At 42.2% G+C, this 129,327-nt stretch overlaps 2 protein-coding genes, 2 long non-coding RNA genes and 5 other non-coding genes across 15 annotated transcripts; all 9 read left to right on the top strand.

Annotated features, from left to right (window-relative positions):
• Positions 1–21,133: 21,133 nt before the first annotated feature.
• On the top strand, positions 21,134–27,236 carry LOC124037075. The gene is made up of 4 exons (XR_006839110.1): positions 21,134–21,236; positions 21,357–21,410; positions 21,498–22,437; positions 26,944–27,236. It is a non-coding gene; the product is annotated as an uncharacterized LOC124037075 (long non-coding RNA).
• Positions 27,237–38,201: 10,965 nt separating this feature from the next.
• On the top strand, positions 38,202–82,893 carry LOC124037779 (tyrosine-protein kinase ABL2-like). 3 transcript variants are annotated; one of them, XM_046352823.1, is made up of 10 exons: positions 38,202–38,857; positions 71,295–71,459; positions 72,685–72,980; positions 73,196–73,468; positions 73,784–73,868; positions 73,991–74,353; positions 74,466–74,618; positions 74,750–74,839; positions 76,647–76,829; positions 78,347–82,893. In XM_046352823.1, exons 1-10 carry the CDS (start codon positions 38,656–38,658, stop codon positions 80,131–80,133), a joined length of 3,597 nt encoding a protein of 1,198 aa, XP_046208779.1. In that variant the 5' UTR covers positions 38,202–38,655; the 3' UTR covers positions 80,134–82,893. The 3 variants fall into 3 exon arrangements, with proteins under 3 accessions (XP_046208779.1, XP_046208781.1, XP_046208780.1); XM_046352825.1 differs by lacking the exon at positions 38,202–38,857 and adding an exon at positions 69,416–69,837; XM_046352824.1 differs by lacking the exon at positions 38,202–38,857 and adding an exon at positions 70,712–70,925.
• A 1,096-nt stretch (positions 82,894–83,989) lies between these two features.
• LOC124037778 (oxysterol-binding protein-related protein 9-like) lies at positions 83,990–118,267 on the top strand. Of its 4 annotated transcripts, XM_046352818.1 has the most exons (24): positions 83,990–84,118; positions 90,221–90,271; positions 92,143–92,221; positions 98,658–98,734; positions 105,392–105,487; positions 105,633–105,677; positions 106,475–106,504; positions 106,602–106,652; positions 107,332–107,370; positions 108,827–108,917; positions 109,464–109,568; positions 110,132–110,291; positions 110,533–110,645; positions 110,928–111,043; positions 111,119–111,204; positions 111,355–111,532; positions 111,997–112,081; positions 112,184–112,294; positions 112,458–112,521; positions 112,991–113,131; positions 113,265–113,343; positions 113,569–113,660; positions 113,874–114,009; positions 116,268–118,267. In XM_046352818.1, the coding sequence occupies exons 1-24, from the start codon at positions 84,008–84,010 to the stop codon at positions 116,340–116,342; spliced, it is 2,211 nt and encodes a 736-aa protein (XP_046208774.1). In that variant the 5' UTR covers positions 83,990–84,007; the 3' UTR covers positions 116,343–118,267. The 4 variants fall into 4 exon arrangements, with proteins under 4 accessions (XP_046208774.1, XP_046208775.1, XP_046208778.1 ...); XM_046352819.1 differs by lacking the exon at positions 107,332–107,370; XM_046352822.1 differs by lacking the exons at positions 83,990–84,118; positions 90,221–90,271; positions 92,143–92,221 and adding an exon at positions 98,374–98,548.
• A 2,994-nt stretch (positions 118,268–121,261) lies between these two features.
• Positions 121,262–123,949, top strand: LOC124037074. Of its 2 annotated transcripts, none has more exons than XR_006839108.1 (10): positions 121,262–121,304; positions 121,950–121,994; positions 122,198–122,220; positions 122,407–122,449; positions 122,734–122,775; positions 122,955–123,026; positions 123,212–123,261; positions 123,406–123,460; positions 123,624–123,665; positions 123,838–123,949. It is a non-coding gene; the product is annotated as an uncharacterized LOC124037074 (long non-coding RNA). The 2 variants fall into 2 exon arrangements; XR_006839109.1 differs by having other exon boundaries at positions 121,284–121,304; positions 121,935–121,994.
• Positions 121,784–121,865, top strand: LOC124038838. The gene has a single exon (XR_006839441.1). It is a non-coding gene; the product is annotated as a small nucleolar RNA SNORD74 (small nucleolar RNA).
• On the top strand, positions 122,259–122,338 carry LOC124038827. Its single transcript, XR_006839430.1, has one exon. It is a non-coding gene; the product is annotated as a small nucleolar RNA SNORD79 (small nucleolar RNA).
• On the top strand, positions 122,808–122,889 carry LOC124038839. The gene has a single exon (XR_006839442.1). It is a non-coding gene; the product is annotated as a small nucleolar RNA snR60/Z15/Z230/Z193/J17 (small nucleolar RNA).
• On the top strand, positions 123,498–123,560 carry LOC124038848. Its single transcript, XR_006839451.1, has one exon. It is a non-coding gene; the product is annotated as a small nucleolar RNA SNORD78 (small nucleolar RNA).
• On the top strand, positions 123,702–123,773 carry LOC124038836. Its single transcript, XR_006839439.1, has one exon. It is a non-coding gene; the product is annotated as a small nucleolar RNA SNORD47 (small nucleolar RNA).
• Positions 123,950–129,327: the final 5,378 nt, after the last annotated feature.

Genomic DNA, 129,327 nt, shown 5'->3' with positions numbered 1-129,327 from the left:
CATTTTCATTTTCTCATTTTCTCATTTTCAACATGGTGGCTTTGTCCTTGTGTGACCTTCAGTGTGTCTCTGGACAGAAGACCCACTGCCATGCTGGTGTCTGTCACTGTCACCTCATTGGATTAAGCATGATTACCACTTTGAGTACTTGGGAGAGGGCCAGCCCTAAACTATAGACCCTCAGTGGACAGCAGCAAGACTGGCCTCTCCTAAACTACAGACAGAGTGCAATGTTCATGTGCTGGATACTGCTGTCATGTCAATAGTCTGGAAAACCAGGCCCTGATAAAGACATGCTCTGGAAACATTGGCGACGACTAAATATTTTTTTTAAATCTCTCACTCTGGGCTGGATGTGTTAATGTGTAGTTCATACATGCGTAATCTATGAGCAATTAGTACACAAAATCCCTAGTTTGGAAGCAACTGTTTTTTTGGAAGCTGTGCTGCACCATTTTTCCTAGGTTTTCTCCCACGAGAGCCATCCCTCTAGTAATTTGAGTTCAACCAATGAGCTTCAGTCCCTCGCCATTTGAGTGACCACACGGCAGAGCACGAGAGAGTGCAAAGACGTGGTGCACATATGAGACACAGTACCCAATTTTCGTGGACCACTTTTGGCTCGTAAGCTCTATTTTCAGAACTACTGGCTAAAAAGTAAACACAAGTACTGGACAATCTCTTTAAGCTGGAGCATTTGAAAATTATGTGAGACAACTCGGATTTCTACAGAGACTACAGTCTACTAAGCCATTTTTCCTGTAAATATAATCAAGTGTCTTGAGGTTGTTTCCTTTTGTGTAATGAATCATATATGATTCCTAACTATGATTTATTTTGAAGTTAACTGCCATGTCACTCAACACTGACCTAGTCCGTTTTTGCTATCGCGTTGACAGTGCTGTATAAAACTAGATTTTAGCCAGATACAGCTCTGTCTTGTAGCAACATTATGATGGTTATGATGATGGTTGTGATGATGGTGATCATCATGATGGTGATAGTGATAAAATGTGCCTGCCTGTGAGTAGGGTGACTCAGTGCAGTTGATGGGTCCATGTCCACTCAGTGGCGTTCTCTCTCATCAGACCCCAACAGAATTATGTTTACGCGTGGTTTTTAAGCCCAGCATTTGAACATTTTCACTTTTCAACATTCCAGCGTTTGAACAGTGATTGTTCCCCAAAAGATAGCTTCTATTATATCACATGTCGTGTTGTGACTTGTTTTGTGGACATCTTTCTGAAATGTGAATAGGAGGTATTTGGTCCAATGTTCTTCTGGCATGTACGGGCCCACTGCTCTGTGGAACATGATGAGTTTTATGTTGCTTTTGAATTTCTGGTATTGAAAATAAAAAGCTTTCTGATATATACAGTGCGTAGTGAAAGTCTACACACCCCTTGCACAGTCTTCACATTTTGCTGCCTTTTAATGTAATTTTATATTTTTCTACAGATCTACACAACCTACTTCACATTTTCAAAGTCGAAGATAGTAATAGAACGAAGATGTCCTCTGTGAAAGCACCTGAATTGCCAAGTTAAATAAAGCTTAAATAAAATAAATACAAAAAAACCTTTGGCAGCTATTACAGCTGTGAATAATTCAGAAAAATATTCTACCAACTTTGCACAACTATTAGGGCAACGTATGTCCATTGTTTTTGTCAAAATTACTCAAGCTCATTAAATTTGGTTGGGAATCATTGACGGACAGAAATATTCAAACCTTGTCTCTGATTTTCAGGCAAAAGTCAGGACTGAGACGAGACCACTCAGGAACACTCAACACCTTTTGTAAAGCCATGTCTTTGGCATTCATTTTTTTGTAATTGTCTCACAGAAAAATAAAACTCTTTTACAAGGTTAGGTTTTCAGAAGACTGGAGCAGGTTTTCATTGAACTTTTTACCTGGGCTTTGCTCCTTTCATATTTATTTTGATACTGACAACTTCCCAGTCTCTGCCGATGACAAGCATACCCATAACATGATGCTGCTACCCCCACAATTCTTTAAAATACATAGGGTTTCACTCTGTGTTGTGTTGTATTGGATTTATTCCAAACCTGTATTTTTTAATTTAGGCCAAAAGTTAATGTCTTTGACGTGTTGTCTTTCAGTATTACTTAACAGCCTTGTTGCAAACCAAATGGATGATTTGGAGTGGATTTCTTAACACAGGCTTCATTGTTTTCACTTTGTCATACAGGCCAGTAATGTGGAGTGAATGAAATGTTGTTGATCCCTTTGTATTGTGGTGGCAAGATTATGATATGAGTATGCTTTTCACAAGCAGGGACTGGGGAGTTTGTTAGGATCAAAATCAATATGAAATGAGCAAAGCCCAGGTAAAAAGTTAAAGGAAAAGTTTTCTGAAAACCTAACTCTGGGATCGGGTTTTATTCTCTGTGGGCGATTACACACATTTTAATGCCAAAGACAAACCCGAATAGATTTCCAAGAGACATCGAGTGTTCCTGAATAGTCCCGTCTCCGTCCTGCTTAAAACAAAATCAGAGACAAGGTTTGAATATTGCTGTCCATCAATGACTCCCAGACAGATTTACTGAGCTTGAGCAATTCTGTCAAAGATGGATATAATGTTGCCCTAAGAGTTGTGCAAGGTTGGTAGAATCTTATTCAAAATTATTCACATCTGTAATGGCTGCCAAAGGTGCTTCCACCAAATATTCATTCTGGGGTGTGAAGACATACCGAATCAATACATCCTCAGTTAGTATTTCTTAGTAATTTAGAAAATGTTCTATAAAGTTTAGTTCCAAAACGCTATAACCACACATTTTTCACATGTTTTTTTTTCATCCAAAATGATTACTTGTGGGTAACTTCATGTGTGTAAACTATTACTGCTCTCAGAATATTTGTTAATGGATTTTAGATGTGTATTAAAATGGGGTTTGCTGCAAAACGCTATATATCCATTGTTTAGCTGGAATGAAATGTTTGTATCCTGTATTTGACTGTGATATGGGGTGTCACCTAGAGATCTTAAGATGAATGGACTAACTGTAAGTCGCTATGGATAAGAGTTAACGCCTTATTCTAAAATTGATTAAATCGTTTTTTTTTACTCATCAACAAAATACACAAAATACCCTATAATGACAAAGCAAAAACAGGTTTTTAGACACTTTTGCAAATGTATACAAAAAAAACAAAACGGAAATATCACATTTACATAAGAACTCAGACCCTATACTCAGTACTTTGTTACAGCACCTTTGGCATCGATTACAGTCTTGATTCTTCTTGGGTATGACGTTACAAGCTTGGCACATCTGTTTTTGGGGAGTTTCTCCCATTCTTCTCTGCAGATCCTCTCAAGCTCTGTCAGGTTGGATGGGGAGTGTTGCTGCACAGCTATTTTCTCCAGAGATGTTCGATCGGATTCAAGTCTGGGCTCTGGCTAGGCCACTCAAGGACATTCAGAGACTTGTTCCTAAGCCACTCCTGTGTTGTCTTGGCTGTGTGCTTAGGGTTGTTGTCCTGTTGGAAGGTGAACCTTCGCCCCAGTCGGAGGTCCTTAGCGCTCTGGAGAAGGTTTTAATCAAAGATCTCTCTGTACTTTGCTCTGTTGATCTTTCCCTCGACCCTGAATAGTCTCCCAGTCCCTGCTGCTGAAAAACATCCCCACAGCATGATGCTGCCACCACCATGCTTCATCATAGGGGTGGTGCCAGGTTTCCTCCAGACGTGATGCTTGGCATTCAGGCCAAAGAGTTCAATCTCCAAGCAGGCTGTCATGTGCTTTTACTGAGGAGTGGCTTCCAACTGGCCACTCAACCATAAAGGCCTGATTGGTGGAGTGATGGATGGTTTTCCCATCTCCACAGAGGAACTCTGTCAGAGTGACCATCGGGTTCTTGGTCACCTCCCTGACCAATGACCTTCTCTGCCGATTGCTCAATTTGGCTGGGCGGCCAGCTCTTGGAAGAGTTTTGGTGGTTCCAAACTTCTTCCATTTAAGAATGATGGGGCCACTGTGCTCTTGGGGATCTTCAGTGCTGCAGAAATGTTTTGGTACACTTCTTCAGATCTGTGCCTCGACAGAATCCTGTCTCTGAGATCTATGGGCAATTCCTTCGACCTCATAGCTTGGTTTTTGCTCTGACATGCACTGTCAACTGTGGGACCTGATATTAACATTTACATTTACATTTAAGTCATTTAGCAGACGCTCTTATCCAGAGCGACTTACAAATTGGTGCATTCACCTTATGACATCCAGTGGAACAGTCACTTTACAATAGTGCATCTAAAACTTAAGGGGGGGGGGGTGAGAGGGATTACTTATCCTATCCTAGGTATTCCTTAAAGAGGTGGGGTTTCAGGTGTCTCCGGAAGGTGGTGATTGACTCCGCTGTCCTGGCGTCGTGATGGAGTTTGTTCCACCATTGGGGGGCCAGGGCAGCGAACAGTTTTGACTGGGCTGAGCGGGAGCTGTACTTCCTCAGTGGTAGGGAGGCGAGCAGGCCAGAGGTGGATGAACGCAGTGCCCTTGTTTGGGTGTAGGGCCTGATCAGAGCCTGGAGGTACTGAGGTGCCGTTCCCCTCACAGCTCCGTAGGCAAGCACCATGGTCTTGTAGCGGATGCGAGCTTCAACTGGAAGCCAGTGGAGAGAACGGAGGAGCGGGGTGACGTGAGAGAACTTGGGAAGGTTGAACACCAGACGGGCTGCGGCGTTCTGGATGAGTTGAAGGGGTTTAATGGCACAGGCAGGGAGCCCAGCCAACAGCGAGTTGCAGTAATCCAGACGGGAGATGACAAGTGCCTGGATTAGGACCTGCGCCGCTTCCTGTGTGAGGCAGGGTCGTACTCTGCGGATTAACAGGTGTGTGTCTTTCCAAATCATGTCCAATCAATTGAATTTACCACAGGGGGACTCCAATCAAGTTGTAGAAACATCTCAAGGATGAACAATGGAAACAGGATGCACCTGAGCTCAATTTAGAGTCTCATAGCAAAGGGTCTGAGTACTTCAAGGTATTTCAGTTGTTTCTTTCTAATAAATGTGCAAACATTTCTAAAAACTTGTTTTCGCTTTGTCATTATGGGGTATTGTGTGTAGATTTATGTGGATTTTTTATTTTATTTAATCCATTTTAGAATAAGGCTGTAACCTAACAAAATATGGGACAAGGGAAGGGGTCTGAATACTTTCTGGATGCACTCTATAGTGATGTCACAAATGCATAATTTGTACATTTCTTTATAAAAAAAAGTGTTATTTGACGTGTTTGACTCTGTAACTAGCAGTTCTACTTATTTCTCTGACAGTGACGCGGATATATAGCGTTTTGCAACAAAACATGATTATTTGTCTCTCTGAAATGAAAACATTAAGTTAGCCATGTCAAACAAATACATGCCTGTCATTGAACAACCCCATGCCCTGATTAGGTGGTGAAAATATACACCAACCTCTTTTATAAGTTCTTTAAACAAAACAAGCTAATTTACCAACATGTCTGAACATTTATATATATAGCATTCTGGAAGGAAACTCTTACATTTTTCTTTCACTTTGAAAATGTGGAGGTTGTGTAGATCGATAGGAAAAAAACAAATTGAATCCCTTTTTAGGTGTAATTTTAAGGCAGGGAATGTGTAGACTTTCACTAGCGACTGTATGTAGTGTATATATAAACAAATATATGTCTAATTTAATGCACTGTTCATACTGTATTTAATCTAGATGCCTGTCTAAAAATATATGTTTGCATATCTGTGTAAAGAACCATTAAAAAATATTAATCCTCTTTAATGAAATGTCAACTAAGCTGTAGTGACAAATCATCTTTTGAAAATCGATTTTTGACAGCGAAAACATTTGAAGGATTAACACAACGTTTTGACTCCGGCGAAATTAGGACAGGAGATGTCTTTTTTTGCAGGTGTTTTGGTCTCATCTTTGATGATTCTAATGTTTATTAAACGTATATAATGTATAAATCACAGCTCACTGCTTTAAGATGTAGCAGATATAGTTATGATGATGAGGAGAGCTGTGTCTCTTCTGGCATAGCTACTTGGCTTTGTCTCAGTAGGTTAAAGATAAACCACATGTGGTTTGATATGGGCTTGTGTGTGTACCCACAGAGCTCAGGTGGTGGATCTCTCAACAATGTGTGAGAGGGGAATGCTGCCATGACCATGCTGATACAGTGAATCATTGTGACCGTGTCCTCATATCCTCCTCCCTAGCCCTAGCCCTCCCCTGGGACATGATGGACACCAGAAGGGCACCTGGAGGGGTTGGCATGGCTGGGACTGGTGCTTCTCTGGGCAGGACTAGGTCTGTTCGAGGCTTGGGGAGAAGGAGCCTCCCAGGATGGGTCCACACATGAGCTGTCCCCTCTCCAAACAGGACCATAGTAGTATGGGAGATTCAGGGGAGACCTAACACCAGCCGTGGCCAAAGGTGAGTATGGCACCCCAGGATAAAATTGATCTGGCCATGGCAGCAATATATTGTATTTTTTGCATTTTTGGTGTATTTACAGTAATTGATAGTGAAGGTATTGAGATTTTTTTTAACTGTTGTAATCCCAGAATTGTGATAATCTGTAACAAATATTAATGTATTTCGCAGAAATGTGTTGTTTTGTGTGATGTGTTCCTACTTCGTTACTCTAACCATGCCAACTTCACCAAAGCCATACGTCTCAATATCTCTATCTAAATGGCTCTGGCTTTCGCCCCACAGTGTTGCCATAGAACCCTTTAAAATAGGTGGAAAGTTGGTCCATGTCAAACACGGGTTTTGCTTTCAAGCTTGGGGAGATTCCACTCAGACATTCCATACTGGCAGCAGGTGAGACTCCAGTCTTTGATCTCATAGAGAGGCAGCCAAGGTCTCTCTTCTCCAGGTAGACACAGCAACCTGTTCCAATTATCAAAGGATGGTACCTCACCTTGCTCTCACGTTGGCTGGCCAAACAGATGTGGGAGAAGATGATCACATCCAGTTCATTTTTAAACTCACTGCCATTCTAACATCAAAGTGTGTTTCAATTCCATTGATTGAGGTGATGTAATATACACTACTGGCTGGTGAATTCCTAACATTCATTTCAATCAAAGTTGAGCATTGCCAAAGCTATCGTATTGCACACTTCAGTCTCACAATCCTCTCACTGATTATTGATCCATGTTTTGTTCCCTTTTCTAGAATCTGTTGGACATCTTGGACATGCTTTCCCCCGACCACTACAGTGTCTCTACAGCAGGGGCTGATTGGCTTACAAGACCGGACAGTACTCCACCTTGTTCCTCCCCACACACACAGCGTTTGGCCTTCAGTAAGTCATATGGATAGACAGCGTGTGGAAATGATAACCAGCAAGCTGATGTAAAGATCAAATCTAATCATTTTGAGTTTGAAAAGCATTGTCGAAATGCTTTATTTTATTGGGTAGATGGGGAGGTTCTTTCAAGGTTGACATTATGCTTTGGTGCGAAACTTGAACTTGAATGTTGACATGTTGGGCACTGAAGCTGAATGAATATGACTTTGCATTGGCTTATGAAACTGGTCTTCAATGTGTTTAAAGGACCAGTTACCCTGTCTGAAACACGACAATTACATTTCACTCCACTTTGAATGCAAAATAGCCTTATTTGGCTTGCTAATTTGCATCAGTCACAATTGCATAGACAAGACTGTCAAGACTGTTTGTGGTTGAAGATGCAGTGTGAGCCTGTGGGAGATGTGTGTGTCAGGTTTTCAGATGAGGCTGGGAGGCCTGGGTGGAGGAAAGGAGTCTGCTGGCAGTGCTGTCAGAGGAAGCGGAGGAGTTGCTACAGCTGAGACTGGGATCTGGACTACTCACCTTCGTCAGTACCTGGACTGACGACGCTACTCAGTACCAACGGATACACGTGCACATATGTACACACACAGTCAAGTCCTCATCCTCACCGCCAGGAGCTATGGCTGAGGATGTTGAAATAGATGTCATTAGAATGGTTGACGTGACAAATATGTCTCCTATTACAATGTTAAGAAAATCCATAGAGCTTATCATTTATTTTTGCCCTTAAAACAAAGCTCAATGACTATTTCCACGCATAGACACTGTAGGCACAATGTCCTCTACAGTGGAGTGTCTCTATACCCGTTGCCTACTGATCCACCACATCTCTCTCTGTGTGTCCTCTTCCTCTGGGCAGGTTTCAAGCAGAGGGATGGAGAGTGGCACCGGCTGGCCCTGTCTGTCTCTCTGTCCAGACTGGAGATGTATGCTGACTGCTGCCTGTCAGACTGTAGACCCTGGAGGTCTCCACCCAAGGTCTCATTCTGCTGGGTGGGGCCATCCAGCCCTACCACAAACCCTTTACCGTAAGCCCACTGCTTTCTGACCCCTGTGCTACATTCCTCACATCGGCCCCAGTCTTCCTCTCACCCCGGGGAAAAGAGGGATGCACCAGGGAGGAAGGTCAAGTTTCATGTTTGTATTAGTCATAGGTACACCGTCCAATGAAACGCTTACTTGACTTGCAGGTTCCTTCTCAACAATGCAACAACAATAAGAAATAAGAAAAGATAAGAAACAAACATAAAGTAAATTTACTGTAGGTTGGCTCAATGTGAAGTTCAATGGCACAAAAATAAGTTTGGCTTGATTGGACTAATCAGAGAAAATGACTTGGTGATGTACTGTATGCTTGGTCATACCTTCTGGTGGAGTAATAGTTATATTATCTTACAAATGAATTAACTTGTTTTATTTGAACTGTTATTGCTCTTGATAATTTAACGGTTTTACGATGCATTCAAAGCGTTATCGGATTTTTTTCCCCCCAATCTGAATCAAATGAATATCTCTTAACATTTGAAGCTCTTTTTTTTTACATTAATCAAAATCTTTCTGCCTGATAGACAGAGCTCTAATTGTGCAGACCTAAACCAAAGAGTGAATATTAAAATCAATGGAGAACCATCATCATATTGTATGTGGTGGTGCTGTATGGCTTGTCTTAACCAGCCAAGGTGTGTGGACACAGACAGGCTGAGTCCAGCCATCTCAGTGGCCATCCTTTATCCTTGCCCACGTCATTGACAAGGATTCTATGGATGACACTGCCTCCTCAGTGATGCCCTGCCTGTATAAAACCTCACTCTGTCCTTTCCTGCAAATGAACAAAGCAGGACTAACACATACCACACACACCAACAACTGGCACTCCCACCTGAAAAGAAGGGACCTATGCATGTGGAATATACTGATGTTTACTCGTAAGAAGCTACCTGGTGGATATTGACCTCACCGTCTGGGGCTGAAACTGTGGAACTGTCACTGGAGGTTTCGGACAATGGACCGTCGCAGGAAGTTCCGGACCGTGTATCGTCGCAGGAGGTTCCGGACCGGGGACCGTCACCGGAAGCTCCGGACAGGGGACCGTCATCGGAAGCTCTGGACTGGGAACCGTCGCCGGATGCTCTGGACTGGGGACCGTCGCCGGATGCTCTGGACTGGGGACCATCGCCGGAAGCTCCGGACTGGGGACCGTCGCCGGATGCTCTGGACTGGGGACCGTTGCCGGAAGCTCCGGACTGGGGACCGTTGCCGGATGCTCTGGACTGGGGACCGTCGCCGGATGCTCTGGACTGGGGACCATCGCCGGAAGCTCCGGACAGGGCAAGTGCGAGGAGGAGACACAGGACGTACCGGACTGGGGTGGCGCACTGGAGGCCAAATACGTGGAGCCGGCCCAGGTTTCACCGGACTGATGACACATTCCTCCAAATGCCTGCGTTGACCCATACCCCTAGCCAACTCCATTCTCCGGTATCCCTCCTCACACTGTTCCAACGAATCCCAGGCAGGCTCTGCTACTCTCCTTGGGTCGACCGACCACCTGTCTATCTCCTCCCAGGTGGTCTTTGGCTCTCTCCATTCACTCTCCTCCAATTTCTCCATCTTCTCCCAGATGGGCTCTGGTTCCCTCCTCGGCTCCGCTAACCACCCCGTGTGCCCACCCCCAAAACATTTTTGGGGCTGTCCTTTGGGCTTCCGTTGTGGCCGCGAACCCTGGCGTCGGCGCTATCCTCCCTTCTCTCCTTGCGTCTGCTGCCAAGGAAGGCGATCCTGTCCTGCCAGGATTTCCTCCCAAGTCCAGGATCCCTTCCCATCCAAGATCTCCTCCCAAGTCCAGGATACCTTCTCCTCCTGGGCACGCTGCTTGGTCCTGGTGTGGTGGGATCTTCTGCCACGATCGTCATAATAACATTCAGATCAAGGCACAGCGTGATATGGGTGATATGGCAAAAAAAAACAATAAAGAGCAAACGACATGTGAAGCTATGGAGTGCTCACAGGCAACTACACATAAACAAGATCCCACAAAAAAACTATTGGCCTAGCGTCATCCGGGTTAGGGAGGGTTTGGCCGGTAGGGATATCCTTGTTTCATCGTGCACCGGGGACTCCTGTGGCAGGCCGGGCGCAGTGCACGCTAACCAAGGTCGCCAAGTGCACAGTGTTTCCACCGACACATTGGTGCGGCTGGCTTCTGTGTTAAGAAGCAGTGCGGCTTGGTTGGGTTGTGTTTTGGAGGAAGTGTGGCTTTCGACCTTTGTCTCTCCCGAGCCCGTACGGGAGTTGTAGTGATGAGACAAGATAGTAATTACTAACAATTAGACACCACGAAATTGAGGAGAAAAGGGGGTGAAATGTATTTCTTTAAAAAAGGGGGGGAAAGAGATGTCTCTGGGACAAAAGACAGTGGAGACAGCCATTCTCAGTCCCACTGCATGGTCAGAAAACCCCACTGCACCAGTCCTGCTGACCCAGGAGTCAGACAGTGATGGAGAATTAAAAGGCTCAGGGACAAAAGCATCAGTGAGGTTAGATGATTTACAGATTCCACCTGAACCCAAACAGGCCTTTGGGCCTACAAGACCAACAGGGTCTTTAGAACCCACCATTCAATCCAACCTTTTAGAATTTAATAGAAGAGAGGAGGAGTATATACTGAGGCAGGCTGTGACTCCTCTGCCTCCAGAGAATAGTACTATCACATTGTGATAGGAGCAGAGGTGCCCTTGGAGAAACCTCAGGGAGCAACACCTCAAAATCACACCGATATCACTTCCACATCAATAGGTGGCAAAGATTCAAACAAGAAACAAAAGAGCAGAAAGAATGTGACAAAGACTTGGACAGATGCTGGACAAGTCATGGAGAAGGGGGATAAAGTTTTACCTGAGGTAGCGACATTACCGCTGGAGCCACCCACAGAGGATCTAGAAACATTTAACATGCACACATATCCTTGAATGGACAAACACCATTAATTACATATTGTTCAAAACATCCACCAAACAATGAGACTATGGTGTTATGAAGGGATATGCATTTTCAGTGCTCTCGTCCACAGTCAGGCTTCATAGGATGTTGAGCCACTACTGCAAGCCAATAGTGTCTGAAGACCTTCAAGTGAAATTGAGTTTGTGAGAAGATTACTGAATTAAGCCTAGGGTGATGGAGGAATGGGGGTCATTTACATCCACTAACAAGCCCTTATTTATGGGGTTTGGCCCATTTGTGTGGCATATATAGAGAAATTACCCATAATGAAAGAGGGGGGATGCTGTTGATCATTCAATGTGGCCTATGGGAGCCCTTTGCCCAAAAAATGAAAGCAAGACAAGTGTCTCCTCCACTGGCAGGTTTGTGGAATTACATCATCTTAGCACTTCAACACCGGTACATTTAGCAGTGGACATGCCTTCCTTACCAAATAAGGCTTTAATAATAATGGAATTACATGGTAATTGAGCAACAAAAGCAGAACAACTGCAGGTGGTTTTCTATTAAACCTTAATTTTTCAAATAAAATATTTCTGCTTCAGATATCAAGTCTTGAATGCAAGCACTAATGGTAATTGATTGTTTAATTAGTTTTCCCAGGGACTTCAGGGTCCGCCTGGTTTGACAGGGCCCGCCGGACCAAAAGGAGATAAAGTATGTGTTCACTTATTTACACAAAATCTTCTGATATCTAATGTATATATAGTGACAGATATAAATCATGTTATTGCCCAATATCATTGGATGCTCAGTTCTCTTTCTATATTCTGCTCTGCAGTTTTCTATTGACATGCAAGTGTGCATGCAGATGCTGCCATATTGTGGAAATCCATAAAACACTGAAATGTATTGTGTCCTGACAGGGCTACGCTGGAGGGGATGGGCCGGACTGGACGCACAGGTTATCGAGGCCCCATTGGTCCACCAGGGATTCCCGCCTTTGTAGTGTTCAAGACCTCAGAAGAAGAGTGGGAGGCCTTCAAGGTGCTGTTTTACTGCAGTTCATAGTGCAGGACAAAGACAAAGGCTCTTGTCAATTTATACTCGTTAGGGGTTCACCGGGAAGCTGTGAAACATATTGTTTTGCTCTGTATTCTTATTATTATGTTTTTATTTGACATGGTCAAATAACTCAATCATAGATTGGAAACTGTTTTTCTAATGTGGCATACAGAAACTAGAGGCCATGAGTAATTTAGTAAAAAAGAGTGGCACTGATTGGCCTATAAGGGACGCTGTTATAAACAGTCTCATCCTCATATCCATCGCCCCATTTGAACTAAAGACTTGAAACTGTCTGTAGGGGTCTTTCCTCATGATGAACAAATTTGCCTCAAGGACCGATAAGGTCCGTCAGTCTAGATTTTTCTCCATTATGTATATTTCGGAAAACGTATTCTCATTAACAAAATAACACCATTCGGTACCACATATCATCCAGTATGTTGGCCCATGATACATATATTTTTAAAAAGCCAAGGGATTGGTTAAGAGATGGCTGAGATATTGATAAATCAGGAGATTTTACGTGTCCATTTAAATCCTTAGTAAATCCACTCCACAATGGCCTATCAACTTGAAACATTTTGGGGCCGTCAAAGACATTACCATGGTGAACCATGTTACGATTGGTATTGATATCTTAAAAAATAAGGAAACTATTCACAATTCACCTTTTGATTATGTAATGCTAATGCTTAAATTGACTATTCACTTAAAATGTTTTCTTTGGACTCATCACAATAGCTCCTAAAGAGTTTGATAAAATGTGTGATGAAAGAAACATACAGGAACTCAATGTCACGCCTTGGTCATAGTGTTTTGTGTTTTCGTTATATATTTGGTCAGGCCAGGGTGTGACATGGGTTTAATGTTGTGTTTCGTATTGGGGGTTTTGTAGGTATTGGGATTGCGGCTGAGTAGGGGTGTAGCATAGGTTGGCTGCCTGAGGCGGTTCTCAATCAGAGTCAGGTGATTCTCGTTGTCTCTGATTGGGAACCGTATTTAGGTAGCCTGGGTTTCACTTTGTATTTTGTGGGTGATTGTTCCTGTCTCTGTGTAGTGTTCACCAGATAGGCTGTAATTAGATTTCACGTTCCGTTTGTTGCTTTGTATTTTGTATAAGTTATTTCATGTATCGCGATCCTTCATTAAAGATCATGAGTAACCACCACGCTGCATTTCCGTCCGACTCTCTTTTGACAAACGAAAAACGCCGTTACACTCAAATCCTTCTGTTCACCTGATTTAGAATTCCTCACAATCAAATGTCGACCACATTATCTACCAAGAGAATTCTGCCTGTTCACTGCCTGTTCACCCTGCTATCATCCAGAAGGCGAGGTCAGTACAGGTGCATCAAAGCTGTGATTATGTGATTATAATCGAAGAGAATTCTCTTGAGAATGGAACATGGAACAAAAAAAGACTTGAGTCTTTTTGAGTCTTTTTCATCACTGGTTCAGGAGTTAATTTTAATTCTAACTAATATCGTCTCAGTTTAGTGAGCAACCCGATAACACATTGAGGAATTCATTTGAAGTTCATACTGGGTTTCAACATTCATTCTAACTTGATTCTTTTGTTGTGGTCAGAGGAATAAAGGAAACCGAGGCCTCATAGGGATCACTGGATATATAATAAGTAATAACTACTTTTGGATATTGCCATTTCATCACGTTGTCCATCAGTGGCTTGTAATGGTTTATCATGTTACATTTGAACATGTTGAAGTATGTTGAGTGTTTAAGTGGTTCATTTCATGCTGTAGGGAATACATGGAGCCAGAGGACAACTGGGCTTCCCAGGAACATCTGGACCTCCTGTCACAGCTTTCTGTGTATTAAAATAGTTGTAACATAGTTTTCACCAACATTTCCCATACAGATTTACCAGTCTTCTGAAAAATGTCTGCACTGTCTTGAAAGAGGCTTTTCTGGTTCTAAAGGGAGACATCGGTTGCATTGGTTTTGTTGGATCGCCAGGCCCTCCTGTAAGTGATCCTGCTTCACTCTCATTTGGATCATGCTCTGAAATTAATGTCACCCATGCTACCTATATGAACCTATTAATCTCATTTTCAGGGCAAAATGGGGCCAAGAGGGCCAAAAGGGGTACCAGGAGTCAATGGACCACCAGTAAGGACACATTTGAGCATGATATTGTAGGTATTGAGCCACATGTCAACTCCCCTTTCTAATCTCTCTGTCTGTCATTAGGGCCAATCAGATCAGCTAGGCCACTCGGGGCCACTCGGCCCTCAGGTGAGAATTCAACTTCTTGAAATTAAAGCTGAGTTGACCCCACCCCTGATATTTACATCCAAATTATTTACTTAAAAATCATACAATGTGATTTTCTGGATTTTTGTATTAGATTCCGTCTCTCACAGTTGAAGTGTACCTATGATAAAAATGACAGACCTGTACATGCTTTGTAAGTAGGAAAACCTGCTAAATCGGCAGTGTATCAAATACTTGTTCTCCCCACTGTACAATGTATATGTACTTTTTCACAACTAATATTTTTGTTTCTTAATCCAGGGAGAGCCAGGTCCTGATGGGATTGTTGGATTCCCTGGCGTTAATGGACGACAGGTAGGATCATATAGTTTTTTCTCACTCTCATTGATTTGATCATGATTTGATCATGCTACATTTAGTCACAAGATAATATGCCCATACATCTGTGTCAGTGATGTGAAAACCATTGTAGAAGATCAAGTCCCATTTTATTCTCCAGATTTACCTCACAATGAATGTAGAGGGTCAATAGGTTTTGGATGTGTCTACAGGGAAAAACAGGCCTGCAGATCCAAAAGGGGATCGCGTAAGTATCAATTAATGCTGAAGAACGTATTTTTAAAAGCAATTATCATTCATGTTTTAATAAATTGTGCTTGTATTCTACATGGGGCAGCAGCGTAGCCTAGTGGTTAGAGCATCGGACTAGTAACCGAAAGGTTGCAAGTTCAAATCCCCGCGCTTGACAAGGTACAAATCTGTCGTTCTGCCCCTGAACAGGCAGTTGACCCACTGTTCCTAGGCCGTCATTGAAAATAAGAATTTGTTCTGAAATGACTTGCCTCGTAAAAAAAATTTTTTGTCAATATTACGCAATCCTTCATGTTTTTAAATAGAGGGACGCAGGTGATGAGGGGGATATTGGAGAACCAGGACTCCCTGGGTTTAATGTAAGCACACACTAAATGTACAAGTAAGATGTGAATATTGATAACAATGTATTTTATTAAACCGATTATGCTGTAAAAGTAATTCATAAACTTGGCCTCTGTGTAACGATTTTCATTGGTGGAATGATGATGCCTTTAATAAAACTGAACACAACCGAACAAGAGAATAAAGGAAAACCGAAACAGTCCCGTATGGTGAAAACACTGAAACTGAAAATAATCACCCACAACTCAAAATGGGAAAACAGGCTACCTAAGTATGGCTCTCAATCAGAGACAACAATAGACAGCTGCCTCTGATTGAGAACCATACCAGGCCAAACACATAGAAAAAGAAAACCTAGACCTACAACATAGAATACCCACCCACATCACACCCTGACCAAACTAAAAATAGAAACCTACAAAGCAATCTACGGTCAAGGCGTGACACTCTGTTTTTTCCCCTCTTATGTCAGGGACCAAATGGCAAACCACGAAAAACTGGACCTGCAGGTGACCCAGTAAGATTACTTAAAGCCATTTCTTTATTTTCTATTGAGTTGATATCTTAAGTCTTAAGTATAAGTAATCATGTTAACACTTGTCAAACTACACTTAATAAAAATATAAACGCAACATGTAAAGTGTTGGTCTCTCGTTTCATTAGCTAAAATAAAAGATCCCAGAAATGTTGTGCCCAAATTTGTTTACATCCCTGTAAGTGAGAATTTTTCTTTTGCCAAGATAATCTATCCAGCTGACAGGTGTTACATATCAAGAAGCTGATTAAACGGCATGATTATTACACAGGTGCACCTTGTGCTGGGGACAATAAAAGGCCACACTAAAATGTGCAGTTTTGTCACACAACACAATGCCATAGATGTCTCAAGTTTTGAAGTGCAATTGGCATGCTGACTGCAGAAATGTCCCACATATCAAATCAAATTTGATTTGTCACATACACATGGTTAGCAGATGTTAATGCGAGTGTCGCAAAATGCTTGTGCTTCTAATTCCGACAATGCAGTAATAACCAACGTGTAATCTAACCTAACAATTCCACAACTACTACCTTACACACAAGTGTAAAGGGATAAAGAATATGTACATAAAGATATATGAATGAGTGATGGTACAGAACGGCATAGGCAAGATGCAGTAGATGGTATCGAGTACAGTATATACATATGAGATGAGTAATGTAGGGTATGTAAACATAAAAGTGGCATAGTTTAAAGTGGCTAGTGATACATGTATTACATAAAGATGGCAAGATGCAGTAGATGGTATCGAGTACAGTATATACATATGAGATGAGTAATGTAGGGTATGTAAACATAAAAGTGGCATAGTTTAAAGTGGCTAGTGATACATGTATCACATAAAGATGGCAAGATGCAGTAGATGGTATCGAGTACAGTATATACATATGAGATGAGTAATGTAGGGTATGTAAACATAAAAGTGGCATTGTTTAAAGTGGCTAGTGATACATGTATTACATAAAGATGGCAAGATGCAGTAGATGATAGAGTACAGTATATACATATGAGATGAGTAATGTAGGGTATGTAAACATTATATTAAGTGGCATTGTTTAAAGTGGCCAGTGATACAGTTTTTTACATCAATTTCCATTCTTAAAGTGAGCTGGAGTTGAGTCAGTATGTTGGCAGCAGCCACTCAATGTTAGTGGTGGCTGTTTAACAGTCTGATGGCCTTGAGATAGAAACTGTTTTTCAGTCTTTCGGTCCCTGCTTTGATGCACCTGTATTGACCTCGCCTTCTGGATGATAGCGGGGTGAACAGGCAGTGGCTCGGGTGGTTGTTGTCCTTGATGATCTTTATGGCCTTCCAGTGACATCGGGTGGTGTAGGTGTCCTGGAGGGCAGGTAGTTTGCCCCCGGTGATGCATTGTGCAGACCTCACTACCCTGTGGAGAGCCTTACAGTTGTGGGCGGCGCAGTTGCCGTACCAGGCGGTGATACAGCCCGACAGGATGCTCTCGATTGTGCATCTGTAGAAGTTTGTGAGTGCTTTTGGTGACAAGCCGAATTTCTTCAGACTCCTGAGGTTGAAGAGGCACAGCTGCGCCTTCTTCACAACGCTGTCTGTGTGGGTGGAACAATTCAGTTTGTCTGTGATGTTTTCACTGAGGAACTTAAAACTTACTACCCTCTCCACTGTCCCGTTGATGTGGATAGGGGGGTGCTCCCTCTGCTGTTTCCTGAAGTCCACAATCATCTCCTTTGTTTTGTTGACGTTGAGTGTGAGGTTACTTTCCTGACACCACACTCAGAGGGCCCTGACCTCCTCCCTGTAGGCCGTCTCGTCGTTGTTGGTAATCAAGCCTACCACTGTAGTGTCGTCCTCAAACTTGATGATTGAGTTGGGGGCGTGCATGGCCACGCAGTGAACAGGGAGTACAGGAGATGGCTCAGAACGCACCCTTGTGGGGCCCCAGTGTTGAGGATCAGCAGGGTGGAGATGTTGTTTCCTACCCTCACCACCTGGGGGCGGCCCGTCAGGATGTCCAGTACCCAGTTGCACAGGGCGGGGTCGAGACCCAGGATCTCGAGATTGATGACAAGTTTGGAGGGTACTATGGTGTTAAATGCTGACTTGTAGTTGATGAACAGCATTCTCACATAGGTATTCCTCTTGTCCAGATGGCTTAGGGCAGTGTGCAGTTTGGTTGTGGTTGCGATTGCGTCGTCTGTGGACTTATTGGGGCGGTAAGCAAATTGGAGTGGGTCTAGGGTGTCAGGTAGGGTGGAGGTGATATGGTCCTTGACTAGTCTCTCAAAGCACTTCATGATGACGGAAGTGAGTGCTACGGGGCGGTAGTCGTTTAGCTTAGTTACCTTAGCTTTCTTGAGAACAGGAACAATGGTGGCCCTCTGGAAGCATGTGGGAACAGCAGACTGGGATAAGGCTTGATTGAATATGTCCGTAAACACACCAGCCAGCTGGTCTGCGCATGCTCTGAGGACGTGGCTGGGGATGCCGTCTGGGCCTGCAGCCTTTTTACGGTTAACACGTTTAAATGTTTTACTGCAGTGTAGGAGAGTCTGCAGGTTTTGGTAGCGGGCCGTGTCAGTGGCACTGTATTGTCCTCAAAGCAAGCAAAGAAGTTATTTAGTCTGTCTGGGAGCAGGACATCCTGGTCCGCGACGGGGCTGGTTTTCTTTTTGTAATCCGTGATTGACTGTAGACCCCGCCACATATCTCTTGTGTCTGAGCCTTTGAATTGCAACTCTACTTTGTCTCTATGCTGATGCTTAGCTTGTTTGATTGCCTTGCAGAGGGAATAGCTACACTGTTTGTATTCGGTCATGTTTCCGGTCACTTTGCCCTGGTTAAAAGCAGTGGTTTGCACTTTCAGTTTCGCGCGAATGCTGCCATCAATCCACGGTTTCTGGTTTGGGAATGTTTTAATAGTTGTTGTGGGTACGACATCGCCGATGCACTTTCTCATGAATTCGCTCACTGAATCAGCCTATTCGTCAATGTTGTTGTTGGACGCAATGCGGAACATATGCAATCCACGTGATCGAAGCAGTCTTGAAGCGTGGAATCAGATTGGTCGGACCAGCGTTGAACAGACCTGAGCGCGGGAGCTTCTTGTTTTAGTTTCTGTCTGTTGGCTGGAAGCAACCAAATGGAGTCGTGGTCAGCTTTTCCGGAAGGAGGGCAGGGGAGGACCTTATATGCGTCGCGGAAGTTAGAATAACAATGATCCAGGGTTTTACCAGCCCTGGTTGCGCAATCGATATGCTGAAAGAATTTAGGGAGTCTTGTTTTCAGATTAGCCTTGTTAAATACCCAGCTACAATGAATGCAGCCTCAGGATATGTGGTGTCCAGTTTACAAAGAGTCAAATAAAGTTTGTTCAGGGCCATCGACGTGTCTGCTTGGGGGGGAATATATATGGCTGTGATTATATTCGAAGATAATTCTCTTAGTAGATAATGAGGTCGACATTTGATTGTGAGGAATTCTAAGTCAGGTGAACAGAAGAACTTGAGTTCCTGTATGTTGTTATGATCACACCACATCTCGCCCCTCTTCTTACCAGAAAGATGCTTGTTTCTGTCGGAGGGCTGCGTGAAGAAACCAGCTGGCTGCACCGACCCCGATAGCGTCTCTCGGTCTCTCGAGTAAGCCATGGTCCCTTGAAGCAAAGAACGTTACAGTCTCTGATGTCTCTCTGGAAGGCAATCCTTGCTCGGATTTCATCTACCTCGTTGTCAAGAGACTGGACATTGGCGAGTAGTATGGTAGGGAGTGGTGCGCGATGTGCCTGTCTCCGGAGCCTGACCAGAAGACCGCTTTGTTTTCCCCTTTTACGGTGACGTTGTTTAGATTCGCCGGCTGGGATCCGATCCATTGTCCTGGGTGGAAGGCAAAACACAGGATCTGCTTCGGGAAAGTCATATTCCTGGTCGTAATGATGGTGAGTTGACGTTGCTCTTATATTCAGTAGTTCCTCCCGACTGTATGTAATGAAACCTAAGATTACCTGGGGTACCAATGTAAGAAATACTGAAAACCTAAAAATAAAAAAAATGTACATCTGAAAACCTAAAAGAAAATACTGCATAGTTTTCTAGGAACTTGAAGCAAGGCGGCCATCTCTGTCGTTGCCGGAAGCAGTGCTGTTGCCAGATGTTAATTTCTCTAATTTGGCGGTACGCCTAACTGGCTTCACAACCACAGATCACAATGTAACCACAGCAGCCCAGGATCCCCACATCTGGCTTCTTCACCTGTGGAATCGTCTGACACCCGGACGGGACAGCTGATGAAACTGTGGGTTTGCGCAACCGAAGAATTTCTGCACAAACTGTCAGAAACCATCTCAGGGAAGTCATCTGCGTGCTTGTCGTCCTCACCAGGGTCTTGACCTGGCTGCAGTTCGGAGTCATAACCATCTTCAGTGGGAAAATGCTCACCTTCTATGGCCACTGGCACACTGGAGATGTGTGCCCTTTTCTGATCCACGTTCCTGCATTTTTTAAGGTATATTTGACCAACAGATGCATATCTGTATTCCCAGTCATGTGAAATCCATATATTAGGGCCTAATGAATTCATTTCAATTGACAGATTTACTTAAATGAACTGTTAGTCAGTAAAATCTTTGAAATTGTTGCATGTTACGTTTATAATTTTGTTCAGTGTACACTATAAGGACATGTACCTTTGTCTCACAAAGTAACAATTCCATGATACTTCATTAGCCATTTCATCCTGACATTGAACCTTTACTAACGCTGATAAAGTTCTGGCCAGGTTTTCTAACTAATTCATATTCCCGTCCATATCAAACCATCAGTTAACCTGTAGCTGTTTGTGTGTCTGTCCATATTTACCTTCCTCCTCTAGGAGATCAAAGTATATAAGAGCGGTGACAAGGGTGACCCAGGATTTAAAGGGGACCAGGTGAGTGGACATTGGGCACATGGCTAACATTACTACATGAATTAGTTGCTTCATTTTATGTGACCCCACTCTCCTGTCAGACATGGCAGTTCTGTTTATTTGCTTGCATCTGCATTTTACCTCCTTCCATCCCCTCACTGTGTATTCATTTACTTGTCCTCTCTGATGGGCAGGGAGGACCTGTGCCTCCAGGTAAAGGAGAGGCAGAGGAGGGACATCAATGCTGCTGGGTAATGTTGGACCAGGGGGCACCCCTGGCTTTCCTGGAACCAGAGTAAGTGGAACCTCTTTGATCTGGTCACACGCAGTACTGTAATGGGATGGGATGAAATATTATTACACCTGTTCAGATCACCATATCCTGATGTAATGGTAATTTATCCATCTGTTTTAGGGTTATGATAGAATAATTGGGGAGAATGGTATGCAAGGAAAATATGGGCCAAAGGTGAGAGCAGTCTGGAAGTGAAGCTAGCATACTTTACCTTGTAGCGATCCAGATTGACTCTTGTATATTCATTATTTGTCTTTGCAGGGTGACAGAGGTCCTACCGGTGGACAAAGCGTTGATAGGCCTAGAGGTGATAAGGTACTGAATTTCTTTTGCGCTTACTTTTGACATTCATTTGTGGAGTCATTTTGCATATCGTACTTGTTTAGAATTGTTGTGTGAGATGTACTGATGTTTTTTGGGGGCAGGGGGGTTTCACAGGGTGGAGATGGTCGAGGGGGATTTTCTGGTATGCCAGGCCCTTTTGTAAGTGGAAATAGTCTGTTTAATTTGATGGATCATTCTAATCTGACTGTGGCTCAATGTGTCTGTCTTGTCTACAGGGAGAGATTGGGAAATCAGGAAAGAGAGGAGCTGAAGGAGACCTGGTATTAAGGTTCCTGTGTAACTACTCTTCTTATTCTGTCTATACAGCTTCCTGTCATTGTCTCAGTATAATTTTTTTTAAATCACCATCATCCCTATTTTTGGTGAAGAATTGACCTGATATTACATTTGAGATATCCAGACCTCCAGTTGTTTTCCTGTCAGTATGTTTAAGGTATTGTGTTTTCATCTGACCCTTGGATTTGAATCACACAGGGGAGGCCAGGAATTCCAGGACTCACTGGACTGAAAGGGCTGAAGGTGAAACCTTTACTTCAGGGTGCAGTCTTGCCTCACTTGCACATGCTGATATTACCACTAGAGGGCCAGAATTCAAGTGAAAACTCAAGAAAAATGGAATGGAATGGAACATGTCTTTCTTCACTTAGGGACTTCAAGGCCATCTTGGGGGTAGGGGACTGGATGGAACACATGGACCCCATTGTATCCCATTGTTCTATGCCAGAGATGGTCCTGTGTCTAATATACTCAGAGGTGTCACACACATACTGTATGTGGTTTGACCATGATCCCTGTCCTCTAGGGACCCATCAGAGGAACTGCATCTGACGGGAATTCCGGATCTACCAGACTAAGGGTAATATTTTACAGTTCAGATGTTTCTTTTGCTGTTATATGCCCTTTCAGGCTCTTTGGCACTCCTAACTCTTATGCTTCCCACTGGGCACAGACATCAATTCAACATTCCATGATTCAATGTAATTTAATTGAAATTAAGTGGAAACAACATTGATTCAATTAGTGTGTGCCTAGTGGCTTGTGATATACATTGCATTTGGAAAGTATTCAGACCCCTTGACTTTTTCCACGTTTTCTTATGTTACAGCCTTATTCTCAAATGGATTAAATAGTTGTTTTTCCTCATTAATCTACACACAACACCTCATAATGACAAACAAAAACAGTTTATTTTTTCTTTTTACAAAATGTATTAAATATATGTGTATTGGAAATATCACATTTTCATAAGTATTCAGCCCCTTTACTCAGTACTTTGTTGAAGCACCTGATTACAGGTGATTACAGCCTTGAGTCTTCTTGGGTATGACACTCCAACTTTGGCATATTATTTGGGGAGAAACTCCAATTCTTCTTTGCAGATCCTCTCAAGCTCTGTCAGGTTGGATGGGGAGCATCGCTGCACAGCTATTTCCGATTGGGTTCAAGTCCAGACTCTGGCTGGGCCACTCAAGGACATTCAGAGACTTCAAATCAAATCAAATCAAATTTATTTATATAGCCCTTCGTACATTAGCTGATATCTCAAAGTGCTGTACAGAAACCCAGCCTAAAACCCCAAACAGCAAACAATGCAGGTGTAAAAGCACGGTGGCTAGGAAAAACTCCCTAGAAAGGCCAAAACCTAGGAAGAAACCTAGAGAGGAACCAGGCTATGTGGGGTGGCCAGTCCTCTTCTGGCTGTGCCGGGTAGAGATTATAACAGAACATGGCCAAGATGTTCAAATGTTCATAAATGACCAGCATGGTCGAATAATAATAAGGCAGAACAGTTGAAACTGGAGCAGCAGCACAGTCAGGTGGACTGGGGACAGCAAGGAGCCATCATGTCAGGTAGTCCTGGGGCACGGTCCTAGGGCTCAGGTCAGTTGAAACTGGAGCAGCAGCATGGCCAGGTGGACTGGGGACAGCAAGGAGTCATCATGTCAGGTAGACCTGGGACATGGTCCTAGGGCCCAGGCCAGTTGAAACTGGAGCAGCAGCATGGCCAGGTGGACTGGGGACAGCAAGGAGTCATCATGTCAGGTAGTCCTGGGGCATGGTCCTAGGGTTCAGGTCCTCCGAGAGAGAGAAAGAAAGAGAGAAGGAGAAAATTAGAGAACGCACACTTAGATTCACACAGGACACCGAATAGGACAGGAGAAGTACTCCAGATATAACAAACTGACCCTAGCCCCCAGACACATAAACTACTGCAGCATAAATACTGGAGGCTGAGACAGGAGGGGTCAGGAGACACTGTGGCCCCATCCGAGGACACCCCCGGACAGGGCCAAACAGGAAGGATATAACCCCACCCACTTTGCCAAAGCACAGCCCCCACACCACTAGAGGGATATCTTCAACCACCAACTTACCATCCTGAGACAAGGCCGAGTATAGCCCACAAAGATCTCCGCCACGGCACAACCCAAGGGGGGGGCGCCAACCCAGACAGGCTGACCACAACAGTGAATCAACCCACCCAGGTGACGCACCCCCCCCCAGGGACAGCATGAGAGAGCCCCAGCAAGCCAGTGACTCAGCCCCCGTAACAGGGTAGAGGCAGAGAATCCCAGTGGAAAGAGGGGAACCGGCCAGGCAGAGACAGCAAGGGCGGTTCGTTGCTCCAGAGCCTTTCCATTCACCCTCCCACTCCTGGGCCAGACTACACTCAATCATATGACCCACTGAAGAGATGAGTCTTCAGTAAAGACTTAAAGGTTGAGACCGAGTTTGCGTCTCTGACATGGGTAGTCAGACTGTTCCATAAAAATGGAGCTCTATAGGAGAAAGCCCTGCCTCCAGCTGTTTGCTTAGAAATTCTAGGGACAATTAGGAGGCCTGCGTCTTGTGACCGTAGCGTACGTGTAGGTATGTACGGCAGGACCAAATCAGAGAGGTAGGTAGGAGCAAGCCCATGTAATGCTTTGTAGGTTAGCAGTAAAACCTTGAAATCAGCCCTTGCTTTGACAGGAAGCCAGTGTAGAGAGGCTAGCACTGGAGTAATATGATCACATTTTTTGGTTCTAGTCAGGATTCTAGCAGCCGTATTTAGCACTAACTGAAGTTTATTTAGTGCTTTATCCGGGTAGCCGGAAAATAGAGCATTGCAGTAGTCTAACCTAGAAGTGACAAAAGCATGGATTAATTTTTCTGCATCATTTTTGGACAGAAAGTTTCTGATTTTTGCAATGTTACGTAGATGGAAAAAAGCTGTCTTGGACTTGTCCCAAAGCCACTCCTGCGTTGTCTTGGCTTAGGATCTTAGGGTCATGGTCCTGTTGAAAGGTGAACCTAAGCCCCAGTCTGAGGTCCTGAGCACTCTGGAGCAGGCTTTCATCAAAGATCTCTCTGTACTTTCCTCCATTCATCTTTCACTCGATCCTGACTAGTTTCCCCGCCATCCATAGGAATGGTGCCAGGTGTCCTCCAGACGTGATGCTTGGCATTCAGGCCAAAGAGTTCAATCTTGGTTTCATCAGACCAGAGAATCTTTGCTTCTCATGGTCTGAGAGTCCTTTAGGTGCCGTTTGGCAAACTCCAAGCGGGCTGTCATGTGCCTTTTACTGAGGAGAGGCTTTCATCTGGCCACTCTACCATAAAGGCCTGATTGATGGAGTGCTGCAGAGATGGTTGTCCTTCTGGAAGGTTCTCCCATCTCCACAGAGAAACTCTGGAGCTCTGTCAGAGTGACCATTGGGTTCTTGGTCACCTCCCTGACCAAGGCCCTTCTCCCCCGATTGCTCAGTTTTGCAGGCTGCCAGCTCTAGGAAGAGTCTTGGTGGTTCCAAACTTATTCCATTTAAAAATGATGGCGGCCACTGTGTACTTGGGGACCGTCAATGCTGCAGAAATGTTGTAGAAACATCTCAAGGATGATCACTGGAAACAGGATACACTTGAGCTCAATTTCGAGTCTCTTAGCAAAGGGTCTGAATACTTATGTAAATAAGGTATTTCTGTTTTAACTTTTTTATACATTTGCACAAAATTCTAAAAAACTGTTTTCGCTTTGTCATTATGGGGTATTGTGTGTAGATTGATGAGTAAATGTTTTTATTGAATCCATTTTACAATAAGGCTGTAATGTAACAAAATGTGGAAAAGGGTAAGGGATCTGAATACTTCCTGAATGCACTGTATAGGGCTTTATTAATCTAGAAAGAGGATGATCTATTTTAGATGCAATTTGAATGGAGTTGATGGAGAAAGAGAGACTCCGAGAGAGGGCTCGCACATGCACTGATTTAAAGCAACAATATTAGAATGATAGTGTCACGACTTCCGCCGAACTCGGTCCCTGGCAGAGTTCGGCGGTGACGTCAACGGTCTTCAAGCAATTGCTGATCCACCTTTCATTTTCCATTGTTTTTGTCTTTGTTTTCCACACCTGGTTTTCAGTCCCCAATTACATGTTAATGTATTTAACCCTCGGTTTCCCCCATGTTTTGTGCGGGATTGTTTCTATGTTCATTTCGGTTCATGATGGCTGGTTTTTCGACGGGTGCTGTTTTCACCCGTGCATAATATTTTACCGTTTATATTTGGTCAAGTGTATTTATTACCTTGTGCCTTTATTTTTGAGTAAAGTAAGCTGTTCACTCATTTTGCTCTCCTGCGCCTGACTTCATGCACCAGCTACACTCACCTTCTGACAGAGGCTGTTTTTAAAACACTGCAGCTGCACTCACCTTCTGACAGAGGCTGTTTTTAAAACACTGCAGCTACACTCACCTTCTGACAGAGGCTGTTTTTAAAACACTGCAGCTGCAATAAATAAAAACATCTTTACAATTAAAAAACAAGGTGGATGGAGATGGGTAAATTAGACGCACATTCTGTCTTTTTATTGCTATGCTACAGCAAATGTCGGCCTACCTGTCACAAGAAAAAAAGTTACCATGATGAAATAATGTGTCTACATGCATTGTGAACTGCGCTCCATACTGAGATGGGCCGCCTTTCCCCACCCTGCGCGTTCATGATTCATCATGCAGAGGCCGTAGAGAAGCCATATTTAGACATATAATTTAAACAGTTCCATTTCACGCCATGCTGTTCATATAAATAATTTATTGTAATTTACCGGTTTCTTGCAGTTATTTATTCCGGGAAAAGGTAGTGATTTTGGGCGGTAAATCTCGGTAACCGGTTTCCCGCAATACACACCGAGTACATTTGCTGCTTTAACTACAAGACAAGTCATTCGACATAATCATTGTAATTCACCGCCTGGCCAGTTGATGTCAGCCAAGACTTATATCAAAGACTACAGGGCTACAGTACAGTGTGTGAGGCCAATGTTGTGTACTGTAATCACAGCCTGGTATTTGCTGCTTGTTTTCCCATGTCTGTCACTCAGGTGGAGGTACGAGTATGGGGGAGCACAGAGATCCATAGAGGGGACTTGGAGCTGTTGCCCCTCAGGGACGTTAGTGCGGAGGGAAGGGGAGATCACTGGGACACAGACCTCAGAGCTGTCCTGGGACCTTTGTGCTTTTTGTAGCCTCCATTTATCCAGAGAGAAGAAGCAAGCACTGCCCAGTGTATGGGGCAAGATCCTTTGGCTGCAATTCCTCATCAGAACAAAATAATGTTGTCTCATCATGTTGTCTGTTCGCTGTAGCGCTTATGTATAATTGCGATAACAACTAGCTGTACTGTATGATGAAATATGTATTTTGGAGAGATTGATATAATGTGTATTTTATAAAGAAAAATATATAGCTGTTGTGTTGTTTGTATCTCCTGCATATTGATTATTTTTTATTTATTAATTTCTCAGTGATGTACTGTGTGTGCTAATATATGCTTCATATTTGATTAATGTGGATGTTTTAAGAATGTAATGTACTCATTTGTATTTTATTGTTTAAGCATTTGTAAACATGTCTTTGCTAATATTTTATCTCTTGTTTTTTATACTTGCAAACGAATACCAGAAAACTTGATGACCTCCCATATCTGGATGGTCTAAAATTGTTGTACATTGATATGTCACTTCAGCTTACTTTACAATCACTTTCTTTGTCACACATTTTATGGTTTACAGCTATAATGCAATAAACAGCAGTACACCCTGTTGTCACAAATGGAATGAACCGAAATACAGTAGAAGTCGGAAGTTTTCATACAACACAGGTTGTAGTCATTAAAACTCTTTTCAACCACTCCACAAATTTCTTCTTAACAAACTATAGTTTTGGCAAATCAGTTAAGACATCTACTTTGTGCATGACACAAGTCATTTTTCCAACAATTGTTTACAGATTATTTCACTTATCATTCAGTGTATCACAATTCCAGTGGGTCAGATGTTTACATACACTAAGTTGACTGTGCCTTTAAACAGCTTGGAAAATTCCAGAAAATGATGTCATGGCTTTAGAAGCTTCTGATATGCTAATTGACATCATTTGAGACAATTGGAGGTGTACCTGTGGATATAATTCAAGGCCTACCTTCAAACTCAGTGCCTCTTTGCTTGACATCACGGGAAAATCAAAAGAAATCAGCCAAGACCTCAGAAAGAAATTGTAGACCTCCACAAGTCTGGTTCATCCTTGGGAGCAATTTCCAAACGCCTGAAGGTACCACATTCATCTGTACAACCAATAGTACGCAAGTATAAACACCGTGGGACCACACAGCCGTCATACCGGTCAGGAAGGAGAAGTGTTCTGTCTCCTAGAGATGAACGTGCTTTGAAAAGGACCTTGTGAAGATACTGGAGGAAACAGGTACAAAAGTATATATCCACAGTAAACCGAGTTCTATATCAACATAACCTGAAAGGCCACTCAGGAAGAAGCCACTGCTCCAAAAACGTCATAAAAAAGCCAGACTACGGTTTGCAACTGCACATGGGGACAAAGATCTTACTTTTTGGAGATATGTCCTCTGGTCTGATGAAACAAAAATAGAACCTTTTGGCCATAATGACCATTGTTATGTTTGGAGGAAAAAGGGGGAGGCTTGCAATCCGAAAAACACCATCCCAATCGTGAAGCACGGGGGTGGCAGTATCATGTTGTGGGGGTGCTTCACAAAATAGATGGCTTCATGAGGAATGAAAATGATGTGGGCATATTGAAGTAACATCTCAAGACATCAGTCAGGAAGTTAAAGCTTGGTCGCAAATGGGTCTTACAAATGGACAATGACCCCAAGCATACTTCCAAAGTTGTGACAAAATGGCTTAAGTACAACAAAGTCTAGGTATGGAAGTGGCCATCAGAAAACCCTGACCTCAATTCTATAGAACATTTGTGGGCAGAACTGAAAAAGCGTGTGCGAGCAAGGAGGCCTACAAACCTGACTCAGTTAAACCAGCTCTGTCAGGAGGAATGGGCCAAAATTCAACCAACTTATTGTGGGAAGCTTGTGGAAGATTATGCGAAACGGTTGACCCAAGTTAAACAACTTAAAAGGGAATACTACTAAATACTAATTGAGTGTATGTAAACTTCTGACCCACTGAGAATGTGATGAAAGAAATAAAAGCTGAAATAAAATATTATTTCTACTATTATTCTGCCATTTCACATTCTTAAAATAAAGTTGTGATCCTAACTGACCTAAGACAGGGAATTTAATGTAAACTTCTGACTTCAACTGTAAGTGCAATGAATGATAATATGAATGTTTTTGTAGGATGATGGAAAACTGTTGTAGCAGGAAATAGCAGTATTTATTACAGAACGTGATTTGCAAGATAAACCCATGCTGGGTAGAATTGTTCCTAACTGCTGTTCATGCAGAGCATGTGCAGTAGGTTTATACACGTTCATGCATTGAGGACCAATCATTATGTGTAGAATATTTTCTCATCCTCTCCTGCTAGCATGCCTTTAGACCATATAGCTATGGCTTTAGACCTATCTATTCCAGGGCACTATTAGAAATAATCTAATATTTTGTCTGTATAGCAATAACTGTTATAGTCTCCAGCCAAAAGCATAAAACAGAAGTTAATCCCACACAGAATGTATTTATATCACAGCGAGTAAACCTAATCCAATGTTAGAATTACACAGATCCTCATGGTTTATATTGTCATTAATTTCAAAAATAGTTTCCTGAATATAATTTATAATCACCTCCACATAGATGGCCTATGGTTGCAATCATATTCCCTCAATGACCCATAAACTATGTCCCTAATGGCACCACATTCACTTTATAGTGCACTACTTTTGACCAGAGCCCTATTGGCCTGTAACAATGTCAAATACATTTCTGTAGCCTACCACTACAGCACTTGCACATGCATGCAAAATAAAGGTTTTAATAGAGGCCTAATTGTCTTCTCTTCTGCAGCAACAATTGAGCAGTTAATTGCCCATGCTTGCACAATAAAATTCTAATTGAGATGATTCAACTTAAATAGTGTACAAGGACTGTTGTCAATGTTCTCACAAGCTCTAACCTAACTTTGATTATATTTTGCCTATGAAGGACAGTGTCCATGTGTACTCTGAGGTTTCTTACATGGACATCTTGTCACAGAACGTAAAATGTAATTTCCCAAGTTGCTCTAACCATGTAGACCAATTGAATACACCACACTTTAGCGTTTGATGCCATTATACTGGTCTGGAGAGGGAAACAAATAGGTCTATTGACTATTCATGATTAATGATTCAATTAGGTTCCAATCCACTACAGTGCATTTGGAAAGTATTCAGACCCCTCCCCTTTTCCACATGTTGTTAAGTTACAGCCTTATTCTAAAATAGATTAAATAAAAATAATCATCAATCTACACACAATACCCCATAATAACAAAGTGAAAACAGGGTTTTAGAATTTTTGCAGAAAAAACAGAAATACCTTATTTACATAAGTATTCAGTCCCTTTGCTATGAGACTTGAAATTGAGCCCAGGTGCATCCTGTTTCCATTGATCATCCTTGAGATGTTTCTACAACTTGATTGGAGTCCACCGGTGGTAAATTCAATTGATTGGACATGATTTGGAAAGGCACACACGTATCTTTATAAAGTTGACAGTGGATGTCAGAGCAAAAACCAAGCCATGAGGTCGAAGGAATTGTGTGTAGATCTCCAAAACAGGATTGTGGCGAGGCACAGATCTGGGGAAGGGTACCAAAATATTTCTGCAGCATTGAAGGTCCCCAAGAACACAGTGGCCTCCATAATTCTTAAATGGAAGAAGTTTGGAACCACCAAGACTTCCCACAGCTGGCTGCCCTGCCAAACTGAGCAATCGTTGGGAGAAGGGCCTTGGTCAGGGTGGTGACCAAGAACCCGATGGTCACTGACAGAGCTTCAGAGTTCCTCTGTAGAGATGGGAGAACCTTCCAGAAGGAAAACATTCTCTGCAGAAGGAAAACTGAAGGAAAACAATCTCTGCAGCATTCCAGGTCTTTATGGTAGAGTGGTCAGACGGAAGCCACTCCTCAGTAGAAGGTTCATGACAGCCCGCTTGGAGTTTGCCAAAAGGCACCTAAAGGACTCTCAGACCATGAGAAACAATAATCTCTGGTCTGATGAAACCAAGATTGAATTTGTTTGGCCTGAATGCCAAGAGTCACGTCTGGAGGAAACCTGGCACGATCCCTACGGTGAAGCATGGTGTTGGTAGCATCATGCTGTGGGAATGTTTTTCAGCAGCAGGGACTGCGAGGCTAGTCAGGATCGAGGGAAAGATGAATGGAGCAATGTACAGAGAGATCTTTGATGAAAACCTGCTCCTGAGTGCTCAGGACCTCAGACTGGGGTGAAGGTTCACCTTCCAACAGGACAACAACCCTAAGCACAACGCAGGAGTGTTTTCGGGACAAATCTCTGAATGTCCTTGAGTGGCCCAGCCAGAGCCCGGACTTGAACCCGATTGAACATCTCTGGAGAGACCTGAAAATAGCTATGCAGCAACGCTCCCCAGCCAACCTGACAAAGCTTGAGAGGATCTGCAGAGAAGAATGGGAGAAACTCGTCAAATACAGGTGTGCCAAGCTTGTAGCATCATACCCAATAAGACACGATGCTGTAATCGCTGCCAAAGGTGCTCAACAAAGTAAAGAGTCTGAATACTTATGTAAATATGATCTGTTGTTTTTAATAAACAATGCAAACATTTTTTAAAAACCCACAATTTCCTGGTTAACTTCGCAACTTAGTCCTGAAGTAATTTGGGATTCATATTACTCACCGGCACTGGTAGACTTTGGAACTGAATGAATATGAACGTCTGACCCATAATTTATTGCTTTGCTTTAGTCACATTTTCTCAATTTATTTCAGGGAAAATGGAGGTGGAGCAACACATTAGCAAAAATCTCCAACTGAAGAGGAAAACAGATTGCTATAAAACAGAGAATGTGTTCTATTGGTTCTGAGCAAGTGATTAGATGCTGATGTCGCATCCTCCTAACAATGTTGTCTGTTCTCACATCTCACCTGTCATTGATTGAGTCCCAATGATTCAACAAAGTTCTCTTTGTTCTGTCACTGTGTGTGGATGTGCCTACTTTACTCAAAAAACAGTGTTGTGCCATGGCTCTGCACTGCCAAATCCCTACTGGACTGACTAAATCTCCCTTAAGCCTATATAACTTGTAATCTTGTCATTTTAAACCCTGGCAAACTGCTTTGCCTTGATTGTCTGTTTTCATATCTGGTTATTTGTGCATTATAAAAAGAGCATATAACTAACAGAGTGAGCCAAAGTGATGCAAAAAGGCAATACTCATCTGCCTCTCTCTTCCACGTTGTAGGAGTCAACCTAAGTGACTGAGTGGCCAAATGAAAGGTTCACAGTGAATCGAGAAGTGCAGACTGAAGAGAAAAAGCCACTTAAAACATGTTTTGCTTTATGTATTGTTGAACAGTGTAATTGGCTGAGCTATGACTCGTCTTATTCACGTCTTAATAGTCATGGGTGAAATTAACATGTTCTATCTGTACTGTACACAACAAATGAAAGCAAAAACTCTAATCCTGAGAGCTCCCTTATTTGCACACAATGTAAGAGAATGAGGGCTGTTTGTTTAGTATAAAGGTCACTTGACATCTACCCTCGTCAGCTGTTACTGTGCAAACATAAAATAGACAGAACAATCGCCACAGTCTTTCTGGGCATGAGGTCATCAATTAAAACATGTTTTTGTTTTGAAGGGTCATTGTCTCCAGCTATAAAAATGTTGGTTACCTTAGTATCTGACTTAATGTGTCTAATATCATATGAATTTAAATCATGACTTATTTTTAATTCACAACCATCCTTTTCATTTCACTGGAGCCTTCTCCTGTCCCTGCTGTCTTCTTCCCTCCTCTGTCCGATAAGGAGAGAAGTAAGCTCAGGTACTGAGCCTCTCACTGCTCCCCCTGCCCCCTTTTTCCTTCCACCCTTCTCCATCCTGATCTGCTCTCTTACTATCTCAGAGATCGACATGACGTGTGTCATGGTCCTGTGTGTGTTCAACTCTATACTGCCAAGGATAACTTCCGTCAACACATCCTCACTCACAGCCAGCCTGTCCCATCGGTATGACACTCTTCCTGCATCTTCATTATATTATGTATTGCAGTGGTTCCAAACTGTGGGGTGTGCGAGGGATCGGCAGGCGGGGTGCCCCCCCAAAGAAAATATTGAAATACACTACCGTTCAAAAGTTTGGGGTCACTTAGAAATGTCCTTGTTTTTGAAAGAAAAGCACATTTTTTTGTCCATTAAAATAACATCAACTTGATCAGAAATACAGTGTAGACATTATTAATGTTGTAAATGACTATTGTAGCTGGAAACAGCTGATTTCCCACGGAATATCTACATAGGCGTACAGAGGCCCATTCTCAGCAACCATCACTCCTGTGTTCCAAAGCCACGTTGTGTTAGCTAATCCAAGTTTATCATTTTAAAAGGCGAATTGATCATTAGAAAACCCTTTTGCAATTATGTTAGCACAGCTGAAAACTGTTGTCCTGATTAAAGAAGCAATAAAACTGGCCTTCTTTAGACTAGTTGAGTATCTGGAGCATCAGCATTTGTCAGTTCGATTACAGGCTCAATTTGGCCAGAAACAAAGAACTTTCTTCTGAAACTCGTCAGTATATTCTTGTTCTGACAATTGAGGGCTATTCCATGCTGGAAATTGCCAAGAAACTGAAGATCTCTGTAACGGCTCTCGTTGGGAGAAGGAGACCAAGGCGCAGCGTTGTAGGCGTTCATCGTATTTTTATTGATGACACCAAGTAAAATAACAAAGACAAAAAACAAAAGTGCACAGTTCTGTCAGGAAAAAACACTAAACAGAAAACAATATCCCACAAAATCCAAAAGGAAAATGACAACTATATGATCCCCAATCAGAGACAACGATAGACAGCTGCCTCTGATAGGGAACCTCACTCGGCAAAGACAAAGAAATAGAAAACATAGACTTTCCCACCCTGACCTAACCAAACATAGAGAATAATAAGGATCTCTAAGGTCAGGGCGGACTCTGGCCGCAAACCTGAACCCTATAGGGGAGGGTCCGGGTGGGCATCTACTGTCGGTGGAGGGTGCGGAACGCAGACCCCGCTCCACTTGAGGCTCCCCCACTTCAGTGGCGCCTCTGATGCAGGGATCGTCGCCGAGACCTCCGGACCGTAGATCGTCGCTGCAGGCTCTTGACTGGGGACCATCGCTGCAGGCTCCGGACTGGGGACCGTCACTGGAGGCTTCGTGCCATGGATCATCACTGGAGACTTCGTGCCATGGATCACTGGAGGCTTCGTACATGGAGCCGGAACAGGTCTCACCGGACTGAGGAGACATACTGGAAGCCTGGTGCGTGGAGCTGCCACAACGCGTCCTGGCTAGATACGCACTTTAGCTCGGTGAGTGTGGAGAGCTGGCACAGGATGCACTGGGCTATGAAGGCGCACTAGAGGCATAGTGCGTAGAGCCGGCTCAGGATATGCTGGGCCGTGGAGGCGCACTGGAGGTCTGGAGCGTAGAGCTGAAACAACGCGTCCTGGCTGAATACCCCCGGTAGCACGGCAAGTGCAGGGAGCTGGTACAGGCCACACTGGGTTGTGCTGGCGAACTGGGGATACTGTGCATAGAGCTGGTGCAGGATATTCTAGAACGAAGAGACGCACTGGAGACCAGGAGCGCTGAGCTGGCACAATCCGCCCTGGCTGAATGCAACCTCTAGCACAGCAACTGCAGGGAGCTGGCACAGAGCGCACCGGGCATCACTGCATAAGCACGGGGAGTTAGCTCAGGTCTAAACCCTGACTCCGCCAATCTCCCCGTGTTCCCCCCAAAACAATTTGGGGGAGATGCCTCTCGGGCTTCCGTTGTTGTTCTAACTCCTCGTATCGTCGCCATTCCTCTCTCGCTGCCTCCAAAAAACAAAGAAATAGAAAACATAGACTTTCCCAAGCGAGTCAAGGATGTTGTTCCCCAATGCTGGAAGGGGGGCCTGGGTGACAAAGTTTGGGAACCCCTGGGGTACTGCGTCATTCAAATGGACAATTATATTAACTACCTCCATATTGCTAGAGCAATAGTTTAAGGAATTGAAGGAAGGAAATCATAAGTCATTTCTGTGCGTTTTCCTTTCTCTATAAGTTATGGTTCTCTTCTAAGCCTTCCTGCACTGCTGGCTCAACGCATTTGCTGGTATGCTACAGTTTGCTGTCGAGATATTTTACAAGTTACACTGGCAGACACCTTTACTCGATCATATTACTCATTTACTCCATCACTGACCAGATCTGCAGGACACTAGTGCCAGTGCTCACTACACTGCCTCAATGACACCTCAGCATACATGGACAGACAGAATTATCTGAATTTGGATACTTTATATAGTTTAGCTGGCCATCTTCTTTACTGTTCTTTTTTATACAGATTTTGCTTCACAGGATTGGTGGAACTCGACACCCTTTGACAATTACTACCACACCTGGAACGTGGTGGTAAATGACTGGCTGTATTACTATGTATATTGTGAATTCCTAAGGGTGAGTGTTGCGTTATTGTTGCACTAAGCATTAATGGGTCACCAGCTTCCTCTACTCCCAGGAGTGGTATGTACCGCGCTACTGCCCCCTATCCGGAGGAAAACATCACTGCACATATTGAAAAATATAAAATGTAGCCTTGTATTTTAATTTACTTTATACTTGAGTAGAGGCTCTTATCTAGGGTGACGTAGATGAGCAAGTATGGTTAAGTGTCTTGCTCAATGGCACAGACAGATTTTTCACCGAATTAACCTTTCGGTTACTGGGGCAATGCTCTTAACCGCTAGGCTAGCTGGTACCCTTTATAGTTTTATCATTCCTTTTAGCTGGGGGAAATTACTATACTCTTTCATTTCAAATGCACTTTCAAGGCCAATATGGTAAATCGTGAAATGGCAGCTTTGCTTAAAAGTTTACCTATTTTCAAACATGCAGTAGTATATTTAGCAAATAATCTAGTTAGAGAATGTTTGTGAATGTTTTATGTTCAGTCTCTATATTTTCTGTCTACTGGTGCCCAGGGTGTTTTCAATCATGTTGAGGGATTATTCAACAAAATGTAGCTTTTTTTGCAACGTTATTACTGGTAGGACTACTATGAATGTCACTATGAATTAATGTTTTGTCAGATGTAAAGCCTTATGCACATGATCAGATTAATTTAATGCTAATAAAGAATGCATATTTATTCAAAAGCAATATTGAAAGGGATTCTATACAAAGCAGTAATTCATTCCACACCTGAGCTTGAATTGGTGGAAACTGTTGTTGCAGCTGGATGTTACAATCTACCATAAAGGCCTGATTGGTGGAATGCTGCAGAGATTGCTGTCCTTCTGAAAGGTTCTCCTATTTCCACAGAGGAACTCTGAAGCGCTGTCAGAGTGAACATGGGGTTCTTGGTCACCTCCCTGACCAAGGCCTTTTCCCCCTGATTGCTCAGTTTGGCCGGGCAGTCAGCTCCAGGAAAAGTCTTCGTGGTTCCAAACTTCTTCCATTTAAGAATGATGGAGCTGTTGTGTTCTTGGAGACCTTCAATGCTCAGATATTTTTTGGTACCCTTCCCCAGATCTGTGCCTCACCACAATCCCGTCTCGGAGCTCCACGGACAATTCCTTCGACCTCATGGCTTGGTTTTTGCTTTGACAGGCACTGTCAACTGTGGGACCTTATATAGACAGGTGTGTCCCTTTCCAAATCATATCCAAAAAATATAAAAGATTACACGTCCAATCAATTGAATTTACCACAGGTGGACTCCAATCAAGTTGAAGAAACATCTCAAGAATGATCATTGGAAACAGTATGCACCTGAGCTCAATTTCGAGTCTCATAGCAAAGGATCTGAATACTTATGTAAATAAGGTATTTATGTTTTTATTTTTAATACTTTTGCAAAAATGTATAAAAAAACGGTTTTGCTTTGTCATTATGGGGTATTGTATGCAGATTGATGACGAAATTGTTTTATTTCATTAATTTTAGAATAAGGCTGTAACGTAAAAAAAAAGGGAAAAGTCACGGGGTACGAACACTACGAATCAACTGTTTATTTTTCTTTCGGGCATTTAAGATTTTGGAGATTTACATTTGTAATCTCATCCAGCAGATGGCGGTGAAATGTAAAATGTCTAAATTCCCACACTGACAATACATTGTCAATTGATAATCCCAAATGATCCATCATTTTCCATTTTACTCAGTAGATAAGTAATTATCTAAACTGAACCGCTTATAATTGTGTGTTATCTGAGGAAAATGTACATTGATATGTATCCTATTGAGAGATTTTATTGCAAGGCTACTTCAGCCTGGCTGTATTTCAATTGGGAGACATTTCTGTGCTGTTTACTACACATTACTATTTGTTTTACTATTTCAGTGTTTTTAACATTTATTTGAGACAACCTTTGAGCTTCTCGTGATGTCTTCTGATCATTTTGAACATAACTTTTTGTTTTACTCCAGAGTGAATCTTTTGTTCAGATATGTATATATATATTTTTTTTACAGAGATTGACATTCCTCTATTTTTCTTGAGATCAATTGATGGAGTTATGGTGTTTAAGACATTTCTGTGAAAATGGGTGTTCTGAGATATGCTTGATGTTATTACCATTGCAGTGCTTTAGGTATTGTTTGTCAGGTGGTGCCCGCTTCAAAACTAAGCTATGAATCTTTGATAAAGAGTCTATTGTTGGTCTTTGTCACAAAATCCTGGGTTAGAATTGTGACTTCTGTATTTTTCATTTCAAGCGTTTATGAAGCACAAACTGTGTCATGTCAGGGGTGATGGCATAAACACAGTAAGAATATTGTCTGTCGCTGCCAAAAGAAAATAGCCATAGGCTGTCTTTTTAAATGTGTTTTTATGGGATAAATAGCTATAACACAAATAACAGTAGATCAATGTTATGACAATATTTCAATACTTTATGTTAAACGTTGAACAATATACATTTCGTTTTTCCAGAGGTTTTATTTCACACATACAAGTTATGAACAATGCAATCATGCTGGGTGCCATGGTAATAGTTGGTCCAGGGAATCTCATTCTCCAATAGGGTGGAGGATCAATGATGTATATAATCATTGGTTGGTCCTCGGGCTGTCCGTCATCTAGTGGCTCTGAGGTCCTTGTAACGTTGGGGACTTGTAATGGATCAATGTGACCTGGGGAGTGTGGTGAAATCCTCTTCCTAAATAGTAAACTCTATTCTGCGGTAAAGATGGCGGCTGCAGAAGGGGCGCGCAGTGCCTGGAGCACGGCGAAACAACCCTGAAGGGTCCATATTTCGCAGAAACTCGGACGTGGGGGACTGAACATTCCTGCCTCGAGATCCCACGGACCGTTGGCAGAGAGTTTCAGTGACTTTTGATTTATTTTTTGAGACAAGGTGGGTGGGTTTCACCGATACTAGCTATCGAGCTAACGTTAGCGAGATAAGCTAGCTAGCTAGGACGTCGGGTGGATAAAAGGGTGTCGAGGAAGACTATTCGGAACAGGCCGCTCCACAGTTGGGGGATGTGAACCGGGAGTGTGCAGGATTGGCTAGCTTCGTCCCGAACATCTTTACACCGAACTGCGGGGATGGGACAACAGGTAGGCCGCGTCGGTGAGGGGGCTTCAACAGGACTCCAACCGCCACCACCGCAACAACACCCGGGCAAGGGGAACAGGGGAAGTGCAGGGAGGAGACCCCGGGAAGTCAGCAGTACCGGAACGGCACCAGGCAGGGTTGCTGCCGTTAACGTGCCGGACCCAGCAATTAATATATTTACCCAGCATTCAGGTAGGAAAAGACACATAGTATTATAAAATTGTTTATTTTATCAACTGGTATGTCAAGTAATAACGGCAGCTAGTTAGTCAAACTGATTTATTTAGCGGGTGTTTGCTAGCTAGTTAGCTAACGTGCTAACTAGTTCACTGCTAGTCAACTCGGTGCCTGACTACGACATCGTAGCGGAAATACAAGAACTTGCTATCATCAGTGACAGCTCTAGGTGTACCGTTAGTCAGCTTGTATTTGCTAGTTTTCTTGATTTCTAGGTAAGTGTAGCTAGTCAGTGCTACTACGAACGTGGATTGTGTTTCGTTATTCTGAGACAGAGAGGGATGGGGGAAAACACGTTTCGGTACTGCACAGCTGCAAGGAACAAAAATGACCGTTCACGTCTATGGCGACCTGGACTCCGAGTCCGAGATGCTTGTTAAACGATGATCTCTGCCACCCGTGATCCAGTGGCAATTCGACTCCATTAACTCACTATGGCAGCCACAACAATGCCACATTTCAGCCTGGAGTGATTTTCAAGTATGGTCTTTTACAACATAGCCCACTCAACAGAAAATTGGTGTGCAAGGTAACTTTGAATTATGTTTGTGTAACAAACTATGGAATGCTTCACCTGGAATGCTTTTCCAACAGTCTTGAAGGAGTTTCCACATATGCAGAGCACTTGTTGGCTGCTTTTCCTTCACTCAGCGGTCTAACTCATCCCAAAACATCTCAAATGGGTTGAGGTCAGGTGATTGTGGAGGCCAGGTCATCTGATGCAGCACTCCGTCACACTCCTTGGTCAAATAGCCCTTACACAGCCTGGAGGTGTGTTGGGTCACTGTCCTGTTGAAAAACAAATGATAATCCCCACTAAGCGCAAACCAGATGGGATGGTGTATCGCTTTGCAGCAATTCGACTATGAAGGCCAGATTCATGCAGTCTCCTCTGAACAGTTCATGTTGAGATGTGCCTGTTAATTGAACTCTGAAGCATTTATTTGGGCAGGGGTAACGGGCACACTTGTTAACTGAAATGCATTCCAGGTGACTACCTCATGAAGCTGGTTGAGAGAATGCCAAGAGTGTGCAAAGCTGTCATCAAGGCAAAGGGTGGCTACTTTGAAGATTCTCAAATATAAAATATCTTTTGATTTGTTTAATACTTTTTTGGTGACTACATGATTCCAGATGTTATTTCGTGGTTTTGATTTCTTCACTATTATTCTACAATGTAGAAAATATAAAATAAAACCTGTAAATTAATAGGTGTCAACTTTTGACTGGTACTGTACGTACAGTCATTATGCCTCTATCTAGGCCTGCAATGTGTCAATGGCCTTCAGCCTTGACTAAATCCTATCAGTAAGGATCTTCATATGGTGAAACTATTATTACATTTAGTAAGCGAAGTCCTGCTTTGAGCTACTGTAGAAGTAATTGCCATTATGTATATGTTATCGAGTTCTGTAAGACCATTTAGGGATGCATTGTTCCAGGAGTTGAGAATGTTATTATTCTGTGTCTGACGAAGATACTGTATATCCATCCACAATTGCAACAACTATCCAGTCTCTACTGCTTCCATTGAGCTTTGCTTTACCCAAGGGAAGGTCAGTCAGTCTTGCATGGAATCAGATGTGATGGGAATGGGGAGAGTGTAAGGCTCGTCTAGTAGTTGTTTTTTCAGCTCTCTGCACAGGGGCAAAGCGAGACCTGTCACATCCACAATGAACCTCTTCAGCTGGAAACGCAAACCTGCAAAGTGCACACTGTCTGTACTTTCAAATGTCCAAGTGTCCTTTTTATAACTGGATGCATAGCCAAGTGTTGAAAGGCTATTACCTTGTAAACCCTCACAATATAATGGAAGTATGAAAGCATTTGTCTGTGCAACTCTCTCCTTGACCGAGCAGGAGAAATTCTAATTGAAGCCTAGGCTATATGATGCAGTTCTATCCTTGTAGTGCCACTGTTGGGTAAAAGTATTGTCTTGTGAAACCATTGGGCCATGGGAGTAAAGTCAGCACTATCTGTCGAACATGGTTTTGTCTATTCATAGGATTTGATCCCTTCACATCTGGCTGAGTTATGTCACCATGGCTGATTCTAAGGAAGTTATTATTTTGCAACAAAGCCCATTTCCTCCTTTTCTTTAGTCCGCAAGATGATTTGGCGGTTCTTCCTGGGTAATTCCACGGTGATGCTTAGACTCCAGATTTTATTTTACTTTAAAATGTAAGACAAACTGTCTTTCTGTGCTGTCATTATGTTAACAATCTTTGCATCTCCACTGTTCTTAAAATAAATGACCACAGAAAACTTAAACACATTAAGTACTCCTTGTGCATAGTTGTAAAGTTTAACTTTGTATTCATTCTGGTACTGTGGAATTGCCCTCCTTTTAGCCATTTTGGGGGTTGTTAGTGTTGGACAGTTAGTCCTTTGTATGGTTTGTCAGTTGTAAAAGGCCTAGGCCAATTGTTTCCCTAAATGAAAGTACAATGACATGTTGCGTTTGATACCGTGGCTACGTGAGATGGATGCCTCAATCTCTGACCCTTTTGAGGTTTGTGTGTAGTACACGTACATGTATTTTTGCCTGAAGGAAGTGATTCACTGTGGGGACGGACACAAGTTCTTCTGAATCAATGGCCTCTGCATCTCCCGTTCCCCCCACAGGCAAGTTGACTCAGCTTGTCCCTGTTGGCCCACAATGCCATTTTGGTATTTCTTTATTATTTATTCATTGTATCCGGCCCTTACAAGAAGTTATTTTGCAGCGTTATGAAAACCAAAGCCTACGTTGCAATTTGAAGCTGAAGGTAATGGTATCTTTGTGATAGGGCAATATGAAGCTCAAGGCTTTCATTCCCCCTAACCACACGACTTTAGAGTGCTCACTCAGCGTAATGCTCTTCTGATCAAGTGAACTTTTATGGCGCTTGTGTGGAATATGGCCTCTTATTTGGCTTTGCTTTGGGCTCTCGCTCTTTTGCAGAATTCACAGAAGTGGTGATTTGTCTATCAAATCCATAAACCGTTCAGCAGGTCCAAGTCGAGAGCAGGTTTCATATACTTGATTAGCAAATGGGCCACATGTACAGTGCATTTGGGAAGTATTCAGACCTCTTGACCTTTTCCACATTTTATTACTTCCAGCCTTATTCTAAAATGGATTTAGTCGTTTTTTTCCTCCCTCATCAATCTACACACAATACCCCGTAATGACAAAGCGTAAACAGGTTTTTAGAATTTTATTTACATAAGTATTCAGACCCTTTGCTATGAGACTTGAAATTGATCTCAGGTGCATCCTGTTTCCATTGATCATGCTACAACTTGATTGGAGTCCACCTGTGGTAAATTCAATTGATTGGACATGATTTGGAAAGGCACACACCTGTCTATGTAAGGTCCCATAGTTGTCCGAGCAAAAACCAAGCCATGAGGTTGAAGGAATTGCCTGTAGCGCTCCGAGACAGGATTGTGTGAGGCACAGATCTAGGGAATGGTACCAACGCATTTCTGCAGCTTTGAAGATCCCCCAAGAACACAGTGAATTCCATCATTCTTAAATGGAAGAAGTTTGGAACCACCAAGACCCTTCCTAGAGCTGGCCCGCCCAGCCAAACTGCGCATTCGTGGGAGAAGAGCCTTGGTCAGGGAGGTGAGCCTTGGTCACCATCTCCTCTGTGGAGATGCGAGAACCTTCCAGAAGGGCAACCATCTCTGCATCACTCCACCAATCAGGCCTTTATGGTAGAGTGGCCAGACTGAAGCCACTCTTCACTAAACAGCACGTGACAGCCCACTTGGAGTTTGCCAAAGGGCACCTAAAGGACTCTCGGAACATGAGAAACAACATTTTGTGGTCTGATGAAACCAAGATTGAAATCTTTTTGTTTTTGGCCTGAATACCAAGCGTCACTTCTGGATGAAACCTGGCACCATCCCTATGGTGAAGCATGGTGGTGGCAGCCGCATGCTGTGGGGATGTTTCTCAGCGGCAGGAACTGGGAGACTAGTCAGGATCGAGGGAAGATGAACAGAGCAGAGTACAATCCATTTGTAAATAAAGCTGTAATTGTAACAAAACGTGGATAAAGCCAAGGGGTCTGAATACTTTGCAAATGCACTGTATTTAATAACATTTGCCCATGCCCATGACCCCTGATACATTTAAGCTGATTTGCATTAGGGATCAAATTGGATTAGTCAAATCCACTTTTCTATATCTGCAAAGGCCCCAACAACCCAAATAAGTCACACCATACTGAAAATAGAGTTTTGGAGGCTGCTGTGAGATTTTAACTAATTTAAACTTAATGAATTAATGTATCCTGTTTACTCTCAGTTTAATAATGAACTAGGTATCCCCCTTTATTTAACTAGGCAAGTTAAGAACAAATTCGCATTTTCAATGATGGCCTAGGAACAGTTGGTTAACTGCTTTGTTCAGGGGCAGAACGACAGATTTTGACCGTGTCAGCTCGGGGGTTCAATCTTGCAACCTTTCGGTTACTAGTCCAACGCTCTAACCACTAGGCTATCCGCCTCCCCCTTTATCCGCCCCCTACCTTGCATGTCACCCAGAGTTGCATCCTTCAGCCACTAGAAGGAGCTCTGTCTCATAATTTTCAGTCCTGTAGATGCAGGGCAGTTGTGTTAATTTGCATGTTTAAGAGGGTGTGTATGCTTTTGCATTCAATAAAGCATATTGATTACGGCAGTGGGGTGTGTGTGAATATTGTGGGTTGGTTGCTTCATGAATTATTCATCCATCCTCTCTCTCTCTCCATGTGCTTGACTGGTGAAAGCACAAGGCTTGGAGACAAAAGGCAGCATTTTAATCCGGGTTATTTTTGACTGCATTAACAATGGCCAGACCCTGTCCTTCCCAGTATATCTCATTCTGCTCTCATTAAACACAGGATTAAGCAAAGGAAAGGAAGTGATTTGAGTCGACTCATTGCTGCTGCGGTTGCAGATGCTGACAACCTCCCACGTGCGCTCTGATACTCACACAGCTACCGGTATATCATGTTACTGAGTTTGTTTACACTACAGAATGGCAAGTTATTTACTGTCTCTTCACTCGCTTGTGAAACTTAAAGGTTCAGATATAACATGATGTACAGGGTGGGAAATTAACTTTTTTTGTCCATTAGCCACTGTAACAGGTAGATACAAAAATCTACCAGTTACTCAAGATTTTTTACCAGACAAAATATATTTTAGCATTATTACACCATAAATCACAAGTAACTGATGAGCATGCCCTGTAATATTTCTAAAACAAAAAATGTATTACTAGTAAGAAGTAATTTAGCATATTGCTCAATGCTTTCATTTTTGTCACTGAATTCTTTTAACCATGTTAAAATAAATAATTTGAATTAAAGTGAAACAGTTCTACAACTTGAATGTCAAAAATCAACAAAGTGCCTGCCCTTGCCACAAAATGCTGAGTGATACGGCTTTATTTATTATTATTAGTTCAGGACTCTAACGCTGACATTTTTTACAAAGAGTACATAAGTTATTTAGTAGCACAGATACATTTAGGAGCACAATTCAATTTTTTGAGTCTTGTGATAAGATAAGAAATGACAGTAAATTACTAAGGTTTTTGGACTGTTCTTTTTTTCAATGCTCAGTCAAGCACAATTTATCCCTAAATATTTGAGTCATTAGGTGAAACAAAAATGTTCAGCTGCCCCTTTAAGAGGTGGGCCATTCATTACTGTAGTAACAGATCTCCTTGTCTGTCAGAGATGGTCATCTCTGTCTGCGCTACCAGCAGACCGTTGCAGTAAACTCTTAACTAATATTGAAAAACAACCTAGCATGTGAACAAAACAATGTAACTAGCCAAGAAACATGAGGACAAAGTTGCACTTTGGTAGCCTTTCTGGTCAATTCGACCAACTTTTTTTTGGCCTATGGATAGTTTTTTTTGGGGTCGGGCCGCGGGTGCAACACCACTGCTTCTAGCTAACTAAGTTAAGTATAACTAAAAATAAATGTAATATGTGTGAAATTATATCCAGCTCAGGGCCACAGCAATGCATTTGGTTTGCTAGATGTCAAGATCAAGCTTCTTGGTTACAGCAGAGACATTCAATCCCCTCCTGTCACGTAGAGTAGGCCAGAAGGCTAAACTGGATAACCTAACCTCTATCAAAATAAAAAGATGGCGGAACCGCAAAAGTTCTTCTGTGCAAAGGTGTTTATTTACAAGTGATTCCGGAACAAGAAAACAACAGTACTGCCATCAACGTCTACCTTATGGGACAGCTTAAAAACAATGCTGCCCCATCCACAGCTCAATCCAAAACAAAAACCTCCCCATGACTGAAAGAGAGGCTCCTTTTGTAGGGCTAGCCCCTCCCCTCAGAACAATTAACCCTAATTAATTAATCAATTAACAATACAAACCTACCTTTTCCATGAACTAAACATACTAAAGGATATACATTGCAACACGGTTTTAAACAATATCACAACATAACATTTACAACATTACATCACTACTGACAATATCTTTCAATATGCCCATATGCATTAATGAGCCATTTGGGACAGGCACTATAAAGCCAACCCAATTCCCTTAGCTCGGGTCCTTTTCCAGCATACCCGGAAGCTACAGAGATGGAGAGAGAGGAACAGAACAAACAAACAATGCGCTCATCCACAACATTGATAAGTATAATAATTATTGTATCTCTCAAATATGAACACTGACAGGTGTGAAATGCATGCACCAAGACAGAAGTTAATTTGTGTGTCGACCCACATTGTTAACTTATCTTATAATGGCGCAGGGAGGAGTGAAGAATATGTGTGTGCGTTAAAGAACCAAATGCTGCCCGCGGCCAGTGACGGACTTCTACGTCACATTACCACCTTCCTCCTCTCCTGAAGCGACCATGTACGGGAGCCTTGATAGGTAGTCCGCAGTAACGTTCTCTTTTCCTGCCTTGTGACGGACACAGAACCTGAAGGGCTGGAGCTCCAGATACCACCTGGTCACACGAGAAGTCCAGTCCTTCATGGTCTGGATCCAGGTCAGTGCTCTGTGGTCAGTGTGCAGGTCAAATTCCCTCCCAAGAAGGTAGTAACGGAGGCTATCTAGGGCCCACTTTATAGCCAGGCACTCCTTTTCGATTGTAGAATACCTGGTTTCCCTGGGCAACAGCTTCCGACTCAGGTACAGCACAGGAAGCTCTTCTCTTGGCTCCCCTTGGGCCAGTACAGCTCCAATTCCTACAGCCGAAGCGTCCACCTGCACGAGAAATCTCTTCTGAAAATCAGGGGTCTGGAGAACAGGGAATGAGCACAGTCGGTTTTTCAGTGTCATGAAGGCTTCCTCACACTCCTCAGTCCACTTCACAGGGTTGCTGGCCCCCTTCGAAGTGAGGTTGGTCAGAGGGACAGCGATGGTCGAAAACTGTGGAATGAATCTCCGGTACCACCCTGCCAGACCTAGGAAGGACTTCACCTGTTTCTTGGTTCTGGGTTGAGGGCTATTCCTGATGGACTCCACTTTCTCCACCTGAGGCCGAACTTCACCCTTACCCAGCTGGTAACCCAGGTACTTTGTCTCCTGTTTCGCCCACTCACACTTCAGGAGGTTAAGCGTGAGGCCTGCTTCATGAATCTTCCGTCAGGACTCTGCTAAGATGCTGTATGTGCTCCTCCCAGGAGTGGCTGTAGATCACCACGTCATCCAAGTAAGCAGCACCGTAATCGTCACAGTCCTGGAGGACCTTGTCCATCAGCCTCTGGAAAGTCGCAGGGGCCCCATGAAGGCCAAACGGCATGACCTTGAACTGGAACAGGCCCATTGGCGTCCGGAATGCAGTGTAGGCCTTGGATTGTTCATCCAGGGGCACCTGCCAGTACCCTTTGCAGAGATCCAATGTGGTGATGTAATGAGCTCTACCTATTCTCTCCAGTAAGTCGTCAATGCGGGGCATGGGATAGGCATCAAACTGGGAGATGGCATTCACCTTACGGAAGTCCATGCAGACGCGCAAAGAGCCATCCTTCTTTGGGACAATGACAATAGGGCTGCTCCATTCACTTGAAGATGGCTCGACAACATTCATCTCTATCATGGTGTGGACCTCTTCCTTGAGGGCTACCACCAGCCTCTCAGGCACACGGTAAGGATGCTGGCGGACAGGGTTCTGGCCAGGTTTCAAACGAATGACGTGTTCTAGGACTTTGGTTCTTCCTGGTCTCTGACTGAAGAGGGCCGGATACTTGCCAAACAGCTGCTTCAGCTCATCTTGCTTGTCTTCTTCCAGGTGAGCCAGTATGACTTCTGCTCGTTCTTTCCATGCCTCTGTGACCCCATCCGACTCATCCTCTTCTACTCTGCGGACCAGAAAGGACTTTCCTTTGGAGAGTTCCTCTCTCTCCTCCCAGGCCTTGAGAAGGTTCACATGGTAGATTTGCTTTTTCTTACCCTTGTCCGGGTGCAGCACCTCGTAGGTCACTGGGCCCATCTTCCTCCCGATTAGGTACGGTCCTTGCCATTGCGCAAGGAGCTTGCTGGTAGACGAGGGAAGGAGGAGCAGGACTTTCTGTCCTGGCTCAAACTTTCTGTGGCGAGCGTGCTGGTCATAGCCTCTCTTCTGGGCTTGCTGAAGGTTTGCTCTAGCTTCCTCTCGGTACCGTTCCAACCTGTCTCGCATCTGGAGGACATACTGGACAATCCCCTGTCCTGAGGTAGCAGGGAGGAGTGAAGAATATGTGTGTGCGTTAAAGAACCAAATGCTGCCCGCGGCCAGTGACTGACTTCTACGTCACACCTCCTGAATCAAGTTCACTGTTGCCTAAATTGTTTTGTGCGTCAAAAAAACGCTTGGACGGTATGACAATCTGGATACCGCCCAACCTTACCGCCAATGCCAAAATCTACCCGCATTTGGTCTGTTCAAGTGTTAATTTCCCACCCTGTATGAATGTTATGAGGGTACTTTTGGTTTTCCATGTGGGGGGACTGGTCTATTCGACTGCTTTTTAGTGTTGATTGGGTTTCAGGACTTGGCCTGTGTTGTGGCTGACTGCTCTGTCAGTGCTTATCCAGAGATCCAGGCATATGACTTGGGCCCTTCTACCTCAGCAACTCTTGAGTCTTTCCACCGTCACACTCATCCAAGACTCTGTTCTCTCTGTGCCCAAAGCTCAGCTCAAATACTTCATCTTCATTCCCTCTCTACTCGTCTGCTTTATCTTTCTCTCTCTCGTTCTCTCTCTTTGTATCATCTTAGTGGAGTTGAAATTGAGCACTGCTTTTGCCTGGTATAATCCTCTCTGTCTTCCCTCTTCTTCCCCTCCGGTTTAATCACACACCAGAGTCAGCATTAATCTGGCACTTTGTGGCGCTGCCAGGGTCGTCTCTATGCTCTGTGTTGAGCAGCGGGGGTGAGACCAAGGAGCTCAGCCACAGAGAGTGCCCATTTCTCTCAATGGACTGGGATCATTTGCCTCATTCAAAGAGAATGTTGCGAGTCACAGAGTGGCTAACTCAGATGCTTATCAAAAGCCTTTTTGATACTGTGCCTTGTCCTTGTGCTGGGCAGATTGGGTGGCCAAATCCTGCATATGGAAGCAATGGGAATGTAATCTCAGCGAGCTCTGTGTACTGTCACAGGAAGTCTGTGTAATCCTCTACTGTCAGGCCTGAATCCTCATGGTCATTCCAGCAGTCGCTCAGTTAACCTCTCTGGCATATGTGGGATGCTAGCGTCCCACCCCGCCAACAGCCAGTGAAAGTGCAGGGCGCCAAATTCATAAACTTCATAAACTTTCACAAAACAATTCAAAGTGCTTTTGTAATGCAACTTTAGGTATTAGTAAACGTTAATAAGCAATCAAATTAATCACGAGACGAAGGGTTTTCTATAGGGGTCCGTCTTGAAATACTGTCCGTGTATTTCTCAACCAAAATATCCTGCAACCTCAGCCCTATTTAATGTCGTTCGCCCATAACAATGGGTTGAAGCGGCGGATGGATATATTTTTCCACTTTCAGTGATCAGATTTTCCTGCACTTTTCGATGAAACGCATGTTCTGTTATAGTCACAGCCGTGATTTAACCAGTTTTTTAAACGTCTGAGTGTTTTCTATCCACACATACTAATCATATGCATATACTATATTCCTGGCCTGAGTAACAGGGCGCTGAAATGTTGGGCGATTTTTAACAGAATGTTCGAAAAAGTAGGGGGTAGGAGTAACAGGTTAATGCAACCGCTGTGTCGGATTTAAAAAAAACTTTGCGGAAAAAGTATAATCTGAGAACGGCACTCAGAACCCAATCCAGCCAAAGAAATATCCGCCATGTTGGAGTCAACAGAAGTTAGAAATAACACTATAAATATTCACTTGCCTTTTTTACATAAATTATGGACTTTATGTCCAAATAGCCACTTGTTGTTAGCGTGTTCAGCCCAGTAATCCATCTTCATGAGACGCGAGCACTTCGTCCAGACAAACTCAGAAGTTCACTTACAGGTCGTAGAAACTTGTCAAACGATGTATGGAATCAATCTTTAGGATGTTTTTTAAACATAAATCATCAATAAGGTTCCAACCGGAGCATTCCCATGTCTGAAGAAAAGCACTGGAACGAGAGCTAACTCTGTCGGGAGCGCGCGTCACGAGCCTGAGACACTCTGCCAGACCACTGACTCATTCAGCTCCCATTCCCCCCCTCCTTTATAGCAGAAGCCTGAAACAAGTTTCGAAAGACGGTTGACATCTAGTGTAAGCTGTAGGAAGTGCAACTAGAGTCCATAGACATTGTGTAGGCCAAGCTTTGAAAAACTACAAACCTCTGATTTCCCACTTTCTGGTTGGATTTTTCTCAGGTTTTCGCCTGCCATATGAGTTCTGTTATTCACAGACATCATTCAAACAGTTTTAGAAACTTCAGGGTGGTTTTTATCCAATACTACTAATAATATGCATATATTAGCATCTGAGACACAGTAGCAGGCAGTTTACTCTGGGCACCTTATTCATCCAAGCTACTCAATACTGCCCCCCTGTCACCAAGAAGTTAGGCTGCCTGTCCTCTCTCCTACAGTTGCAGTTATGGGATTCATTCTAGTTAGGCTACGCTACACTAACTGTGGAGAAATATAACAAATGGCTAATGGAAGACCAACGGCTTCTGTACACTGCTGTACAATTTCCGTAATATCATGTGGTCTATTGAAATGAATGTTATATTCTCTGCCGCAGGTACCGCTTGTTCCTGTCAGGCTAATTTGTCTGGACTGTGATTCATTATCTGCATACCATTTTTCTTTCTAACTGATGTAATCATCTCTAGGCTTGCAACTCTACACCACACAGAATGCTCTCTCTGGTCCCTCCAGAACAGTGCCATGGTGAAAACCTCACCACACTGTTGTGTCAACCTCATTGACTCAAGACTAGAAATCTCAGATTCAACACTTACTTGTAGATAAACTCCTTATCTCAACACGGACATGTTTTTGCAAATAAGTGTAGATAATGAAGTATGGCCAACTGTTGTCTGGGAATAATAACCTTAATGGCTCAGGTGTTCCGCTAGCGACCCACCTCGACATCATTCGGTGAAATTGCAGAGCGCGAAATTCAAATGACAGAAATAGTAATATTTAACATTCATGAAAATGCAAGTGTCATACATCAAAATGAAGCTCAACTAATTGTTAATCCAGCCGCTGTGTCAGATTTCAAAAAGGCTTTACGGCGAAAGCACACCATGCGATTATCTGAGGACAGCGCCCCGCATACAATAGCATGAAAAACATTTTCCGGCCCGGCAGGTTGAAGTCAGAAATAGCGATATAATAAATGCCTTACCTTTGAAGATCTTCTTCTGTTGGCACTCCAAAAGGTCCCAGCTACATCACAAATGGTCATTTTGTTCAATAAAGTCCTTTTTTTAAATCCCCAGAAACTTATTTTATCTGGCGCGCTTCATTCAATCATCCACCGGTTTCCCTCCTTCAAAATGCATAAAAAATTAATCCCAAACGTTACCAATAAACTTCTCCAAACAAGTCAAACAACGTTTATAATCAAACCTCAGGTACCCTAATATGTAAATAAACTATAAAATTTAAGATGGAGAGTCGTTATTGTCTTTACCGGAGATGAACAACAAAACGCGCTCTCATCCACGCGCATGAAAACACTACAGCCAAAATGGGAGCCACTTAAAAAAAACTACAAATTATAGCTTATTTTTCCAAAACCAATTCCTGAAACTCTAAAGACTGACATCTAGTGGTAGGATCTAGGATCTGCAATCTAGGAGGATTTAGCCTCATAATTAACTTGACAGCCATTGGAAACAGTGGTAGGCTGAAATGTTTTTTTGATGGTTTGTCCTCAGGGTTTTGCCTGCCATACTCGCATGCATCATTTTAACCATTTTAGAAACTTAAGTGTTTTCTATCCTAATCTACCAATTATATGCATATCCTAGCTTCTGGGTAACAGGCAGTTTACTTTGGGCACGCTTTTCATCCGGACCTCTCGAGAGGGTGCAGGACGCTACCGTCCCATCTGGCCAACATCCAGTGATATTGTAGAGCGCCTAATTCAAAAACAGAAATACTCATTATAAAAATTAATGAAACATACAATTGTTATACATCGGTTTAAAAAATAACTCCTTGTTAATCCAACTGCTGTCAGATTTCAAAAATACTTTACGGCAAAAGCAAACCATGCGATTTATCTGAGAACAGCGTCCAGCAGACAAATCATTACAAACAGTAACTAGCCAAGTAGACGACTAACAAAAGTCAGAAATAGCAATAAAATATATCACTTTGATCTTCATATGGTTACACTCACAGAATTCCCAGTTACCCAATAAATGTTAGTTTTGTTTGGTCAAGTCCCTCTTTATTTCCAAAAACCTCTGTTTTGTTATCGCTCTTTGTTCATTAAAACACTGTTTCAAACAACATCCGGTGAAATTGCAGAGCGTGAAACTCAACAAAACAGAAATTCTCATAAACATAAAATATACAAATGTTATACACCAGTTTAAAGCTTAATTTCTTGTTAATCCAACTGCTGTGTCAGATTTCAAAAAGGCTTTACGGCGAAAGCAAACCTTGCGATTATCTGAGAACAGCGCTCAGCAGACAAATCATTAAAAACAGTTAGCAGCCAAGAAGAGGAGTAACAAGTCAGAAATAGCGATTAAAATTGATCACTTACCTTTCATTTTCATATGGTTGCATTCCGAAGACTCCATGTTACAGAGGTTTGTTTTGTTAAAGTCCCTCTTCATATTCAAAACCTTTTGTTCAGTAATGCATTGGAACAAAGCGCGGTCACAACAGACGAAAAATCTAAAGTACAATAAGAGTTCATAGTTTGACATGTTTCTAGGTTTATAATCCATCCTCAGGTTGTTTTTGTCATAAATAATCGATCATATTTCAACCGGACAAAAGCTTCGTCACTAGAAAAGGAGAAACAAGAAAGGCGCGCTCCCGGTCACACGCTGGACTCATGTCTTGAAATTTCCACTGTCTACTCAATGAAGTGCTGTTTCTCCCTCATTTTTCAGAGTAAACGCCTGAAGCAATGCCTAAAGACCAGCCACATGTTGTGGAAGCCATAGAGATCGTGAACTGCGTCATAAGTCTTTGTATGGTGGAAAGGCTTTCAATGGAAGAGTCATTTCAAAACAATAGCAGTTCCTGGATGGATTTTCCTCATGTTTTCGCCTGCCATATCAGTTCTGTTATACTCACAGGTATTATTTCAACAGTTTTGGAAACTGTGGTGGTTTCTCTCCAAATCTATAAATTATATGCATATCCTAGCTTCTGGACCTGAGTAGCAGGCAGTTTACTTTGGGCACGCTTTTCATCCAAAATCCCGACTGCTGCCCCCTACCCTAGAGAGGTTAAGGCCATTTTCTAAGTGAACCAGAGAAAATGAATATGGATGTAATCTACAAAATGGGAAACCTCCTTTTTAATGATGGATTCCTAATGGAATCTTATAGACACTTTAGTCCCAAATTGCTAAACACCTATGTTACTTATGCTCACAACGGCTCTAAAGCAAGATTAACTTCCCCATCCAGTATGGAATGATCCCCACGATTATGGCTCGATATGGATTGATACTGAAAGAAGCTGCTACGCCAAAAAAGTTGATTGCCAAGTTATATAAAGGGTTGATTGGAACTCTACCTGATGGTTCAGAGCCCTGTAAGGAAAAAATGGGAAATGGATCTAAAGGAAGAAATTGAGGAGAAATGTTCATACCTGCTCCTACAACCTAAGACAAACTACTGCAATTTGAGATAATTCATAGGACTGAATTCACTCCCGCCAGAATGCATGTTATGCACCCAGAAATGTCACATCTGTTGTTAATTCAAAAAAGCACAAAGGAACCCTATTACAGTGCATTCGGAAAGTATTCAGACCCCTTTTCCACATTTTGTTACGTTACAGCCTTATTCTAAAATCAATTCAGTATTTCCCTCCCCCCTCATCAATCTACACACAATGCCCCATAATGACAGCAAAAAAAACAACGTTTTTATTGATTTAATATGTGATTTCTTAAAAAAAAAATGGTATTCAGACCCTTTACTCAGTACTTTGTTGAAGCAGCTTTTGCAGTGATTACAGCCTCAAATCTTCTTGGGTATGACGCTACATGCTTGGCACACCTGTATTTGGGGGGGTTTAATCAATTTTTCTCTGCTGATCCTCTCAAGCTTTGTCAGTTTGGATGGGGAACGTTGCTCTATTTTCAGGTCTCTCCAGAGATGTTAGATCAGGTTCAAGTCCGGACTCTGGCTGGGCCACTCAAGGACATTCAGAGACTTGTCCCGAAGCAACTTTTGCCTTGTCTTGGCTGTGTGCTTAAGGTTGTTGTCCTGTTGGAAGGTGAACCTTCACCCCAGTCTGACATCCTGAGCACTCTGGAGCAGGTTTTCATCAAAGATCTCTCTGTACTTAGCTCTGTTCAGCTTTGCCTCGATCCTGACTAGGCTCCCGGTCCCTGCCGCTGAAAAACATCCTCACAGCATGATGCTGCCACCACCATGCTTCACCGTAGGGATGGTGCCAAGTTTCCTCCAGACGTGACGCTTGGCGTTCAGGTTTCATCAGACCACATAAACTTGTTTCTCATGGTCTGAGACCCTAACGTTAGCTGGCTTGATCTCTAGTGGACATTATTCGTTTCCCGGAGCTGTATGCTTTTAGAGCAAACAGAGCCTAAGTTAGCTAGCTAACGTTGAACCTGGTTGGTTAGCTCCCAGCACTGTGGTCATTGTTGGCACTTTGTAAATTGTTATTTAACTAGCGAACGGATAGCTGGCTGGCAATTTAGCTGAAGTTAAAATACCCGTTAAATGAATAGGGCCGGTGTCAGTAACAGTCTCCAAAAAATATAATTTTCTCTATTTGACATGAATATGACTTTTCCTATTAAGACACTCAGTTTAATGCATGCTAGGTTTCTCCTGCCACTTTATTTCGGGATCAAACAATGAAGGAATGAAACTGAGTTCTAGGCTAAGTTGATTTTGAATAACCCAAAACCATGGGAGTCCTAAGGTAATAATGAGAGAGCGCTAGAGAAAATAAAGCAAGATATAAAAATTGAATGATAAATTTGAACAAGCCTTACAGATGAGCAAAGCATTATAAAACAAAAATGATGCATGCATACGAGGGCTGTATTAAAAAAAAAAAATCCCTCACCATTGCAAACCAAACAACCAAAGGCCTAATCTTACTAACGGAAATATCATAAAAGCATTAAGACAAATTAGTTATGAGAAGTATTTTCCAAATTATTCTAATAGTGTTCAATGTCCTTAAGTTGCAGCTTTAAAATGGGAATAATTATGGAAGTCAGAGTCTATGCGATACAAATATTTTAGGCCACAAGAAGTGAAATTGAGCAAACAATACCAAGGTGGAAAAATCAAATGAGTCAGAATAAAACTTGGGCTACTACAGCTGAGCTTATGGAAGAAATGATATGTAGTTGGCCTAGGCCTATTAACATTTTATTTTAGCTATGTACAACCTACCTAAAACACATATAGTATCCTAATAAGAGGGGAGGAAGAGGCAAAAATGTTATCCAGTTCTGAGGACAGCTGAGTTGCTCTGCATTCCATGATTGAGGCTCGCTTTAGCACACCGATAGGCCTTTTACACACACTTAGGTTGGAGTCATTAAAACTCGGTTTTTAAACCACTACAAATTTCTTGTTAACAAACTATAGTTTTGGCAAGTCGGTTAGGACATCTACTTTTTGCATGACACAAGTTATTTTTCCACCAATTGTTTAGACAGATTATTTCACTTTGAATTCGGTGTATTAAAATTCCAGTGGGTCAGAGGTTTACATATACTAAGTTGACTGTGCCTTTAAACAGCTTGGAAAATTCCAGAAAATGATGTCATGGTTTTAGAAGCTTCTGATACGCTAATTGACATCATTTGAGACAATTGGAGGTGTACCTGTGGATGTAATTCAAGGCCTACCTTCAAACTCAGTGCCTATTTGCATGACATCATGGGAAAATCCAAATAAATTAGCTAAGACTCCCCAAAATTGTAGAACTCCAAGTCTGGTTCATCCTTTGGAGCAATTTCCAAATGCTTGAAGGTACTAGAGGTCAACCGATTAATCGGAATGGCCAATTTCAAATTTTCATAACAATCGGAAATCGGACATTTTGGACACCGATTTTTAAAAAATATTTTTTATTATTTTTTTCCTCATGTATGTATGTTTGTTTGTTTGTTAACTTCTTGACGCTACACATCCCTGTCGCAGGATCATTTTCGTCAGCAACCGCTGAATAGCATAGTGCAACAGTTAAATAATATTACTAAAGAATATTCATGAAATCACATGTGCAATATTGCAAAACACAGCGTAGCCTTTTGTTAATCCACCTGTCGTCTCAGATTTTGAAATTATGCTTTACAGGGAAAGCAATCCAAGCGTTTGTGTAAGTTTATAGATAGCATAGCATTATGTACACTTAGCATCAGGAAGCTTGGTCACGAAAATCAGAACCAGAAAACCAATCAAATGAACCATTTACCTTTTGATCTTCGGATGTTTTCACTCACGAGACTCCCAGTTACACAACAAATGTTAATTTTGTTCCTTAGGGAAGTCAGAGAAAATGGAATCTGGTTGGTATCCATTTAAATTGAGGTTAGGCATGCATAGGAACAGAAGGTTTTCAAAATAAGAGGCACTTCCGGATTGGATTTTCCTCAGGGTTTTGCCTGCAATATCAGTTCTGTTATACTCACAGACAATATTTAGACTGTTTTGGAAACTTTAGTGTTTTCTATCCTAAGCTGTCAATTATATGCATATTCTAGCATCTGATCCTGAGAAATAGGCCATTTATTTTGTGAACATTATTTTCCCAAACATAAAAATAGTGCCCCCTAGCTTCAAGAGGTTAAGAACACATTCTTATTTTCAATGCCTGCCTAGGAATGGTGGGTTAAACTTTTGAAGCTAGGGGGCACTATTTTTTTGTTTGGAAAAAATATGTCTGTGTATAACAGAACTGATATTGCAGGCGCTAGCCTGAGAAAAATCCAATCAGGAAGTGACTTATTTTGAAACCGCTGTGTTCCTACGCATCCCTATTGCCCATTGAAAGGGATATCAACCAGATTCCTTTTTCTATGGTTTCCCTAAGGTGTCAACAGCCTTTAGACATAGTTTCAGGATTTTATTTGGAAGAATGAGTGTGAACGACCACATTGTGTAAGTGGACAGGTGGGGGCTCTCAGAGTGATTTGTGCGCAAAAGAGAGAGGCGATTGTTACTCCCTGTCCTAGTGAAAAGCCAACTGTCCCGGTTGATATATTATCGAATAGATATTTGAAAAACACCTTGAGGATTGATTATAAAAATACATTTAACATGTTTCTGTGTACATTATGGATATAATTTGGCATTTTTGTCTGCGTTGTCATGACCGCTCTTTCTGGTGGATTCCTGGGCATAACGCAACAAACTAACGGAGGTATTTGGATATAAAAAATATCTTTATGGATCAAAGGGAACATTTGTTTTCTAACTGGGAGTCTCGTGAGTGAAAACATCCGAAGATCAAAGGTAAACGAATAATTTGATTGCTTTTCTGATTTTCGTGACCAAGTTACCTGATGCTAGGTGTACCTATTGTTTTGCTGTGCTATCGATAAACTTACACAAACGCTTGTAATGCTTTCGCTGTAAAGCATAATTTCAGAATCTGAGATGACAGGGTGATTAACAAAAGGCTAAGCTGTGTTTCGCTATATTTCACTTGTGATTTGAATATGAATATTTTCTAGTAATATTATTTGACTGTTGCGCTATGCTATTCAGCGTTGCTGATGACAAATATACCGGATCCGGGATGGGTGGTTCCAAGAAGTTTAACTGCCTTATCCAGGGGCAGAACGACAGATTTTTACCTTGTCAGCTCAGGGATTCAATCTTGCAACCTTACGGTTAATTAGTCCAATGCTCTAACCACCTGTTATGCGAATGCAGAAAGAAGCCAAGGTAAGTTGCTAGCTAGCATTAAACTTAATCAATCATAATCACTAGTTATAACTACACATGGTTGATAATATTACTAGTTTATCTAGCGTGTCCTGCGTTGCATATAATCAATGCGGTGTGCATTTGCGAAAAAGGACTGTCGTTGCTCCAACGTGTACCTAACCATAAACACCAATGCCTTTGTTAAAATGAATACATAGAAGTATATATTTTTAAAACTGCATATTTAGCTAAAAGAAATCCAGGTTAGCAGGCAATATTAACCAGGTGAAATTGTGTCACTTCTCTTGCGTTCATTGCACGCAGCGTCAGTGAATATGCAACAGTTTGAGCCGCCTGGCTTATTGCGAACTAATTTGCCAGAATTTTACGTAATTATAACATTGAAGGTTGTGCAATGTAACAGGAATATGACTGATGGATGCCACCCGTTAGATAAAATACGGAACGGTTCCGTATTTCACTGAAAGTTTTGTTTTAGAAATTATAGTTTCCGGATTCGATCATATTAATGACCAAAGGCTCGTATTTCTGTGAGCAGTCCGACTGAGCAGCAGCAGGCCAGTAATCATTCATTCAAACAGCACTGAATTTTGTCCCATACCTCCTAACTTATTGTGGGAAGCTTATGGAAGGCTACCCAAACATTTGACCCAAGTTAAACAATTTAAGGCAATGCCACCAAATACTAATTGAGTGTATGTAAACTTCTGACCCACTGGGAATGTGAATAAAGAAATAAAAAGCAGAAATAAATAATTCTCTCTACTATTATTCTGACATTTCACATTCTTAAAATAAAGTGGTGATCCTAACTGACCTAATATGGGGAGTTTTTACTAGGATTAAATGTCAGGAATTGTGAAAAACTGAGTTTAAATGTATTTGGCTGAGGTGTATGTAAACTTCTGACTTCAACTGTATATCTCTTTTGTGCCACAGCTCCACCAGAGTGACATTTGGCTCCATCAAATATAGTTAGTCAATGTCTTGTTTCATCTCGTCTCCCCCATAGCTTTTTTTTGTGTCTTGTGGGGTGCTGTGATCCAGGAAAAAACTGACTGGGATAGTTTCTCAGGAACAATGATCCTCCCCCTGCAGTAATGCTGTTGAATGTTGATTATACAGGAAAAAGATCTGAAATAGAGGGCCTTTATAAAATCTGTTGAATTTATTTGCCTGATTTCCATTTAGTTTTTCCCAAATTCCATTTTCTCTTTAGTTTCTCCAGATTTCTGTTTTTCAAAAATTCAAGTTTTCATTCTCAATCACAGGGGTGGCAGGGTAGCCTAGTGGTTAGTGTTGGACTAGCAAGTTCAAACCCCCGAGCTGACAAGGTACAAATCTGTCGTTCTGCCCCTGAACAGGCAGTTAACCCACTGTACCTAGGCTGTCATTGAAAATAAGAATCTGTTCTTAACCGACTTGACTGGTTAAATACAGGTGAAAAACAAATATATATAATCAGAAAAACAACAAAATTGGATGTTCTATATAAGTCCAAAACTATGCTTAAACCACTTTTGACCCAGCACCACACCAGAGTCACCTTATGAAGGTCCTGTTGAGCAGCTGATTTTTGAGGTGTGTTTGTACAGGGCTGGAGCAAAAGCCTGCACACCCAGTAGCTCTCGTGGACTCTCCTGGCGGATGGTTGGCCACCCTGCAACATTAGTTTACAACCAAGTACTTTTTATGTCTTCATACATATGGCTAAGGTGGGTGAGGTAGGTAACTAAGATGTTTAAGGTTGAAATGTTCAGGGGAGATCTTGACAGCGTTGGAGTGACTTGTCAATTAAGCTAAGAATATTTTTGAACTTGGTCAGAATTAAATTGTCAGTATTGAATAGAGGAGTCCCAGACAATTTTGACCGCTTGAGACACTTTTACAACCAGCACATGCACCATTGCTGTCAACTGCGCACCCACAACTGCATGTCAGCAGTTAATATGATGGTTGTGGTTATATTTTCACAACAATTGGCCACTGGATTGATGTAAATAATCATATTATTCTGCCAGGTAGGCATGGGCTACTTTGTAGTTAACATTTTAATTGAGAAGGTTTTTGGGAAAGCCTTTTCATCTCCACCAGAAGGGGGTTATCATTAGCATCATCGCTAACGGTTACACAAAGTGTAGACATACGCGCGCACCACACCACACACACAGAGGGGCATTCCTGTGCCGTTTCAGAAGGTTGAAGGAAAATACAAATCGCCAATGCATTTTCTTCATATCATATGACAACTTGGGCAAATGAATGCCCTTTTCTAATAAGTTCAATACATTTAATGTTTAATTCCATTTTAAATGCCATCCGCGTTTTACCGCAACACAGATTTTATTGGGCCCTAAGAATATCACCCCATCCGATTGGGCAAGACCCTCCCCAACCCTACGCTCTCTGTTTGGCTGTCTAAGCTGGGCCTCTCCTGGGATCTGCTGGATCTTGTCCTTGTGGTGGATGATGGCAATCATACCACACCCGTCTGCTGCGTCACACAGCCTCGCACAACGCAACTGTAGACTACTGCCAGGCCCAGACACATACTTCAGTTTCTACAAAGTGACTAGACCAATGAGCGTCACGCATTACATAATATGGGTGCTCTTCAAGTTTTTGCATTGAACAAAACAAGAGCAGGCACATGCCAAATGTTTTGACTTGCTTCATTTTCCACTTTTCATTGTTTGATTTTGACATAAACAACACTAATTAACATTGTGCAAGATTTAATTTAGTCTGTTGCGTTCTGATTTTGTTTACTATGGATCAGACTCAAACATCAATAGCAACGTCAGTCTGGGTATGGAATCATTTTCGGCCTCACTCAACTATCAAGTGCATCCAAAATGTTTAAAGGAAAGGTGAGGCATAGCAGAAGGCCTTCCTGTAGTCAAGTGTTTCCAAACTCCAGTCATCTGGTACCCCCAACGGCGCACACTTTTGTTGATGTAGCCCCTGCCAAATTAAACTGATACAACTCATACATCAGGTGGGCTTGTCCAGGGCTACAACAGAAATGTGTACTTTTGGGGGTACACAAGGACTGAAGTTGGGTAAACACTGCTCTAGTCCACTACAGAAAATGATGTAGACCACCACTTACTGTGTTGTGAGCAAGCCTGGGAGGATGCACTTACTCCACATTAACCAATTAAAGGGCTGTGGTGGGCAGGCGGAGGGCTAGAGGCCCATTATTAAAATGTCTGATTTACAGGGCATTGCCCAGTCTGTAATTTGTGCATGCTCAGTGGAGCATGGCTAGATGAACGATACATGGCGTTTCCCAGCACCCTGGCGTCTCATTATTTGCTCACTGACATTTATGGGACCAGGATGTAGATGGGCAGGGGGGTTGAGGGGTCCTGCCAGTAAGGCCTATTAGCGCCATTAAGGTGCTGACCAGACCGTAAGGGCTTTGGTGCTGTCCTCTTCCATTATGGTTTGCACAACCACTACCACAACTATAGCTACTCAGAGCTGTCTGGATCAAGCTGCAGCTGTTCATCCTTATCTGCCTCATTTGGGGAAAGTTGTTAATCAATTATGTCAATCTTGAGTGTGTTTTTCCTGAATGTGTAAGCCAAATTAAATAGTTGGGTGATTGGTGTTTAAGGAAAGTTTCATCATTAGCCAGGGCTCAACATTAACGCTTGCGGCAAGTGTTTTTGTTTTGTAGAACGAATAGATTATCGATTTAAGTTGTCCGAATGGATAAGTAAAGACGAAGAAGAAAAACACGATAACTACCGAGTTCCAAACTGCCTCTGGAAGCGATGTTGGAACAATAACTTTTAGTCTGGAGCTTCATGAATTGGGTTTCCATGGCCGAACAGCCGCACACATACAAGCCTAAGTTCACCATGTGCAGTGCCAAGCGTTGGCTGGAGTGGTGTAAAGCTTGCCGCTATTGTACTCTGGAGCAGTGGAAACGCATTCTCTGGAATCACGCTTCACCATCTGGCAGTCAGAATGACAACGCTTTCTCCTGGCATCAGCCAAACTCTGATAACTGCCCGACTATGTAGTGCAAACTGTAAAGTTTTTGGTGGAGGAGGATTAATGCTCTGGGGCTGTTTTTCATGGTTTGGGCTTGGCCGTTTGTGGCTGAATGGAATCAAGTCTCCACAGCAATGTTCCAACATCTAGTGGAATGCCATCCCAAAAGAGTGGAGGCTGTTATAGCTGTAAAGGAGGGACCAACTCTATATTAATGCCCATGATTTTGAAATGAGATATTCAACGAGCAGGTGTCCATATACTTTTGGTAATGTGGTATTTTGAATTGGCTATCTCTCAAGTTAACCATTGTGCTATTATTAGCATGTACGGTGTCCTAAAATAACTTTCCACCGTCACTCGTGTATAAACGCAAATGACCAACACACCGTAGTTGATATGGGTGCAGAGTTGATTAAACCAATGGAGCATACTCCGGTTGTAAAACCATCTCTCAAGTGCTCAAAATTGGCTAGAATTCTGGCTATGTAATTCTGACAAAGTAAAAAAATGTTCTTAGAATAGCCTAATTGACTAGTAACTCTGTTGTCAAGCTGTCCCCTGAACACAGAATATTTTGTCTTGCAAATAAATGAACATATTTGGTCCATGGTTCATTTAATGAGGGAATTATTTGGTTGTGATTAATGTTGCAGGACAGCCAACCCTCCTCCCGGAGAGTCCAGGAGAGCTACTGGATGTGCAGGGTTTTGCTTCAGCCCTACTCAAACACACACCATTGTAGAAGTAAAAATCAGCTGCTCAATAGGACCCTGATAAGCTGACTGTGTTTGAGCAGGGTTGGATAAACAGCCTGCACGCCCAGTAACTTTCCACATGGAGGGTTGACGGACCACGTGTTTATATTGTAGCCTATCAGTGCAGTATTTTACTTTTGGAGTGTTAAGTGCCTTAGTCAAGGCCACAATGGCAGGAGATATAATGCATGGGTTCAGAGACCAGCAGCCTTCCATTGTCAATACCAGGTTATTTTGCAAAGTGGTTCCTTGCATCATACAACACAATTTTCAGCTACCTTTTTTTGGCCTATGTTGAAGTGAAAAAGTGAAAAATCAGCCTTACTTGATGTCAAGCCCTGATAGAATTGTCTCTCGCTTTGTTCTATACTTTAATGTCGACCCATGCGTTATTTTGGCAGTGCTGTTGAACAATGTGACTCAACTAGAGATCGACCGATTATGATTTTTCAGCGCCGATATCGATTTATTGGAGGACCAAAAAAAAGCTGATGCCGATTAATCGGGTGAATTTTTCAAATGTATTTGTAATACTGACAATTACAACAATACTAAATGAATACTTATGTTAACTTAATATAATACATCAATAAAATCAATTTAATTTCAATGTTCAATTTGGTTGAAATAATGCAAAAACAAAGTGTTCGAGAAGAAAGTAAAAGTGCAATATGTGCCATGTAAGAAAGATGACGTTTAAGTTCCTTGCTCAGAACATGAGAATATATGAAAGCTGGTGGTTCCTTTTTAAACGTGAGTCTTCAATATTCCCAGGTAATAAGTTTTAGGTTGTAGTTATTTTAGGAATTATAGGACTATTTGTTGACTATTGACTATTGGATATTCTTATTAGAGGTTGAACGATTATGATTTTTCAACGCCGATACTGATTTAATCGGCCGATTTAAAAAAAAATAATAATAATAATAATAGTAATAATAAAAATAATTTAAAATATATATATATATATTTTACAATTACAACAATACTGAATTAACACTTATTTTAACTTAATATAAAACATCATTAAAATCAATTTAGCCTGAAACATGGAACGTTTAAGTTCCTTGCTCAGAACATGAGAACATATGAAAGCTGGTGGTTCCTTTTTAAACGCGAGTCTTCAATATTCCCAGGTAATAAGTTTTAGGTTGTAGTTATTTTAGGAATTATAGGACTATTTGTTGACTATTGACTATTGGATATTCTTATTAGAGGTTGAACGATTATGATTTTTCAACGCCGATACTGATTTAATCGGCCGATTTTAAAATAAAATAAAAAATAATAATAGTAATAATAAAAATAATTTAAAATATATATATATATATTTTACAATTACAACAATACTGAATTAACACTTATTTTAACTTAATATAAAACATCATTAAAATCAATTTAGCCTGAAACATGGAACGTTTAAGTTCCTTGCTCAGAACATGAGAACATATGAAAGCTGGTGGTTCCTTTTAACATGAGTCTTCAATATTCCAAGGTAAGAGGTTTTAGGTTGTAGTTAATATAGTATTTATACTATTTGTCTATACCATTTGTATTTCATATACTTTTTGACTATTGGATGTCCTTATAGGCACTATAGTATTGCCAGTGCACTCATGTGTACCAAACCATAAACATCAATACCTTTCTTAAAATCAGTACACAGAAGTATATATATATTTTTAAACGTGCATATTTAGTTAAAATAAATCCAGGTTAGCGGGCAATATTAAACTAGGGAAATTGTCACTTCTCTTGCGTTCATTGCACGCAGAGTCAGGGTATATACAACAGTTTGGGCCGCGGGGCTCCATGAAAACTAATTTGCAAGAATTTTACGTAATTATGACATAACATTGAAGGTTGTGCAATGTAACACAAATATTTAGACTTTAGATAAAATACCGAACGGTTCCGTATTTCACAGAAAGAATAAACGTTTTGTTTTCGGAATGATAGTTTCTGGATTCGACCATATTAATGACCTGAGGCTTGTATTTCTGTGTGTTATTATGTTATAATTAAGTCTGATTTAATAGAGCAGTCCGACTGAGCGGTGGTAGGCAGCAGCAGGCTCGTAAGCATTCATTCAAACAGCACTTTCGTGCGTTTGCCAGCTTTGCTGTGCTTTAAGCATTGAGCTGTTAATGACTTCAAGCCTATCAACTCCCAATATTAGACTGATGTAACTGTTGTGAAATGGCTAGCTAGTTAGCGGGGTGTGCGCTGATAGCGTTACAATCGGTGACCTCACTCGCTCTGAGACCTTGAAGTACTTGTTCCCCTTGCTCTGCAAGGGCCGCTGCTTTTGTGGAGCGATGGTTAACCTCTTGCTCCTACCTGGCACGCAGGCGTCCCATCTAGAGATCTGGAAATGCAAATGGGCTACGCTAAATGCTAATAGTACTAGTTAAAACTCAAATGTTCATTAAAATACACATGCAGGGTATTGAATTAAAGCTACACTCGTTGTGAATCCAGGCAACAAGTCAGATTTTTAAAATGATTTTCGGCGAAAGCATGAGAAGCTATTATCTGATAGCATGTAACACCCCAAAAGACCCGCAGGGGACGTAAACAAAATAATTAGCATAGTCGGCGCTACACAAACCGCACAATAAAATATAAAACATTCATTACCTTTGACCATCTTCTTTGTTGGCACTCCTAGATGTCCCATAATCACTATTGGGTCTTTTTTTCTCGATTAAAATCGGTCCATATATAGCCTAGATATCGATCTATGAAGACTGTGATAAACGGAAAAAAATAGCGTCTTGTAACGTCATTTTTTTTTATTAAAAAAGTCGACGATAAACTTTCACAAAACACTTCGAAATACTTTTGTAATGCAACTTTAGGTATTAGTAAACATTAATAAGCGATCAAATTAATCACAAGACGAAGTATATTCTATAGCTGTCCGTCTGGAAAAAATGTCCGGGTAGAATCTCAACCAAAATATCCGGTCCGAGACCTGAAGAACTGCGCTGCCTTGCATCTGTTTGACCAAGAAACAAAGAGTAGGCAAATGACAAGACCCTAGACAACGTGTGGAAGCTGTAGGTATTGCAACCTCAGCCCCATTAAATGTGGTTCACCTTTATCAATGGGTTCAAGTCGCGCAGGGATATATTTTTCCATTTTCAGTGACCAGATTTTCCTGCACTTTTCGATGAAACGCACGTTCTGTTATAGTCACAGCCGTGATTTAACCAGTTTTATAAACGTCTGAGTGTTTTCTATCCACACATACTAATCATATGCATATACTATATTCCTGGCATGAGTAGCAGGGCGCTGAAATGTTGCGCGATTTTTAACAGAATGTTCAAAAAAGTAGGGGGTAGGAGTAACAGGTTAACGATGCTTCAGGGGTGGCTGTTGTCGATGTGTTCCTGGGTTGAGCCCAGGTAGGGGCGAGCAGAGAGGGACGGAAGCTAAACTGTTACATTGGCAATACTAAAGTGCCTTTAAGAACATCCAATAGTCGAAGGTATATGAAATACAAATGGTATAGAGAGAAATAGTTCTATAATAACTTCAACCTAAAACTTACCTGGGAATATTGAACCCTCATGTTAAAAGGAACCACCAGCTTTCATATGTTCTCAGCAAGGAACTTAAACGTTAGCTTTTTTTTTTACATGGCACTTTTACTTTCTTCTCGCATTATTTTTTACATTTTATTTTTTATTTAACCAGGTAAGTTGACTGAGAACATGTTCTCATTTGCAGCAACGACCTGGGGAATAGTTACAGGGGATTAATGAGCCAATTTGTAAACTGGGGATTATTAGGTGACCATGATGGTTTGAGGGCAAGATTGGGAATTTAGCCAGGACACCAGGGTTAACACCCCTACTCTTACAATAAGTGCCATGGGATCTTTAATGACCGCAGAGAATCAGGACACCCGTTTAATGTCCCATCCGAAAGACCGCACCCTACACAGGCAGTTTCCTGGGGAATTGGGATATTTTTTAGACCAGAGGAAAGAGTTCCTCCTACTGGCCCTCCAACACCACTTCCAGCAGCATCTGGTCTCCCATCCAGGAACTGACCAGGACCAACCCTGCTTAGCTTCAGAAGCAAGCCAGCAGTGGTATGCAGGGTGGTATGCTGCTGGCACTAAACCAAATTGAACATGTTTCATTATTTATTTGAGGCTAAATGGATTTTGATTTATTTTATTAAGTTGAAATAAGTGTTTATTCAGTATTGTTGTAATTGTCATTATTACAAATAAATAAATCGGCCGATTTTTAATCGGGTTTGGCTTTTTTTGGTCCTCCAATAATCTGTATCGCCTTTGAAAAATCAGTCGGTTGACCTAGTATACTTAGGGTCGTTCACCTGGTGGAAGGTTAACCTTCGTCCCAGTCTGAGAACCTGCTCTAGAGAACTCAGGACTTCATCAAGGATCTCTCTGTACTTTGCTCTGTTCATCTTTCTCTTTATCCTGACTATTTTACCAGTCCTTACTGCTGAAAAACATCACTGCGTGATGTGGCCGCCACCATGCTTCACCGTGTCCGGGTTCCTCCAGACGTGACACTTCATTCAGGCCAGAGAGTTCAATCTTGGTTTCATCAGACCACACGGTCTTGTTTCTTAGAGTCTGTAGGTGATCAACTAAGACCATATCTCAACATTTTGACTATGGGGTATTGAGTGTAGATTGATGAGGGAAAACATTCAATTTCATCAATTTTAGAACAAGGCTGTAATGTAACAAAATGTGGCTAAAGTCAAGGGATCTGAATACTTTCCGAATGCACTGTATTGGTTATGTTTCTTCATTTGTAGCATAATGGCGATTTCCATCTATCTCTTTTGCAGAGATGAGCACAGCAGGGCCGCCGGCAAACGTGTGGCGAGCTGGCATTTGACCCAAAAGCTTTGAAAAGTGGGACACAGTACTTTTAATACTTTTTCACCTCATGATGTTTTTGACATGATTTAGTTTATCCTCCCTAGGACCAGGAGTAAAAACAAATATAAAAAAAAAAAAACATATGACCTGATTACGTTTGATCTCGTCCCATTGTAGCCCATATAAAAAAAAAATATTCTGCAGTTTAATTTATTACTATGTCATACCAGGAGTTTTACCTGGTTAGGTTGTCCAGGGAACCCCCCCCCCCCCCCGCACATTGTTTTTTGTATGAACTACTATCTCAGCATTTTGACATGCGTAGTTTGACTGATACATCTAGAAATGTATTTGCATATCTAAAGAATTGAGACAGTTGACTTTTTTTATGAAAAAATAATAATACTGTGACTGGAATGGGCTTCCATAGTTAGGCCCAGTGCAGGCGGCAGCTTCTGTCACAATTTCAGAATGTAACTGCAATTTCAGATCAACAGCCTAACTCGATAAAAACAAGTCTCAAATATAAGGAAAATATCTACATTTGAGCTGTTTTCAAAACCATTGCTCTACTATTACCATTTATACGGTAGTAGTTTTGAGCTCAACGAGACGAGTGTTACCTCAGACACTCACCCGAGTCGTGATAGTTTAGAAAGTTTACACAACAGTATGGTCTCGAGAATTGATACCTCTTGAGAACCTCTCAAACATATCCCTTTGCTATCGTCAATGTGAAAACGGACAAATGCTCACTTTGCTGGAGAGGTAACAAATTAAGGATGATGGTCCACTTTTCCTAATCGAACAAACTGCTCGAGATGGACTCCCCACACTTGTGATGTGAATGGTGACATTGTGTGTCTCCTCATTTAACAACAACAAATGGCTGCTGCCAACTCTGCCACAGCCTCTTCACTAGACTCCTTCATGGGGATCTCTGTCTGTACCACTGCCCTCTTACAGATTTGAGTTGAAGTGGCAATGTCCACTGCAGTCCATGGTTGTTCAGCTAAAGATCCGTCAGCCAGTTCTGACCCACTGTTCTGTTCAGTTCTGACCTGTCTGTGTGTTCATCCCTCATTAATTTGTCTTGTGTTGTGTACGTCTCAACTTATTGTTTACATTTCGTCTGGCTCTATCTGAACGCTGTCATCGTTCAGGAGTTATTTATGGCCGTGATGTTGCTTTGTTTTGCAATGGGGCAATAAATATTCCCAGGCCAGCGGCCGGTCGTGCTGCATAATATTGCATGTGGTTTAGGTGCTGTCAGTCGTGTCTCGTTGTAATAGGCTAATTGTATTACACTGACTGAGGCCTGGTCATGTTTTGTATTAGGTTAGGTAATGTGACCGGGCACAGTGAAAGGATTCACATGTGGTCCTGTACAGGGATTGGGAGGGTGCAGAGGTAGCTGGTTCAGCTGCCACATGCCTGGACAGATCATACTAACAGCTGCGGGAGCGGCTGGTGCGGGATAGGGTGACCAGGGGGAGTCAGTCTTTCTCAATATGCCCATTGAGCTGAAGCAGTGCTGGATGGGCACCACTGTCTCAGCTGTCTGGGGCTGTCATGGCCAATTCCCATTCCCCTGCCCCCAGTCCTCAGCCGTTCTACGCACCAAAGGCACGTACCCATACTGGCACTCTGACAGGCACACGATGAACCTCATGCATGACATGCCAACTGGTGTGGATCAATCTGAAGATGTCCACAGTTTCACTGAGGAATAGTCAATAGTTGTAAAATGAGACCTGAGACTTATGACTTGCCAAACAGTGGTTGTTGTTGGTGATTCATATTTCAGATCAGCTATTTATTTTCTATCATTCTAGTGTTGAATGAGTTTATTCAATGATTTGTGAATAGGAGTTTAGATCAATTAATCTTATCCTTAGTTGATATAGAAAATTGAATTAATACATTTGGCCATTATTTGACTGCAACTATTTAACACTTCATGAGTTGAATTTCAAATTATCTCTAGCTCTCAGTGGAAAAGAGGATTGAGGCTGACTGTGTAAAAGTATTGCGGCCTCTACTGTGCACTCTGTAGTGTATGATAGTAGTGTGATGTGCTGCAGCAGTGTTGTTCTGACATGAGGCCTTGTAGCAGTTGCAGTGCCCTCTTGCCCTCCCTCCATCCCCCCTCGTCCTCAGTCTGTTCAGCCTCTCCCTGGAGGCTATGAGTTTGTCTCAGCACGTGGCACAGGGGCCCTCTCCTATAGGACCATGAGAACGGCCATCTGCTGTGGACCTCATGACTGCCCCTACCCCATGCTTTGTTCTGTTCCTAAAGAGACCTCCACCACAACTCACTTCCCCAGTGAGCTCAGCTTTCCTCTGTCTGACAAACACAGCAAGCCCCTTTCTGTGGGATTTTGCCACGGAGAACCATGATCATGGATTTACTTCCTTGTACTAGCACTGGAAAGTTTGACTTCTGAAAGCCACATCAAAAGCTGAGAGTGGAAGCCTTTGGGTTGAAAAGCAAACCCAGCCCAGCGGGAACCTATTAGTAGTGCTTCAGACACCCTAATTCACTCAGGGTGAATAAATCAAATGTGTGGGGGGTCTCAGTGACTCCCTCACTCACTCACTGCCTCTGTGGAGAAGTTATACAGAGAGGGAACTGGTCAGACGTCTGTGTTGTACTGGGAACGAAGTAGAAGATGTACTGGGAGCTGTGGCTGAGCCAGTTGACGGCGACCGACCTGCAGCATATGCTGGTGGGGAACAAAGGTGGGAGGACATGATGCCTAGATGGGGCAGGGTCACACCTGACATTGTGGCCACTTTAGTCCTCAGGAGATGTCTTGCCGGATTTAATATACTGCTTCCATGTGGTGTACTGTGTATGGACAGAGTTTGCTTGCTGAATATTTTGAATGGAGCACTGCATACTTGAGTAGTTCTATTGTTTTAGAATGGTGCTCTGTGTACTTTAGTTCAGTGTGCTTCCTGTTTTACTCCCTATTTCACACATTCCACTCATTAGGTTGGATTTGGAGATCTGGGCCATTTTTCAACTATTTGGTTCAGATGCATGACTTCATAGTCTTGCACAGTGTGTACAGTGTGTACCCTGACTTATCAGACCCGATTGTTTTTTATGTCTGTGTAGAACGTCATGGTTAAAAGGAAGTGTAATAGGAAGTAATGATGCCTTTCAGTAAATTATTTACTGGTAACCATTAGCTACTGACCACCAGACTCCCACTGATGGTTCTAGTCACTTATTGTACATGTATAACTTGGGTGTAGCCAGCCAGTCATTCTTTTGTTTTATAGGCTCCATGAACGAGTTGAATTTTCACCATACATGAAAAAGTAATCTTCCGGCAAGTAGATTGCTCTCTCCATGCCCACTTTCAACTTTCGTTCATCTTCTCCCCTCTCCTCCACTGCCTTTATTTCACTCTTATCCCCCTCTCCCTGGCAGTCGGTAAGCCCCATTCAGCAGCTGCCCAGACATGTTGTGGAGGTTGTTGGCAGCTGTTGAGGAGCCCTGTGAGCGAGTGAGGCTCGGGCATGTTGTGTGGGTGGAGGCCTGCAGTATCTTTCCGACCACGCCGACAGACAGCCCCTCCCCGCAGCTCCTACACTCTTTATATACAGGCAGGGGAAAAAAAGCCAAGTAGAAAGTTCATTTTGGACCTAGTCCTCACATCTCAGATTAGTGTGTGTGGAAAGTGAAGTGAGCAGAGTGGACAGGCAGAGTATGTATTTGAGGACCCTTCAACCCAGCAGCAGTTTTGAGGAAGAGTGGGTTAGGCTGACAGGCCGGCCCTATACTGGGGCAAAGGATGTGGACGGGCCTAGACTCTCAGGTAGCTACTCTTTCAACCGGGCTCTTTCTGTCCGTCTATTTAGGTAGATTAATGCTGCCTATTCACTGGACAGTTACTGATATTATGTTGGCACTGGTAAATGCCTATTTCAAATATGATTTGAGCCGATTGTTAAAGGAACAGAAGAACAGACTGTGTGGCAACATAAGTGGGTGATAGGAAAGGGATGCTGATTTTGGATTCTCTAAAAGGCAGGCTGCATTTGTTATGTAAATTTGTGTACATATGTATGTGTTTTGTTACGCATATCTGTGGATATGTTTAATCATGATTTAGAGTTTTTTTAGGCAGCTTGACCTCTGATCCACTCACAAACCTCTTTCTTTATCCATCTCTCCCTCTCTCCAGAGGCCCTCCACCGGCCCTTCAGCCTGGACTCGGCAGCATTGACTGAGGCGGTACGCTGGAGCTCCAAGGAGAACCTGCTGGGTGCTGCCGAGAGCGATCCCAACCTCTTTGTTGCACTTTATGACTTTGTTGCCAGTGGTGACAACACGCTGAGCATCACGAAAGGTATGTACTCTGAAGAGCTTTTTATCAATAGGCTTTCCAAACAGATCATCACAAACCACTCCTTTATCTAAAGATGACTCGCTCCCAGAGATATGGGACAGTTCTTACTGAAGAGATTTCCTCAAAGTATGGTAACATTTTACCATTCAGTGAACTATTTTTTAAAAAGTTTATTCCAATTCCTTTGTTCTACTTTCTCGTATTTGATCCGTGTCCCTGCTGATCATACTGGGTAACAAGCTTAAAATATGTGGGTGAGAGCGGGACTTTTAAAATTATTATAAAAGCACTATCTTAAGTCGATGCCTGCCTCCTCAAGTCAACCCAAGGCCGCTGCCTAAGATGAGGCTAATGCTTAGACTGTGAGTCAGAGTGCCCAATGGAGAGGCGGGCAGGCCAGCCCTCCCACACCCTTGTTTGACTCCAGTGCACTTTTAATGTGGAATACTTTCAATTGTAATAATAACAGGTGGATAAACCCAGCAGTGGGTGATCAGAGGGTCTCAGATGAATGCCATGCCTCAGACCAGTAATGTCCGCCACGAGCCGCCTGACATTCACCATTTCCACCCGGAGCCAGCTCTCTGGCTGCCCACGGTGTGTCGCAGAGGAAACTGTGTAGTGTGACTGTTTTGGCCGGCCCAATGTTGTTTTTCTGACTCCGCGGCTATCCAGTGTCAATAGAGCCTGTAGCTATGGCCTCTGTGGCACCAGAGGGTATTGAGTCTGCAGCACGCTCGCTTAGCCCATGATGTACAGAGGGCGAGCGAGTAGGAGAGAGGGAATAAGTGGAAGAAAGCTTGGCGCAGTCCCATCTCCAGGCCGTGCCATAACATCTCACTGTCATTATCCTCTCATTGGGAGCAGCTTTGAATGGCTGCAGGGAGCTGCCGGACAGCCAGGGCGTGTTTCAATTCCACAGCCACACAGCTCCTCTACAGTACAGTGCTGCAGTCTCTCTGTCTCTCTGCAAGAGGCACTCCCTCCCATCTCCATTGCTGACCTCATAAGAGGCAGACAACGCAGCAGACCAAGTTGGTACATGCCCTGCCCTACCTCTTGGCACCGCAGTAAATGATGCATCAACGGGGGCTATTTAAAGCCTATGGACGAGTCAAAAGCGCCAAGTTTCAATCGGTGCTAATGTCCTGAAGTGGCTCAAAAAAAAGATGTTTAAACATTTCATTTTACCTGACTTAATCTCTCCCTGTCCCTCTCTGCCCAGGTGAGAAGCTAAGGGTGCTCGGTTACAACCAGAATGGGGAGTGGAGCGAGGTGCGCTCGAAGAACGGCCAGGGCTGGGTGCCAAGCAACTACATTACACCTGTCAACAGCCTGGAGAAGCACAGCTGGTACCACGGGCCTGTGTCACGCAGTGCAGCAGAGTACCTGCTCAGTAGCCTCATCAACGGTAGCTTCCTGGTCCGGGAGAGCGAGAGCAGCCCAGGACAGCTGTCCATCTCCCTGCGCTATGAGGGAAGAGTCTACCACTACCGCATCAACACTGCTTCAGATGGCAAGGTAGCTAAGGGTCTGAGACCTACAAAGGGGCTGTCTCGCTTCTCTCTCTGTCCTATCGTCTTCAGTCTCTTCTTCATTTTTGATGCGAAACTGCTCCGTTCCTGCTAATGTCTCTGCTCTGTCTTTTTTTGTTGTTGCCGTCTCTGGTTCCTCCCCACGGTGCTGCTGTTTCGGTCTGTACACATGTATAACCCTAACCCTCTGTCTGTCCCAAGGTGTACGTCACGGCAGAGAGCCGCTTTAGCACCCTGGCCGAGTTGGTGCACCACCACTCCACCGTGGCCGACGGCCTGGTCACCACACTCCACTACCCGGCCCCCAAGTGCAACAAGCCCACCGTCTACGGCGTGTCGCCCATCCACGACAAGTGGGAAATGGAGCGCACCGACATCACCATGAAGCACAAACTGGGTGGGGGGCAGTACGGAGAGGTGTACGTGGGAGTCTGGAAGAAATACAACCTCACCGTCGCAGTTAAAACACTGAAGGTTTGTCTCTTCTATAGATTGGTGGTGTGATTTGGATGTCGCCTGTAAGATCCCTCCATCTAGTGTCTCGATTTCACAAAATAGAAACAATCTATGGGATCATGGAATATGAGAGGCATGGTATTTAGTGGTAGTTGGTCACCACCTAATGGTGGAATGTTGTATTAAAACAAAATTTAACTCAATGGCGGCAATGACTAATGTTGGAGAAATGTTTAATCACAGTTTAACTTGTTTTGTTCACCTTGGTTTCCTGGTACTAAGATATTGAATAAATCCAGTGAATATTGACCTGTCTGATTGTTTGTCTTCCAGGAGGACACCATGGAGGTGGAGGAGTTCCTGAAAGAGGCAGCAGTCATGAAGGAGGTGAAACATCCCAACCTGGTGCAGCTGCTAGGTCAGTGCTGCTCACAGTACAGCTCCACTTAGTAACAGCACATGGCATTTCTATCAGCTGTTGGGTTTCTTGGCTCTTGAGGCGTAATTACATCTAACCTCTGTTGGCTTGCCTCTGTCCAGGTGTGTGTACTTTGGAGCCGCCCTTCTACATCGTGACAGAGTACATGCCCCATGGCAACCTGCTGGACTACCTGAGGGAGTGTGACCGGGAGGAGGTGAACGCAGTGGTGCTGCTCTACATGGCCACGCAGATCTCCTCTGCCATGGAGTACCTGGAGAAGAAGAACTTCATCCACCGGGACCTGGCAGCCAGGAACTGTCTGGTGGGGGAGAACAGTGTGGTGAAGGTGGCTGACTTTGGGCTGAGCAGGCTGATGACTGGGGACACGTACACAGCCCACGCCGGCGCCAAGTTCCCCATCAAGTGGACCGCCCCGGAAAGCCTGGCCTACAACACCTTCTCTATCAAGTCTGATGTGTGGGGTGAGTCAGAACCAGATTTTCAAGCACTCTCCTTTTCACCTTTACATGTACTAAATCAGTCAACATCAGTGTGAGCGTTCTTCTCATCTTATGACGGTCTCTCGTCCCTCAGCTTTCGGTGTGCTGCTGTGGGAGATAGCGACGTACGGTATGTCTCCGTACCCAGGGATCGACCTGTCTCAGGTATACGACCTGCTGGAGAAGGGCTACCGCATGGAGCAGCCAGAGGGCTGTCCACCTAAAGTCCACGAGCTGATGAGGGCCTGTGAGTGAGCACTGCACTGAGTACACACAATGTCCCACCATGTCCCACCAACACACAGTCCCTCACACTATCATCCATTCACTTATAGCTATGTAACCTATATTGACCTTTTTATTTTATTTTGATATCAGGCTGGCAATGGAGCCCGTTGGACCGACCTTCATTTGCCGAGACCCACCAGACCTTTGAGACAATGTTCCACGATTCTAGCATCTCCGAAGGTACATGTACGACATAGTTACATTACTACCCTTAACCTCTCTGGGCTATTCGGGGCGCTAGCTTCCCACTCCGCCAACAGCCAGTGAAAGTGCAGGGTGCCAAATTCAAAACAACAAAAATCTCATAATTAAAAATCCTCAAGCATACCAGTATTATACACCATTTTAAAGATACAATTATCGGTAATCCAGCCACAGTGTGATTTCAAAAAGGCTTTCCAGCGAAAGCACCATAAACGATTGTTAGGTCACCAAGTCACAGAAAAACACAGCCATTTTTCCAGCCAAAGAGAGGAGTCAGAAAAAGCAGAAATATAGATGAAATTAATCACTAACCTTTGATCTTCATCAGATGACACTCATAGGACTTCATGTTACACAATACATGTAGGTTTTGTTCGATTAAAGTGCATATTTATATCCAAAAATCTAATTTTACATTGTTGTTATGTTCAGTAGTTCCAAAACATGCAGTGATTTTGCAGAGAGCCACATCAATTTACAGAAATACTCATCATAAACACTGATTAAAGATACAACTATTATACATGGAACTTTAGATAAACTTCTCCTTAATGCAACCGCTGTGTCAGAATTCAAAAAAACTTTGCGGAAAAAGCATACCATGCAATAAAGATATTCGCCATATTGTGCAGTCAACAGAAGTCAGAAATAACATTATAAATATTCACTTACCTTTGATGATATTCATCAGAATGCACTCCCAGGAATCCCAGTTCCACAATAAATGTTTGATTTGTTTGATAAAGTTCATAATTTATGTCCAAATAGCTTCTTTCGTTAGGGCGTTTGGTAAACAAATCCAAACACACGTGGAAGTCCAGCCAAAAGGTTGTAAGAAAAGTCCAAAAAGTTATATCACAGGTCGTAGAAACATGTCAAATGAAGAATAGAATCAATCTTTAGGATGTTTTTATCATAAATCTTTAATAATGTTCCAACCGGTGAATTCCGTTGTCTGTAGAAAAGCAATGGAATGCAAGTTAACTTTCACATGACCGCGCATCACGAGCTCATGGCAATCTGCCAGACACCTGGCTCAATCCCCTCTCATTCGCCCCAGTCTTCACAGTAGAAGCATCAAACAAGGTTCTAAAGACTGTTGACATCTAGTGGAAGCCTTAGGAAGTGCAACATGACCAATATCCCACTGTATCTTCAATAGGCTATGAGTTGAAAACCTACAAACCTCAGATTTCCCACTTCCTGGTTGGAAGACATCATTCAAACCGTTTTAGAAACTTCAGTGTTTTCTATCCAAACATACTAATTATATGCATATTCTAGCTTTTATGGCTAAGTAGCAGGCAGTTTACTCTGGGCAACCTATTCATCCAAGCCACTCAATACTGCCCCCCAGTCACCAAGAAGTTAAGGCTTAAACAAGGCATTTAGCTCTGCTGCCCGACTCCATTCAATCCTGTCAGTTGTGGCACTAGAGTGCATACATTTGTGGATATTAGAGAGGGAATGGCTCTTAATGTTGCGTTAACATATCTGTAGGGCCTTTTCATAGTGGTACAGCAGGCCTGGTGCCTCTAGGATAGATGGAGGATGATATCTGAGTGAGGAAAGGGCATGCTGAGGTGAGGAGAGTACAGGGAGAAAGCAGTGCTTTCAGAGAAGCACTATAAACTCTAAGCATTGGTTTCTGCAGTTATTCCAGTAAATGCAGTACTACCATTTCTAGCAAGGGAATCAATGTGTATAACTATCTTATGTAAAGGTTCACTTAATTAAGCATTCCTTTCCTCTCCTGTGGCTCCCTCTCTCTCTTTCTCTGCAGAGGTAGCAGAGGAGCTGTGTAAGACTGCCGCCTCTGGCCATGCCCCGACACCACACCCCTTCAGCCACGACATGCCACTGCTGCCCTCGAAATCGCGCACTCTCAAGATGCACGCGGAGAACAAGGAGAACATCGAGGGGGGTTTGGATGGCAGGCAGGAGCCCAGCACACACGGCCCCTCAGGTACCCGCCTTGCCCGCCTCCATGCCCGCAGGCTGAGGAGAATGGCTGCTGTGTACCTGGCAGACTGAACATCACTGGATCACCTTAACCATCCCCTAAACGCACCATCTTATCTCCGTGTCATTACACAATCACAACACACCTCCTTTAGTGTCATATATAGAGCTTTCCCTCATAATTTATAAATAATTACTGTAATGTCACTTATCTAGCCTCATGGATAATATGCAGTGGGGACTGTTGCCATATCCAACCACAACACTTAAAGGTCCAATGCAAATCATTTCTGGGTAAAAAGTAAGTACCTTACTGTGAAAAAAATGGTCAAAAGGATACAAAAATAGCTTCTTAGCAAAGAGCAATTTCTCAAGCAACAATTTTGTTAGGATTGTCTGGGAGGGGTCTGAGTGGGGAGGGGAAAACTAGCTGTTATTGTCAGAGTATTATTCAGAACTCAGTGTGGAAATGTATATAAATCACAGCTAAATCATGTTTTTGACTGCATTGGGCCTTTAAAGCGTTGCCTTTGGCCAAATACCAGATGCAGGGTTTAGATGAAATGCATTCTCAATCCTCTCCCATAGATAATTCACTGTTGAGGATCTGCATGACATTATAAACCACTCCATCAAATCTTCATCCCTGACATGATTAGACAAGACTGGGTTGTACTCCTCTGTGTTCATGTTTGCCACTTTCATTTATATTAAAATAATGATTGAGGGTATTGAATTCTAATCCTCTCCCTGTTGCATCCTTCACACACAATTCACATATAACACCTACAATTCTAACAATCACCAAGAATGACTGCATATGTACCAATACCTGAATTAAAATTGGCTGACCCACGAGTTATTTGTATGGTTTTTGAAATGTTGTCTGTCTTGTTTTATGTGCAATCAAGTGACAATAAAGTGTTTTATTGCATGTTGTGTTCATGTTGAAAAACCTAATGCAATCTATGTTCCCGTCAGTCCTTATACTCTCACTCCTTTCTCACACCATTTTAATCCTCCCCAAGATACTAATCCACTACCAGTATGATTGATCAGTGAACACACAATCGCAAACACTGCATAGTTTCGAGTTGTATTACTCGTATGTATGGGATACACATGGTATACACCGTCCAACGAAATGCTTAATTGCAGATTTCCTTCTCGACAATGCGTCCCTAAGATAAGTCTGGGATGAGGAAGCTTGAATGGTGGTGACACAAGGGAGGTGACATCCTGTCATGCTGACTCCGCTGCGTGGCTCACTGTGGCGCTCATCTATTACACGTATAGAGCAGCTTGACATCCCTAGTACAACAAGGTGGCACCACAAAGTTATTGAAGCAGGAATGGCTCTGAAGAGAGAATATGCCTGTTGTCAAAGCAAATGGCAGCCAGCCTATGAGATTCGACGGTTGGCGCTAATGCAGATTGTTGAATAATGGTGTTATTAGTGTTGATAAAAGAGACCACAGCTCTGGTACCTATTTTTAATTCCATATCCTCTGTTCTCTGCAGGTCTGGCAGCCACTCTGCTGGCAGGGGATGGCCGGTCAGGCAGCTCTCCTGCTCTGCCTCGGAAACAGAGGGACAAATCCCCCAGCAGCCTATTGGAGGACTCCCAGGAGACCATATTCACACGGGACCGCAAGGCTGGCTTCTTCAGCTCCTTCATGAAGAAGAAGTCTCCTTCATCCCAGCTTCAGCAGAGCCTGCCCATGCCGCCCAAGAGGAGCAGCTCGTTCCGAGAGATGGAGACCCAGCCTCACAAGAAGTACGAGCCCACGGTTGGCTTCAGCGCCCCTCCTCCCCTTCCCCAGGCGGACGGCCTGGGCTTCTCACCGTCCCATGGAGAGGGGAACCACGTCCAGTCACGCTGCTGTGGGGCCACTTTTGGACAAAAGTCCTCTGCCAACCACACCTCTGGGGTCCCACCCTTGCAGGTGGGCAGTAGTAATAGTAGTAGTAGTAGTAGCAGCAGCTGGGCAGGCCTGGCAGGTTTCTTCACCCCTCGCCTCATCAAAAAGACCTTAGGGCTACGGACTGGCAAGTCCACTGGGACCGAAGAGGGGGGTGGGGGGACCAAACCATTCCCCAGGTCCAACTCCACCTCCTCCATGACTGCAGGGCTTCCTGACCTGGAGAGGATGGCTCTGACTTTACCCAGAAACCGCAGTAAACCTCCTCTAGAGCGCACTGCCTCCACCACCTCGCAGCCTGAGAACGGGGCAGCACACACCTCTGAGTCCCTTCTTCGTAAGATGGATGAGGGCACAGCTCAGATCAGGGACCGGCCTAAAGCCAAGCTGCTTCCCCGAGGGGTGGGGGGGTGCTCTGGGGGGGTGAGGGCACCTGGGGTTGGGAGTGAGGCCGATTTGGATTGTCACTCGGGGGCTCTACGGTGTAGGGAGGGTCAGGAAGCAGGAGGACAGGACCGACAGGGATGGACGTCCCCCTCCAAAACAGTGGGATCAGGCCCGTCGGCGGCTCCACACAACCACAAGGTTCCCGTGCTGATCTCGCCTACACTCAAGCATAGCCCAGCCGATGTGCACCTGGTGGGGATGGACTCTCAAGGGAACCGCTTCAAACTGCTATCGGAGCACCAGGCGGACCGGGACCGACCACGACTGGTCAAACCCAAATGTGCTCCCCCTCCCCCTCCAACCCTGCGCCTCATTGGGCACTCCTACAGCGGGGATGGGGAGGAGCAGGTCGTAGGGACCGTGGAGGTCAACGGTGATGGGGTGAAAAGGCCGGGACGAGCAAGGGAAGTGGGAACCGGGAGACCATCAGTGCCACCACCACAAGTGCCTCCACCAACTTCAGCCTCCTCCTTTTCCTCTGCCAACAACACTAACACTACTCCCACTAAGATGGCCAACGGTGCCACAAGCACTACTTCTTCCACAGCCCCCTCTGGTGGCTCTAAACCTCTGCGTCGGACTCGACAGCAGGCTGAGAGGGTTCAACCGGAGAAAATCAGTAAGGAGGCTTTGCTGGAGTGTGCTGAGTGCCTGAGAGGTGCCCTCCACAGCAGCCCTGAGCCCTCCTCCAGCAGCCAGGTCTTAGATGCTGGCCACCAGCTGCTAGACTACTGCTCAGGCTACGTGGACTGCATCCCACAGATGCGGAACAAGTTTGCCTTCCGGGAGGCCGTGGGCAAATTAGAGCTGAGTCTGCAGGAGCTTCGGGCATCGTCCTCCTCTGGAATTGGAGGGGCATTTAGTGGCCCAGGACCTAGCCCTGCTCTGGACAACTTACACATCTGCATCAAAGAAATCAGTGATGTGGTTCAGAGGTAGCCATCAGACCCTGTCAAACATTTCTTTGTATTCCCTTTTTTATGTTTCTGGTTGTATTAACATTTTGGGGACGGAGAACAATCTCAGAAGTACCTCAGAAAATCACTAAATTGGATCTCTTATTGTTTACAGTTGACTCTTTCTCAAAAATGCCAGGGGAGAACACTGTTCTAACCTTTGTACATTAACATTGTTGATACCAAACTAGATATGGTTCAATGTACACCAAGTAACTGTTTTGCCCCAAGTTCAAACTTTTCCAACTGGTTTTAAGGCCTTTCTTTTAATCGAATGTGGAGTATATCAGCTATGTATTCAGTCCCAGAGTGTTGGTAAAGAACAAAGTCAGTTTGCGTATGTGTCATAGTCATCATAGCCAAGAAAAAGTGGAGAATAATTATGGCTGAGTTACTATCTTTGGTTTATGATCCTGGCAACTATGAGTTCCTGTGACGGGAAGTCACTGTTCAAAACTATTGTCACCTGGAAAATGGAAGTGTGTTCCACTTAATCAGGTCTACCCTCTGCCATTTGATTTGGTTTGAGTATTTCAGGAAAATGCTCACTTAAAATCGGAATGGAAAATGTAAGCATTTTAATATTTATGTCCAAATTCCCTTGCACATGTATTTAAATGTTCGTAGCTAATGAGAAGTGAGGAAAGCGCAAGGTAACACATGGGAAGGTGGTTTGGGGCAGTATTCCCTGTGGCCCTTTCCTTCAGTGCCTATAGATTGTTAAATCATTGAAAATCTGCGAACACAGCCACTCCCTGAAAAAAATACTAATCTCAACGCAAACTGCGGTATGTCTCCAGAAAATGAGTGATTTATTTGTACATTTTTTGGTTTTAACTTTAGAATGTCTTTATGTATGAACTTGAATTTAAATTAATTATTGTTTTTTATTAAAAGCACAGACTTATTTTAAAAACGTTATATCCAGGAAAAGATTCACGGTCACTTTTGCTTGGATAAGTGTTTGACTATGAAAAGAAACATTGGTAGGAAGTTGCAGGACTGAGGCCCCCAACCCCATCTGAACATCTGCAAATATGAGGTGTTTAATCTGTCAAAGTTCTCTGGTCATTTCAATACCAACATCGGTGTTCTGTTTTCGATGAGCATAAATGAGTGAAGATGACTGATATCCCTTTTAGATGCTTTTTGATTATCTCTAAGCAAACATTTCCATTTAATATTGTTGAAGTCATTTCATCCTGTTTGTTGTATTGTGCACAAATAGCAAGTATCACCCGTACCTGCAATCCTTTCTCTATAAAATTTGGCTAATGAATCAAGCAATCAAAACAAAAAAAAGCTTGTTTATAATAGTGTCCCTCGACTGAAAATTCCCCTAATGCCCACTTGAGATGCTGGAACCCTTGGTGTACACTGGATAAAGCCTATGAAGTAGTAGACTGATTGCTATATTGCATTTCGTCTTAGTATAAACTCTAAAAGTACCGTTTATGACACCCAATATTTTTCACAGTTCATTCCATGTCTGTTTTGGGGTACACCACCTATTTAATCCAGCAGATGAGCTTCAGTGTCTCTCTGTTCATTCAAAGGTCGTCTTGACTAATAGGATGTCATGAAACGAATTGTTTTTTTACACTGTGAGGTTCCAAATTAAATAATGAGGTATTTGTTTTTATTTTCTTGCTACTGGATACAGCAGTGTTTTTCCAATTATTCATGGTGCCTTTTGTGAAATATATTGTATGTATTGTGCACTAAGTCAAGAAATGGATATACAGCAATGTGTAATTGTAAATATCTTGTGCTTTGGTCTTCAGATGACACATTTCGCCATGAAATTGTGGCCAAGTATAAATATAACTACAACATACATTTATATTACTGGGAGTAAATTTTAAGACTCAAACTTGAAAATAAAATGTGCAATTTGTCTCCTATATTATAATAGATGGACTGATGGTCAAATACAGCTTGTTCTTGGTCTGATTTGATAGTGGTCCATACTTGTGATCCCACATAATTCTGTCTCTGACAGTTGCACAATAAGTGTTTGATTTCCAACAAACTACACAAACTTGAGTCTCTCTGGTGCACTTCCCCAAAGCTGCTCTGTAGTATTAAGGATCTGAACTATTAAACTCTCTGCATCCTCCACTTGCTGTCTGTGAAATTCTTAATGACTGATTACCAATTTGGCCTTCCATTATTTTGCCTTTCACCCTTGCTTATTTATGCTTCAATCGTCTTTGTTCTGCTTTACTTCCAAACTGTACTAGTGAGACGAGTATCCCATAGACTTGTGATTATCTTTAATTTATTGTTGGATTAAGAGTGTAATGAACAAGGCTTGTCACGCTAGGAGAATTAGTTTGCAATGATTGCAATTTTGCAACAAAAAAAATATCATTTTGGTTTAAGTGCTCTTCAATTAATTTCTGCCCAGTTTGTCTTTCTGATTAAGCTGTATGTCCTTTATTTATTGTTGCTGTATTTATTTTGTAAATAATGTTTTGGATCCTGCAACTTTTCTGTTTGATCTGGACAGTGCTGAAGAAATTGTATTTGCACATCGTATACCAAAGGCCACTTCCTCTTCAGTTCTGTGAGTGCAATGAGAATGGAATACACTTCATTTTGAAAATGTGAATTTAACAGGGATAAAAATGGCAGAGGTTAATATTAACTTTTTGTTTTTGATTTAAAGCTCACATAGTATATAACTGTGAAGTTCTCCCTAGCAGTGTTACATTTGATGTAAATAAAACGTTGAACATTTCTAAGGTCCATTTATCTTTTTGATTTGGGGAAATTCTAAAGATAAATCAAGAGCGCAACCTCAAGTCACCAGCTCAAACCTTGCCTCAAACCTTGTGTTAATCAGATGAAATAAATCAAATTGACCTGTGATACCTTTACTGTAAATAGAATGTAATTGATGGGAGGAAAATAATGATGTTGATTGAAACACGATGATAGCCCAGGGGCAGTTTGGGGTTGCATAATTTTGTGACGTGATATAAACCTTTCTTAATTTAAGACACATCCTGACCCAGGCATTAAATTACATCGCATCTGCTCCTGGAACTGTCATCTGAAATGTTTTAATGCAACCTTCGTCCTTTACATTTTTTTATGTAATTGAACCTTTATTTGACTAGGCAAGTCAGTTAAGAACAAATTCTTATTTATAATGACAGCCTACATATCTTTCTAATTTTGCTTCAGTAAACAGTGTATTATGCTATCACTAATCATCTTAGTGGAGGAAGGGTGTCTGTTTTGAGTATTTAAACATGGCCATTTAACTCAAAGGCATACAAAGAATGTGTTCTGAACCGGGATACTACATGCTAAATACTTGCAAACTATGTGAGTATGAACTTTATACTAATCTTAAATATTTCAAATATACTACTGTATTTGGTATAGTAAAAAAAAAACTCTGTTAGACCCACCCATTTTGCAAACCTGTTCTTCTGGATTATAAAATAACATCTGGAAAGATTTTAAGATAATGAACAGATACTGATCAAATTTTCCAGCAACTGTATTATGACATCTTGTTTCTTCAAGCATGCTACCCCATATACTTAATGCTAGGGGCCCACGAGGCCATGCACATACTCATTATATGGTACTTACTAAATAGAATGAGAGCTTTGCCATTTTGAACATGTCCAATGTAACCTGGCATAATGGCCCAAAAGAAGAGAGAGGCCTATAGTGTCATAACCATGTACACCTATGGAACAACAAATGAGAAAGCAAAAGTGTAACTTCAAATGTTTGACAATCTGTCAGCTGTTAAGGATGCTGTCAAATCTTGCCATCCCGTGACGTATTTTTTCTCCATACTGACTCCTCCCCTAGAATCTTGGCCAATTGTAAAGATGGCGTCCATCATGGAGGGACCGCTGAGCAAATGGACTAACGTCATGAAAGGTTGGCAGTATCGCTGGTTTGTTTTGGACTACAATGCGGGTTTACTGTCATACTACACGGTGCGTATTTTATTGTACTTCATAATGAATAAGCCGATAACCTCCCGGGTCCGGTATTAATTATTTGCTAAAGCCTGTCAAAACCGAGTAGGGACAACGGCCTCCCTGTTGGTGCTTTCACGACAACTGGGACCTCGGGGGGGGTCAAATCATGACGTCCGTGATCTTCAGGTCGGAACTCTAGAAAGATGCCCCAGTTTTCGACTTGGAATTCCGAGTTAGATGACTGTTCAAAACCATTTTTCTCATTCGGAACTCGTTTTTTTCCAGAGGTTCCAGTTGTCTAGAACGCACTGAATTCGGAGTTTTCCGAGTTCCCAGTTGTTTTGAACGCGTGATGTGTGCCGGGAGTTGGGAATCTCTCAGCTGTCAGAAAAGGGCGGGGGACTTTGCGGACATATCCGTTATTGACCAATCCTATCCATGCTGGAGGAGAAACTAGCAAATGAAAGGCCAGCATTTTCTATACTTCCTGGAATGATGCGGCTGTGTTCTTTCCTCGTTGTTCCTCTTCAAAATGTTCTATCTAGGTAGCTGTCTTTTTCATGTTCTGCTGTCAGTTAGCGCTGTAGATTTTTTTCGAGACATTTAAAGCAACGTAGCAGGAACAATTATAACATTGTCTCCTTCCTTTGCTGACATGGTTATCTAGCTAACAAACGTTAGTCAGTTCATTGAGTTAACGTTAACTAGCTAGTCAAGTGAACGCAATTTTTTCCCTGCTTAGTCTGCCTGCGTAACAAGAATGTATAGTAGACTTCACCGTTTTGGTTTGCTGTCACCAGAGGAAAATAGTTCATGTTTACAGACATCGAATCACATTTTATTGGTTGCATACACACATTTTACTGATATTATTGCAGATGCAGTGAAATGCGTGTTTTTAGCTCCCAACAGTGCAGTAATACTGAAAAATAGAAAACAATACACAAATCCCCAAAATCAATAAATATCAAGAGTAAACAATTGCATATGTTATACAGTGCCATATGTTATATCAGTCAAAGTTTTGACACACCTACTAATTCCAGGGTTTTTCTTTATTTTTACTATTTTCTACATTGTAGAATAATAGTGAAGACATTGAAACTATGAAATGACATATGGAATCATGTAGTAACCAAAAAAGTGTTAAACAAATCTAAATATATGTGAGATTCTTCAAAGTAGCCACCCTTCGCCTTGATGACAGCTTTGCATACTCTTGGCATTCTCTCAACCAGCTTCATGAGGTAGTCACCAGGAATGAATTTCAATTAACAGGTGTACCTTGTTTATTTGTGTAATTTCTTTCCTTCTTAAAGCATTTGAGCCAGTCATTTGTGTTGTGACAAGGTAGGGAGGGGGTATACAGAAGATAGCCCTATTTGGTAAAAGACCAAGTCCATATTATGGCACGAACAGGTCAAATAAGCAAAGAGAAATGACAGTCCATCATTACTTTAAGACATGAAGGTCAGTAATCTGGAAAATTTCAAGTGCAGTTGCAAAAACCATCAAGCACTATGATGAAACTGGCTCTCATGAGGACCGCCACAGGAATGGAAGACCCAGAGGATACGTTCATTATCGTTACCAGTTTCAGAAATTGCAGCCCAAATAAATGCTTCAGAGTACAAATAACCGACACATCTCAACATCAACTGTTCAGAGGAGACTGAGTGAATCTGGCCTTCATGGTCAAATTGCTGCAAAGAAATCACTACTAAAGGACACCAATAAGAAGAGACTTGCTTGGACCAAGAAACACGAGCAATGGACATTAGACCTATGGAATTCTGTTCTTTGGTCTGATGAGTCCAAATTGAAAGATCTTTAGTGTATGCCTTTGCAAATCATGTACAATCAATTGAATTTAGCACAGGTGGACTCCAATAAAGATCAAATCAATTAACATGTTTTGGGGCTGTTGCTGGGCAACACGGACTTCAACTCCCTCCAAAGATTTTCTATGGGGTTGAGATCTGGAGACTGGCTAGGCCACTCCAGGACCTTGAAATGTTTCTTACGAAGCCACTCCTTCGTTGCCCGAGCGGTGTGTTTGGGATCATTGTCATGCTGAAAGACCCAGCCACGTTTCATCTTCAATGCACTTGCTGATGGTAGGCTTTGTTACTTTGGTCCCAGCTCTCTGCAGGTCATTCACTAGGTCCCCCCCGTGTGGTTCTGAGATTTTTGCTCACCGTTCTTGTGATCATTTTGATCAAATAAATTCATAAAAAATCCTACAGTGTGATTTTCTGGATTTCTTTTTTTCATTTTGTCTGTCATAGTTGAAGTGAACTTATGATAAATGAAAAACCACACTCCGAGGGCCCCCACCTCCTCCCAGTATGCCGTTTCGTCGTTGTTGGTAATCAAGCTTACCACTGTGGTGTTGTCTGCAAACTTGATGATTGAGTTGGAGGCGTGCATAGCCACGCAAGTCACTCCCTGTGCATGGCCACGCACAGGGAGTACAGGAGAGGGCTGAGAACGCACCCTTGTGGGGCCCCAGTGTTGAGGATCAGTGGTGTAGAGATGTTGTTTCCTACCCTCCCCACCTGGGGGCGGCCCGTCATGAAGTCCAGGACCCAGTTGCACAGGGCGTGGTCGACCCAGAGCTTAATGACGAGTTTGGAGGGTACTATGGTGTTAAATGCTGAGCTGTAGTCGATGAACAGCATTCTTACATAGGTATTCCTCTTGTCCAGATGGGTTAGGGCAGTGTGATTGCGTCGTCTGTGGACCTATTGGGGTGGTAAGCAAATTGGAGTGGGTCGAGTGTGTCAGGTTGGGTGGAGGTGATATGATCCTTGACTAGTCTCTCAAAGCACTTAATGATGACAGAGGTGAGTGCTACGTGGCGGTAGTCATTTAGCTCTGTTAACTTAGCTTTCTTGGGAACTGGAACAATGGTGGCCCGTTGTGTGTTCGTGAGACGCAGAGTAGGTAAACGGATTATCCTCAAATGTGTGGTTCCCACCGTGAAGCATGGAGGTGTGGAGGTGCTTTGCTGATGACTCTGTCTGTGATTTATTTAGAATTCAAGGCACACTTAACCAGCATGTCTTCCACAGCATTCTGCAGTGATACGCCGTCCCATCTGGTTTGGGCTTAGTGGGACTATCATTTGTTTTTCAACAGGACAATGACCCAACTCACCTCCAGGCTGCGTAAGGGCCATTTGACCAAGAAGAAGAGTGATGGAGTGCTGCATCAGATGTCCTGGCCTCCACAATCACCCGACCTCAACCTAATTGAGAAGGTTTGGGAGGAGTTGGACCGCAGAGTGAAGGAAAAGCAGCCAACAAGTGCTCAGGAAACAAGTGCTCAGGAACACCTTCAAGACTGTTGGAAAAGCATTCCAGGTGAAGCTGGTTGAGAGAATGCCAAGAGTGTGCAAAGCTGTCATCGAGGCAAAGGGTGGCTACTTTGAAGAATCTCAAAGATAAAATATATTTTGATTTGTTTAATACTTTTTTTGGTTACTATATGATTCCGTATGTGTTATTTCATAGTGATGTCTTAACTATTATTCTACAATGTGGAAAATAGTACAAATGAAGATAACGCTGTGTCCAAACATTTGACTGGTACAGTATATAGACAGTATATATGGATAGAAAAGTGTGTACAGCAGTAGTTATACAGTATGTGGGTAAAACGGTATGTAAACATTTATTAAAGTGACCAGTGTTGAATGATTAGCAGTCTCTAAAGTGCAGAGTAAGTCCCGGGTGGTAGTCGGCTAGTAACATTGCCACCCCTCTTGTTGTTTTTTTTAGCTACCTTGTATCATTGATTGCACCCTTCATAAAGCTACATAGCCAGTCAAAGTTGGCGCTATTATTTATTTTTCCTTGGTGAAAACCTAAAGCCATTTTGTTCTACTATTTTCAACAGCCTGACCCTGCCACTTTGATGGGTAAACCTAAGGGATGGGACAGGAGAAATGTCACCACTGTCAAATTAATAGAGGACCCATACCAGAGGCGCGTTGGTTGGAAATTGTGGGCAGGTGATTATTCGCGCTGTGAGTTTCCTGCTGATGGTGGTCTCCCGTTTATCTATGTCACAATGGAACACCAGACTATCGCTCCTCAACGTCTGTAGACTATGATTCATGCTTTAGGCATTATAACTAAGTCAAGAATCTTTGGTCATACACACTCAATGGCCAGTTTGTTATGTACGCTACCCTGTTCACAAAAATGGTTAGCTCCTACAGACAGTGAGTCACATGGCCATGTCTTGATACAGTGGGGCAAAAAAGTATTTAGTCAGCCACCAATTGTGCAAGTTCTCCCACTTAAAAAGATGAGAGGCCTGTAATTTTCATCATATGTACACTTCAACTATGACAGACAAAATGAGAAAAGAAAATCCAGAAGATCACATTGTAGGATTTTTAAATTAATTTATTTGCAAATTATGGTGATTTTTGTTGATGGTGGTGGAAAACGTTGTCTCAGGCGCCGCTCCAGAATCTCCCATAAGTGTTTAATTGGGTTGAGATCTGGTGACTGAGGGGCATACACACACCCTATAAACCCCCATGTGCTCCTTTGAGACCCCTCTTTCAAAGTCACCGAAATCTCTTCTAGCCATGGTTGACTAAATAAGGGGCAACTGGCCATTTTTATGAACTGAAAAAAAAATGTAAACGCAACATGCAACAATTTCAAAGACTTTCCTGAGTTACAGTAAAATTTATAAAATGCAATTGTGTTTGTTGCCCATAGTTTATGCCTGCCCATACCATAACCCCACTGACACCACTGACATAACGGTGGTGAGGCCGGTTGGACGTATTTCTAAGTTCTCTAAAATGACGTTGGAGTCGGCTTATGGTAGGGAAATTCACGTTCAATTCTCTTTCGGACATTCCTGCAGTCAGCATGCCAATTGCACACTCCCTCAACTTGAGACATCTATGGCAGTGTTGTGTGACAACTGCGCATTTTAGTGGCATTTTATTGTCCCAAGCACAAGGTGCACCTGTGTAATGATCGTGCTGCTTAAACAGCTTCTTGATATGCCACACCTGTCAGGTGGATGGATTGTCTTGACAAAGGAGAAATGCACACTTATGGGGATGTTAACACTAGTTTATGTGTGTCAATGCCATAATGTGTTATTTTGTTAAATACTTCTCCCTATTGTGAAATGTGTGTGTTGTAGTGTGTGTGTGTGTGTGTGTGTGTTGTGTGTGTGTGTGTGTGTGTGTGTGTGTGTGTGTGTGTGTGTGTGTGTGTGTGTGTGTGTGTGTGTGTGTGTGTGTGCCACCAGTGATTCTACAAACAGAATTTGAGAGCTAAATAGAACAGCTTCTACCCTTTTGCTCTAACTCTTTTGACTGATCACAACGCTGCTGGTACTGTTATATATATATATATTTTTATTTATTTACCTTTATTTAACTAGGCAAGTCAGTTAAATAAGCTTTCTGTGCGTATAGAACATTTCTGGGATCTTTTATTTTAGCTCATGAAACATGGGACCACACTTTACATGTTGTATTTATATTTTTGTTCAGTGTACATGACCCTAAGCATGATGGGATGTTTTAATTTCTTAACTCAGGAACCACAATTGTGTGGAAGCACCAGCTTTCAATATATTTTATCGTTCATAATGAAGTGTTTTCTTTATTTTGGGAGTTAGCTGTATCTGCTGGTACTAAACAAATTCAATGTGACCCTACACTGAACAACAGTAGTAGGGGCACTTTTGGTTACAGTGTATGTAATTTATAGCCGGAGTGCCAGTCTTTGTGCTATCATGTCAACTCATCAATCATTGTTATACCAAACATTTGGCTTGACAATGGACTTGGCAAGAGCACAAACAGATCTGGGACCAGTCTCAAACTGCGGCTGTGTCATACTTGCAGATGAGATGCTATACTAGAGCACTCACAGCTCTGTCTTGCAGGGATTTTGACCGGAGAATCTTAGCTTGCTTTCTACATGTATGATGTTCCAGGAACTTTTCACTGGTGAACTTGATAATGAGTAAACTTAGAGTGGAAATGTGTGTGAACTGAGTTTGCAGGGGGGCGGGGGTGTGTGTGTGTGTGTGTGTGTGATTGAAACCTATTTTGTTCTTGTTCATTTTCAGTCCAAGGACAAGATGATGCGTGGCTCTAGAAGAGGATGTGTGCGTCTCCGGGTAAGGATCTGGTTTGGGTTGTTGATCATGCTCATTAGCCTATGTGCTAAGAGGGACAATTTGCACCTGCTGAACAAGTAGATATTTTCCTATCTAGCCTAATACTGTTCTGTTGTAGTTCTTTGGCTATACAATACAAGGCTATTTAATATCAGCACTTTCCAGAAGTTTGTGAAAATATTGCCACTAGATGGCAGCATTTGATTTATTACTTATACCTGCAATAGACACTAACAAAATAGGATTTTTTGTTTTCTAAAATGGATCCTTGCTGGCCCATTGACTTGCCCTTTGTTTTTTCTATCCTCAAGGAACTAACTATACATAATTTAGTAGCATAGCATTCAGAGATCTACTTTGAACTTTGAACCCAAAGCGTCTGCTAAATGGCATATATTAACTTCAGCTCAAACAGAGGTTTTACTTTTTAAACAAATAGTTTTATATATTGGAATGTCTTGGGGGAAACAACCTGTTTGGTATAGTTTTTGAATCAAGACTAGATGAAGTAGGATTTGAATTCTTTATTCTAAAACTTTTATGAGTAGAGGTGAGAATTGGGCAAACATACCATCTTGAATTCCGTACCCACAATTGAAAAACGCGTACGTTTTGAATAGCCCATTTTTAGGATAAGAGTACAACGTGTGAGTATCGTCATCTGCGTAGTTGTCTTTTTTATTTATTTTGTACTTAAGTTTTGGCAATAATTTGTGAAGGACAACTCGCTGTCAGAATTGTTTTATTTTTGCCAAGAGACAATGTTCACATTTATGCAAAAATACCTTTCATAGACATTACACACTGCTGCAATCCACAGCTTTGAGAAAACAACAATTGGCTAGATTCTCAAGCTTGTGAAATTGATACCCCTCTTTCTTGTTGGTTGGTCAGATGATCAATGATGGAATTGTGAAAACAATATTTCTCATGACTTTCATCTGTTTTGTGCTGATTTTGAAGGTATATGAGCATTCGCATGTTAGTGTTGTCAGGTAAAGCGAACATATCTTACTCTGAGCAGCATTTTCCTAGATTCATATATGTGTACAAAGTGTGACTTTACGTAGAGTTGTGTGTGTTGTAATGTTTGGGCGTTTAGCCAATCTCTACTATTAAAAAGTGTCAAGCATAAAATTATTGACTTGCAGGCATAGCCTGATTGAATATGGAATTGTGCTATACATTGATTGATTACTAGCATAGTTGAGTATATTTCCTCCTAGTACAAGCTTTAGACAGTTGGGACAGTACAGTGGATTTACTTATAACGTGATGGAATTTTCTTCTTGTCCTCAGAAACACACAAGGGCTAAACGCACACCACATGTATAAACACCTAGGTTACATTATTTCTAGCCTAATTACACTCATGGCTAGTTGAACGCGCGTTCCTCATTTTGTACCAGTCCCTTTGTCTGTGTGAAGCCAGCTGCCAGGGCATTGTCTTTTAATGAGTCATCATATACTGTAGTGGTTCTCTGTGATAATGGACGACTACACCTCACCCTCGGTACATGGAAAGTCTTAATGCATCTTTATGGGTAATTATATCAGAAATGTTTTACTTCATGAAAAGATAAGCATATGCCTTTTTTTTCCACCCAAGGTTGGTTTTGACAAGCAAGCAGGTTTGAGATATACTGTTGCTAGGTGCCATGCCACAAACAGTTCTGCAGAGATTTTCTTTCCTTCTATGCAGCTGGTCCCCAATGTCTGTCTGTTCGATACCTGTTCCTGCATCTCTCCCTCCACCCAGGCACGCCCTCCTCTTTCCCTCATTCTCCCATGCCTCGGTGTGTTTTTGATAGTGAGCAAGAGAGGGGGGATGGTGACGTCTCACTGCCTCCTCATCCTTTTTGGTTTTCCAGGGAGCTGTAATAGGAATCGATGACGAGGACGACAGCACATTCACCATCACTGTGGACCAGAAGACTTTCCATTTTCAAGGTGAGTCTCTTGTTTGTTTTTTTCTCCTCTCCCTCACCTCCCACTCTGCTGACTCCCATGTTGTTTGGAGTAAATCTGTCAATGCTGCATACGGCCGTCTGCTCGCGTGTAGGCTCTCTTTGTAGCTTGTTTTTTTTTTCTCTCTCTCTCTCTCTCTCTCTCTCTCTCTCATACTCTCTTTCCTACCTTTTTTAAAAGGAGGATTATTATATCGGTGCGTCAACACAAGCAGACACGCACATCTAGGCATTTGAGTGGCTCGTCGTCTCTGTGGAACCTTCCTCTTTCATCAGCAGCATCTGGCAGCTTTGCAAAGTAGAAGTGAAATGGGTAGGGGCTAAAGCAAGATTTATTCCACACCAAGATTCTTCTGTAATGGAAAGAAGCGAAGGAGGCTCTTTTTTTTTAGGAAGATTACTTGCATTTTCTACCGCCTCTGGGAATAAAACGAATACTGCTGAGCTAAAAGCCGAGCTATCTGCACTGCCGCTCCCCACCCTGAACACCGCCACTTCACAGAGACAGGACTGGCCCCTCTCCCAGACACCCCTCACCCCACCCCTTTTCCCCGGACAGCAGCTACACCGTCCGTCCACCAAGCGGACCTCTCTCCTCCAGGTCTCTAACCTCCACCTTGTCACAACCCCATCCTCACGCCCCCCCCTCCACCCACCCACAGCCATCACTACCGCCACCAGCACGTTATCCATGGTGGGCCCACCTCCACCTCCTCCATGCCATCTCCCATTGCTATGTTCCGAAACTGTATGCTGTGGTTCTACAAAAGGAAGGGTAAGGAGATGTATGCATGCTGGCCTCGGTTAGCAGGTCGAAGGGCATGATTCAGTGAAGCAGCGGTAGTAGCCGTTTCCTACCTATTTGTGTTGGTGGTTTTGTAGCTTACCGTTTTCTTTGATATACTGTGTTTTCTATAGCGGTTGTTTAACGTGGAAGACGTTTCATGAACTTTTAGAAAATATGTTTAAAAGGCTTGATGGTTTAAAGAAACAGCATTATGGAAGATTGTTTCTGAGAGGTGCATTGTCAGGTCACCTGTTTATTAAGACTGTCGGCTGAGGTCATAATTCTATAATATTGTTATGTCTGATTCAATTTGAAATTCATATGTCAAGTTGTTTGAGTTCTAATTCCTATTTCTATTGTCATAACTAAGCCAGTTTTCATTTTGTCTTTTGGTCTACTATTATGCGTATCTCCAAATGTCATCTGAGTTCACCCTTTAAAAAATGCATCCTTGAAAGACTTTTGATTCCTAGCTCTGGGGAGTGAAATAAGGATGCTCCTCCAGATGATGCCTCCAAGTTGAAAAGCTATTCTACGATTACGTGGAAAAGATGGGAACTTCACGGCCATTTCACAACTCATCTGTCACCCAAGCCTATGGGAATTATTTTCTATCACAAGGACATACTCATTTCCACTTGAAAAGGACACAAAGGGTATATGCGCTACTCCTCCAGATGTTTCCTGTTGGAGATGCGTTACTTGGGATCCAGCTGATGTTACACATATTTGTTCTGGTGTGGTGCTGCGGCAGGCAGGCGGGCTGTGTCAGAAGAGGAAGAGGACTGGAGCGGAGCATGGGTGAGGTATGGGGCGGCCACAGATGACGGCTGCAGAGAGGGAGGCTCTGTATTTCTATTTCGAGGATCATCCATAATTCATCAGGCTCTTTTTCTGGCGGAGCATCAGATCCCTTCAACTCCCACTGTACACAGCACACCCCCTGTGTGCTAAAGAGCTCTCTACCCGGCCCCCATACAGTCTAAAATGTTTAGCCTGGGAAACTGCTGAATGCAATGGCCAAGCCCATGACGAGCAGGTTGCCTGTTGTAGAGAGGAGGTCTAGTGGTTCTGCGCAGTATATGGATTATAGCACTGTGTACATGCAAAGTGATGTATGACCAGGTATTGAGCTTTTCTTGGGGGATAGCTGACCTGTATGTGACCTGGGGGGATGACTCCAGTAAATGTGTGTTAGAAAAGGTCTGTGACTAGAATGGAGCTGTGATGCCTTGTCATCATACCTGTTCTGCAAGGGGCTCCTACCTCAGCACAGTGACCGCACAGAGCAGTCTGCTTCAGTATAGTCTGTAGCTAGAAAATAACATTTACTCTGTTTTCTCCCTAAAAAGAACATGCCGTCATTAGCACACACAGAGATTTACTCCAAACCACTCTCTCTATCATCATACTACTTTATGGTGTTTACCAAAAACTGCTGTGCATCATACCATCTACATTCCATTCATTCAGCCAAATAGGGGAGGCAGAAGAAGAGGTGAACAATATATGATTCACATCCTTTGAAGGAAGGCAGCAGAGCAGTTTTGATTGGTGTGTCTTAGGAATGTGATAATGCGTAACCAGAGAGGAAATGATCTGGAATCATCTGCTTGTTAGGCACTAGCAGTGTGTCTGTCAGACTGCTGTCACCTTGCTGAAGACTCTCCGGTCTCTCCACCGCCCCCTGCTTCTATCTCTCTGGGCCTGGCTGTCAGTAATAAGCCGTGCTCTGGAGAATGCCCTCTTTGTGCACTAATGGCCCAGGAGTTAATAATAATACACTTTGCTTTCATCCAGAGGAGCCACCTACCTTCTGGGGGAGAGGGGAAGCATTAGGTCCTAATTGGGTTGTGAGTGCGTGCCCTGTCATGGCCTGTTTGGGCTCTGTGTTGAACTCTGGGGGACTGCACAAGTTTATGACTTGCCTAGGCTTCAGGCCACCACTCTGCTATTCATGTAAAACAGTCACACCAAGAGTTCATATTATATAAATGAAGAAAATTGGAACCACTAGATGTGCTGTACAGAACCATTTGTTTTATTGGTCTCCAAGTTCTGTAAGTGTTCAATATCTTCTACTGTTGTAAATTTTCTGTTGCTAGCACTTCATCAGCAATGTCTGTAGCCTATATCATGCTCAAGACTGACCCCAGTAATGATGGTTGGTGTTATGACAGACTTCGCATTCCCTCTGCTGGCTAGGAGTGGCCATGTTTGTCATTCACAGTAAATGTCACACAGGGATGGTACAGTGTTTGCTTGCAAGTCACAGATGGGTGTAGAACTGACCAAACAGTGCACCCTCACTGTCACACAAAGTGCTTTAGGTAAAAGGGAGATTCTTCATTAGCTCTTTACATGCCATGCAACCAGGTAGAAAGTAATGCTCTTTCAATCTAATAATCAAGCAAGCATCTTTGTTTTCCCTCTTCTTTGTTTTTGTTGGACACTGATGTGACACCAACATACAGTATTTCACACAATTTTTCTTACAATACAGGATGTTTGTTTTGCGCCATTCTCACGGCAGATTGACCCTATTGCTATTATAGGGTAGACACGCATCTATAGAAAGGTTTTGTAAAGCAAAGTGCGCCTCAATTAAATTAGCACAGACATTGAGGTGAGAGGGTGTTGAGGCAACGGGGTGAGGGCCTGGCATGAGCCCTGGGTGCTTCTAATGTCTTTAAAAGCTTTGGGCTTTCATCCTGAGCTCCTATCCATCAATCATCTGGGTACACTGTATTTTACATCTCTATTAAACTTCCCCAGGCCACCAGTCACCTGTGATGAAATACTGGATTGCCCATTATGATTGTTGTTTTTGTCCTTTAAAAAATAAAATTGTATTTCATGTTTTCGCAATGCTGTTTGCTTAATTGCGATCAGAAAACAAACAATTCTCAAATGTTTATGTTGATAACGTTTCTTTGTTTATAAAATGCAGCAAACATTTATGAAAATGTGTCAATGTTCCCTTTCAGATTTTGGACTGTTTAACTTTAACTCGATAGGCATATTTAGATGGATTAACCCACAGACCCATAACGTCTCCCTCAAGCTCTTGTTCAATTCCCACAGCCATCAATCAGAATAATAGGATGACTCAGAAAAATGTATGAAAACATTAGTAGCCTCAACTAGTCTAAAGAAGGCCAGTTTTATTGCTTCTTGAATCAGATCAACCGTTTTCATCTGTGCTAACATAATTGCAAAAAGGTTTTCTAATGATCAGTTAGCCTTTTTAAAATGAGAAACCTGGATTAGCTAACACAACATGCCGTTGGAACACCTATGTAGATATTCCATAAAAAATCTGCCGTTTCTAGCAACAATGGTCATTTGTAATCTTAACAATGTCTACACTCTATTTCTAATCAATCAATTTGATGTTATTTTAATGGACCAAAACATGTGCTTTTCTTTTTTTTTTAAACAAGTACATTTCTAAGTGACCCTAAACTTTTGAACCGTAGTGTATACATGTTGTTCAATCATTGCACCCACACTGCTTGCGGGTGTCTGCATAGCTGGGCGCTAAAATATAACTTATTTCTATTTGTGACGCTCAACGTGCTGCAAGTTCTGCCTCTCAAATCTTCTCATTGGTTTTTAGGAACATATACCTACATGGGTGATTGAAAAATGAACTGATGTCCACACTCCAGTCAGTTGTACTAATGCACCGTGAAGTTGGTTGCCAACCGCCATATAAAGTCCAAAGAAGAAAAAGAAGCCTGAAGGAAGAGAGATGACGAGAAACAAATTCGGTTTACCATTTTATCTGTGGATTAATTGGAGGAGTAGAGGACCTTGTGCATTTCAGGTCAAATAACAACCCAATGTTTATATCCCAGAACAAATTAGCTAGCAACAGCAAGCTAGCTATCTAAATTGCTATAAATGTTTCATGTTTTTCGACCTGTCCCCAAATAAATACAGTTGGTTCAGAGTTTGTTTTGATATTTCAACCTGTGTGTCCTGATCTCGTCTGGTGTGGGGGGAGAAAATCAACTTGCGTGTGATGGCGCGTGCGGTCTGGTCCGCATGTGAGGCGGCATTGGCCCGCACTCTTATGCCTCATGTCCAGCTGCATCAAACTTTTTGCGTTCTGGGGGAAGTCAATACAATTGGTGCATTGAATGACTTCTGGATGCTGCGCAAGGCTGAGGTGTGTACCGCATGCTTTCAATATTTTCAGCTGGTGTGTTGCTTTACTGTGCTGTGGTACGAAGGAAAGTACACACACAGACTCCAACTGACTAGGTTTTTTTGAAGAGTAAAATAATCCACTTGTTAAATAAAGTTTTTTATTAAACTAGGTTTAACAAGTTAGTTAAGAACAAATTCTTATTTACAATGACTGCCTGCCAGGGAACAGTGGGTTAACTGCCTCGTTCAGGGGCAGAACGACAGATGTCAGTGCGGGGATTTGATCTAACAACCTTTCGGTTACTGGCCCAATGCTTTAACCACTAGGCTACCTGCCGCCCCCAAACTAGTTTTAACAAGTGGATTACTTTTGCTCTTCACTCGCAGTTGCTTAGTAGCTCAGGCCTACTTCTGACCAGAAGCCTGTGACTTCACTGACTTGTCTGATAATCAATCAATGTGATTTTGTTTCACTGAATCTCTGTTTGTGTAGGCTATTTGGGTAAGTGGTTTCTGGCTGGGCAAATAAGTGGAGGTGGCATAGCTAATCGTCGTTTACTCATCTATCACCGATCAGAAACGTTAACCATGCAATAATGTAGCCTAAATTAAATGTAGGACTATTATGTTGCCCCATCGCGTATAGCCTACTCCAAAAATCCAGAGGTTGTGAAATATGAACACCAGACCTGTATTTAAAATAGGATCGGTATTATTATGAAAGTCCACTCAATCTAATGCTTGCTCCCTAACGAAGTGGAGAGATGGTCAAAAAGAGATTAAATGTGGATGGGTTTGGGCTATGTTTCAAAATATCACTGTAATGGGGGTAGGTGTGTCTTGTCGGTTTTAATGAACAAAATAATGAACTATTGACTTCATTCATTTGGACGTAACATAAATAAACTCAAAATATGCCATTCAATTGTTTTTGAAGTTACATTTAATTAGTCTTATGTTTATTAGGACCTGCCTAAACAAATGAATAATGGATTTATTTTGATGGTGTATATTCAATGGTTTATTAAAATTGACGCCCAACCACATCTGCACAGCACTACTACCACTCGTCACCAGCAAGGCGTATGCAGACAAGAATGTGGTAAAAATGCAAAAATACTGAGTATAGAGGTTCCATGGACTCTGGGCTCGTAAGTGTAAATATTAGAGGCTTTATTTGCTCTGTTTATTTGCTATGAGGGTGCAGCCGTGCCTGGCAACAGGCTGTGTGTGTCGTCAGGAGACCTGCCTTCCTACTCTCTTGCCCAGCGACGCACCAGAAGGGTTGCAAGAACCCCCCCCAGCAACTGCATGGCACAGCACAATGAGCACATAGCTAACTAGTTGGGCAAGATGAGCACAGATGAGGTGCTCTAGTCCTTGTTGTAGCTACTAGGTTATGCACTCCGTTGCTGTTGTGATAATTCCCATCTGTACTATGGCTGATCTGGTGTGTTTTGTGCGCTTTCCCTCTCAGCTCGAGATGCAGACGAACGGGAGAAGTGGATCCATGCCTTAGAGGGGACTATTCTCCGCCACACCCTTCAACTGCGGGTAAGTCACTCACTCACTGATCTGTTCAGACTAGCTTCACACTAGTGATACTGGCTGTACTAGTGCCTTGCCCCTGAGTTCAAAGAAGCCTGAGAGGAAAGAGATTTTGCTCAACAAATTTACATGGGAATAACTTTGGCTGTTGTTGTGCATAGTTTTTCATTTTTATTCAGTGTGTGTGTGTCTGTGTGTGTGTGCGCGTGTGTGTGTGTTTTAACCTTCAAAGAAAGACCATAATGTAGTATTTCTTAAATCTGCTTTTTTGATTACTTAAGACCACAGGAAATGATAGAGGAACTGTTGAGAACATTAGGTAATAGCAGTTCATGTTTAACCTTTTGAAGTGTATTTGTGGAGGTCTTTTGGATGCAGGAAGTTGGGATACAGAATGAATATAATGTCTCTGTCAGCCTCATCCAAGCTAGTAGCACTGGGACACTGCTGACAGACTCAGGCATCTGGTCTAGAGGTCGACCGATTAATCGGAATGGCCGATCTAATTAGGGCCGATTTCAAGTTTTCATAACAGTTTTAATACCTTTTTATTTAACTAGGCAAGTCAGTTAAGAACACATTCTTATTTTCAATGACGGCCTAGGAATGGTGGGTTAACTGCCTTGTTCAGGGGCAGAATGACAGATTTTCACCTTGTCAGCTCGGGGGTTCAATCTTGCAACCTTACAGTTAACTAGTCCAACGCAATAACGACCTGCCTCTCTCTCTCGTTGCACTCCACAAGGAGACTGCCTGTTACACGAATGCCGTAAGCCAAGGTAAGTTTCTAGCTAGCATTAAACTTATCTTATAAAAAACAATCAATCATAATCACTAGTTAACTACACATGGTTGATGATATTACTAGACATTATCTAGTGTGTCCAGCGTTGCATAAAATCTGACTGAGATACTTGTATCTAAGTATCTGACTGAGCGGTGGTAGGCAGAAGCAGGCGCATATACATTCATTCACATTCGCACGAAAGTGCTGTTTGCCAGCAGCTCTTCGTTGTGCGTCAAGCATTGTGCTGTTTATGACTTCAAGCCTATCAACTCTCCCAAGATTAAGCTGATGTAACCGATGTGAAATGGCTAGCTAGTTAGCGCGCGCTAATAATGTTTCAAAAGTCACTCGCTCTGAGCCTTCTAGTAGTTTTCCTTTCTCTGCATGGGTAACGCTGCTTCGATGGTGGCTGTTGTCATGTTGCTAGTTCGAGCCCAGGGAGGAACGAGGAGAGAGACGGAAGCTACACTGTTACACTGGCATCCGATAGAACATCCGATAGTCGATGTCCTCCCGGGTGGCGCAGTGGTTAAGGGCGCTGTACTGCTGCGCCAGCTGTGCCACCAGAAACTCTGGGTTCACGCCCAGGCTCTGTCGTAACCGGCCGCGACCGGGAGGTCCGTGGGGCGACGCACAATTGGCCTAGCGTCGTCCGGGTTAGGGAGGGTTTGGCCGGCAGGGATATATATCCTTGGAGGGTTTGGCCGGCAGGGATATATATCCTTGTCTCACCAGCGGCTCCTGTGGTGGGCCGGGCACAGTGCACGCTAACCAAGTTTGCAAGGTGTTTCCTCCGACACATTGGTGCGGCTGGCTTCCAGGTTGGATGCTCGCTGTGTTAAGAAGCAGTGCGGCTTGATTGGGTTGTGTATCGGAGGATGCATGACTTTCAACCATCGTCTCTCGAGCCGTACGGGAGTTGTAGCGATGAGACAAGATAGTAGCTACTAACAATTTCTCCCCACGAAATTGGGGAGAAAAAGGGGTAAAAATGTAAATAAAAAATAAAATAAAAAAGAACATCCAAGGTTAATGAAATACAAATGGTATAGAGGGTCTATCAAACTATTATTTTAATCTATTCACAGTAATCATATTATATTGTGTGCATGTTGTACACTCATTGATTCTGGAAAATTAATGGTATTGCATTACGTTGTACCGCTAGCAGCATTTTAGCCAAAGACTGGTTGTCTAGTCTGTTTTATAAATGTACAATTAGTCATATTAGTCCTATAATTCCTATAATAACTACAACCTAAAACTTCTTACCTGGGAATATTGAAGATTGTTTAAAGGAACCACCATATGTTCTCATGTTCTGAGCAAGAAACTGAAACGTTAGCTTTCTTACATGGCACATATTGCACTTTTACTTTCTTCTCCAGCACTTTGTTTTTGCATTATTTAAACCAAATTGATCATGTTTCATTATTTATTCGAGGCTAAATTGATTTTATTGATTTATTATATTAAGTTAAATAAGTGTTCATTTAGTATTGTTGTAATTGTCATTATTACAAATACATTTATAAAATTTGCCCGATTGAATCTGTATCGGCTTTTTTGGTCCTCCAATAATCTGTATCGGTATTGACGTTGAAAAATCATAATCGGTCGACCTCTATTCTGGTCCTCATCAGAGAGCGGGTTAAGGAGTCATCTGAGAATAGAAGGAATTAGTGCGCTCTCTTTTTGATCCTGTCTCCTTCGCTCCTTCTGTGCGGTGTGCACTGCCACTGTGCACCTTCCCATTTACACACACACACCAGGCACCTGCCACTCACAACAACAAAGATGAGAGGTCACATCTTCCTCTCTGACAAGCCGTTTTAACTCTCTATTTTTGCAAATGAGGTTTGGTCCAACAGAATCAGTCATGGACACCGAAACATATTGAGACATTATTTTACATGTAATAGAAGAGAAGTTAACCTAGTCTCAACTCCTCAAATAGCGCACAGCGCAGACTACTAAAACAGAGGTATCATGGAACAGTGAGTACGTTTACATGTACACTAATAATTCAATGTTAAACTGATTATGGCAGGAGGCAGTGTTATTCTGATTATCTTAATCAGCCCAAGGTCATCATCAAAGTAAGCAAAGGCCGATTAAAACACCTGTTTTTCTCAACAATCTTTTGAGTTATTAGGGCATGTAAACATTTGCTAGCACAAGCAGCGCAAGCTTCCTTCTTTTGTATGAGTGAAGTGAGTTCAGGAAAATCTTAACCATTTCTAATATGAATACGTTTTCACATATAAACTGTATGTCCAAACTTTTAATGAAATAGGTTTCACAAAAATAACATGGTCGCTGTGGTATAACTTTTATTTAGATTTTCTGCATTTATCAGTCCCATCAGGTAACCGGATTTCAGATGTCTCCATGTAACAGGATTTTTAAGGAAATCGCTCTTCTTGCAAAGCATGTAACTGTTGAAATCAAACTATTATTTTAATCTATTCACAGTAATCATATATATATTGATTCTGGAAAATTAATGCTCAGTTTCTGGTGTGCAGTATTGCGTTACGTTGTACCGCTAGCAGCATTTTAGCCAAAGACTAATACTGGCTGTCTAGTCTGTTTTATAAATGTACAATAAGCATAAAACACTATGTAAGGAATAGGCAACTCGTTCTCATTCTGAGAAATAAGGTAGATCCCTTGATTTCATCATCTGAACAAAGTGGACAGGTTAGCACGCTGTTCAAACAATTGGAGACGGACAGAAGGGTGTGTTCATAACAATTCATCTGTTCTACCTTGTTTGCTAGCAAATAGATCCAAGTTGGCTAAACTTTAAATATAAAGATTAGCTGGCTACTCACTAGCACATAGGCTGGTGTGTGAGAGATTGTTTATGAGATCTGTATTCATTTTCTATGATACCTGCTACAAGAAGTTCGTCATTATTAGTGAATGTGCATTATGCATAGTTCTGATTAAATTTGTAACAAGAAGGCATTTTCATAGGCCACCCTGAATGTATTAGATTATTGCTGACTGTTGTAAATGCAGTGTATTTGACCTTTTAATTGTACAACAAAGCTTATTTGGAGAAAACATTGAAAACATTTAGATTGGATTTTTAGGCCATTATCTCCTAACCCAAAAGCATGTCTGTCCCTGTGTGGTTAGGTGCACCAGGAGCGTAGTTGGGCTATTGGTTGGTAATGGGCAAGCCATTTTGATTGGCTCATAAATATACTTTCTCTCTCCTCCCTTCATTCTACCCTCAAGTTGTTTATTTATGTTCTGTTCCACTTTCCTTTTCTAACCCACTCCTCTCGTCCCCGCCCCCTGTGTAAAAAAAAATAGTAATACAAAAAACTTTGCTGACTGACTGGGTGTATCTGCCTGTTGCAGACACTGTGGAAGCATGCAGTCATAGTGACATAATTTGACCTGGAACCAATCAGAGCCCTGCTTACTCTCAGCCAGACATCTGCCTTCAGCTTTATCCAACCAGGGCAGCTGTTGTTGCTTGTCACATAGGCTTGTGCTGCCTTTCAATTTTTTTTTGTAAGAACGTCTGTACTTCCTGTGAAAGAGAGAAGGATCCTGGATTAACTTTTCCTGTGTATGCTGCTGCTCAGCTGATGTAGAACATACCAGACAGGTTTGGTGTGGTTTCTGCTGACAGTCAGGAAGTGTGGAGAGCACAAGAACAGCCGTGTGTTTGAGTAGCGGAGGAGAGAGGGGCTTTGGGCTCAGCGTTGGCCTGTGCAGTCTGACGAGGCATGTCCCTCACAGCTAGGCGTCCTGTGAGTACCACATTGGGGGGAAACAGTTGGTGGCTGTGCGATGATGCAGTCCTTAACTGGGGCATGCTGTGTGGAAAGCAAAATGGGTGGGTTTCCAGTGTCGGGTGGGTTTCCAGTGTCGGGTGGGTGTGGGCAGGTATTGTCTGGTTAGAGGAAGCCACAGATTTAGTGAACATGGCAAAGCTGCAGTCTCTAGCCTACATGACTGTCCTCTGGGTTTATAAGATGCTCTTGTCAAGCAGAAAGATCCCCTCCATCATTGTAATATGAACTTGTGTAGACATAACAGAAATAACGAGCAAGAGGGATTCTCTTTTTTCCCTGGTTTGTTTGTAGTGCCAAAGGCTTAGTCCCTTGTGATTGAGGTCATTGTCATTGATAGTATTTTATCGAACCTAAAGTACAACGGACCCACTCAAGTGTTTGATATATAAATACTGTATGGTAAAGTTCCCTGGTTGAGAATTAGTTTCTAGGTCTTTTTCAGGAAGTTGCTGCGCATTTCATTTCTGTATTTTGGCCATGTTGTGTTCCAGAAAAAATGGGGGACATGTTAAAAGTAACTGCATAAAGTTACTATGAAACCAAGGTAAATAAGGGGAAGCAGGTAGCCTAGTGGTTAGAGCATTGGGCCAGTAAGCTGACAAGGTAAAAATCTGTCCTTCTGCCCCTGAACAAGGCAGTTACTTACTTACTTACTGACTTTATTGTCCCCATGGGGACATTTTGTTGCAGTGTCATGTACACATTTAAAGTTCCATTTAAATACAAAACAAATTTCACAATACAGCTTTCATAACTGTTACATACCAATAAAACATTTTTAAATAATAAAATAAAAATAATAAAGACAAGCCTGCTGGCCTTACTGAGTCGATAGGAACATTAGCCTGAGATATTTAGGAGGGATATCACACCTGGCACAAATGATTGTCTAGTTCTGTTTTTCCTGCTGAGGGGTGTCCTATACCTGCGCCCAGAGGGGAGTATTTTAAAGTCCGGGTACAGGGGGTAGCTTGGGTCTAAAATGATTTTGTGAGCCTTGTGGAGTGCCCTGACCTTAAAGATCTCATCCAGGCCTGTCTGTTTGACTCCATGTACCTTGCTTGCTGTGGTGATCCTTCTCAGCATGTTTCTCTGGCTGACAGTGGCATTGCCAAACCAACAAACAATACAAAAAGTTAATAATATCAATGAAGGATTTGTAAAAACAGAGTCAGTATAGTACAGTCTACATTAAAAGATCCCAGCTTTTTGAGAAAGTAGAGTCTCTGTTGACTTTTTGTAGATCTGGTCTGTAACATTTACTCCACTGAAGCTTATTGTCCAAGAGGACACCCAGGTATTTGTATTTCTCTACAATCTCTATATTCTGACCTCTGATAGATGTTGCAGAGGTATGTGTTGTACACTTCCTGATGTCTAACCCACTGTTCCCGGTATCCCGTCATTGTAAATAAGAATATGTTCTTAACTGACTTGCCTAGTTAAATATATATATATTTTATTTATTTATTATTTTTTTAAAGTAATTTTTCTCAGTTCCACACTATGATCAGTTAGTGCTTTTGTTGCTTGGTAGGGCAGGTCAGTCGGGCATCTGGTCAGTCGGGCATCTGGTCACTTGTTCAGCGAATAATTACTACCACCTAATGGATATTATGCAAGGAAATGATCTCTCAGTCTGTGGTTAATGATGGGAACCTAAGGGCTTGGAAGGTGATTGACACTCGGCCAGACTCCCCAACCTCCTCCTGCACATACTCAAACACATACTCCGAGTCATGTAGATACATTTACAACTTAATTCCATTTGCCATGGGTTTCTTCATGCAATTAGTTGGAACTATTCCTATCACTCCACTTACAGTACAATGCTGGAAGCTTCTCCCAAACTGTTGCTGTTTTTGTGCTGCTACAACCTGCTTTTTCAAAGCCCCACTTGGGAATTTAAGTACTTTTTTTTTATCCGCCTACAAGCTTTCAAAGTATACGCAATGGCAGAGTAATATTCTTAGTCCAAAATAGGTTACCAGATGGGAGCAGAAATCTGTCATAAAGTTAGACTAAGAATGTTCTGCTGTTTTTTATTTTCTATTTTAGGAGGCAGAGACGGGATTTGTTCCAAGTGTCCAAGACTTCGATAAGAAACTTGCAGAGGCTGACGCATACCTACAAATTCTAATTGATCAGTTAAAGGTGAGGCTTCTCCACATTTGGGTGACTATGTATGACCGTGACTCTAATAAAACCTTGTGATCTATGAATGTTTTTTTTAAATTTGGCTCCTGATTTGCATGTATCCTCTTCAGCTCAGATTGATTGCATCTCCACTCTCTTCCAGCTCTTCGATGAGAAAATCAAAGATGGCAATGAAGAGTCATGCAGAGTGAGTGCCGTCTCTGTTTCATCTCTTGTCAACAGAACGATGCCTGATAATTAATGACACAAAGATAAAATTTTTATAACACTTTATTTTAAGGGTCTGTAATAAACCATTTATAAGGAATGTATAAATTGTGTTCACCATTGATGAAGCATTACTCTCACATTAATCAACCATTTACGAATCATTAGTGCAATCTTTTTTCAGTCCCTAATCTAAATTGTGTGCTATTTATACTTTGTAAATGTTTTGAGTGACCAGTGTAATTTCTCACAAGAAGATGGGCATGCCATTTATGCAGTACCTGGTAAAAGAATAAGCACACAACTGAGCATGTTTAAGAAAATGTATATAAAATACATGTGAATAACTAGTTTTCTAACATTTACAAATGTGGGAGTAATGAGTTAAAAAATGGTGAGCAAACAGGTTGTAAATGCCTTAGCTGTGATTCACTTCCTTATTGAGATCCTGAGGTTTGTTTTTGGTCAGTTTTTAACATTTAAACTCTGTATCTTATTTTCTATGGTGAGGACAATGACCTATTATGTAGTGATTAATATAGAACACAGCTATAGATGGAATGTCATCATTGCTCGTCCAGTCTAATTCCATGGTTGTGGAAGAGTTTGAACAAAGCTGATTTCCGTGTTGGTTTCACTATGCCGATCTTTCTCAATCCATGATTTACCTAACTTTCAGTCATGATTTCCAAGTCTCGTCAGGTGGTGAAACAGCCATTTGTAAATGTGTTTCTCCCCCCCTTTTTTTTGTTCTTTTTTTGTTGTTGTTTTGTTTAGAAAATTGAACATTTGAAGGATACCACATGTGTAAGTAAAACCCCATTTGTAAATGTCCTTATTTTCAGAATCATCTCCTGTTGGAGGTTGAGAGCGGTGTTTTATTGTCTGATGTTTTTCATTTCAGAGTATGGTAGAGTCCATCAAGCACTGTATTGTATTGCTGCAGATTGCCAAGGTAAAAATGGTTCATTTCTTTGACTGTTGCACAGGGGTAGGCAATGTTTTTGGCTTGAGGGCCACATCAGGATTTCAAAATTCAGCGGAAGGCTGCAGAGATTTTTTTCTAACTGATTTGTTCGGTAAGAGCGAGCCAAGGAAAGGGCAGTTATTTGAAAACGTATAGATCCTTTATAATTTCAACATACTTTCTAAATAGTTTTAGATGTTCAAGAGTGGCCTGGAGTGTTTTTTTAATTGAACCCAAATGAAAAAAACACTAAAACCCGCGGGCCAGATCAAATGAGCAACCAATCGGCAAGCCGTATGTTGCCCACCCCTGGTGTTGGGGCTCTCATTGCATTACTGTCATGTCATTGTTGTGAGTACATCACGGTGCACTGCTTGTTTTAGCCATGCCAGTAGTTTTCCACTTGACTACAGCCTAGGTTGTAGTTTATTGTGGGCAGTTTGCTACATTCCATTAGGTTATATTTTGAGATTTTGGAGAGGTGATCCTCTCACACTCGATCATCCTTGAGCTCCTAATGCTTTTCTTGTGTTATGTTGGCATGAAGAATGCTGACTTTCTAAATGACTTAACTGGTTTCTTGAAATAGAAGCTCTTAACAAGCTCACATCATTACATACAAACAATTGAGCCATCCTAAGTAACATTTTCTTTTCAAAATTTTAAGGATCAAAGTAACGAACAGCAACACGCAAACGGACTGATAGTAAGTTTTGACGTTCTCTGTCCATAAGAAAAATCTAGATCAACCAAACCTCTATTCTTCTTTTCCGCTTAATTCACTCTGAACTATAGAAAAGAAGACAAATCAGATCTGGAACAATGCATGCCATTTGATAAATGGCTTTATCCGGTATATTGCTCTTTCCTTTGCCACTCCCATTTTCCAGCTGAATGTCCTTAGCTTTTCTGTTGCTGATAATAGTTGGGTACTTTTCTCTTTACCCCTCATTTTAGACACAACATCACTCTGCTTCTTTTCTGATGTGCGTGTTGACGAGTGTGTGAGTGCGCTTATACCCTCCCCCCAACTCGCCATCGATTTCTCCTTACTGTGCATGCCTATTGAACCATCAAGGACTAATAGATGTCAACCCATCAAGGGCTGTTTACTGGCTTTACTGTCTTCCCATAGATGTTTTTAAGTCCCAATCCCATAGGATCAGCCCGCCAGGCTCGTCTTGTGAGAGTAGTCTCTCTGGCCATTAGCGTTACACGTGTAGACCCTCTTCTAACCATGGCTTAAGCACTATATAGCTCTAACCCCTTTCTTCTACCTGCACTAGAGGCATCCTTCGCTGTTGATTTAATCTCTAGCTAGTGAGGTCACACTGGTTTGATTTGGTTCCACCACGATGGAGTGGCAACATTTCTGTAATTGGCTATAATTAGGAGTGACTGCCTTTACTTTCCAGAAGAAATCCTCTCCCAAATCTCACTCTGACCCCAGATCTAAAGGGCAGAGAGGACTTACTTTAATTCACTGCATGCCTTCATTTTTCTTGGCTAGTTTCATATTTCCACTTTCCTGGCTCTCTCGGCAGAGTAGTGTGACATCTTCCATTCTGCTCGGTGCCCACACTGAGCGTCAGACCACTCTCTTCTCCACCCTGTCTGTCATCCCTCAGCATGCGGCTCCCACCACACTGTTGTGTTCTGAGATTATGGAGGTCCTGATGAATTCTGGCCTCTCCTCTAGTTTTTGCTGTTGACATAAAGCTATGGCAGCAGTGCACTTGGTATAGTGTGTACATTACAGAGATATCGGCCATAGAGAAATGTAGCTTGAGCATGTGGTTTTCACTTCACAGGATCATTTCAGTAGGGGACGTTATGCCATCACATTCTGTAGTTAACTGGAATGTGTTTTGTCCGATTTTGCAGGGCTACAACTATGCTGGATAGTATTAGGTTACAGTAAGTGTTGTGATATAAGTAGGTAGATATTGATTAGGTAGAACTTAATTAACCAATATTTCCCAGAAGCAGAGTGAAATGTAATTGATCTTTCCAGTCATTAGCAATGTGTATTTTATTTTTTCATGATAGTCTGCTCCGTGTTGTTGCATGAAGTATTACTACAGATTGTGTTCTAGAGCGACGTGAGTTGCAAATGTATCTTATGTTTTAAGACTGGCACCGTTTTGTCTCGTCCTGTACAGAGCACCATCAACCCAGTGGATGGGATATTTCCGCCTCTGGACGCTTCTTTAGTCAATTTAGCCATGCCAACACAGACCACCCTCCCCACAGGTACAGTATACAGAGAGCCAGAAACACAATCTCATCTACAGTCCTATCAGAAAGATTTATCCATCAGAATAATAATACTCCTTTTGAGTCCACAAACTGATATTGCTGACATGGAGCTTTTAAAAAAATTTTTTTTAACAAAAATGTTATTTCATGGACATAGAATAGCCTTGGATTGAATACTTTCAGATTTCTGTACCTGATGAATGTTTATTTCCTGAAACCACGTCTACAGTGCCACCTGGTGTGCTTGAATCTCTGATTCATCATGTCTACTTGGCCATGAACTTTTCCCAATGTAGAGCAATCAAAATTGGACACACATCCGATTCCAAATCTTGACCCCATGTTGCCACAGTCTGGTGACATTTTCATTCTCACAGTCACAGGTTTCTATTAGTCTGACTGCTTTGCAGTTTTTATGTGATTTGAAAAGCTTTCTCCCACCAGGTCTGTAATGACATTGTATCTGTTGCATCATAAAGCAGTGTTGTTCTAAAGCCAGAGCGTTCTCCTTTTTTTCTCTCATCGTCTTTCTTTCTGTAGATGGCTCCCAGATGTGTAAAGGAGAACAGCGGCCCTCCACTTTACCGGTGGGGGCTGTTGTCACGGTGATGGGCAGTCTGCAGACTCCGACCCCCAACAGCACAGGTCAGATGTCACCTCACTTTAGTGGTCAGGTCATCAACACTACTAGCAGCGGTACCGGATAAACATTGTGTTATGTACTGAACACTTGCATTTAGGGACTTGATTATCATGTCACAGTCACTGGTGTAGTGAAGGGTAAACCCCCCCCCCCCCCCCAACTGTTTTCTCACCTTTTGCGGTAAAATGCATTAGAAGAATAGGAAATGTTACTTTTTTCACTGCGATCAGAGTACACAGACATTGACATTTTCAATGGCATTTTTTCATTTACTCATATTTTCTAAAATGGGTTATTTTGGAGGGTCTTGCCTGTTTTCAATCCCGCTGATGCTGCTAAATAAATCCTATGCTGTGTACTAAGGAAGAAGCATGGGAGATTATGCAAGGAACAAACTCCTCATGGGAGTGTGGGAACGATGTGAGCAGACAAAGGGTGCCCATATGATCACTGACAAGAAAGACCTGACATGGGGCCTCTGTATTGTTGAGTTTAATGCAGTTATAATTGTTTATGTACAAGAGTAAATAAACTCAACCCCCACATCTCTGTCTGTTTGGTTCAGGGAGTGGCCCCTCGGACCCCAGCAGCAGCGGTGCCTCTCCCAGTCACATGACCATCCCCTCCCACTCGGTCCCTGACTTCTCCTACTCCAGCAGCGAAGACGAGTTCTACGACGCTGACGAGTTCTACCAGAACAGCACGTCTCCCAAGCACCTTCTAGAGTGAGTGTGTATACAGTCTTTATCATAAACCATCCATACCACAGTTACTGGGGTTTACAGGGACCAAGGACGAGGAGGGAGGTTGTCCACCTCATCACATACTCGCTCTTTACTTCTTTACTTCATTATCATATAAGCTGTTTGTGTTTTGCTGGAGGTGTGTTTATATCCTGGGCCTTTTATATATTTCCTGTCAGGTAATCAGTTTCTTTTCATCTCTCCCTCCATCCTTCTCTGTCAGTTCTTCTCGGCCTCCTGCTGCCTTGCCTCACAGCAATGACGGAACAGTGCTGAAACGACCAGACACTAACGAGTCCCTCAACTCCTCCATGTCTAACGGCACCACTGATGCAGGTGATTCACACATGAACGCACACAAATCCACACACTCACATTGCCCTACTTGTCCACGCACCCCAAACAAGAAGCTATTTTTATTGAACAACAACATCACACATTGAAATATTGAGATGAAATATTATTATTATTATATTATTATTATATATTATTCTGTTCCTGTTCTATTTTGGTGGATGTTTTATTTAGTAACAGAAAGGAGGACATCAGGGTGTCCTGTATCAGTGGTGTTTGACCGACTAGGTGTTTTAAACTTTGCCTACTGTCTGCTCTGGTCAGATCAATTTGACAGCCATGATGACGAGGCGGAGGATCAGGGGGAGTCTGTGGAGGAGCACAAGAGTGTCATCATGCACCTGCTGTCCCAGGTGCGGCTGGGCATGGACCTCACCAAGGTAAAAGCTTTCCGCCTGTCCGTCCGTCTCTCGTCGTCTCTCTCTTGCTGATTTGTTTTATTTTCTTTCTCTCAGGTGGTCCTGCCCACATTTATCTTGGAGAGGAGGTCTTTGCTGGAGATGTACGCTGACTTCTTTGCACATCCGGATTTGTTTGTCAGGTACACCACTTCAAACAGTCCCCCAAAATAACAACCACATTGCTTTTCAGAATCTCCCCATTTCCATTGAGGGCATTCTGCACAGATGTGTTCAGGTGGAGCCACAACTTTTCCATCCAGTGGTGTGACGGCTGATGTTTTCATCCCCAGTATCGCAGATCAGCTGGAGCCCAAAGAGCGCATGGTGCAGGTGGTGAAGTGGTACATGTCAGCCTTCCATGCGGGGAGGAAAAGCTCAGTGGCCAAGAAGCCATACAACCCCATCCTGGGAGAGGTCTTCTTCTGCCACTGGGACCTGCCTTCAGAGAGCGAGGAGCCCACCGCAATGGTGAGCGTTGTACCACAGTAAAGGCTGACAACTTATATTCATTTGATTTATATGCTGGTTTTTAGAAATACTATAATTAAGCAATAAGGCACGAGGAGTGGGTGTGGTATATGGCCAATATACCACAGCTAAGGGCTGTTCTTAGGCATGGTGCAGCGGAGTGCCTGGATACAGCCCTTAGCCGTGGTATATTTGCCATATACACAAACCCCCGAGGTGCCTTATTGCTATTATAAACTGGTTACCAATGTAATTAGAGCAGTACAATTAAATGTTTTATCACACCCGTGGTATACGGTCTAATATACCACGGCTGTCAGCCAATCAGCATTCAAGGCTCGACCCACCCAGTTTATAATCAATGTTATGTTTTGTGATACTGAGGCACAAGTGTTTTTAATTGTTTCATCAAACCTTTACTAATAAATGAATGTTTACCCCCAACTCCTCCTCCCAATCCTCAGGAGCCATCGTCAGAGGGTCCGGTGCCATGGTCTTCAGCCAACAGTGTGTCTTTTGTAGCAGAGCAGGTCTCTCATCACCCCCCCAGTGAGTCCCCCCCCCCCCCTCCCCTCATTCAATATTTTACCCAGCTGTCAGTACCAAAGCCATACATGTTAACTGTACTGTTGCTTTTCCTCTTCCGTGTAGTTTCTGCATTCTACGCAGAGTGTCTCAGAAAAAAGATTCAGTTCAACGCCCACATTTGGACCAAGTCAAAGTTCTTAGGAATGTCAATTGGAGTGCACAATATTGGCCAAGGTAAGACATTGCTTCAAGCACTTAGGCTTTCTGTTAACTTCAAATATTTAGCAACTATTATACATGGGAATGCTTCTTTAGCTCACATAGTCCAAAACATTTCTCAAATAAGATACAAAAAAATACCACACACTTACCACACGCTTTCTCATCTCTCCTACAGGATGTGTGTCCTGTCTGGAACATGACGAGCACTACATACTCACCTTTCCCAATGGATATGGCAGGTAGGGTCATGCTTGAAGAGTAATTATAAACTGGGTAGTTCGAGCCCTGAATGCTGATTGGCTGACAGCCATGGTATATCAGACCGTATACCACGGGTATGACCAAACATGTATTTTTACTGCTCTAATTACGCTGCTAACCAGTTTATAATAGCAGTAAGGCACCTCAGAGGTTTGTGGCATCCAGGCACTCTGTGTTGCGTTGTGCAAAAAAACAGCCTTTACCTGTGGTATATTGGCCACATACCACACCCCCTCGGGCCTTATTGCTTAAATAACACACACTATCACAGTGTCTCAAGTTTGTGTTACTGGAAATAAAAGACCAATTTCAATTCCCAATAAAACAGAAATCCAGCACAGCAAACACAATTTACTGTATATGTAAAGTGAGTGTGTATAAATGGGTATAAGTTGCTATCTGGATTCCCTGACCTGACATGTAGTGAGGTGCTCCTTCTCTCTTCAGGTCGATCCTGACTGTCCCATGGGTGGAGTTGGGTGGAGAGTGTAACATCAACTGCTCCAAAACGGGCTACAGTGCCAGCATCGTGTTTCACACTAAGCCCTTCTACGGTGGCAAGAAGCACAGGATCACCGCTGAGATCTTGTAAGGGGATTTTGTTATTTGTAATCATCCACGTAATATTAGCCTATTCTTGCTTTATTAACTGTGCTCACAGCAGTATATATTTTTTGGGGTTGTGATGTTAGTTAAATATTATAAATGTGTTTGTTTGCAGTCCTCCCAATGACAAGAAATCATTCTGCTCCATTGAAGGAGAGTGGAATGGAGTGATGTACGCTAAGTGGGCATCTGGGGTGAGTTCAGTTAAAACATTTGATCTCTGCTGGATATCAATGTGTTAATAGGGGATTCATGAAAGGATTGTAGTTTTAAGGAAATTACTATGTTCCATGTTTTTAATCCCTGACCTCAACATGTTCTCACTGAAGGTTAACCTCGTACATAAAAAGCAATATAGAAAGTGTTACAATTTAATACACTTTCAACCCAAACTTTTTATCTCTTGAATTTGAATCCAGGAAAACTCCTTGTTCATTGACACAAAGAAAATGGGCTGTATCAAGAAGAAGGTGAGGAAGTTGGAGGACCAGCTGGAGTATGAGTCCCGCAGGTGAGAAGTCTCTCTATTTGTTTTATTATGGGCAGTAATAAGTGGCTGTTTTGTGTTCGGTCCATTCGCCTTTCTGTGGACTTGGGGATCATAGCTCCTGCCATGGCATCCAGTTTAATGTGACTATCAATCCAGCCAGGCACAAAATTATCAGATTTAGCCATATTTATTTTGGTCCGGAAGCTCAAGTCACTGTTTGTCTTTGACCCTCAGCCTTTGGAAGGATGTGACGGTTAGTCTGAAGTCGAGAGACATCGATGCAGCAACGGAAGCCAAGCACAGGCTGGAGGAGAAGCAAAGGGGCGAGGCCAGGGAGAGGAAGGAGAATGAAATGCAGTGGGAAACTAGGGTGAGTGTGCCTGTTCTTATTACACATCTCCAGAGCCCTGACAGCAATATTAACAGCCACCCAGTCCATATCAAGGTTAATAGTTCACGGTCATGATGATTGTATTTATTTTGATGGAAAGTTTATGACTCATAGGGTGGCTCGCTTGCTTGGAAAAATAGTTGTTAATTGCAAATGTGCCTTCAGAATGTATTCACACCCCTTGACTTTATCCACATTTTGTTGTGTTAATAAGTGGGATTACAATGTATATAATTGTAATTTGTCAACTATCTACACAAAATCCTCTGTCAAAGTAGGAGATCATTTCTAATGTCTTGATTTAGTTAAGTATTCAATCCCCTGAGTCAATACATGTTAGAATCACTTTTGGCAGCGATTCCAGCTGTCAGACTTTCTGGGTACATTTTTAAAAGCTTCTGCACCTGGATTGTGAAAAATTTGCCCATTTACTCCTTTAAAAATACTTCAAGCTCTGTCAAATTGGTTGTTGATCATTGCTATACAACCATTTCCATGTCTTGCAATAGATTTTCAAGCAGATTTAAGTCAAAACTGTAACTTGATCACTCTGGAACATTCCCTGTCCTCTTGGTAATCAACTCCAGTGTAGATTTGGACTTGTGTTTTAGGTTATTGTCCTGCTGAAAGGTGAAATCATCTCCCTGTGTCTGGTGGAAAGCAGACTGAACCAGGTTTTCCTCTAGGATTCTGCATAGCTCCGTTCAATTTCTTTTTTACCCTGAAAAGCTCCACAGTCCTTAAAGATTACAAGTATACCCATAACATAATGCAGCCACTATGCTTGAAAATATGGAGAGTGGTACTAATGTGTTGTATTGGATTTGCCCCAAACATTAAACACAAAGGTTTAATGCTTTGCCACATTTTTTTATAGGATTATTTTAATGCGTTGTTGTAAACAGGATGCATGTATTGGAATATTTTGTACTCTGTACAGGCTTCATTTTTTCACTCTGTCAATTAAGTTAGTGTTGTGGAGTAACTACACTTTTTTTCACCTTTTATTTAACCAGGTAAGCTAGTTGAGAACAAGTTCTCATTTACAACTGCAACCTGGCCAAGATAAAGCAAAGGAGTGTGACAGAAACAACAGAGTTACACATGGAATAAACAAGTGTACAGTCAATAACACAATAGAAAAGAATTAAGTCTATATACAGTGTGTGCAAATGGCCTGAGGTAAGGAAATAAATAGGCCATAGTAGCAAAGTAATTACAATTTAGCAGGTTAACAATGGAGTGATAGATGAGCAGATGATGGTGTGTAAGTAGTGATACTGGTGTGCAAAAGAGCAGCAAAGTAAATAAAAACAATATGGGGGATGAGGTAGGTAGATTGGGTGGGCTATTTACAGATGGACTATGTACGTCTGCAGCGATCAGTTGGCTGCTCAGATAGCTGATGTTTAAAATTAGTGAGGGAAATTGAAGTTTCCAGCTTCAGCGATTTTTGCCATTCGTTCTTGTCACTGGCAGCAGGAACTGGAAGGAAAGGCGGCCAAAGAAGGTATTGTTGATCCATCCTCAGTTTTCTCCAATCACAGCCATTAATCTCAAACTATTTTAAAGTCACCATTGGCCTCCTGCTGAAATCCCTGAGCGGTTTTCTTCCTCTATGGCAACTAAGTTAGGGAGGACGCCTGTATCTTTGTAGTGCCTGGGTGTATTGATACACCATCCAAAGTGTAATTAATAACTTCACCATGCTCAAAGGTATATTTAATGTCTGTTTTTTTAACCTATCTACCAATGGGTAGGTGCCCCTCTTTGCGTGGCATTGAAAACCTCCCTGGTTCTTTATGGTTGAATCTGTGTTTGAAATTCACTGCTTGACTGAGGGACCTTACAATTATCTGTATGTGTGGGGTACAGAGAGGAGGAAGTCATTTAAAATGTGTTATTGCACACACAGTGAGCCCATGCAACTCACATTTTTACTCCTGAACTTATTTAGGGTTGCCATAACAAAGGGGTTGAATACTTATTGACTCAAGACATTTCAGCTATTCATTTGTAATTCATTTGGAAAAACATCATTCCACTTTGACATTATGCTGTGTTGTGTGTAGGCCAGTGATGGAAAAAGAAAAATCACAATTAAATTCAGGCTGTAACACAAAAAATGGTGAAGTCAAGGGGTGTGAGTACTTTCTGAAGGCGCTGTGACTTTTGGATTTTTATAAGCACTATTGTAGTCCCCTCTGATTGATTGTCTCCATGTTTCCTCCCTGTAGTTGTTCCATGAGGATGGGGAGTGCTGGGTCTACGATGAGCCTCTACTGAAAAGAACTGGATCACAGAGGCACTGAGGCCAAAGATGCAGATCTTGGAGTCTTAATAAGAACTCTTTTGCAAACCACTTCTTATCCAAGCCTTGGAATGACTGATGATTGAACATGATCACAGCTTTGCATTTTAAAAGTTAAAATTTAATGAAATCAAGAAGAAACATCTACAATGTAAAAAATAATAACCGTTGTTTTGCCAAACCCACATCCTCCACCTCCATCCCCTGAACGACTAAAAAAAGCATGACAAAAACAGTACCAATGCCCTTCGGCTACACAAACAAGTCCCCACAATCTTGCAGGAGGATCCCTCAAGCGTCTGTTCTTTTCCTTGAGGGGGCGGGTGTTTTGATCGAACAAACCTCGAAAAACAGCGTTCTGTATCTCAGGGAAGCTGGTGACTGAGGAATGAATGGTGTACTTCCAGGAGTTAGACAGCCTTATGGTGGAATCACAAGGGGGATAACTTGGCTTGCCAACAACTAGCTACAGCTGTTTATATATAGATACTTATGATGAATGTATATATATTCTCTTTTTTTAAATTGTATTTCTCTTTCTTTCTGGCAGTAGTAAATATTTTAGGATATGAACTCTATGGCAATACATCAGGAATCATTCCTTTTCCTTTCTACATTCGTGCCCTCTCAAGTTCGTTGACATTCTCTCCCCATGTACTAACTCCATCTAGTGCAGTGGTGTCAAACTCATTTTGTCCCGGGGGTCGCATTATGTCTTCAACGAGGTCCAGAGGGCCGCATTGAAAATTGGTTATTTCCTTAGCGTCAATTTTTTAAATGTTAATTTCTGATGCTCCCTGACTGTCTGGCTTTAATTTTGATGATTTATTAGTGAGCTGGACACAGTCAAGAAACTGTGATTGTAGGTCCATTATCATTTCAACACAGTTTAGATTTTATTTTAGTCATTTTAAAGTCTATTGAGTTTTTTTTTTAAAAGTTTTTTTTAATGCTAACACCTACGGGCCGGATGTTTGACACCCCTGGATTAGTGTATGTTTATCTGCTCAAGATGACCAGAGGGGCACCCAAGAAGTCTGCATTTGCAAGATAGACAAAGGTGGAGTCGAGGAAGAGGACTTGTCAACATGTTTATTATTTTCCCTTGTGGTATTTATGAACAAATGTATCTCTTTTGATTTGTTTTTCAGGTGATAGGGTAACATGCTAAGGCGGTTTTATTGAGTGCTAAATTTGGTTGAGGGTACACAATTTAATACCAGGTTAGATTATGTCCAGTGGTGGTGTTAAATAGGAGAGAATAATTGTCTTGTTTCTGCCTTTAATCGAAAGGTTCATTCCCCATTCAGTGCCACATCATTTTAAACTAAATAAGCAGATGTTTGGATAAGTACCTAAAAGAAAATCTCGATCTTTCACTTGAGCACATGAATCATATGACTGTGGATATTCTTCAGCGAACCCATTATGTGAAATATTGTGAGCTAAAGACAGATCTATTCCTTTTCCCCTCAGAAGGATTTTTATCAGTAAGCAAGGCCAGGTAATACAGTACATTAATTGACATTTTGGTTATTGGAAAGGAATTGTGACCAAAACCATTTGTAGCGATAGAGCACATTCCTGCTGAATACACGCACGCAATGATTGCCTGTGGTGAAAAACTCAACAAGTTCACTTAACTGAAATGTAAAGGTGGAGTATCAGCCTTTTATCTCTAAAGTAGATAAATACAGTATCTTCTAATATAATAGAATTTACAGAGGTTACAAACTCAAGCCATTTTTCTTTTCATGTTATGTCTTTGTTAATTGATATTGAATCAAGGCCTTGCCATACATTTCAGTATCGCTTCAAAAGAGCAATCGGAACAAAATGTATTTTTTATTTCCTTTGAATCATAACCATTGATTGTATTAGATTTTCATGTTTATTGATGCATAATATTAAATCTCCATGAGTTTACCGCTGTGGTGTTTGACATCCTTCATTGAAAAAGCTTGTGGCTGAACCAGTACAAGTACATAAGTATACATTATAGTAATGAAACTCAAATGGCATATCTGATATGATAAAAAGTCACAAGTGACCAAATTGGATTGGTGTGTTCAGACAGCAGTCATTTGCTGACATGGCTACGCTAGTTGTCATAGTAAGGATGGGTGTTTGCACAGTGGTGTAGGCTGATTGGTGGTGCTCGTGCTTCCTATTATCACTCAAGTTATGTAGCATGCTGAGGTGACAACAATACCTGCCATGGATATTTCCCAGTTGCCTTGAATGTTCAAAATCATAGTGTAAGAACACTTTTTTTAAAAGCCTCAATGGATAAGAAGATCCAATTTAATTTTTGTCTAGCCACAACAGTCGACTAGCTAGCTTGCTAGCTGTTTAGCTTTTGTAACACATTCATTCACTGATTTGTTTGTAAACAAGTAAGCTAATTAGCTACGACATGTTATTGTCAAATTGTCAACAGAGTAGCTAGCAAGCAACAAGATTAGCCAAATAATAGTCCAAAAACCACTTGCAGGCAAATAAATCAGATTTGACCATTCGGACACGTCACAGGAATCAGATTTATATCTGACTTCAAACCACCTACGAAGGTGGTTTGAAATGTGGCTTGAAATATCCTATTGCTTTTTGGCTGTTCAGACTGCAGGAAAAATACCAGATTTGAATCAGAAATGCAAATAAATAGGATTTGAGTCATTTCAAACTGCCAATGTGAACACGGCTTAGTCTACAATGAGCTCAACGTGTAGCGCATACCAAAGGTGAATCTCAAAAGTGGCTTTTTCTCTCGCCTCCATCTTTACAAATTGAAAAAAATGAACCGCTGTAAGAAATATAGTGAATCCTTTTTGCTTTCACATGTCCTTTTTGCTTTCACATCAGTGCAGGTGGAGGAAATAAGGAGAAGAATCCACTGTACCATTGAAATGCACCCAGGTGTGGAAATACATGCAGGTGTATCATAGCCACTTTATAGAGCACATTATTTTATAGAGCATATTAAATATTCTTTGCTTGTATCCAACGCAATTTGTGGACGTGGTTTGTTCTTGATCATACTAAAATGCAGCAGAGATTGTATTTTTGGTCAGAAAATAAATGTTGGCTAAACTTCTCAAGTGTTTTCTGGTTCTGCTTTAATTTACCACATTTTTACTGGGTCTTACACTAAAATGTTCTCGTATTTTTGTGCAACCCATACCTCATTGGTACGACCCAGTAGCCAATGAGAATAGAGATAACTAGGAGAAGCCCATTGAGCACAGTCTATTTTTCAAGGGAGACCTGGCCAAGAGGGCAGTAAACAATCAAATACATGACGGAATTAAAACATAGAACAATACAACAACATGATCCAGCCTAAAAAAAGCATTTACACTCCTCTGTAACAGAGTCTCCCATACAACATGTAAATTCATTCAGTGGCACTAACATATGTAGATGAAGCATGGATTGCAGACTATTCCATGCATCTGGTGCACAGGACTAGAAGGCAGTCTTGCCTAAATACTGTAAATGTCCTGGGGACTTTTAAGTAGCAACCACCTAGCAGACCGGGTATGGTAACTGTTGCTGGTGAAGGAGACCAGACTACAGAGGTAAAGAGGGAGTTTACCCAAAAGGGCTTCGTAGATTAACACATAAATGTAGCCCAAAAATGCGAAGATAACCTGCATAAATAACGTTGGTAGTCATGAAGTGCTTTGAACGGTTGGTCATGGCTCACATCAACACTATCATCCCGGAAACCCTAGAGTAGACCCACTTGGACCCCCCTGTACTCCCTGGTCACCCACGTCTGCGTGGCCAAGCACGACTCCAACACCATCATTTAATTTGCTGACGACACAACAGTGCCTGATCACCGACAACGATGAGACAGCCTATAGGGAGGAGTCTGGGTCCAAAACAGTTAAGACTGCTGAACAATTTATCAAATGGCCACCCTATTTGTATTTACACTGCTGCTATTTGCTGTTTATTATCTGTGCATAGTCACTTTATCCCTACCTACATGTACAAATTACCTCGACTAACCTGTACCCCTGCACATTGACTCGGTACTGGTATAGCCTAGTAATTATTATGTCATCTTATTGTGTTACGTCTTATTATATATTTTTTACTTTAGTTTATTTAGCAAATATTTTCTAAACTCTATTTCTTGAACTGCATTGTTGGTTAAGGGCTTGTAAGTAAGCATTTCACTGTAAAGTCTACCTGTTGTACCCTGCGCATGTGACAAAAACAATTTGATTTGATTTCTGCGCATATAAAGTGAGGTCCAACCCAACATTTGGTACAAGGTGCAATGGTGGGTGAGTGATATGGCATTTGTAATAAAGCGCAAAAATGCATGATAAACAGAGTCCAGTCTCTGTAAAAAAAAAGAGGAGGCTGCATAAAGCAAGTCACCATAATCAATTACAGAGAGAAAAGTGGCCCGAACAAGCTTCTTTCTATCCATAGACGGGAAGCAAGGCTTATTACAAAACTTTAAAAAACAATTTCAATGTAATCTTACTCAAGATTATCCATATGAACTTTAAAGGACAACTTGTCATCCAGTTTTTGTCAAATGAACGTCTAAAAATGACATTTGTAGTATTTTTGCTAACCCTTGCCCTTTTCCTAACCGAATTTCCCTTACCTGCTGCGTACATTCTCCTAACCTGCTACGAAAAATCTAATCTAATGTTAATTTGACAAAAAAAATGATTCCTTCTAGCGGTGGGTTTAAGAACACCGCATTGACTGTTTGGAAAGCCTGCGCGCAAATGAAAAAGTGTGGTGGGTGGGTTCGACCCGCCCCCAGCTAACCGTTCCGAGTGCCGCCGCGAGGGGCTTCCCCAAAAAAATCGTGTTTGGCCAATCACAGAAGAAGATACTGACTTTTCCCATAAACCAATGCGAATTACATTCCATATAAATTCAGCCTCCACCCTTTCATCGGTCTCGTTCTCCTCTCCGATCATGAAGAAAGGTAAGGTGTTTGTCTTGCAGGTTCTAGTCCAAGGTTATGTATTTAATGCAGATGCTTTCAGTTTATGTATCAATTTGTATTTACCGTCGTAGTTTAGGTATGTCTGGTAAATTTGTCATAATCTTGCCAAATAACCTAGCTAGTTCGTGTTGCGCTCGCTAGCTTTAGTTAGCAGGCTTAACTCCACCACGTGTGGTGAACAAGTTCTCCCTTCACTCGAGCACAACTATCTTCTAGGACAGGGCTACCTTACTCCAGTCCTAAAGTACCCCCCCAACAGGCTATATTGTAGCTCTGGAAAAAAAATCACCTGATTCAACTCATTGAGGGCCTGGTTAGTTAATGTAGTATTCTGTTGGCGGGTACTCGAGGATCGAGTTAGGAACCAGGAATCAAGTTTAACTCGCTTTTAAACTTCTAATATCTGGAGCCGAACATTAACTACAACGCAGTCGACGAGTACCCCACAAGCTGGGCCTCCCTTTCTTACATGATGAAATAAGTGTTGGTAGGGACATCTGAGTTGCATTGAGGAAACGCCAACCATTCTGACTTGATCGTACTTAATTGACTAGTGTCACTATTACTGCACTGTCCTAGTTATTCAATTGACGTTTTATCAAATGACAGTGTTGTGTTTCGCAGGTATTGGCTGAGACGCAAAGCACAAGTTGGAAGATTCAAAATGAGGTATGCATGATTAGTGTTGCCCTGCATCCACTTGTTAATTCGAAGAATTTGAGCCCTGTGCCACTGATGATTCCATTTGCTACTCTTGATCTGTCTGGATGATGAATCTGCAACCACCAATTGCATGTTCTGAGGCACAGCACGTTGTTTGCGTTACCTGTGCAGATATTTTTAAGTTTAATTTTATATTTATTCCTTTACAGCGGCAGACAAGTTGTGGCATTGGGTATGTTTAATGTATTTCATAGGAGTTTCCGTGCCTTGTACTGTAAATGATGATTGTTAAAATAACATTGGGAATCTCTCTGAAAAATAATGAAAGAAACGTTTTTACTGATGCAGTGCAGCTGCTTTCAAAGAAGCCTGTCCTGTCTCCTGAGATATAAATGATTGCTTTATTTCTTATCTGCAGATTGTCTACTCTGGGAATGCCAATATCTGAAACTGTTGCTGTGGTAAGCTACTTCTTATTTTCAATGACTGCCTAGGTGCAGTGGGTTAAACTGCCTGTTCAGGGACAGCACGATAGATTTGTACAGTGTCCGCTCGGACATTAACTTGCAACCTTTTGGTTACTTGTCCAATGCTCTAACCTCTAGGCTACCCATGTGATACAATGAATGTGTCGGTCAGCAGATGCACCATGAAGAATAAGCAGTGTTGCTGTTCGCTCATTTCTCTAACCATTTTAGTAGGTTCAACTCACTGCATGAGGTTCATGTGACCTTTCTTTTTTCAGAAGCCAGTGGAAATTAGTCATGTGACTGAAAGTTTAACAAAGGTATGTTGCTTTATTTAATTAAGGCTTAATACTTGATACAATGATGACAGCATAGTTCAGCTGATACTCTGATGAATACTCAGCATTGTCTTTCGCTCCTATCTGATGTATCCTTGACTTCAAAGCACATGTTTCATTTTTTTGCCTATGCAACCCTGACTGACAGTCTATCTTTGCAGAACTCCAAGTTTCTGACCTCGTGCTGTGATGGGATCCTGGAGTCTCAAGTCAAGTTTTGCTTTTAATTTAGGGTAAGCTACAAAGTATCCAAATAAAATGAAGGTTAACAGTGGTGCAATCTGAAAGGATGACATTGAATCAGGTCTCTGATCTCTTTGAGGACAATATTGTTACACACTCTGATTAGATTGAGGTTATTTAATTTTCTGTGTTTGGAAACCTTGAGCAGTTTGTTAAAACTCTGATCTCTATTCAGACCCCAAAGATGCAGAAACAGGACTTGGTGTTGCAAGAAGGCTGGCTGAGGTGAGTTACACATGTGCTCTTTTGCACTTACATCTAAAGCATGACTGCCGTGTCTGGTTCAGTACATTATTACTCAGTTCAAAATTTGATGCCCTTTCCCATTGCATTTTGAGTGTCATTGTGATCATTTTCACTTATTTGCAGGCACAGTGGATACTGGCATAAAGGATTGGAACTAATGTAGAGCTGTCCCTGTCAGGTTGGTATACATAGATTTGGTTCATCCACTCAACTGGTTTCAGTGATGCTTACAAATGTCTGACCTGAATTGTTATGTGGACATTACCAAAACTGAGGAACCTGGAAGTGTATTGCATTGCCCATGATTGTAATTTGTCTCAATTAACTTAATCTCTCTCTAGGTGGCCAGTGAATTTACAACTGCCAGTGTGGCTAAGAATGAGGTAAGATTTGGACATGTGCAGTTACCTGTTATTCTCAACCTATGATGAAGAGATTCTGCCAAATGATTTTTCTGATTATACCATACCGTTCCATTTATATCTGAGGTTGTTAAAAATGTGTTACTGAGTGTGTTTGTGAATGCATTTAGCTAAGTTCTCTGCCATTCTTCAGAAATTACGACGCCATAAGAGATGCAGTGGGAGACATCCGTGATTTCAGACTACATTTTATCCCGGGATGTTACTGATTTCCACTATCAATAAAATGTGTGCACTTGTCTTTACTCTAATGTGTTAACTTATTAAGACTGTTTTATTACATGGCTTAGTGAGTAATAAAGTAGTTTGATTCCAGATCAGACTGCAGCTGACGTAAATAACTTACAAAAATGAATGCCACAAAGATGAGAAAGCAATTTGTACTTCAAGAGTAAGTAAAACGAATGTGAAAGTTGTGCCAATGCGCAAACTTCTTCCACGTAATGTTGTAGGGGTGGCAACAGGAAGTAGCTTGCCTAGCTACGGCTGAAGTTAACGTTAGCTGATTTGCTAGCATACAGTGGGCGTAAATTGAAGACAATTGACTAAAACATTTTTGGAGTCCTCCCTCCGTGTATAGATTCTTACTGTTCTGGTATCGCAGCCTAGTTATAACAGTTGCTCAGTTCCTGCTATTGTGTTCAGTATTTTCCCATCAGTTAAACCTAGATGACCACACCTCCCTATAACTGCTTAGCCACAACTTTGTAAGATCCAGCAAGTCACCATTTGCTCAATATTGTTAAGGACAAAGCATCTGCTGGGCTGTTATCTGCAGTTTTGCAACATGCAGGTCACAATGATACTCAGTTTTGTCACAACAGGCAGGTAGATGTAGCAAGCAGTTAAATCATGATCAGATACTTCACACAGCCAACATCGGATAATATTTAATCGTCTGGTAATGGGTATAATGTAAAATACAGAATCCCACGGGTGATAGGGTGTTTAACTTGCAGCCTTAGTAAAATACATCATATCTAACCCATTACTCAATACATTTTACATGGGCATGAGTAGCTAGCTCATTACATACTGCAGATTTTCCCGCAAAATGGCGGTTAGCTTGCAATGTTGGGGCTCCCTATTGGCTGTTTAAGGCACTGACTACATCGATGCTAGAGGCGTCACTACACCCACGATCGGTTCCAGGCTGTATCTCAACCTGCCGGTATTGGGAGTCCATAGAGCGGCGCACAATTAGCCCAGCGTCGTTCCGGTTTGACCTGAGTAGGCAGTCATTGTACATTTTTTTTAAAAATTGACTTCCCTGGTTAAAATACAAATTGAGCAATAAAGATTATGCACGTGCCATAAATAGCTAACAGTAGCTATTTTAGCTAATCTCACAGGACATTTGTTTACTCGATGAGCAAACTAATAGCAATCGCATTAATTAATGTACTCTACTGCGTTTTACTTAACGCTAGAACCGAAATTACTTGACAATCGTGTTGAACAGACCCATTAGTAGGCTGACGGGACAATGCAGGGTTGAATTTGGCCCATGAGTGGCACTAACTGCCGGCCAAAGTGTTTCTTGTTGAACAAAATATTTAAACACCAGGACATATCACCTCCCAAGTTTTTATTGCAAAATTATGTTCAAGTATTCCCATACGTAGGAGGTACCTGAACGTATACAAATGACAGCAATATTTGATTTATTATTTTAGTCACATCTGTTAGGGCTTCTTGCGGTCAATTTACAGTCAACAAATTATATGTAATTATAATTTCGCCCGTTTTCTATTTAGATTTTCTATTCACCAGGATAGTGATACGGGGGGTTCAGGCAGCCCAACAAATTATCCGGTGAAACAATTCAGTTTACGCTGTGCTATGGTTTTTGGTTCGTTAACGTCACGTTTAATTTTTCTAAATTGCGCTGGCATTCTACACATGGTGTATAAAAAAATATATTTGGGGGGTTGGGCATGCTCGACATTGCCTTCCAGGATGCAATCAAAGGACTCTCACTCCTGACACAATGCAACTTTTTCCTCAGACTAAGGTGTTTGACAATTATGTCCATTTTTGTTACCATTATCTTAAGCAGTTGAGATGACTCCACCACCCTAGCGTCCTCAGTGTATCGCTTCCTTTTGATTTAGGTTGTTGCGTCAGATCGTTTGGCATAGTTCTTCATTGTAAAAAGTGTATGAATTGGTAAATTATTGTAGATATTTATGTTGCTGTACTTCACCTGTAGAGACTATGTGGCTAAACACCTGTGTTGCCAGCTTCACTCGCATGTTTGTGAAGGGTGTCAGATTGTGTTTGTCCGTCAGCTTTGCTTTGGTGACTTCCTGATTGTGTGCCATCTTGTAAAACAACACCAGATGGTCCCAAATTATTTAATCATCTCTGATCTGGTGAGTTAAAGGGAATGACAGTCAATTTTTACTGTTAAATTTTATATTTTCCATTTAATAATCTTTGAATCTACCTTTATCCCATGACACTTGAAGTTGTTCTGCACTGATTTAAACAAGTTTTGAACATCAAAGATGATGGGGAGTTTGTGGTCTTCAACTGTGATGCAGTGCGCACCGTCTGTGTGTTCCTCAGCATTTAGACTTGCCCCAAGGAGTTTCATAGACTTCATATTACCGGGTGACTGGTCACACACAACATTGATGACCTGTCGCATTTAAAGTAATTACTGTAAATTCCAAATATATAGGAGGGATGAAACTGGACTATTGTGTATAGACATTGTTACTTAGTCAGTCCTATGCTTTTTAGTCTCTTTATTGCCTCAGCCACAATATCAGCAGTCTCTTGGGCTGGCGTTGCCGATTTAGCCAGGAAATAGCCAAATGCCTGCATGGGAAATGTCAACAAGGCAGGGGTAAGTAAATGAAGTGTCTTGAGAGTGGAATTTTAGGAATGTTAAACTGTAGTCATGTATTGTCTGACAGCTCAGTCACATAATTACCTGTTTCCATTTCGAAGTGACACTCCTAACCATAACAACCATTGCCTGATTGGCAACATCTCACTTGATGGTTAAGCTGTCAATGACGTCAATCACAGAACCTCCGCCCTTTCTTATTTCTCTGCACACTGCACTGTAGTTTGAAGAAGTCCTTTTAGATGTGGAGGTAGCGACTCCATGGCCTCCAACATTGGATCCTGTTTTGTTCTTCAAATTTATAAAGAGGATAAATGCATGATGAAAATCACCCTAATTGTATAACCAATCCTGATGCTGTCTATTAGAAGTCAACATATGTCTTATTCCAGTCTATAAGACGACGGTATACTTAGTTTTGAGGGCTTTTAGGCTTGCGGATTTGGACAACTTATTTTCCAGGAGCCGTATTCTCTTAAAAACGAAACATCTGTTTTGTTATTTTTGTTTCAATGTGTGAACAATTAATCACTGTGGTTGTATTATTATTATTATTATTATTATTATTATACTTTACACTTCCTTCAATTGGATGATGGCCTCCTCCTGCATGACATCTGTGTTACATGCTGCTTGCTTTGACACCTGAGCTTCCTGTATGCTCATAAGGACGCCTTCTTGTGTCACCTGTATGCTTGTGAGGATGCCTCCTGCCACCTCTGTCACCTAACAGACCACCTCCTGCAGACCACCTGAACTAAATTCAGCATCTACTGCTTCCTCTGCTGGAGCTGGGTCTACGCTCTCCTTCACTCTCTTGTTCTCTCGGTCCGTCTCACCTAAAATCCTACATCTGCTTCCCTGTCCTCTCCTTCAAAAATAGCACTTTCAAGACTTTAAACCTGTTGTATTAATATAAAACAATAATGATGCATCTTTAATCGCTACATATTTTGTAGTTGGATCACTTCTATTTCTACAACGCTGTGCATCTGTGGTAGATTGAGGGGGTGGATTCATGCAATTTATTCTGGTAGGTACTTCCTCGGAGGACAGCGTCTTCTGTGAACCCTGTTGAAAGAGACATTTTTACGAGAAAAGGATTTACTGAAATCTATTTTTATTGACAAAGTTAGTAGCTGTACCTTAATCAGAATAAAACTCTTCAAAGTGCTCCTCTCACACAGAATAACCCCCTTTCTTCACGTCCTCAAAGGACTTCTGCAGACGGATGTCCCTACTCCTGATGTTTCTCAGCCATCTCTTCCACCTGAGGAATTGCAAAAGTGTTTAAGGTTTAATCTCACATTTTATGAATTCAAATTCTTTTGGAATGACAGGCTTTACTTTACTGACTGTATTGTCCCCATGGGGGCATTTTGTTGCAGTGTCATGTACATGTTTAAATACAAAACAAATTGACAATGCAACTTTCATAAGAGTTACATACCAATAAAAAGAGACTAACCTGCTGGCCCTACTGAGTCGATAGGAACATTAGCCTGAGCTATTTAGGAGGTATATCACACCTGGCACAAATGATTGTCTAGTTCTGTTTTTCCTGCTGAGGGGTGTCCTATACCTGCGCCCAGAGGGGAGTATTTCAAAGTCTGGGTAGCTTAAGTCTCAAATTCTTTTGTGAGCCTTGTGGAGTGCCCTGACCTTAAAGATCTCATCCAGGCCTGTCTGTTTGACTCCATGTACCTTGCATTAAAAATATATTTCACCTTTATTTCAATAGGTAGGCCAGTTGAGAACAAGTTCTCATTTATAACTGCGACCTGACCAAGATGAAGCAAAGCAGTGCTACAAAAACAACACGGAGTTACACATGGAATAAACAAACGTACAGTCAATAACACAATAGAAAGGTCTATATACAGTGTGTGCAAATGTAATAAGATTAGGGAGGTAAGGCAATAAATAGGCCATAGTGGCAAAATAATTACAATTTAGCTTTAACACTGGAGTGATAATTATGCAGATGATGAATGTGCAAGTAGAGACACTAGGGTGAAAAAGAGCAAAAATAAATAATATGAGGATGAGGTAGTTGGATGGGCTGTGTACAGGTGCAGTGATCGTTAAGCTGCTCTGACAGCTGTTGCTTAAAGTTAATGAGGGAGATATGTGTCTCCAGCTTCAGTGATTTTTGTTGTTGCAATTCGTTCCAGTCATTGACAGCAGAGAACTGGAAGGAAAGGCAGCCAAAGTGGGTGTTGGTTTTGGGGATGACCAGTGAAATATACCTGCTGGAACGCATGCTACGGGTGGGTGTTGCTATGGTGAACAGTGAGCTGAGATAAGGCGGGCCTTTACCTAGCAAAGACTTATAGATGACCTTGAGCTAGTGGGTTTGGCGAAGAATATGAAGCGAGGGCCAGCCAACGAGAGCATAAAGGTTGCAGAGGTGGGTAGTATATGGGGCTTTGGTGACAAAAAAGGTATGGCACTGCGATAGAGTGCATCCTGTTTGCTGAGTAGTGTTGGATGCTATTTTGTAAATGACATCGGCGAAGTCGAGGATCGGTAGGGGTAGGATAGTCAGTACTATACTGACAGAGTATAGTACAGTCAACATTAAAAGTTACCAGCTTTTTGAGAAAGTACAGTCTCTGTTGACTTTTTGTAGATCTGGTCTGTACATTTACTCCACTGAAGCTTATTGTCTAAGAGGACACTCAGGTATTTGTATTTCTCTATATTCTGACCTCTGATAGATGTTGCAGAGGTAGGTGTTGTACACTTCCTGAAGTCTATGCACAT

This window comes from Oncorhynchus gorbuscha, linkage group LG06 (assembly GCF_021184085.1).
Source record: "Oncorhynchus gorbuscha isolate QuinsamMale2020 ecotype Even-year linkage group LG06, OgorEven_v1.0, whole genome shotgun sequence".
Lineage (NCBI taxonomy): Eukaryota > Metazoa > Chordata > Actinopteri > Salmoniformes > Salmonidae > Oncorhynchus > Oncorhynchus gorbuscha.
The sequence above is the reverse complement of the archived record's forward strand: the minus strand, read 5'-3'. Positions and strand labels throughout refer to the sequence as shown.

Excerpts from the sequence above, each read along its gene's own strand:
- LOC124037779 (XM_046352823.1), top strand. The coding sequence starts at position 38,656 with ATGGGACAACAGGTAGGCCGCGTCGGTGAGGGGGCTTCAACAGGACTC. Across the intron at positions 74,619-74,749 it reads CCACGAGCTGATGAGGGCCT|GCTGGCAATGGAGCCCGTTG; the intron begins GTGAGTGAGCAC and ends TTTTGATATCAG. Across the intron at positions 76,830-78,346 it reads CAGCACACACGGCCCCTCAG|GTCTGGCAGCCACTCTGCTG; the intron begins GTACCCGCCTTG and ends TGTTCTCTGCAG.
- LOC124037778 (XM_046352818.1), top strand. The coding sequence starts at position 84,008 with ATGGCGTCCATCATGGAGGGACCGCTGAGCAAATGGACTAACGTCATG. Across the intron at positions 98,735-105,391 it reads GCCACACCCTTCAACTGCGG|GAGGCAGAGACGGGATTTGT; the intron begins GTAAGTCACTCA and ends TTTCTATTTTAG. Across the intron at positions 112,082-112,183 it reads GGTCTCTCATCACCCCCCCA|TTTCTGCATTCTACGCAGAG; the intron begins GTGAGTCCCCCC and ends TCTTCCGTGTAG.